Consider the following 144,179-nt stretch of genomic DNA (forward strand, 5'->3'; position numbering starts at 1 on the left):
CGGACGGAAGTCTTATTTTTGTTCTATAGACGTTCCTGCTATGGTCAAAAGCGTTCCTCATTGGTTTTCTATGGCAGTCTTAACTCTTCGATGGAACCGCTTGAAAAGAAAGATTTTGCTACATATCAGAATGGAACGTCACCTTCAGTATTCCTATAAGTGTTTTATTATTCTCAAATTTTCAAAAATTTTGCCTGAGAATGTTGGACATCACTAAAATCCTAACAAATATTCAAACGAACAGTAGTAGTAATGGTTATAAAAATAGTCATAGCAGACTAGTACACATCAACATGTCTACGTGCCTGCCCACTTGAAAGCATGCCGGTGAGCCGCTTATGCAGCTTCAAAAAAGGAAATAAGAAACTCAAAAGACTGTTACGACTGTGTAACGCAATGTTCAGCGATAGCTGTTTAAGCGCATAGTTTTGGGGATATATTCCTGGTGCGATGCACCCCTGCACTCGCAGGCAGCTGTTCCAAACAGAGCCACCCGTAGGCTTATGCGACCCAGGTTTACCGTGACATAAGGTCACGTGGCAATATCACTTGACACGGTCATGCCACGTGACGGTGCCCAATAGCTATATAGCACTGTAAAAAAAAAGCGACGGGCTTTCGTTCGCATGGACGCATAAAGTTCGACGGCCTGGGGCTATATAACGAACAGCACCGACAGCGAACCCGAAGCGCGCGGCCGTTGTCTGCATCTCGCCTCTAACGAAACGTGGCCGTCATAGCCGAGATTTGGCTTCCGTCCTCGTGCTCGGCAGCTGAATGCCGTAACGATGGTGCTAGAACCATGGTTGTAACGACTGAGCTACAGCAGCGAGAGTACCGCTCACATTGCAGCTTCTGCTCGTTCGCTACGTTTCGGAAAACTTTCACCGCTCGGCAGAATCTTCGGATAGCTGCTTGCGCTTAGGTGTAGCTGAAAACGACATGGGCTACATGGTGTTCCTGCGCCTCGATGCACGTGCGCCGCACGCCTCGCAGTTTCAGTAGTCGACAAAAGATGGCTGCAGTGTCAAGAGGGGGTACCAGATCACGTGAGGCATACAATTAAAAACTGCAATAGAACGTTCACTTGCTGCCATTCCGGCTTCTGGAGCAGTTTAGCGTAACAGTGCATTCAAACGACAAAATAGCGGTTATATTGCAGTTTATTCCTCGCGTAATCTCACTTTCGACCACTGTTCATGTGACGTCGCAACCATGGTCTGGTCACTTAAACTTAAAGTGCAGAAAAAAAATGGCGGTGGTTTAGCTTTGGCCTGAAGTGACGCGATAGCTACAGCTGGCCGGGTGGAACTTGGTCACGTGACCAACCACGTGATCAGCCACGGCTCTGGCAGCTGCTCCGCACCACGTGACAGCGCAGCCACAGGGTGGCTTAGCCACCTTACTGAAGGCTCGAAATGCTACAGTAACGTAGCACGTAGCTATCGCTACGAAAAAGTCAGTTGCAAATTACTTATCTAGCGCTGACGAAATCAGTATGGTGATGCATGTTTACTTATGTCTTGTGCATCATTCCAGAGCAGCACACTTTGAAAAGTTTGGTCTATTACACAAATGGTGATTCCATTCGTGGTAATCGGTAACTGGTTCACACTGCGCTTTTGCAATGCACAAGTCGGTGACTTTGTGATATGCTTCTGACAGGGTTACAACAATGCTTTATAGCGCAACAAATGTCAGACTCTTGCACCTTCTCGCTCAGTGCGTTTACGGTCAGCGTCCAGATAATGGCTATTGGATATAATGTTCAAGCCGTCGCACGCCTGTCTCCTCTGAATCCCGCATACATGCATGCAGTGTTCAGAGCAAGACGCCCAGACTCGGCTACACCCAAAGCCTCAGATCCCGCAGTGCGAATGGTTTGCTACGGTGTCGCTGGCTGTTTTATCTTAGCTGTTTTTGCGGCTGGTAGTGCGCAGGCGTGCGGAATGTCGCCTCATGCAGTCATTTCAGGATGTTATCGTTGAGCGGCGTTTCAAGGAGTTTGGCGGCGTATTGTTGCAACTGTCCCAGTTAACAAAAAAAAATTGAACTGGAACCAACTGGGCTTCCAACAGAGTGAGTGAATAAACGTTTATTGAAGAGGATGGTGGCTGCATGAAGCGCATGTGGGTGGGCCCTCAGTCCAGGGCTTCGGAGGCTTTTGTCGACCTTCTGGCCATGAGAAGGAGCGCTGCCCGGACGTCGAGGCGTGCGCTGAATGAGTTTCAAACTGGTCCCCAATAGAATGGCATTACTACTGGACAGTCCAAAAGTACTAATTGAGTTTCGAACTGGTTTCAATTGGACAGCCGAAATGGGCTTTCAAATGGAGCATTGAGTTTGCAACTGGTTCAAACTGGAAATGTTGCTCCAATTGGACTGTATATATAGTGTGCCAGTTGGGCACGGCAGTAGCTAATAATTGGTAGGTCACGTTCAACTGGATACTCAGTTGGATCAATCTTTGCAGACAGGTGAGCCCAACTGGTCTAACCAATTGCATCCAATTGGTCTGACCAACTGTACCCAATTTGTTCATGCAAACACCTGCATATCTGACAAACAGGGCAAAACTAATTACGTTGTAATAAGAACCATCTGCATCTTAATCTGCTGAAATGTATACATCATTTGCGCTATCTCTGCCGTAAAAACATGAATCAAATAACTGTGCTTTAACTAGTAAGCGTCACTAGTCCCATCATGAGAGTCCCACATATGGGATATATAAGCAGGAGCAAGTGCGTTTTGTACATGTGGGTATGCGTTGGGCTCATGTTAGGTATGAGACTATCGACAGTCCTATACTGTTTCTTGAGTAATGTATGATACTGGCTTGATTCCCAAAAAAGCGTGTATCGTTGTATTCGTTTCTACAACTTGACAACTTGCATAAGGCAGAACATCTCTTAACATGCAGTCCTTAGATGTTTTTCTTTTGGACATTAATATCTTGCACACTGTGCAGCTTAATTGGGTGGTATGCTTGTGAAAGTTTCTCAGGGTGCCATAATTACCTGCATGGGACCTAACAGGAAGCTAGTGGTCACATTCCAATTGGCCCAATTAGTCTGATCCAATTTTGTACTAATTTACAATTGCAAATTGCAGCTGGTACCAATTGGGAATTTCCCAATTCGAGTTGATCTTTTTTTTTACTGGTATACCGGCCCAGAATGTTTTTTTTTTTTCTGTCGAAACAGCTGCAAAATTCTCATATCAACTAACTTACCTACCCTCTCTCGCCAATCAAACTCATTTCCCAGATCTTTGAGATTTTTTCTTAGTATTTGAGGCTGGAAGGCCAAACAACTTAGAATACACACCGTTGTTTCCATGTCTAGAATGCAGTTATAGCAAATTAAACAGTGCAACGTTTGTCTGTAGAATTTCACTGCCAAGCAACCAAAGCCTAGCCTCAAAAAGCTTCGAATTATCAAAAAAAAAAAAAACCTGGCATGTTTAGCCGCAGTAGAGTTTAAGGTCAGTGTATCAATGCACCTAAAATTTCCAAGAACAATTTTCTGAATCTTTGTGCTCGATTTCAAGGTTACTCTCTTACCATATCCTTTTTGACCTTTGCAATTGTAAGCCACAAAGTCTTCGTTTTTGCAGTACCAACATTACAAAGTTAATAGGAAGTTTATAGCCCATCATTCTTCGAACTGCCTCATCGCATATGCTGAATCCTTTGTCTACTGAGCTTCAAGAACTGACGAGCCCTTATCTCATTGAATGGCTTCATTAGTCATGCTATCATGAGCAGTTGCAAGTCAGCAGCTGGCTGCCTTTCACTTAATTTGCTGTCGAAGTGCCACCATACCAGCACACCATAATTACTTTTGCAAATTCATAACACGAATAGATTACACATCCATGGTTCGTGAGCGCCGCCATCACGGTGTTTCTGTTTCATGTCTATGATGTCTACTAGTGATCCCCCATGGGGCTTGCATAGATGCTTAAAATACACAAGCTTCAGCATTAAAATATACTGAATTTGAAAATAGTGGCATAGTGGAGAACAGTGGTTAGTGCCATTTACAGCGAGGGTGGCGTACGATTAAAAAAATAAATTCAAGCTGAGCAAACTTTTGCAGCCTTGAATAGTTTGCACAAATCATACGGCTGACTGTGCCCGTTTCCTTAAATGTCCAAAAAATGGCAACACCCAGAAGCTTAAAAATTTTTTTAAAAGCTTTGCAAAATCTTAGGCTGCACAGAGTCATGCATTAGAAAACTGCTGAGCAGTGACATTCCAACTTCCATCTGAAAGCATGACATGTAGCACTCAAGCACATATGCACAAATAGTAACCTCCCAGCACCGGGTCTAAACACGAGGGAAGGGGGAGGAAGGGTTGGTTGAGTGAATGACAATTCTCAAAGTCATTGAGGAGAGGGAATGGTGCAAAGATGCTGAAATTCAAATTCTGACTACAAACGTAGCCTCCATGAAACGCATTAAAAAAATTCCTGAAGGATATTCGTGAAGTGGCGTCCTTTAACATCCCAGGCATATCACACCTTTATTGAGAGCCCCTTAAAATGCGTGGGCTGATATATGCCTGCTTTTATTTAAGGAACCATTATAACAATCAGGGAAGAAACTGAAAACAAAGCATAAACATTAGGTACTGCATATTACCGTGTATATGCACTTTTTTTCCAAACACGGCCACCTGAAATATAGTCTATCTGCGGGCCGGGACTAAGGTAGTTTTGGCTGAGCCGCGGGTAGTAGGCGCCTTATGTTGCTGTTTGTTCCTGGCACTCTGCATGAAGCTCCAAGTGCCAAAAAAAAAAAAAAAAGATTGTTAATTTGTGAGCAAACCAGTTTTGCTACGAAAACTTGACTTCTCACAGTTTGCAAAACCTATCTTACACTGGTAGTGGCTTTCCCCGACAAGTTGTAAGCAGCCTGACAGAAAACTGGTAACATCCAAAGCATGTTGCACTGTAAACTACAGTACCGTTGACAGTTCGGTCGTTCGGTTTGCCGCTAGACAGTTGGCTGCATGCAAGTATGGAAGGCAGGATGAAGCGCTGTTATCACCTTTGACCTCCATTTGCCTCTGACTAGTGGCCTTGCAATCGCATCGTTATGCATCCTACAATTTCAGCTGCACGCCATTCCGCGGAGAGCGGGAAGGCACGGATCAACTTATATTTGGAATCAATTTTTTTGCCAGCGAGAGCTGCGAATTGGGGGGTCAACTTACACGTGGCAATATAAGGCAACAGGCATGTTCTTAAGATATGTAGCATTTCCAGCCCACTTCCAACCACAGGTGAATGTCTGCATCTCTCCCCACACATCACAGATGCACAGCAGCAAGCAGCATCTGCAACTCAGCCACAATAACGACACAGTCACAACAAGTTAAGCCCAACAAAATAATTATCTATTTCTTTAAGTCGTAAATCATAGTTACATGTGTACTGATATACATTTCTGTCCACTTGACTCGTCGGCAGATAATTCGTGATCACAACACATACAATCAACACATAAAAGCTTTGTCCAGACCTTCAAATTGCACACTTTGCTGTCACAAATGGTACACTGATAGGAACATAACGAGCATATATGTGCCCCTCCTGCCTTTTGAAGCAGAAAAACAAACAAAAAGTTGTCTCTGGAAGATGTTTGTGCCCCAGTGAAACTGAAAAAACAATTTTCTTGCAGCCTAGCCATGTGACTGGCATTGCAATGGACACAGGTGCAAGTACTGGCCCAACAGTTTTTTTTTTTACAGTTTCAGAGGTGCATAACTCACTTCAGCCAACCGTATTCAATACTACATCATTCACTGACATTAGTCAAACGAAGTTTCACAAGTAATAACACTGAAAACAACCCAACGATGATATTTGGTTTGTAGTTTCACCCTATCTTACATGGAATGTTGATCTCTAGCATTTGTAATTAAACTCCCAAGGAAATGCATGTAATATGATGCTAAAAGAGCCGGAGCGGCTCCACCAATGCAATGGATAAGTCAGTGAGGTAAGACAGTCAACTGCACCTGTGAGAGCACAAGTGTCGCGGCTTCCAAAGATGTGACAGAATAGCAAACACTGTCCCTTTTAATCACTGCACATGGCAGGCAATCACGTGCAATCTGTCGCAATTAGATCCTGAAAGTAGAACGCAGTACATGGTAAAGTCCTGTGCAGCATTGGAGATGCTACCAATGTACCCTCCCGAAACTTTCAACCAGTGTAAGAATGCACCAGCGACTGCCTTGTTGAGCAATAACTTTTCGTTATGAGGAATCAAACAGCAGAAATTACCTTTTCTTCAAACTATAAATTGCATACCTGCTTTCAAGCATGATAAGAAAAGGACAAACAAAAAAGAAAAGGAGATGATTTGTTCACAGCGACTAGGATAGCCTGCAACATTCAGGCATACTGGCAAGGTGATGAGAACTTCACATTCCAAACATGCCTTCATTCTTTATTCCTAGGAACGCACATTCCCTGCACCTGTGGCTCTCAGCTCACTAACTTGAAGCCACCGCTTAGTTTTGCTGTCTGCAAGTGAGAGTGACAATGTACATTGTGTAGCCTCATAAAAAGCTGCCTTAAGGGGGAGCCTGGTCTTGAAAACAAAATTTCATTATTGTAGTAATAATTATGAAATCTTCAGGGAACATGTATTTTTGCATGCTGATTCTAAATATGCAATTTAATTCATGTAAGACAATTTTTTGAGCACTTATGTAATTTTTATGCAATCATTTTGCAAAGAGCTTGGAAGAAAATTTGCCATAGGAAAATTGCTGAAATATATGCCATTATGTTGTCTTGATACCAAGGAATGCAATAAGGGTAAAATTATCATCCTGGCTATCATAGAACTTGAGTTATAGGGTATTGAAGCTGCCGCTTCAGAAACGAGAATATACACTTCTATTCGCATTTCTGAAGCGACCACTTTAAAACCCTATAACTTAAGTTCTATGATAGGCAGGAAGACAATTTTGCCCTTATTGCATTCCTTAGTATCAAGAGAACCCAATAGCATACATATCAGCAAGTTTTCTGCAGCAAAATTTTTTTCAAAGCTCTTCACAAGATACATGCATAAAAATTACATAAGTGCTCAAGGAATTGTTTTCTGAAATTGAATGACATATTTAGAATCGGCACACAAAACTACATGTCCCCTGAAGGTTTCTTAACTGTGAGTTAATAAAGCTTTTTTGTCAAAACCAGGCTTCCCCTTTAATATCACAAAGAATAAAGGTCAAAGAGTGGCTCCAGCACAAGGCAAAACCAACTACACCCCGACCTCCCTCTCCCACCTTCCTTTCTTATGCTTCTACTTGCTCCCATATCGCCGACCACAGCATCACCCCTTTCTGTGCAACGCGTAACACGTGGGGACCAACTTTAAGTGGCACTGTTTCCAGGGTTCCAGCATTTCGATTTTACTGACAGAGCAAGCGTTGATCTAGAAAAGCACAACTCTTCACTGGCTGCAATACTCTTATAATGTTTGCTGCATAAAAGAAGAAAAATCACTCCTCTGCACTACATGCACAGCAAGCCAGGGGATCTGCTTTTTGCAAACTATTTACCAACGCTCCACACAAACGAGAAAAGTTTGTCCATGCTCTTAATCCTCAACTGAAAAAAATTTGGACACCTGCATTTTTCAGGAAACTGCATGAATTCTGTGAAGGCACTACAAGACTCAAGAAAGAAAAAAAAAGAACCAAAGTAATTTACTGGCTTTCACGAAGATCTGCCAGTGAAAAAATGTGCTGTGCATGAGGCAGGCAGGCTCCACACAGAGCCAAAACCAGTCACTGACGATGGAATATCCATGTTACGGAGAACTCTTCCAGAAGGCTGCGATTCGCTGATCATTCCTGGTTAGGGGGATGACCTGGCCGTATGTCAGGGTGCCGCAACGAAGCAGAGCGACAAAGCCTGGGGTGCATTTGCAGGAAGCTTGTGCCAGCAAAACTGTTGTCTGGTAGGTTGTTATCTGATGAATCATTTCTGTTTAACACGCATACGAAGCAACAAAAGACACATAATACTAGTGTTACCTACAAATATAAAAGTCACTTGTGCTCGTTTAATACTCCAAATGAGGTCATTTAACTGACCGACCATATCACGTGCTGTGCTATCTAAAGGAAAATAAATTTGTTCAACGTACAGAGACTTTGCAATGTGGATAAAGAGCTGCCATGCTTACGGATGAGGAGATACCAGGAGGCACCTTCACTAGTCCGGGGGGCACAATATGCTTGCAGCATCCAGTAAGTTAAATGGCTGCAGAAGTTTTCCTAGAGGTATGTATACAGTGAATTTTGTGATAGTAGCACTCGTGCTTCCATTCCCTGCCAAAGCAGTTGATTGCCACATTGGAATAAATAAAATTTCTGCAACTTATATACTGTCACACTGCACCCAGTGGAAAAAGCCCAAGGTATCTCAGCTCTTTATTTACCTACGAAGAACAAGGCTACACAATGACATATAACAGCTGCACTGCCAAGGATGATTTCATGCTTTGTCAGTGAGCCTCCAGTGCCACCATGCATTTTGCGATTTCAAAGGAACCACAGTGCCTCTTCTATGATAGCCTGCACGGTGTATTGCGTTCAAAAATCTGAGTAAGGTGGGCTGCAGAAGGACGGAATAGCAGCGAGCCATCTTAGGAAACGCGTAATGTCAGAAACCTGCGAAGCGCACAGTGCCACCAATCTCCATCCGCTAAGCCTCGAGGGACCACACAACCCCTCTAAATGCTTCAATCTGCTGCTCGCATTTGTGCTCTCCTAAATTTCAGTTGAAGTTCTGAGCATTGCTGGCACGCATTACAGACACGTGCCTCTGCCGTACAAGAATACTGCCCTGCAGATAAAGACAGGAAGGGAATGTAGGGGATCTGGAATATTACACACCAATCATAATGGTGAACACTTGAAGACATAAACCCATTCACCAATCTGTGATAAGCCAACAAGTGCTGCACCTGAAAGGTTTCTCCTGTTAAACTGATGCCCCCTTCTGGCTGTCCATTCCGTCCACTTGTATACTGCTGGTCTGAAAGATGTCGTGCCTTTAAGTAGCTAATGGTTCCTGTGAGCAGCCCAGCATGCTAGACAGACCAGTGGCACATGTCATAGTGATCTACAATACTTTTTGCTGCCAAACAAGCAGCACTGAGGATGTTCCCCATAACATCGTAAGTATGACTGTGCTTTATAAACAGCAGTGCTTTGATGCCTGAAAACAAGCACAATGATTCCCGGTGTTGAGGTTCAAGGGTAACTTTCTATGAAGCAGGGCTTCTGCACATGAATGGCATCAGCCAACTGCAATCGACCAATAGCAGCTTCAACTCTACCTTGGGCACTGCTCAGCACACCCTTAGCTTGACATGCTAGGTGCATTCTAGATCAGCTCAGCATACGCTAACCACCGTACAGACAAATCATCAAGCACACTTTCTATAAAACAGCCAGCAAGCTGAGTGGCACTCTTTTCCTCATTAAAAAAAATATAGTGGCATTCTATAGACCTTCTGTGTTTGCAACACATACAAATTGCAGTGTGCGCCACACTACAACAGGCACAGAATCATTTCATGCAACATGATTATGCCTGTGCCCTAAGTGGACTACTAAAAGCCACAGTTCCTTGGTACAGTGCTCAAACGAGCGAACGATTTAGTCATCGTATTAATTGAACTGTTACACAATGGATGATACATATTCGAAATATCCGGCTGATCCAAACAGGACGTTGCGATTCCAATCAAGGCAGCAGCACACATTCAAGCATTATCGCTTTAGAGTATTAAGTGTAGGCAACACCATAGCAAACTGACGCTGCTTCAGAGAACGTCCCAGTGAAGTCAGTTGGTGAACGCAACATGCACAAAAAATGCCCGCCGGTACAGTTTAAGTTGAGACATGTCAGAAGTCTCTACACCAGAGTTCATCCAGAAGGTCCGCTTTCGTCTGCTGGCAAGTCAAACTTGCAACGACGACGTAAGAGGATGCACATTTGAAAATAATTCCACGGCAGCCCGCTGCAACGACGTGTCGCTGAGCGTTGCATTGCCTACTGAAGCACCTTGCCAGCTGGTAGACAGCAGCCGGGGATTGCTCTACGGTGCAACACCAGTCCGTGCAACACCAGTTTGTGCATCACCGAACAGCGGCACACCTGCATGCAGCGCCGTGCTAGACTACGGAAGCTGCACTTCCTTCAACACCCAGCCCACGGAGCTACGTGAAGTAGTGTGTTCGTAGTAGCTCCCTCATAAATAAACCTCACACTCCGACCCTTCGATGGAAGCACAGCACAGGTCTTGGGCCCTCATCGCGGAACTCCATTGCCGGAAGGTGGCAACGCTCCCTGCTGTGGCTGGGGCGGAGCAATGGTCGTTTGGTAGGTGGGCCGCTGGGAGGCACCGCAGTAGTCGAAGCCGACAACGCTGTCTGGTGATTGCAGCGACTGAGCATACAGGGGGTTGATATTGGCAGCGTCGAAGTGGGTGCTGTCGTAGAGCGAGTTGTTCTGCAGAGATCGTGCAAACCACAAAATGAGTTAGTCACAAACTTTCAGGGAGTAGGTTGCAACAGCTGCCTGGCCTAGTTGGTATGAAATCTGAGACGAGCGCTGAGGGCTGACACAAGACAAAGTGGAGGATGCCGACGCTGATTAACAGCTAGGTTTCATTTACATGCACACGAGTAGAAATAATTACTGAGTAATTACTCCTTAGTATCCACACGAGTGCAGCCATACACCTACAGTGCAAAACAATACACCTTTCTCCAAAGCTCTGCAGATGAATGAAAATTCCCCTTTGTCTGGGGAGAAATAAGGGTCACAGGCATTAGTCTCAAATCACAGCTTTAGGTGTTGCTTTTTCTGCACTGTAGTCAATTTACGAAGCGCCTTTCCTTCCCAGCAAGGCAACAGGGTGGTACCATGCATCTGGATTTGCTCCCAGTAAGTCACATGATTTGATCTTAAATCCTCAGATAAAATAACTCGTCGATGGTGGAACCTGCGTTTTATATATTGCTATGACAGATACCAAAGAAGACATTACGTTTACAGAAATGCGCTGAATGACAGCAGTCCTTGCATGCCGATATCGTTTTTCTGCCTGCTTTTTTTTTATCCCGTTTTTTTACTTTCATGTGTGCAAAGAAAGCACACTTGTCAGTTCATACTGTCGTGTCATTGTGCAAACGTCCTCCACGAGCCTTAGCCTCTGGCACTGGTTCGTAATCTCAGTGCTCCTCCACCCTGTGTGTGCTTTACAATCTATTTTTTTAACAGTGCTTAAAGGACTATACAGGCCCAATTTTAGTTGCACATTTTCTTCTCTGTAATGACATACTATAAGACTTCAGAAAACATGGTTCGCCAAATGGTATTCGCCTACTACCGGTAAATAATTTACAGTTGCATTTCTTTTCTCATGCTCTTTCCGTTTCAGCAATACGATGGCCGTGACATGTAGTGTGTGTTTAGGTCACGCGAGACATGAAAAACTCCAGTATAATTGATGATTTGTCCCTTTTTATCATTCCAGCTCTTGAAGCAGGCTGGCCTAGGCATTGTAGTAAATTAAAGCTGCATATATCAGTGGTTATATTGCAGTTTTTTTCATTCCTTACGCGACCTAAACACACCTCACACGCCACAGCCCCTTATTCGGCTGATGAAACTGAAACCGAAGCAGCGACAAGAAGAAACTCAATTATAAATTATTTGGCAGCCATAGGAGGAATATCCTGCGGTGATCCTTGTATACTGATGTCTAACACATCAATTGAAAGAAAACACTCAAGCAAACATTTGGAGTCTATACACCTTTAACCCTAAAATTTATTCCATTCACCAAGCAGCCATATTTTCAGTCAGTTGGCTATCTGCCTCGTGCGCAGGTATGGTGGCGCCACTGCTCCAGAACAAGTGGCGCCACCTCATGTGCGGCGCGAACGTAAAGCGGCTGTCCGCTGTTGTGTGAGGCAGCGGAAGGAGCCGTGAAATGCGTGCTTCCCAACAGTGTCCGCGCGTTACAAAAGGGCTTCTTTCTGCCACTTTTGTGTTTGCATCGCATGCACATTCGCATACACAGTGTTTGTGTTGCAAAATAAACCAAAACCAAACCAATGCAAGTCGCAGCCCATTCTCCGCCAGGCGTGCTTTTTGTACCCCGGCACCTTGGGTGCGTCCCTTGTCGCGAGCGCTTCTGCTGGCGGTGCTTCTTTAGGAATTTACACCCAAACAGCCATTGGAAAGGTGTTGCAAAAAAAAAAAATTTTTGCGAGGTAGGCAGACCACACACTTTCTTAGTAACACGGGTCGCATATGAAGATCTGCCCTGAGAGGCTGGGTCAGGCATATGTGCAACTACAACATAGCTCTGAAAGCGTCATCTGTATCCACCAGCAAGTTCAGTCACCATCGCTTTCTTTTGCTTTCTCGCTCGGTCGGTCCAAACGACGGCGGGGTCGCGCTTGAGCGCAGTCTCCGGAAAGAACAGCATGCATGACCGGCTTAATTAACATCATCAGCGTGTGGTGATATAGCTTTCGGACGAATGGAAATGTTGACGCGTTTTTAAAAACAAAGGTTTGGTGCACAGTCACAGATTCTGCGGCCCTAAGCCTGTGTATGATGTGTGCGGTGAACCTTTCTGTGCAGCAATGTCCGCGGACATTGCTTCGAGATATGTGCAGGCTCAGTTTTGAGGCGAGTTTAATTCTTTTACGGCTCGTTTCTTCACCGTCTGTTGGTTTTGGGCACTGGGTGCAAACATCGAGTTTGAAATCCCTCTTGCTCATCGCCAGGTATCGCGCGCATTGACGTGAACGCTCAGAGCGTGAAATACTTTGGACAATATGCGGCCGGGTGCATCACCCAGGCTGCTTGCAGTGTGCCTCGAGCGGGATTATTAGTGACAGGGTGCTACGTACACGCTGCTTTGTATATATAGTGCTTTTTTATGTTTCTTAAATTAGGCCAATGGTAGTCGCTCGTGCAGTTTGTTCTCGGACAGTGCCTGAGACTCGCGCGTGCGGATCAGATTTGTTTACTTTTTGTGTACACAGCTCTCACTTGACAATTATCTCTACCACTTCTCGACACTGGCCTGTTTACCCTGCACACCGTAGCTGCTCTCGGCAGCGCTGTTTCATTTTGCACTCGTATGATGTTCAGGAAGAACGATAAAACAATCGTTAACTGCTTCCTGGCGGCATTTTTGCAGCTATTATGGCACCCATCGAGGCAACATTAAATCGACTTGCTTGTTTCAAAGGGAGTTTTCTCTTGGTTCTTGTGGGAATCCAGATCAAACGCCTAGCAAGCAAGTAAGAAAGCACTGTTGCTATGAGCTTTGCTACCAGTGGCGTGCGTCTACGGCAGGATAAACTGCCCAGAAGCAAATGCTGGGTACAGCAGGAAACGGTGATAGAAATGGTCAGTAGGTCAAAGGAAAGCATTTCTGCAGGCCGGACAGACGTCGCATTCGCTCATTTACGCGGGTCATGTCTGAAGACTTGCCCTGAGGTGCCGAGTCAGGCATGTGTGCAAAACAGTCCGACTCTAAAAGCTCCATCTGGATTTACAGCTCAGTGGTTCTTTTTTGTTTGCTTCCCCTGCACTCGATTCATGCGATAGGTTGTGCTGTGACTGCAAAGTCCCGGAAAAAACATGACAAATGCGCAGCCCAAAAAAAAAGAAGTGTACCCAAATTCAGGTGTGAGACACCCACAGTAGACGAGGTGGGTGTTTTACGAGGCGGCATTTCCAGCTTGTTCTTGCGAAGAGTCATGATGAGGTCAGAGGAGCACAGCCATAGCAACAACCTTTTGTGATGAGTGAAGACCGCCAGTTTTCAAAGGCAACCACCCCAGAAAACAGCCCCAGCACAAGTGCTGGCACTGCAGCAAGTCATCACAACAGATCCATTCAACCTTTTTCGAGAAGCTCCAGAACCTGACCTCAATAAGCATTCATACTGTGCCAAAGAAGCTTAATTAACTAATTCCTGTGCATTCAATTGCAGATTTGAAGAGTCTCCGGATCCACCTTTTTTGCTCCTTTTGGAGCAAAGCTATTCCAGTGGAAGCTCAGGATCAGGGATCGCTTGTTCCAGTGGCCGAAAGAGAGCAGTCACCGAGCCAAAATGGCCCTGAGGAGCAGTCCGGATTGCTTTGCCAAAATCGGTGGAACTAACTGGATGTCTGCTGTTCCACCATAGCACACAATGCGTGCAGGAGAGCTCAACGAGTGCTGGATATTTTTTTTCGGTACATGGTACAGGAGCCCCCTCCACCGGCTTGCTCCGGCTGGAACACAAACGCTCCAAATGCGGACATAAGGCGAGTGCTCGCTGCAGGATTCAGGCGTTCTGTCGTGGAGCGGGCGGATTAGCTCTGAATCTGCGATCAGAATTCACCTTAAGACAATCGTGGATGCTATAAAATGGATGCCAGAAGTGAACTGGATGAAGCCAGCTGCAGCATCCAGCGTAAGCCTTGGCACTTCCTGCCTATCACAGCAGCGCTCTTATAACACAGTGCAGCTTTTCCTGACTTGCACAAAACAGGTGTAGAGAAAATGCATTTGCAGCTAGTTTTGCATAAGAAACTTACCAAGTTCACAAAAATATGCAATTTAACTTTCACAAGTAAATTTTTATTGAAGGCTTCCCTTTGAACCAGCTATAGAAATTCATGTCATAACAGTGTACAGTCAGCTGCAAAAGTAAACAAAACATGCAAGTTTCAAAGCTTGAAGCCTAATGCAGCTGTAGAAGTTAGCATAGCTAGAAAACACCAGGCATGGCTAACCATCCCTACCTCGTTTATCATTCTCTAGCAGGAGTATTAGGCTGTTCTCTCGCTTCCATGTTTCGATTATTTTTGCAGCTGCTAGTACATATTCTATAAACTTACCCTACAATCAACTTTTTAACTAAGGAGTGTATGTATGCATTTGATGTGTTTCCCCTAAAAAATAAGTTCGAAGACCCAACTTGCATTCTTTGGGCGTGCAGAGCGCACCAATTTGTCTTACTGCTGTCATCCGTTGGAATAGACACAAACTACATCAAAATAAGTGTAGTTCTGATTATTTGCTATAGGTGGCAGAAAAACCAATTCTTTTCTTTAGATAAACTCAAAGCATGGATGTCTGAAAACAGTGCAAGTTTCTGACAGACATAAATACTGAAGACTTGATTGAGGAAAATGCTCCCTCTGATACTGATGTGTATCCCCTCTTGAAATGTGAAACCTCCTAACACGACAATGATGTAGGCAGTACAGATTCGATGACACCATACAAACCCATGTTTGCTTGGATGCCATGCTGTGGATCACACTAAGAAAAACGTAAAGCTCAACAGAATGTGATTTAAATATGTAAATATGAACATACCATTACTTCTAATAAAATAGAAAGCAGGTTTCATTAGATTTTTGTAATAAACTGTTAAGTTAATTTCTCGTGAAAAACTGAGAAGCAATGGGCAAAGACAAAAAATAAATTCTTCAGTTAAGGGATTACTGTATTTGCACGATCGTAAGTCGACCCTTTTTTTGAAATTTAAAATTCCGAAGCAGGGGGGTCAACTTACAATCAAAACGAAACCTTGCACTGCCAATAAAAGCAGGAAAAATGATCTATCAGGGATGCAACTGCGAGGTGATAAGTTTTTATTTGCTCTACGGCTCCAAGCGTAACATTCAGGTATTCCGCGGGCTTTTTGGCCAGGATTTTTCATTTTTTTACTTTTACTGCGCACATCGTTACCCGCCGCGGTGGTTCAGTGGATAGGGCGCTCGGCTACTGATCACAATATTCGGGTTAGAACCCGGCCACGGCGGCAGTGTTTTGATGGAGGCGAAATGCAAAGGCGCCCGTGTGCTGTGCGATGTCAGTGCACGTTATAGATCCCCAGGTGGTCGAAATTATTCCGGAGCCCTCCACTACGGTACCTATTCTTCCATTCTTTCACTCCCTCCTTTATCCCAGCCCCAATTCCCTCAAAATTTGAGACAGATACTGCGCCATTTCCTTTCCCCAAAAACCAATTTCATTTCATCGATAGTTAAGGAAGGGCCGCTGTTCCAATCGCGGAGTCTGCGCCAGTGCCCGGAGTGCCGCTAGCTGATGAAAGAGCCACTATTTCAGTTGGTTATGCAATACAGCGGCTAGATGGTTATACGTGTAACGGCGGCGCTTCTGGGGAATGCCGATGTTTGCTGGATGAGCCTACGCCCCGGCACCGATCACTTCTTGTTTGGTGGTGCTTGGAATTGGTGCATTTGACTCGACTGCCGGCTGCGACCTTCGCCGTGAGCTCTCCAGGTTCGAAAAGCATTCGGCGCTCATTCACTGCAGCGTTCAAGAGGGAGGCCATCATTTACGCCGAAGAAACCAACAACTGCGTGGCGGGCCGCAAGTTCGATGTTTCTGAACGGTTGGTGCGGGAGTGGTGTTAGCAGCGAGAAAGAATTTTCGACTGCGACTTGTGGGGACCTGCCCTGCAGCCCCCTGAGTTTGCTTTCCCGCGAGGCACCGTGCAGCAGCAGTCGTACCCCGAGGATGAGCGCGTTCCCTTGCCAGTTACATTAACTGGCAAGAGAGGGCGCCAGCGTCGCTGCGCGGGAGACTGCTGAAGCCCGCCCGCGGGAGATGGGGTCTCTTGGGCTGGGATAAGCGCCGCGATCGGACGCGTCGCTCGCGGCTCCGCTCTTCGCCGGCGGGGCGGAGAAGCGACGGGGAGACAGGCTCCCGTACTCGTCCCGTTCGGCCTGCGGAGTTTATATCCCTTGCCCTAGCGCGGGCGAACATTCGCTCGGAACCTTGCTGGTGAGTCGGACGACCTTGATTCATTAGCGTACCTTGTTGCTAGCTGGCGTTATTGTTTCTGTAGCAATAAATGCCTGTTTGTGTCAGCCAATGTGTCGTTCCTTTGTTCCCCCAGAGCAAGGCCCGCCGTGGTCGGCGTGCGCTCGGTAGCGTACGCGATCACGGGGTGGGGTCCGGGCGGCTTTGAACCGTGTCAGCCGCGATTGAGTGGGGAGAAAGTACTTATCTCCCCATGTCAACCCCACATCTGGCGCCCAACGTGGGGCCTGCTCTTGGAACATTGGACGACTGTCGGTTCGGTTCGAGGAACGCTCTTTGTCCGGACTTGACAAGTGCTAGGCCTAGAGTGAATTTTGATCGCTAGGACCTGCGGCATGCTTTCTTGAGTGCGAGGTGTATTGCGCTGCAGCATGTTTGAACTTTTCGACATGCTCAGCACATTTTTTTTCCCTGGAGTTTCTTCGTGAGAATGACTTGGTCCGCATCGAGGGAGTTCGAGGCCTAGCGCCCGCGGAGTCGCCGAGCCCGAGGCGAGTGAGTACGGAAGCCGCGTGGGTGGTCCGAGTTTCTGTATATATTTTCTCTACTATCTCTTTTTCGACTCTGGGAGTCGCGGCTCCGGGAGCCGGGTGGCCTGGGGCCACGGGTGCCGCTACGAGCTCGCTGGTATTGCAGCTCGGCACCGGGCGCTCCGACACCGTCCGATACGGTGGGCGCCGACCGCTCAGAAGCTGCTTTGTGCAGTGAGCGGGGTAGGACCACCCCACAAAGCTGATGTCTCCTCGCGGCTGCGCGCACAAAACCCGTTTCGGGTCTTTGTTGTGGTCACGGTCGTTGTCGGAGTGGTCGTTAGGCCTGAGGCTTTTCGGAGCTGCCTGCACCACATTAAAAGAGACATGACCACCGGACCGTGACGTTGAGAGGGGGCGCACTTTGCTGCCCGTCCGTTTTTTTTGTAACCTCGCACGAACTGAGCAGTCTCGTTCAACTCAAGAAAGGGCTTTGTTCACTCGAACTTTGCGTTTGCACAGCCGCCGACACGTTTTGCTAGCGAGTTAGGCATTGTGCCACGAGGCCCTTGCGGATGCCGTTTCCCCTCCCGTGACCTACGTAAAAGGCACGCCGAGAGCGTTTCGACAATTTTGCAGATCCGGTGGAGCCACCCAGGCTTGCTGACCGGTGCACATCGTCTCGCTGCCACCTGCTGCGACGGAGCGGCCTGTATCCTGTTCGCCGCATCCATCCGGGGCAGCTGTGGCGAGACCAGTCAGCAGTCACCTCCGGCTGCTGCTGCCCTGACGACTACTGCAGGATCCTGGCCTGCAGTTTTCCCACCGGCCTTCGATTCGCGGGCCTGCGGACACGGTAGTCCGCGGGCCATACGAGTCATCCCAGCGGAGACCGTCACGCCGCCTTCGGAATACCGCGGAAGTCTGCGTGGACGCTGTCGGCGTGACCCCGCTGCAAGACGTGCCTCAAAGACATGAAGACCAGGAGACTCCTCCATAGCATGTACTTTCAGGCGCGTGGGTCTATTTAAGGTTGGGGGGATGTGGGGACCTGCCCTGCAGCCCCCTGAGTTTGCTTTCCCGCGAGGCACCGTGCAGCAGCAGTCGTACCCCGAGGATGAGCGCGTTCCCTTGCCAGTTACATTAACTGGCAAGAGAGGGCGCCAGCGTCGCTGCGCGGGAGACTGCTGAAGCCCGCCCGCGGGAGATGGGGTCTCTTGGGCTGGGATAAGCGCCGCGATCGGACGCGTCGCTCGCGGCTCCGCTCTTCGCCGGCGGGGCGGAGAAGCGACGGGGAGACAGGCTCCCGTACTCGTCCCGTTCGGCCTGCGGAGTTTATATCCCTTGCCCTAGCGCGGGCGAACATTCGCTCGGAACCTTGCTGGTGAGTCGGACGACCTTGATTCATTAGCGTACCTTGTTGCTAGCTGGCGTTATTGTTTCTGTAGCAATAAATGCCTGTTTGTGTCAGCCAATGTGTCGTTCCTTTGTTCCCCCAGAGCAAGGCCCGCCGTGGTCGGCGTGCGCTCGGTAGCGTACGCGATCACGGGGTGGGTTCCGGGCGGCTTTGAACCGTGTCAGCCGCGATTGAGTGGGGAGAAAGTACTTATCTCCCCAATTCAACCCCACAGACTCCAAGCGAAGAAGTTTCCGCGGGCCGAAGTCGGGAAGCTTTCTGGAGCTGGAGGTCAAACTTGCAGCGTATGTCCCCAAAATACGTGGTCGGTCCCTTCCAGTGACATGCGAAATGATCATGTAACAAGCCCAAGTGTTCGCTGCGGAAGCTGGGATACTCCGAACAGACTTTAAAACCAGCAAGGCTTGGACTTAGAAATTTATGAAGAGGGCTGGCTTCTCTCTTCGTCGGCGTACTAGTGTATGTCAGAAGCTGCGTGCTGCTTACGAGGAGAAAGTTCTCGCCTTTCATAGGCACTGCCTCAAGCTCCGCGACTCGCAGCGATACCTGCTCGGCCAAATTGGCAGTGTAGACTAAACTCCCGTCTACTTCGACATGACCAGCAGCACAACAGTAAGCGTGAGGGGAGCTCGCGAGGTTAAGCTTCTCACGACAGGAAATGACAAACTTTGGTTCACTGTTATGCTATCATGCTTGGCAGATGGCACAAAGCTCCGACCGTACATCGTCTTCAAAAGAAAAACTATGCCACTGGAAATGTTGCCGACAGGTGTGATTGTGCGAGTGAACGAAAAAGGCTTTATGACGGACAACTTAGTTATTGATTAGTACCGTCGGGTGTGGCTTTTGAGGCCAGAGGCATCCCTCAAAGATCGCAGTCCGAACCTCCTCGTGCTGGACTCATTTCGCGGCCACCTTACCGCGAAAGTGAAGACAGAGCTACGAAAAGAACATACAGATATGCTGGTGATTCCCGGCGGTCTGATGGGGCGGCTGCAGCCGCTAGACGTTGGCATTAACAAGCCATTCAAGGACTTGCTCCAGCGTGAGTACAACGAGTGGCTGGTGGCGGACGGGCGGGAACTTACACCAACGGGGCGCGTGAAGATAGCCTCCCTGGCGGCTGTGTGCGGGTGGGTGGTTTCTGCTTGGGCGGCCATACCACGTGATGTTGTGATGCGGTCATTTAGAAAGTGCGGGCTTTCCATGGAGGACGATGTGCTGTGGGATCGCAGCGGCGGCGACGACGACAGCAGTACCACTGAAGATGACTGAAGTGAGGATGAATAGCCAACCTATGCAATAAATTTTCGTTTTTGAGCGCGTCTACCGGTGTTTTTTTTCTTTTTTTCGGACATGCGTTTTGGGGGGGGGCTTACATTTGAGTCGACTTACAATCGTGCAAATACGGTAAATTTTCTCCAGCAAATGACAACCCCATAGCATTAGCCCATCTCTTCAGCCTTCCATTTTTTTTTCCCTTTTCAATATTTCATAAATTACCTTAATTACCTTGGAAAAGTAACCAAGGGTTTGTAAGGAACTGCAGAATCAGAACAAATGTCTAGATTCAGGCCTGACAGCGTGATTTTGGTGCACACTGTGCTATCAAAAAAAGACGTCCTCTTTACAGCAGATGTGTTTGCGAACCACTCAAAATAATAATGCGTCGGAGGTTGAGCACCTTGTACCAGGCATTTTACATTTTATCCTGGTTTCGCGCTGCATCCACCAGCTACACAATTTACAACCACACACTAGGACTACACCAATAAAGCTATACGCCTTCCCTGCACAAAGACCTGACGCCTGAAGGCTTTTACAAGCATCGCTGAAATGGCACGACAGGTTTTCCGCAAGTGCACCTTGCAGCATGAATGTGCTTCAAATGCAACTATGTGCATGTGCACTAAGTGCACAGGAAACTATGTGAAATCTAACATGAGCAGGGAGACGGAAACAGGGGACATATAGTAATGAGAAGGGTGGAGAAAGCAAAGGTCTTTGCAAGCCAAGGTTAAGGTTCCCTCGGCAACCAATCACCAGTGGAAAAAAACCTGTTAGAGAAGAATCAGAACCAAGTAACCAAACTCAAAAAGGAACAGAAGAAGAGGGAGGGCACTTACTTTCCATGGCCGTCCCCAGGTGACATCCCATGCAGGTTCACAGGGACAGAAAATGTGGGGCATGCTGCAGACGCATGCAAGGCAATGTGTTAGCAGGCAGGCCAAAAGCAGGCAGGGTTTTGGTCAGGGAGAGGGCAACGGGTGGGGGGAGGGAATTCACTACATTGCTACCTATTTCCAGCTCTCTCTCTTGCATCTCCACCAGCGAAAAAGAAAAAAAAAATCCCCCCAAAGTATGACCAGCACCTACAGATCACTGCCACCCACACAGTGGAAATGACTACTGAATGCACGTTGCAAGGAATTCCGCAAGCAGTATTTCCCACACACTTCCACTGACACAACCAGCATTGCTAAGATGGTGATTAAAGTGCTGCTAACTCTAGAAGATGTGCTTGAGGAGAAAAGACGCAAGTGGCCACTTTAGGCCGTGTGCTTTTGTCTTATGTATGCTTGAGGAGTGCGGATGCCTCGGTGTGGCAATGGGGATTACTGAGAAAGCCCACATAAAGAATTTTATCATAAGGTCCAATCACTATCACTGTTGGGCTGGTCTGTACATTTCCCCTGAGCGGTAGCAGTGACAATGGGCCCAGTCTGCGCTAGGAAGGCTTGTGCATGGCGGGATGACTGATAATTTAAGTTGTCTTATGCAAGCACTGTTCTCAGTACAAATGACATATTTGCAATTTTAAGACACTGATATATCAGTTTAGCTAGACTTAATATCCTCCCATCAGTGTCACTGCTATCAACTCTGCTCGTAATTTCTGCTAACAAAGCAGACCAAATATAGGTAGTCTACTGAAGACACCTGCGGGCTAGTGAAATCAGAACTTACTGTTTTTCTATAAGTGAAGCTTCTGCTAGTGACAACTGCATCAAGTGACACTGAACTTTCTTGTCTGAGAGTAAAAGCGGTCACCCTTGCAATTATGATGCCACAGATCATGTCTACACGCTTCATGGCACCTTTATTTCCCCCAACTAGACCAAGAATTTATAATATTATCTTGGAATACCTTCAATTTTCAATTAATATTTTCAATGCCTAAAGAGCCTACAGTAAAAATACATTGGCTGGCTCTTGCATAGCTAAAATAAAAAAAAATGACCGAAAGGCAGTTAAAAAAATGCTGACACTTCTCACACAATGACAAAACATATTGCAACACCATGCGAATGCGTGATAAACAAAAGTTATCCTTCAGACTTAAATAAAACGCAAACAAACAAACACAGTGACAATTATTAAAGATAGTGTTCGGCACAAGCACAGTTGGCAACAGAGACAACAAAGAAGCGCTGGCTGATACATTAACATAATGCTGCACTTTCACGGATACCATTGCACTGATCCCATAACACAGCATTCTGCCAAGCCTACATACGCCCATTAAACAAACCTTGATTTCCTTTCCCTATTTGTGTTGAAACTGCACCACAAAGTGAGACCTCCGAACACAGGTCTTTATGACTAGTTTACAAGCGGCAAATACTTCTGCTTCAATGATGCTAAATGGCCCCACATCCAAGTCTGTAATTTGCAACAATAAAGTGAAACCGTGATTTGGATAAAATTGTGCACAAACTAGTTACACAGACAAAAATGAGTGTATACTAAGTAATTTAAAACAGATCTATACATATAAATTTTGAGAGTGACGAATAAAACACAAGAGTATGATGAGTAAATAACAAGGAAGAAATGCTCAAGTTTTTTTCTTTACAGATTGACTTGACTTTCGTGCCCCTAGAGGACACAAAGGCCATAATTAGTGAATTACTGCCACCCCTAGGAAAAATTAAAGGCCATCAAAGAACGTGTGTCATGTAAGTACGAACTAAGTAATAAGTATTTTCTATTCATAAGCAGTCATAACGTACAATCAGACAGAACGGAGTGACGCAATTAAGAGAAATTAAGCAATCTGCTCATCAACAAATATTTCAGCCAAGTCCCCCTGCACACTGGCCATAGTTGCGTACTGTGTCGACTGCTTTCAAATGAGATAATGGACAGAGTGTGTGCATTCTGCTTGCAACTGTTTCAATTTGCCATAACAGTGAAAAATTCTTGGTACACGAAGTTTTGTTCATGGATTCAGCAAAGGCACAGGTCTAAGCCACAGCTCAAGTAAATCCTGGCAAGAAGGAAACAGTCATACATCTGGAACCCTTGTTTGCAGGTCTAACATGATCAGCATGCTGCAAAGATAAGGACAAGAGGAGAAAGGTGGTCATATCACAGGTAACACCACTGCAGCACACTGGTAGTGTGTTTATTCTGTCAGAACATGATTCCTTCATCTTCTGTGTTGCCTGTGATGCAATGTTCCTGGATGTATGCTAATGAGCGGTGTCAATTACATATCTGAGAGAACTTTAATACACACAGTATATATAAAAAATAAAAAATCCTTTCGTAAATAAAAGTACCCCACAAGCCTACACAAGGCAAAGAAATGCCCAAGCAATGCTGGCTAACAAATTAGACAGTCATGCACACAAAGCTTGTGATGGAATGCAAATTAAAATCTTTTACACAATGATGCCACTAATACAAGTGGCGTTAAATGACAGTTGACTGACCAGTGAAATGAACGATAAACAAACCTTTCAAAACCCTGAGTAACAAACATGTTTCTCAAGTCTTCCTATGTAGTCTCAAGGTCTACAATGTGAACCACCCAGAGCCACGGTAATTTTCGTATCTACAAGGACTAAGCGAAGCCCTCTTTAACCTGAACTCACATATTTGAGGTAATACTAGTTAATTAGGAAGTCTTTCATGTCCCTAGTTATCTATAAATTTTTGGGGAACAAAATTCAGATCTCAAAATCTGGCCTTGAAAAACAGGGGCCCTCAGCCAGCGATTTTCATCAGCCACAAGGCACTGTGCAAACCATGCCATGAACCAGCAAGCCAGCCTGTGCTAGCACGTCACTCTGTACCGCGTCACACTTCCCAAAATTCCACAACTGACACCAGACACGCGCTGCCTCAACTCCTAGCCTTGAGGTTTGTGGCAGAGACAAGAGGAACGCGTAGAAGAGTGTTTGCTACGGCAACAAACGCTGGGAAGACTGGAGGGGGGACATGCAAGAAGTGGATGCCTCTGACATGCCTCGAACAGGTAGAACCATTGTCTGAGCCGTAGTGGAGATGGAGGTTACCGCTGCTGCGGTCACATTTTCAATGTGATTGCGAGCTCTTATTTGCCACCCGTGTTTCTCATCCTACTGTGCAGCTATGCAGGACCAATTTTATTATAACAGAGCTTGCTTGGCATAGGAGAGTTTGCACTGCAAATTAAACCTAGACAAAAGGATTAAACTTTTAACACTGCACAACCAGCTCACTGAAAATTTCAGTATTTCATCTACATTCCCTTTTACGACTTCAAGCGAACAAGAGTTCACTGAAGGTTCTTGATTTTGTATATGACTAGGTTAATTTAACAAACAACTTATGCAAGTAAAGTACTAATATGCTGCAAGTCTGCTTACACGTTTGCATGGCAATCTGCTCCATTGCACAGTACCACATTTTTCTGAACTACATTACGATCTCGACGATACAAATCCACGGGGGTAGAACAAAATGCTTGTATCATCCAAAAACAAACATTTGTAAGCGGGAGCACAGGAAATGCAGTCAAGCAGATCTGTTTTCAACTGACGAGATTTGTGTACAGCCCCGTGCCATTGCTCAGTACTCGCAGCGCACACAGTGACTAGCAATCACGACGTCGGTGATGTGCGAGCCACGTACCATGCGACTAGCAATTGTGTCCGTTGGCAATGGGAGGGCAGCACTTCGCTCAGAGATGCAGCTGTGGCTTCCACATTCATATAATCCGTAATGGTGAGGGCAGAGTTCGGAACGCCCGAAATTCAGCCCACTGTATATAATGCACTTTGGTCAGGAATTTTAACAAATTCGTATCATACTGAAATTCTCATCAACTGCGATCGGATGATCGAGATTCTACTGTATATACGAGCAGTGTCCTTAATCCTTTTTCTCTGACATTTCCATCAGTGTCTTTACAACAGTGCAACTCATACGAAATTTATTCATCCCAAACCCATATCAACTTGGAGGCATCGATGTATGTGCCTTCACAAGCCACTAACAAGGTTTGTGGAACGACACTTCAATTAGCAGCATGTGACTGATGACTGACTGACCAGTTTTGCTTTCGTTTTAATATATGCAAATATTATCAGACTTCCCTTGAGAAAAGCTCTTGGTGTTTACACAGTCTATTGGGCTGCGAATGTCATAAACACTGGGTAATGGCAATGCCATCGGTATGGTTAGCTAGACCCTCCTTCTTTAACATTTGCCACGTTGCTATCAGAAAAAAATATCAGCAATTGTGTTTACTGTAACAGAAACAAACACACACATGCTATTTGAAGACCGATTGTCGTGCTGGCCCCATGGGTAACGCTATCGGCAGAATGACAATATTCCCCGAGAGTTTTCGTGCCAATTTGTGATCATCAGATTCGCGTTCCTTTTTACACGTACGGTCTCGCATGGCAATCTGCATCTTTCAACTAGTTGCTACCAAGGATGAGGAAGAGCTATGCTATAATGTTTAAGTTGTGCACTGATGAGAGTGTGGATGAGAGTAGCAACCTGGAAGCAGGGAAGAAGTTCAATGCGAGTGCAACAAATTTGAGGCTGGCGCACTTGACTGCAATTCTGTTGTGCTGGTTGCACAAACAGGCGTGCTTCCTGATGTGGTGCAACTATTCAACCAATTTTTTTTTTCAAAAAGAAAAACAGCTGCTTACTGACTGGTGTGCATTAAAATGCAAAATATATGGTACAATTAGTGCGTGCTATTTTCCTGGCATTTTGATACTAAGTGAACAGGTGACGTGGAAGACTAAAGTAAAGTTAAACTTTGTTTCAGACACTGTTGTAATGCTGAGACAGAGAGCTCTTATGAGTGATGACAAATGCATGCTTCCAGATATTGAATCTGCATGAGAAGCTTCGTTTCCATAGAAATACTTCAACTTTCCTCATGGGACTAAACAAGCCCAAGGCAGTAAAGAGTTGTCAACCCCTATGAAATGCAACAAGCAAGCACAGACATACTCAGAATTGCCGAGTGACAGCTGGTTGATCAAACAAACAAACGAACAAACAAAAAATAATGCTAATCTTTTTGACAGAGGCATTCATTGGAAAAAATGCCTGGTACACAACAGGCTAGCATGATCATACGAGTGCTTTTCACCAGAAGGATCACCATAAGACAAGGCGCACAATACCAGAAAACAAGTAGGAAACAACACTTTGCACATGGGACACAGAAAAAATTGACTACAAACGAAGCACAGTCGCTTCTCGCAGTCTTCTGTGATCAGTATTTGGGTTTTGTTTCCGGTTTTTGATCTGATCATAAATCACCTAGCCCGATTGAGCACCCTCTTTCCCAATTCTAGAGCTTGTCTCCCAAACACATGGCACAGTGAGTTTATCCCCACAGTCACACAGGAAAGGCATGTTGCTTCACTGACGAAGCTGTTCCTAGAGTCAAGGTTAATTGCAATGATTGTCCCACAAGCAAAGAAATGCTTCTTAGGCTTGAAGCTAGCCGGGCGAGCTGCTTGTTCACAGCACTTGAACTGTATGAAATCAAGGCGGGGCACAAAAAAACACACAGCAGGAGCACACAGCAGCACTTGCACCGCTGTGCTCCTGTTGTGTGCTCTTTTTGTGACCCGTCTTGGTTTCGCCAGACTGTTTAGGTGCCTCCTCAGTGTACCTTGCAGTATGGTAATCAGCCAGAAAAAAATAGCACCTGTATGACCAAAACGACCACCCTTCATACTTCGTCATAGCAGATTACAGCGCCATGTAAGCACATAATCACATGCGACGATGACATGCACTCAGTGGCACAGCAGTGACGTGAGTGGCCAAGCACTCGGGGTTAGTCGGCATGCGGGCGAAGCCAAGTCAAGTCAGCACGAGCAACAAGCGAGGAGGCACTGGGCAGTGCTCAGATGTGTGCTATGTGCACCTGGTAAATGTAGTCGGAGTCGGTCTTGAGCGACGAACACGACAGCTGGTGAGGCAGGCTCACGTTGTCATCTTCCATGGGGTCGTCGGTCTGGGCCTTGTACGAGAACATGATGCTCGGCTGCGAGATGCTACAAGGACATTGGAGGAAGGAAGAAAGAAGTGTGGGGTCAATGAGCTTGTCTGCAAGAGCACAACGTGGAACTGCACGTCCTAACGCTACACTAACACGTCTTTACAGGACACGGGGCTTAAGGTTAGTTCGGACCAGCTGGGCTGCTTCAAAAAAGTACCATTGTGCTAATACACAATTCTTGCATTTTGTCAACTTAAAATGTTAACTACACAGAGGCCTTAAAGGGGCTCTGAAAGGCGCTCTAATAAAGTTGCAGTAAGCCTGGGATGCTAAAGCACGCCGCTTTACGAATATTGTCCAGCAAGAATTTTTTAATGCGCTTTGTAGAAGCTGAGTTGTCTGCAGTCAAAATTTGAATTTCAGCGTATAAGCAGGTGCGAGTGACAGAGGAGGGTGCGAGCATGAACAAGTCACCGGGGAGAGCTCACCAACTTCCGCGCGTGAATGTGGGTCCTCTGCGGCGTGTAGAAGTGTATTATTTGGCTCAGGTTTTCAACACAACACAATGCAGTGATTGAGCGAGTTGATGTGCTCTCCTCGGGAGGTGTTTCAAAGCCCCTTTAAAATGCAATGAATTTCATCTAAACCAACGCAGTAGCTACACAATGAGAACTCACTTCTCTTGCTTATTAAAATATAAATAAATAAAATAGAATAAAATGAAGTTAGAATGAAAGCTTCCTCTTAGCCCTGCAACCTACAGCCTAGGAGAGTAACAAGTTTACCATGGTTCAAGCAAGCTGCAGCTATATGTCATGAGCGGACTAATGATGCTTTCAATCTTGCAAGAAATTTTTTATTTCACTGCATTTATTTACGCTATCACTTAACCAGATTTTTTTCGCACTGTTCACTCTCATCACTCCTCCCTGCTTGAATGGTTCTTCAAAAAAATCTTGAAATGCGAGAAAATGTTACCAAGATGAAGGAAACCAGACCTGGCAGTTCACCACCGCTCACCTGAAGAAGTCAGCAAGGAACGTCTTGTAGACAAGCGGGGTGAAAATGGTGAAGTACAGGTAACTCGTCACATCTACCACACTGCACGACAAAATGAGAAAAACAAAAAGAAGCTAAACATTAGTGCCTGTAAGAAGAATGAGTCATTATCAAGCAAGAAAAAAATCAAAAGAAGCGCTTACCACAAAGCTACAACAAGTGATCAGTGTTACCTGGTCCATGAAATTATTAATGCAATGATATAGCAACATGTAACTGCAGAATGATTACGTTTATTTATGCCATGGGAGGGCCTAAGAAATGTGCAAGCATACACTGGTGGATTTACGCAAATTTGCAGGCGACGTCCCAAGCACATTCTTCCTGCAGTTGACTGGACACGTATTTGTGTGCTTTTTCTCCTACTTATGAACAGCGTCCCAAGCAGTACACTACATCTTGGCCCTGGCTGCACTCATATTCCTTCTCGTATTTACTCGCACAATGATCGAACTCGCGTAATAATTGCAACCCTGAATTTTGTCCTCAAAATTCTGTTCTTTTTACCCCCCCGTAATGATCGCACCCCAAACTTGGCGCGCTACGTTCGGCTTGCTCATTCAGCCGTCATTTTTGTTTTGATGTTCCGAACTGCTACAGCGACAGCCGCCTATTGGTTGACCTGCAGTCATCCCACAGCAAACGCGTTCCCATAATTCTTGTCAAAAATAATATAAAAACTCGCATGGAAATGGAGTTGCTTTCCTTCCTCCATGCTCCATGAAAGCTGACGGCTACAAACAAAACTCGCTGGGCTTTCCGCGGACCCAAAACGGGTAAGTTTCCCGACGTTGAAGAGGCAGTCAATACATGAGGGACCTGCGCAAAGATGGTTGTGCAGTATCATTAGAATTGATTCAAACACAGGCACGCACAGCTGCCAGAAAGCTGGGATTTTCCGCAAAGGACTTCCACACTAGCTCCGGTTGGACTACCCACTTCATGCGACGAAATGGACTTTCCCTGAGGCGGCGGACGTCGTTGTGCCAGCGGCTCCCATCCGCGTATGAAAGCAAGATAATAAACTTTCACCGTTTAGTCACCAGGATCCGCGAAAAGAGCGGCTACCTCTTGTCGCAAATAGGGAACGCCGACCAAACTCCGCTAACCTTTGACACACCCCCAAAACGAGAAGGGTGCTCAGAGTGTCCTCGTGAAGACATCAGGTGCAGGAAAGCAGCGATCCACTGTCATGCTTGCTGTGATGGCCGACGGGTGAAAGCTGCCACCATATGTGATATTTAAACGGAAGACTGTTCCAAAGGAAAGCTTTCCTTGTGGCATGCATGTCCGTGCTCAAACTAAAGACTGGATGACTACCGAACTGATGGATGACTGGATAAAGACTGTTTGGGGACGAAGGCCAGGGGCGCTTCTGCCTCCCTCGCTTCTTGTTTTGGACAGTTTCAGAGGCCATCTTGTGGATAGCGTACGTGCCAAGCTTAAGGATCTACGCACGGACATTGCAGTGATCCCGGGAGGCCTAACGTCATTGCTGCAGCCCCTCGACGTGTCACTGAACAAACTGTTTAAGGACAATGTTCAAAGGCTTTACGCAGAGTGGATGGTGGCGGGCGAACATGATTTGACGCCGAGCAGCAAAATCAGAAGGCCGTCCGTGAAGGTGCTTTGCTCGTGGATTGTCGAAGCGTGGAGTGGTATCCCCGACCGGGTAGTGGTAAAAAGTTTTAAGAAAACTGCCATATCTAACGCTCAGGATGGAATGGAAGACGACTTTCTTTGGGACCACGAAGATGCCCCAGCGATGACACTGCCGTTTCCGACAATGAATCGTGCAGTAACGACAATGAGGATTCGGACTCTGAATAAATTTTTGAATAAGAAAATATAAAAGGGCAATGTGTAGTTCATGTGATGCCTGTGCAATTGTGCGTTTATCACAAAGGTAAGCCTTACTCGACTTCTATTTTTGGTTATGATCGTGATAGAAATTGTAAGAAGTCTAACCTGCAACTTGTTTGTATTTTCGATGCTCAAAATTTTTTTGTGGGAAATTTACTCCGCGTAATGATCGCACCCTTAAATTTGCGTCAATTTTTTTAGAAAAAGAGTGCAATCATTACGAGAGTAAATATGGTAAGTGCCACGCTGCTGTATGCAATTTTATCATTGCGGCACCGAACAATGCACATCACATCACACCGGCGAATGATGCCCTTCACAGCGGCCAAAAGAAAAAGCATCGCACTTGCTTGTACTTGACCCTCTCCCCAGACACGCCTTCTTCCTCTTCTATGCGGACACTCTACTACAGTAGACGATGGGTAATTCGGACTCCAATAATTCGGACTTGTATGACATTTCGGACTTCAATGAGGCACCGTCAGTCACCCCATAGAAGCGCATACATATTCGCGACGAATATTTCGGACTTTAGAAGTTCGAAAGTTCGAGTTTTCGGACTAATTTCAGTCGACTGCGGGCCAAAATCGGCCATCTTATCGGCTTTTCGGCGGCGCAAAAGGCACCATCTTGGATGGAGGTGGATTTACTCTGCAGTTGGATTGGCTTGACATACTTTCGGAACCTCATTTTTGCCAGCAGAGGTCCCTGTGATCTCTGACACCTCAGGCTTCAGCCTTTCTTTTTTCAAGCAAGGAGAATGGATTAAACAGTTATTACCGGGACTAATATACGCGGACGATATAGTGCTGATGGCTGACAACAACAGAGATTTGCAGAAGTTGATAGATATTTGTGGTACAGAGGGAGGTAGATTGGGTTTCAAGTTTAGTAAGAAAAATCTGCAGTCATGATATTTAATGATGAGGGCGGCGAGCATAGAATACAGGAGTTTTACGCTAGAAGTAGTGGATGAGTACAAGTATCTTGGGGTGTGGATAAATAACGGTGCTGAGTATCTGATAGAGAATGAAAAATATGTAACGAATAAAGCTACTAGGAATGCAGCTGTCATGAAAAATTGGGCATTGTGGAATTACAATAGGTATGAAGTAGGGGTGTGCGAATATTGAAATTTTCGAATACGAATCGAATATCGAATATCTGGTCAGCACAAAAAATAAATTCAAAAAGATAAAGAAGCAAACATTGTTGTTCATAACTTTTTAAAAATAGTGTATGGCCTTTGCAACTGAAATAAACAAAACTAGACTGCCTGAGCACCGTATAAAAAAAAAAACATGATGTACGCAGAAATGTATACTACTTAATCAAACAGCATAACAGTATCAAACCTGTAATGTGGTCAGGCAAAATGAAATCCATAACATGACAAGACTGCAAACAAAAATAACATGATGGCTAGTAAAACCTCATTAGTTTGGAGTTAAAAGAACCGACAGAAATACCCGGGTTATTCGAAGGTCGATTTATAAAATGCGGTAGTCTTATGAGGCGGCTCTATCATGCAAACACCTGTAATAAGCCCGTGACGAGCCCCAAGTTTCGGCGTGCTGGAAGACATCGCAAACGTAAGCGAGATGGGAACGCACATTGACGTCGGAATGGTGAGACTGCTTAAGGAAAAAAAATGACCAGCGACGCGTCAGTCAGCGTCTGAAAGCGGCACGGTGCTGAGATTGGACTACTGGCGAATGCGTGGGCCGACAGTTGCCATTGCCACGGTCGAGTGGCGAAGCTCAGAAACCAAAACTACGCGGCCAAGTTAATTTTTTGACCTAGTGACAGGGGCCCTCCGAACGTTGTCATGCCTGCAGTTACGCCCACTTAAGAGGTGCATGGGTTACAGTGCACCATGCAATAGGCGGGATTTTTACAGGATCGCTTGCCCTGTTGTGACACCCCGACTCGCCCCTTCGGGAGCCTCACGCGAAATTCCGCAAGTAGGCTTTCCCGCATAGCGTAGTTGACAAACAAGATGGCAGTGGTCACGCTCAGAGAGTTAAGGTGACAGAACGAATGCCATGGGTGTGGGCATTAATTAGATAACATATTACGGAAGGATAAAAAAATAAACGCGCGAAGTTCCAATTGTTAGAACCGGGTCGTCCCCCATCTTGCTCGCAGCACGTGTGGTATGTGGGAAAGCCCACTTGCTGAATTGCGCACAAGGTCAAGCCTAGCGGCATCGGAATGCGATCGGTCCACGCGATAAACGATGGAGAAGAAAGAGAACAGGGCATTTATATTGTTTTCTTGGAACTTTAAACTCTATATATTAAGACAATTTTCCCAGATATTGCGCTTTTGCCACAATAAAATTTACGAAAGTATACGATCCCTGCCAAGTATTTGGGAATTTTCGAATATTTGGAAATTCACGAATATCATTTCTCGAATACGAATATGAACCGAATATGAAACATATTCGATTCGTATTCGAAATTTCGAATATTCGCACACCCCTAGTATGAAATGGTAAGAGGGATCTGGAAAGGGGTGACGGTTCCTAGTCTGACTTTCGGTAATGCGGTCCTGTGCATGAGACCAGATGTTCAAGCAAGGTTAGAAATCAAACAACGCGGCCTAGGGAGGCTAGCTTTGGGAGCACATGGCATTACACCAAATCAGGAAGTACAGGGTTATGTCAGAGGGGCGTCGTTCGAGAGCAGAGAGGCTAGCAGTAAGACAGCATTTGAGGAGTGATTGAGAAAGATGGAGGAAAAGCAGTGGGCTAGGAAAGTTTTTAGACACCTGTACATAAAGAATGTTGACACGAAATAAAGAACGCGAACTAGAAAGTTGACAAGCAAATACCTGGAAAGCAGTAGGGGAACAAATCGGCAATTATCGGTAAAAAAAAAAGGTTAAAGAAACAGAGAGAGCTTTGTGCAAAACAGGGATGCTGACGAAATCGGCACTGGGAACATACAGGATCTTTAAGCAGGAAATTGTCAAAAAAAATATCTATGATAATTGTAGGGGAAGCTCTTTGTAGTTTGAGGCCAGGACTGGAGTTCTGCGGACTAAGACATATAGAGTCAGGTACCAGGAGATAGACATGCTGTGTGTTGTGTGTGGAGAGGAGCAGGAAACGGCTGAACACTTGATACTTTTCTGGAAACGGCTTCACCCTACAGTGGAAAGCAGCGGGGCTGATTTATCCAAGGCATTGGGGTTTAGGGATAGTGCATGAAAAGTGGATTTTAAGTGGGTAGAATTAACCAAGCGAAGGTTATCTGATTGGTGGCTAAAATCAAGACAAGAGTAAAACTTCCAAAGTCATGGCTAGGTGGCTTGAACCACCGCCTGATGTTCAGCCTTATGCACCCATCCTTCGAGGTGGCAGTCAGATTGTCGTCACCGTCAACATGCTTTTGTTGCCAACGTTGTCGTGGGTGGTTATTGCTTGTCTCTTAAGTTGAAAATTGGTTGTTGGGGAAAGGAAATGGCACAACATCTGTCTCACATCTCCCCAGACACCTGAACCACGCATTAAGGGAAGGGATAAAGGAGGGATTAAGAGAAGAAAGAGGTGGCTGTAGTGGAGGGCTCCGGAATAATTTCGACCACCTGGTATCTTTAACGTGCACTGACAATGCACAGCACACGGGCGCCTTTGCGTTTCGCCTTTATCGAAACGTGGCCGCCGCGGTCGGGTTCGATCCCGGGTACTCTGGATCAGTAGCCAAGCGCCCTAACCACTGTGCCACCGCGGCGAGTCTCATACGTTCGCCGTTTCATCACTTAGGTTTCTCCGACCACGTCGACCGAGTGGCGCTCCATCTTCACGAGGTTACATCCGTTCGCCGTTTTGTGACTGTGTCCGGCGGTTCCACCGCTTTGAACGAAAAGTGCCTTGTCTTTGCGTGTCTTTGACGAGCAGTGTGGTGCACACTCTGGTTGTGGACAACAGGGCCCCGCCGGTGCCGCCAGGTCCATCAAAGAATTCAACTAAACGCCGTAACCTTGCTGTCTAGCATGTACAGTGAAAGCACAACTTTGGAGCAAATACAGGTGCAAATCGTCGCCAACAAGAGAAATTTGCCGCAAGGTAAAAATCAGTGATTTTTTAAAGCCGATTACATCTCAATAAAGTGATTTTTTTGTACTTCACGGATTTTTCGGACTGATAAATTATTCGGACCATTTTTCGGGTCCCTTCGAGTCCGAAAAATCGGTCGGCGACTGTACTATGCTGCGAAACCTGGTGATAAGGCACTAACAGTTCACGCTGTAATATGAAAGGAACAGAGGCTGCAATGACAACCAGCAGGAAGCACAGCACGAGGCATTCACTCCACTGGTCACTAATGTTGTGCAAGGTGGCCAGAGCTAAGAATTTATTCAAAGGGAAGAGGGTCAGCATACTTGGCCATGCTTTCTACTGGTCCAAAACCAGGCTAAAAACCTTGCCACCGCAGAGCAGTAAAAACTATGAGACGAAACACTGTGTTATCAAAGAAGAATATTCTTACTTCTGCAATAAATTTGAAAAGGTACTAAGAGATCACGTGATTAGGGAAAACTACTAGAGAAAGAAACAATATAAACTTTCCCTCCTGCTGGGCAACGACTGTTGACTGCACACTCGTGCGAATGGTTCCCTTTGACATCGTTTCAATGTGTACGAGAAAGAAGACATCCTCAGGGATCTTAAACTTTGCAGCATATATGGTCCAACCACACCAGTCAAGGAACTCTCAAAGATTCAAAATGACACGACTGATGAACAAAGACCAGCTGTCTTTGTGTCATCGTATACATATGGGTAACTTTTTCTAGCAAAGGGAAAATTTCACAGAGAAACCCAATCACAATGCTGTGTTTATGTCAGCCAATTTAAAAATGCTATCAGAATTTTCTAAAATAGCTATCAGGAATATAAGCAAGCCCTAATGTTTACGGCACCTATGATTTTGGAAAATGGCTTGTACACAGGAAACCTGCAAAAAGTAAACTCTTGATATTCAAAACTCTGATATAGTAAAGCAAAACTGCAGTCCCATTTTGCCTTCCATAGCCGAGTGCACATTTTTTTTTTCTTTTATTAATAGTAATGACATCTCAATGAAGAATCTGATATAGTAAAAAGCATTTGGCCATAGCAACATACTTCCCGCGGAATGACGACATCGCGGCAGACATGCAGTTGAGAACATCTGAGAGCCACAAACACTAAAGGGGCTAATCGCAAGGCCAACAGTCGTAAGTAAATGCACATTGACGAGCATAAAAACGGCGCTCTTTGATGTGGCTTTGCCAACAGGCTCGTGAACTGCACGGAGAAGGCAATTTTTTGAGGGTCATGCATGGGGCCACGAAGCAAAGCGCACAGCATGCACGGGGGAAAATAAAAAAGGTAAGCTGGCTAAGAACACATAGAGAGAAGGCGGCGTGGACCGCTGAGAAAGGAAAAACAGTAAAAGTGCAGTGAAGAGTGAGATGTGAAGAGAAGGGTGAACGTTCGCAGCACTGGGCAGTGTGAAGCAAAAGGCAGCAACGGCAATAAGCGGAGGCACGGCAGCACTGTGTGGGCGGTTCTGTCACGGCCGATTGCGTTGCGCGCATTTCTCGGCTATTACCTCTAAAATGGCAATAAGGCTGCGGAAGACGACGCGATATTCACGCAAAAATTTGGTTTTCATATGCACTCAAACGCATTATATTCGTAGCTGCATTGTATTTGTGTAAATGTGCTACTTCCATGTGACTTGCACTCAGTTTCATACATAGCAGGTAACGCTGCAGAGGCTGCGGAAGTAGTGCGTCCGTGAAACTGTATTACTCCGCCACGTATCATTTACCCTTCTCTAAGCATTGGAGTTTTTTGACGAAAACAAAAAGTGATATAAAATGAAGTGGCAGCATTGAAAATTACGGTTGAAGCTGTGAGGCACTCAGTACTCAGACTTTTTGGCTATAACTTTCAATGAGTGCAAAATATCTTATAGGCGCGGATGGAGTAAGGGTGATTTGTCCTACAAGCCACATATCAGACTGTAGAAGTGATTCTTACTTCTCTAAGTCTCGATGAGTTGGAGGCAGAAAATGTGGCAGGAAGTAGAATGAAGTCCAGAAGATTGCCATTCACGGCACTTAAGATATGTCAACAAAATATGCTTGTGTCCACTTTGACTGTAGCGCGAACTACTTTTTGGGCGTGGACTTAGCCTGCGCAAACAGGCACGCTAGCTTTGGCAGCGTTGCATGCCATGTACGAAACGGAGTATAGATGAATTCGAAAATGTGATAATGATGATGAGAGCAGAATGGAAGGTACTTCTGGGTGTTTATTTTATAAATGAACACTAGATGTACAGTAAGTAGCCAATTAATTACCAGACAGCATCCTCAGAGCCATGCAATAACCAACAACTGACACGTAAAGAGAATAATAACTATATTAGTCAAAATTTTTGCTCGTCCCAGTGACTTTACTAGAGAGTGGTTCTATTATACCTTGATGCCAGGCAAACTATGCATTTCAGCTATTGATGTAGAACGTCCTTGTGACATTAAACAAACTACACAAATACCATACTGACACATGTTAAACTATGTGATACATGTAACTGGTAATTTCAACTGACGTTAATGCTATACTATTTTGAGCCAGAACACTTCTTGTACATGTTTGTTATATTTTGTACACTGCCATGCTGTTGGCCATAGTTGTCTACGTGTGCAGACTTCAAAAAGCGGCTCCCTAGCCTCTGTCAAGCCGTTCTCTCAACTCTCTGCGAGAGAAACAATTGACAAAGTAACCAAATGTTCAAAACCAAATCTGATTTGATATAATTTTACCAATTTTCTTCATTCTCTTGACAGCTAGAAACTGCAGCCCTCTTATCCACTCCTCTTCAAGCACGCTGTTGACACCCTGAATAAGAATGCACTTGCACGAAAATAACTCCTGTGACTGCTTTCGATCGGTGCGCACGAAAACGATGTACTACTGTGCCTAATGCGACTTGCAATGCATCCGCAGTGAACGAACTGAGGTTTCGACTTTGCAGCAAATCAGTTTGTGTTCATAAAAAGTATGAAAGCTGCACAGAGAGATTCAGGGTAGTCAGTTCTTTTACTTGACCACTGAACGCAAAGTTTCCAGCCCCGTTGGGCTTGCGATGCTCCATGAACTGACCTCTTGCCACACTTGGCGCATTTTATTCTCGTATTGAGTGTGATAGCACACCCCGTAAGCATATCTTTAAGCCCTGCCTTCACTACGGTTCCTCCACACTGACACTGGCCAGGTGCGGCCACACACACACAAAAAGTGTTGCTCACCAGACTCCTTCTTGGACGTCGTAGTAGTAGAGGCCCGAGCCTGCTGCCTGGCTCAGGTTGAGCAAGGCGAGGAACAGGGCATACCAGTAGAAGCTCTGCTTGGCTGCGGAAAGGACACAAAAAATATGTGAAAAACATACGTGCATAGGAGGAGGGCGCTGCCGATTCGGTGCACTAAATGCCAGTCTGTGAATGCTGTTATGCTGCAGCTATGGTTACAACCAAGCATCTTTTACTGAGGAGATACCATATTTATATGATTGTAAGTCGACCTATTTTTAAAAATTTGAAAATCTGAAGTGGAGGGGGGGTCGACTTAGAAATCGAAACGAAAGCATCGCACTATAAGTAAAGGTGAGACAAACGAGATATCGGTCACGCTACAGCGTGGTTGCATTTTTGCTGCACAACTCTGTTGCATCACTTTTGGTGCTGGCCTTGAGCAGCCCTATGTCACCGCGCAGAACTAGCATCCCCTCCACACGTGCGCGGGCGGCGGCCGATAGCAGCTATCGATAAGAAGCGAACTGGCACCTCACATGTGGCTGCTGACTGTGGTTGCTGTAAGCGGTGGCAGCCCGATAACGCAATCGCATTCTACGGAGAGCTCAAGCGTCCAGCAAGTTTTCTTTTTACTTTCAAATGAGTGCTCAGCGCTCAAGGGAGCGTTGATAGTTGATGGAAGGGCCGTTGTTCCAATCGAGGCGGCACCCCCACTCAGAACGGCAGCGGTGCCAGGGAGTGTCGAGAGCCAACGCCATTCACGCGTAGTTTTTCTTTGGCTTTGACGCATTTGGCTACTGCCGGCTGCGTACAAGTTTTTAATGTAGTGCTTCGTCAGTTGTCATTCGTGCTCTAGGTCCGGCAAGCGAACGGCGCTCGTTCACGGCGACATTCAAGATAGCTGCCATTCTTACGCCGAAGAAATGAACAGCTGCACGCCGGGCCACAAGTTCGACGTTCGCAACGGGTGATACAGATGTGGCAGCTGCAGCGAGGAAAATTTTCAGCTGTTCCACGCGATGTCGTGATGTGGCTGTTTGTGAAGTGCGGGATTTCACTGGACGACGACGTTAGAACGGCATGCTGTGGGACCGCAGCAGCGATCACGATGGCAGCGCTAGTGAGGACGATGGCACAAGTGTGGACGAGTAGTCCAGTTTTGGAATGTGCCCACGGGCACACTCGCGCGTCAGCTGCTAGCAGTTGGCGATAAATGGCGGCCGCTGGATAATGCTATCGTGTTCAACTATTCAAGGCTAAGCTTAAACAACCTCAAAGTTTCTTTTTTTTTCTTCCGGAAATGTGATTTGGGGGGGTTGACTTACAATCATGTAAATACGGTATACAGTGAATGCAGAAACATGCAACACCTACATAGGGTGTTCAAAAGGTGCCACCTCCTTCTCTGTAGCTTTTCTATTAGGTGATAGAATTGAGATGCACTACACAGAAATGAAATGGAATGATCTCTTTGCCACAAGCTCATCACTTTTTTACAGTCACCAACAGTGGCAATGCAAAGTCACTGCTTGAAAACTTGTTTCTTCACGTCGTCGCACAAGAATGAGTGTGGCTTCTTTTGCCTCACCAGATTTAACCCTGATCTTGTGCCATTGTCTACGATGAAGGAACGTACACAGGGTATACACTTTATACCATATGGAAAGGCTGGTCGGTTGATTTATAAGGTTTACCATCGCAAAGAAACTCAGGTTATGACAGACAACAAAGCGGAGGGCTCTGTATAAAATCAACCGCCTGGGGCTCTTTGACGTGCACTGATATTGGAAAGTACATGGGCCTCTAGCATTTCACCTCCATTGAAATGTGACCTCCACGGCCGGGATCGAACCGCGTCTTTCAGGTCAGCAGCCGAGCAACATAACCACTGAGCCACCGCGGAGGCCACAAAAAAAAAGGGCACCATTGCGGTCAGCCCTTGGTTGTTGCCAACAGCCGCCGTCACTCTATGATGGCACACAGACCCTTATTACATACCTCCTTTATGCCCTGAGACAACCAATATCGCTTTAAAAAAATGCAATGGTGGTGAATGCACGTCGGTTCTAGTGCAGACTAAGTTCAAAAGTAATGATGGCGTGCTCATGAGGGAACAATCTCAACTTTAATCTCAGTGAAGCATCTATAAAAAAAAAGGGCAAGATTGCAGTCAGCTTTTCGTGCTCCCAACAGCCGCCCTCACTCTCCTATGATGGCACACAGACTTGTTACATACTGCCACAGTCCCAATCAATCCAGTGGCGCCATACCGCGGCCGAACTGCTTTAGATGGGACTTGCCATGCCTTGCGCACTCGAGGGGCTAGAGGTTTCGTCTTCTTCCTCGCTCGAGCTCCCTGCTGTCTTGCACGCCTAGCACGTCTAATTAAACATGGATTTGGGTGCTTCGACCCTTTATCGGTGACAATACGTCCTTCATGCCATCAGGTAATCACTATCGCTTTTAAAAAACGCAATGGTGGTGAAATCACGTCGGTTCTTGTGCAGGCGAAGTTCAAAAGTGATGTTGATGTGCTCATGAGAGAACGCATTAAACTTTAATCTGAATGAAGCATCTTTCAAATCCATCTCTTAATAGTAGAACTTTCTGACGGGCTAGTTGGTACATTTCTATTAAATAGCGTACACTAACAGGACGAACATAGGAAACTGTGTTCTTTCCTCTGTCTCCAAGTTTCCTGTGTTCGTCCTGTTAGCGCACGCTATTTAATAGAGATCTCTTAATAGGGACACTACCACCCTAGAGAAGCACCTCCATGCATTGATCCTCGGATTGCCTTTAATTATTCAGTACGACCATTTAAAAAAAAAAAAGCCCTAAGGAAAGAAGAAGGAAAAATGGCACTGCTAAATAAGTACGCACACCACTCTGACATCTGTAACTCTGCAAAAATGGTCCTTTAGAAAAACTAAAGAAAGAAGCAAAGGAAAAAGAAAAGCTGACAAAATGAACCCCGAACCACCTCTGTCACCTCAGTCACTGGGCTACTGTGGTGGGTGATGCAACAGTGGAGAGGCCTATAACCAGTGAGTGTCACCCCAAGCAGCTTAGTTGCCCAGAGATGCCTTACAATAGGTGTGCCAAAGTTTGCAGTTAGAAATGAATGAGGTATTACCAGGCAGGGCCACGCGTTCCCGCAGACCGGTCCACGGCAGCAAGAACACAATGATGTACACCTGCAAGCAAAAAGGGTCTGCTTAAGAGGGTTCAACAGTGACAGTGTCCATAGGAAATACATGATAGTTTTCAGTAGCTGTCGTGTGTCTAAAAATGGACAGATTTTCATGAGGTCTGTGGCAGCGTTTTCTTTTTTAGTGAATAGAGGAAATGTTGTTGACAGATTTTATTTTTTAAGTTTGATTTTTTTACAAATAAGAGATAAATATCCAGAAAAAGTGCACTTTTAGATGTGTCGGTCTTTCATGTCATCTCATGAAAAAACTAAGCCAGGTATCAGATTTTCGTCCACAACATTTCCTCCTTTTCTCTTTCTTGATTGTTAAGCCGCAATTTTCATACATATCGAGCCTCGTGTTTGCGTTTAACAGGCTTTGAAACTTGTGTATGTATTTTCTGTGGAGATTAGAAATTCATGCCAAATTTAACTAGTGCGACATGGTTCTATCTGTCATCAGAATATTTTGTCGTTACTACACTCTACCACCAACCTCTTGGTTGTCTGTGTTCGTGCGCACAGGTTTTTACTTAGAACTTGGATGGACTTCAGCTTTATTTCTTTTTTTCTTGCTTGGGCTGTATTCCGAAAGGATTTCTGCTTTTATTTTTTGCTTGAGCTTGTGGTGCAAAAAGAAAGTGGGATGCAAGGCCACAGCCAAAAGTTCCCCCCTTTCCCCTCTGGGTAGCCACACAATAAGGCATTGTTAGTGCCAAAACACAGGAAGGGGGCTCCCTATTCAGGACAGTGTGGTAGAACAGGATTGTTTGTTCCACAGCCCAAAGGCGCAGTGACCCAGGTGACCATAAAAGTCAAGAACACAGCTACAAATACTCCTCATAGGAGGCCCTCGAGCCAGTAGCGGCGTTTACATGAACCCAACACGGCCTGGTTGTTGAGTTATCCCGCCAAAAACCGGTGCTGGGTTCATGCAGCCGAGTCGGGTCGGGTCCATGCAGTCAACTCTGCCGCAAGGGGTAGGTTGACTCAACTCGACCCTGGCCCGATGTGCTTGTAAACGCTGTCGATTCAAAAAGTAGGGTTAGTGGAAGGGGAGAAGATAAATGCGAACTTGCTTTTCACGTGCGCCGTCGCGCCTTCGATACAGCCTCAATCTTGGAGGCTACCACTGCTTGCTCGCTCAACGCTTGGTGTTGCTACAGTTGAACCGGCCTCGACTCGCTAAAATCGAGTTCATGTAAACACGCACTGCTCGAGTTGGACTGACCATGCTCAACCCGAGCCCTGAATCGACCCGATGCTATCGGGTTCATGTAAACAGGCCCAATGGCGTAGACTGATTGTCATGACGTAGCGGTTAACCCCCTTTCACTGAGGCACTTGCCAATCACCTGCGATTCCACGCTACACTAACGGACCACTACCTGTGTCAGTGCAACAGCCCACATCAAGGGGAGAAAGGACCGTCTCCTTCCTTTTCCTGCTGTGCCTCCGCTGCACTGCAACTATGACGTCATGAGAACCAGTCGAAGCCAACATTCGCCTCTCGCTCCAAACTAGTAAAACCAGAATAAGTTGGATTGGCATCAAAACATCGGTTCTCTCTAATTAATCTTTGGTCGCGTGTCGCTCTTTTCTCTCTAATTTTCTCAACGACCAGGCATATCTCTGTCAAAATGTTCACATTATCAGTGCAGGTGCTGTCCACTGTACGCGAGTAAACATGGGTGCACCCTGTCTGCAGAAAGGAGCTCGCGGGTTTTCAAGCCCCCTACTCTAGAACAGACATCTCCGTGGTGTAAATGATGTCAAAGGTCCATGGCCTGGCTGGCAAAATCATCCAGTTTTGCTTCTGAACTGGTTTCGCATGTGTCAAGCGTTCCCCACCATTTTCTTCTCCCAATTAGAGCCGCCTCGGTATGCATGACACCTAGTCGCGCCTCCTGCACTACGCTGCCGAAAGTCGCATATTTCAATCAGAAAAACATTCTGAAGGGGCGCTATATAAATACAGAGCAATACAAAAAAAAAACCTAGCGAAGCAGGGCGCATAATAAGACTTTCCCAGAAACCATAGTAGGTATAGGATTTTCGCTTGCAAACCCGTGTCGTCAGGACAATTCAGGTGTGCTGCCGTTTTTATGTACAAAAAGAGCACACGCAGTTGGCGTGGTCAGTGCCCATCTTTTCTTCTATTAAACTGCAATTTTTAGTATTTTTTAAAAATAAACCACTAATAGCAACTTTGTCCAGAACAGTAGGAAGTCGCTTGTGCAATGACGAAATTTGCGTTCAAAGCTACCGTGAATAGCAACAGTACGATCTCAGTGATTTTGCAAACCACATATCTAACCCTTTTACCCAAGTTTGATTTGTTCTGTTGTGAAATTATAGGCAGTGAAGAAGACGTGAAACGAAGTATTTAAGCAGAAATTTAGTTGAATATTGTCAGGAGGTAGTGACAATGATGTGAAAAAACAGAGGAGCACATTAACGTGGAACAAAGTCGTTGCTGAAGTAACTATTGCCCATATATAAACTGAAGAATTTGACGACGCCGATAGCAACAAACGTGCTCGGTGGTCATCGAAGAGGAACCTTCGAGACAAGGCGCTAAAAGCAACTACAACAACCCAGAATAATTTTGAAATAGTTGCACCTGGTTGCAATCCTTGAAGATAACGCTGATCGCATCTCGTGTAACAAAGTGATATACCCGCTCGCCAACAGTTTTGAATTCGAACAAACAAGCAGTACAACAGTTTCGGCATTACTTCTCTCTCAAACAAGCATAGGTCGAATGCTTTAAGGAAAAGTACGGTCATAAAAACCAAGCAAAGACAATGCAAAATAAACACTGGAAGCACACTGGCGCCCACACTTATACACGGTCACCAGGCTTGTATTCCGTGTGGCGACGGTAGAACACGCAGAATACAGAATAGCCGGCGGAATACGCACAGGCCCCAAGCGAGAAAACGCGGTCAGCTTCGTCCCGGATTGAAGTGAAGATATGAAGTGCGGAAGGGGAGGTGTGCCCAAGGTGTGTCAAAAGATGAGTCACTTATCTGCTCTGGCTAGGCGCTGTCAGCACTGCTCTTAACTATGGCCTATATACCCCACCCTACCATTGTAAATGAATTTTCACAGAAAAGATGCAAGGGAGCTCAGGGGACCTGAACTGGAAAGCATACTTTGCTGCCTGAAGGCTGATAGAATGATGGGTTACTGGAAAAAGGTCCATTCTGTGACCCCCACCCCTTGAGAGGGGTTAATTCTTTTGTGCTTCTGTCTCCCAGCTTTGGCAGCATATACAGAGAAAGGTCTCGGCCCTACTTTTTGTTCGCGGAAGAAGGAATACTTTCATGTCAGAGTTGAATTTAGACACCTGGAGGGGAAATAGAAGTTACTTTCTTTTTGTGGTATTTAAGTGCTGCCATCTATCGACAGAAAAAGTTCAAATCTGAGTTGCCTTGTAGTTGGTCAGTCCTCTTAAGTTCCATCAGCCGGGCTGCAAGGCAAGCATTGGGTTTCACATCCTTATGTGACTCAAGGGCATCGAAACAGAGAGCGCCCCTTGCTAATGCCTCTGGCCCCAAAGGTGTAATTAATTGTTTGCCTTCTTGTATTCCACCCTGAGCTGAATTTTATCAAACTAATGCTTTCTTCACGACACTGGTAACACAGCAATCGCTCCACATGAGCAGGGTATCTTTCATGGCAGAACAGCCTCCTTCCCTCTTATTTATGATGGCGTCTCTGTAACGGCTGGTCCTGTAAAGCCCAGCAATGCTATCAAAGGGCAATGACCTAGCCAACCACCTAGAATGGGCAAGAAGCTCATGAGTTGAAAAACGCATCTTGTAGCTCAAGGGGTGGCGCGGGGATCAAATAGCGAAAATATCGAGAAAAAAAAAATCGAATTTTAGAAAATGCCATATATGGTATCTATAAGGTCTAATACCCCCAAAATTTTTCCCCCAAAATAGCCCAGAAGTGACTTTAAAATATGTTTTTGTGTGACCACAGGTAGCAAAAAACTGGCTGAAATTTCTGCGAAAAAGCCAGTTTTTTTAAAAGTGTTTTTTGACCTGACTGCCCTGCTTGCAGAAAGCATAGCATGACAATGGCTTCACAGATTTTCATAAATTTTGCTGTATTGCATTCCCTAAAAAATTCTTTATGCAGTGAAATTCTCATGCATCTGAATTACTTACCTTTTTCACTCTGTCACTATTTGACACGACAATAACGAGTGCATTATGCAAGCATGGATGTAAGATTCTGTGCAGAAAAAAATCAGGCTGCTAAAAATAATTAAAGGATGTCACTGCATCGTACATTTTTTTCTCGGGTAAAGCTTAAAGAGTTACTGCAGGCTCCAGCCATGTTGTGTTGCCACGCCAGGCTTTCTGCAATTTTGGTATAGCAACGAAGCATATAAAAATTTGTAATGACAAAACGACTTCAGGATATTTCAGTAAAATTTTGTACTTAAGCATTCAGTGGACTTTCCAATAAGTATGCCAAATTTCATTGCTCCCCACCAAAAGACAAAAAAATTCCAAAAAATGGGGGCTGCCACTCACCACTGCAAACAGGACTGAGCTGATGAACCAGAACAGCATGCCGCCATGCCCAAACAGCTGGAAGTTGCTGCCAGCAACATAGAATTTGTGGTCCGGTAGCACCAACTCAAGGACGCCCTTGAAAGCAGGATAGAAGCCTCCTTTTAATCAGTGTGTAACAGGTTCGGTTATCAAATCATCCTAGACGAGTGCTTACACATCGTTCGTCTGGCTGCCATTATCATCATTTTATACTTGACACACTATTTTCAGCATGCTGCCAGCCGCGACATTTTCCCCATACCAGCTGTGAACTCAGTGTGCACCCTTCAATGTGTACTGAAAAAGCTGCACGTGAATACAGTCAAACCTCGATACACCAAACACGGATATTACAAGTCATTGGCTATATTGAGCTATTCATAAATATTGCGAGAACGTATTAAGAATATTGTTACCTTAAGTGCAAGAACAATATTTCAACCAACAATCAGTGCACAAACAACACACAGGAAAAGTGGAAGACAACCCCCACCTGCGTGCCCGAGTAGAGCAGGGCCACAAACGAAGTCACCATGAGGACCCTCTGGATGCTAGTGCGGCTATCAAGGTGGCCTGGACAAAGGGAAAGGGGGCCGTGAGCCAAACCATCCCAGCGTCTGGCAGCCCTTCCTGCGAGACCGGCTTAACGTACGCACCAAAGGCGAGGCCAAAGATGAGCACACTCATCTCGGTGGAGAGGAGGAAGAAGCGCACAGCCACCCATAGGACCTGCAAAGGCAATGCACGCGGCAGGTTGACGTCCCAGGCACGAAGCTGCTGCACCTTATCGCTAATGGTGACAATTATATCGCCTAATTTTCATTAGCTAAGCCATTTCAGCTAAAAAAAATCATTCTTCACCTTCATCATACAATAACTCTCCTTAACAGCCGTTTAACGGTACAATTATTTTCCTTTATTTTTCTCCTTTTCTGTTATGCGAAATTCTTTTTATTATTATTTGTTATTTGTCTACTTTGTACTGGATTAAAGACCGTTATACTTAGTGGCACGGGCCGAGAGACTTTTTTTTCCCAATTCTTTTTTCTCAGTCCCACCTTAGTATTAGTCCTGCGCATGCATCCCCAAAACAACAAAAAACAATGTCCCAGCCCATCCATACCACCAGACGTTTACATCCACAGTCAAAAGTTTCCAGAACACAATATCAGCAAAAAACAATAAAAAAAATACTTGGCTGCATCCCAGTCTTTGCACACAGCTGTATGCCGCCCAATTCTCAAGAGTGCAAACTGGGGTGGCCGCATGAAAGGAGCTAAATTTCTGTGCCAGTCATTTTACAAACTTCTGACAACGGATGTACGCACAACAAGCAGAGGTCAAGAGCCAACACCCACCCTGAACTACATTGATCTCCACTGTCAAAGAAAACCATTTCATACAACAGCCAAAAATGCAGTGATTTACTTGTGCACTCTTGATTCTTGGTACTGCGAGGTCTTCGCTATACTCACCAAACAAACCCATCACTACCCCATTACACTACTTACGTTTCTTTCTTTAAAGTTGGCATTACTCTACTCAACACACAGCACAAAAATAAAAAAAAACTACTGCAGAAAGAGAAAAAAAACAGGCTTCTACTTATACCTCACTTTTTGTGACAAAAAATGAACTGGTAGCAGGTTACTAACCTGATGGCAACAATGTTGTGTCGCTCTGATCTACATCAACCATTATTAAAGGGCAACTGCGTCATTTTTTGAGAATACCACGACATTGAAGGATTTGAATCTAATATAGGCTGCAGGTAAAGCATGCCAAACTTTATTTGTGCTGGCATTTAAAATGCTGACGTAGTCGACGATTAAACCTCAGGCTTCTCCTTACAGCACTGCAGGAGTGCGGAGAAGCTCGGTGTGACACCTTACAGTAGGTAAGATTTTAAATTTCCACTGCCATCAACCACAGCCTGCCGTGAGTAGCCTGGCGTGAGGCGGGCTTTGCCTTCAGTGGCGTTGGTTTTCTTCGTTCAAAGCAAGTGTTACTGGTGCAAGAGAGCGAGGTGCTTCTGTACCTCCCACTCGCGCTATATGCATCGTATCCGGCGCGCCGGCGTACAAAAATAATCGGAGAGCGTTTGGCTTCCAAGACTTCCGGAACATCTTCAAGCTGACTGCCCTTCCTTACTCGCATTAATAAGTGGATGAAAACTTTTTTTTTTTCCAATTATGCTATCCCCAAATTACAGCTCTTATTATATGCGGGTGTGTATTATACGTGGGTTTTCACGGAAGGTCACCATTTCAAATGCTAGCGCAAAAGAATTTGGCATGCTTTATCAGCAAGTTTCACACATTCCACTCCTTAAGCTCGTAAAATTCCAAAATCTATGCAGCTGCCATTTAAGCTGGAATAGAAATGAAACCAGAGTCATGTTGCTCCCTTGAGCTCACCTTGTCAGCTATTCCACCAGCAGGAGCAGCTGCATTGACTGTCATGGACACAACACATCGGATGACACTCATCACAGCATTCAGGGACACCTGCAACAAATTGCAAACACTTCAATTGCTGCAGCAAAACGGCCGTATGATGTACAATGTTCATTTCATTTTTAAGTTCAGAGCACTTTACTGCATCACAAACAGTAGCCGAGTGAGTGCTATGGAAACAAGAAAAAGGCTGCAGCAAAAAATCATAGCCAAAAAGCAGTTGTGATGAAATATTTTTGCATGACTATTGTGGGAACCTGCCCTGCAGCCCCCTGAGCTTGCTTTCCCGCGAGGCACCGTGCAGTGGCGGTCTCACCTCGAGGCTGAGCGCATTCCCTTGTGAGTTACATTAACTGGCAAGAGAGGGCGCCAGCATCACTGCGCGGAGACTGCCAAAGCCCGCGCGCGGGAGAGGGGGCAGGGGGGCTTCGGCTGGGATCGTCGGCGCAAGCAGACGTGTCGCTCGCGGCTCTGCTCTTCGCCGGCGGGGCGAAGAAGCGACGGGGAGACAGGCTCCCGTACTCGTCCCGTCCGGCCTGCGGAGTTTATATCCCTTGCCCTAGCACGGGCGAACATTCGCTCGGAACCTTGCTGGTGAGTCGGACGACCTTGATTCATTAGCGTACCTTGTTGCTAGCTGGCGTTATTGTTGCTGTAGCAATAAATGCCAGTTTGTGTCAGCCAATGTGTCGTTCCTTTGTTCCCCCAGAGCCAGGCCCGCCGTGGTCGGCGTGCGCTCGGTAGCGTACGCGACCACGGGGTGGGGTCCGGGTGGCTTTGAACCGTGTCAGCCGCGATTGAGTGGGGAGAACGTACTTATCCCCCCCCCCCCTCCATGCAAAAGTACAGTACTACTGACCGCGTAAACATAGCAGTATCAGGCACAGCCTTAGGCACCTACTGGCTGCGCTAACCAGGTCAAGACTCCTTAAAACTGCATGATGTGAGAGACGCATGTGATTGGCTGTAGCTTTCAGTCCAGCGATGCCATTTTCCATCCGACACCGCTACCATGCGGAGAAGCCAGCATTAGGTACAACACTGGACACGTGGTGAAACTAACTTAGCTGACCGAAGGCTACCGGCGGCTCTCACCAGGCCTTCTTCGCTCGCATTGCGTCGTTCACCCTGCTGCTAATGGCGTTAAAGAAAACCCAACAGTTATCTTAGTCTTAATGAAAAATTTTTGCGTTTACAGTGCACTGGTAACATGATTAGGCCGCTTATGCTAGTCAGTCCCTAATTACAAAGCACCATCTGCGGCAGCTATGATGCAAAGCATGCTAGGTCTAGCGACATGCAGCAAGCAGTGCGCTGCCGGTAAGCTAGCAGGTGGTGCGTCGTTGCAAAACGCGTGTCCCCAGCATTGATGCACCATACTCTTACTCCTAGGTTGGAAGTTATCATATTCTTTGCTGACTTTTATATATTGAATTATCAATGTATCGAACTGATCCCCTTCAAGTTCGATATATTCGGGACCGACTATGGGCACCGTGCAGGAACCCAGGGGGCAGCACTCTCGGCGAACAGGCAGCGCTGCCGGTGGCCGCCGGAGCAGATGCGTTGGGAGAGTCGCGGCCGCCTGGGCCGGGCGCGCGCCCAGTATGGGGCGGCCGTTGGAAAGTTTTCGGGATTGTTGCAGCGAAGTGGTAGCGATTTGGCCTAGTTGGAGTGACACAGAGATAAATAAACAGTGCGGGAACATGAGGACACCACACAGGGACATGGACGAGCCCTGGCTTTATGCTGGGCGTTTGTTTCCAAGCAGCAAAGAACGAGAAACAGAGCAGATGACTCAAGGAGAAGGGTGCCCAAGGGCAAGAAGCAAAACACAGCAACGAACTGAAAGGGAGGGGATAAAAAATACGGTGAAGAAAGAAGTAGAAAAATACAGAACAAGATTTGTGGCACCCCCCACATGTACAACGCAACACAAAGCCAGCCACAAGCAAGTCGATCAAGTGGGACAGCCGGATTTTTGTGAGAGGAGGGGACGTACTTAGGCAAAAGCTGCAAAAATGAAAATAAAAATAACGCTGCGAAGGAAGCGGCGGTGGAGAAAGAAGGAAATGGTAGGGAAGAAAAAGAGGAATGAACGGAGGGGCAGCTGAAACGGAGAAAAGATACCAGAAGCTGACGAAAGGCCTGAAAATTCGCGTACGTCGGCCAGATAGGCTCATAGAAAGCGGCATCTCCCTGCCTGTGAGAATAATTGAGATAACTGACGTAGTAGATTGGCGGAATTTTTTCAAAGGCTTCAATTATCTCTCCGGTGGGTCGGATTCCTCTTCTCCTGATGACAGAATAGTTTTTAAAGGACGTACGGCATGTAGTGGCGGTCTTCGCAGCGAATCTCAATAAGACGCCCTTTGATCATTCTCTCCACACTGCACTGGTATGCGCACAGGGAGTGGCTGATCCAGTATACTAGGTTGACCCTTTAATTACAAATGTTCCAATTGGACCATACGAATTTAAATTTTTGTATTTGCCTTCAAGATGCGACCTTTCTTTAAAATTTTTGTTTTCGCATCTGTATGATGATGGAGGAAATAACTGTAACTATAAAATTTCGTATCGTTTTATTTAAAGACTGTATTATTATTGGAAAATGGAACCATTTTATTTATCCTCTGTCGGAGCCGAGTGTTTGTGGGGCCCTTCCTGGAAAAAAAAATGTTACAATAAACAAAAGAGAGCGAAAGCACTGAAGAACACTTGATGATATTGTGACCAAACCACGGGTTAACTGAGCGTTATGTAAAAACTACCTACGTTGGCGCGCGCCACCAGACGCGTTATGTGGTTCCTAGAGCACGCCCTTTCGTTCTGTCGGGTAGGCTAAATGAGAGCACAAAATACGAGGGCATTATTGCCGAATAGCTCGATTTTTTCAGATGGTGAGAAAAATTACGAATGCAGGGGTTTGTGAGTGCCTTCTTTTTCTCTTTTGGGAACAACGTCATGCGGCGAATCCTGACATGATTGCGTGCTCAGTGCCCGTCGGGACGAGAGCCACTCACTGTTCCCGTCGCTTCGGATCGTAGAATTTGTCTGGGGACGTGAGAAACATTGTCCCTGGGGAGTTCAAGTATGTGCTATCGTAGACTGCTGCGCAGCAATTGATCTGTAACCAAAGAATATTCCCAAAGCAACGAGCGATGGAAGAATACAACGCATTCCCGCATTCCCGGCAGTTATGCAGCATCTGAGTGGCGCGGGCCGGCGCGCGTCTCCCACCCGGTCCGCCCTTTCCGCAGCGAGGGGCGCGCGCATCGCACCGGAGTTACTCCTGCACGGTGCCTATATAACCTCTGTCCTTTCCAATAAAATCTCAACTGAGAGTCTGCGCCTCTCTTGTCTTCACCTTATACCCATCTGTCTTTCTTTTTGCACTGCCTCTTCGTTGAAAATGAACTATAACCAACTTACCCAAATGTCCATTCCTCCGTATGCTGTACGCTTCAGGTTAGATTCTGAGGCACTGCTCAGCCAAACTTAGCACTTAGAAAACCATGGGACAAGCCAGGAGGTGAAATGTTAACAGAGTGTAATTATGCCACAGTACAAGTTTCCCGAACGGCAGGACCCCACCCAAGCACTTTTGCCTGTCCCTTCCAGTTTGAAATGTCGCTCAGCAGCTGCATTTCGTCTTGGCATTTTTAGTAGTAGTAGTTTATTAAAATAATAATAAAAAAAGGAGAAGATTTTTGCTAGCACTGGCATCTGCCATCGATACTGAAGCACCTGAGCTGGGGCAGTGGAAATAAAGGTTTGGTTTATTAGGTTTGGTTTGGTTTGGTTTCGTTTATGTGGGTTTAACGTCCCAAAGCGACTCAGGCTATGAGAGATGCTGTAGTGAAGGGCTACGGAAATTTCGCCCACCTGGGGTTCTTTAACGTGCACTGACATCGCACAGTACATGGGCCTCTAAAATTTCGCCTCCACCGAAATTCAACCGCCACGGCCGGGATCGAACCCGCGTCTTTCGGGTCAGCAGCCGAGCGCCATAACCACTGAGCCACCGCGGCGGCTGGTTTATTAGGTTTTAATGTCGCAAAGCGACTCAGGCTATGAGGGACGCCGCAGAGAAGGGCTTTGGAAATTTCGCCACCTGGAGTTCTTAAACGTGCAGTGACATCGCACAGCACACGGGCCTCTAGAATTTCGCATTAATAGAAATTCCGCCGCCGCGGCCGGGATCGAACCCGCGTCCTTCGGGTTAGCAGCCAAGCACCGTAACTACTGAGCCACCGCAGCGGGTAGTGGAAATAAAGTATAGCAGGCAGAATAGAGAAATGAAATGAAAGTGGTGAGGGGAAAAGAAGAGAGGATGGGAGAGAGGTAATATACACAAACTATTTACACAGTAAGAAATGTGTACAGGTTGCACGTGTGATTTCTTCAGTTTCATTTTTTTGGTGCCGGTGAAACCCCTGCTAGCTACGAATCACCTGTGTTGCTTTGTGCAAATGCATAAGCCTGCGAGCTCCGAGCAACTGCCTTTCTGTCTTTGTCGCGCGCACCTCCCAGGACCATGCTTGAGTGCAAATGAAGATTATTACCATTATTACCTGTGGCACCATCTATAGCCACACTTATTCAACAGCTCAAGCAGTATAGCAGGCCCCCTTTTTGTTCTCTCTCTCAAAGAAAGAAGATAGGCACCAAAACAGTAGACAGAGCAATGGAGTTCAATCAAGGGAGCAATTACTCACTAGCATCCACCTGGCTACACAGGAAAGCTAGCAAAAGAAAGGTAGAGAGGCAATCTTTTCCACCCTGGGGAGTTTCCCGAACACATTCTGAACACTAGCAAAGCAGTTGTGTATGACAAACCACTCTACAAAAACATGACAGCAGCATTACTAAACCAGAGGAATATTTAAAAGAAAAAGGACAACTATGCTGTCGGAACACCTTCCAGTTGTCCTAGTTTCACTTCTCAGTGCCCAGAACAGCGTTGCTTGACAACAGGGAAGACTCACAAGGATGTAGAACGTGGAGAAGATGGGACTGCTGGTGGCACGAAGTTTGAGTCGAGCCCGGTTGAAGCGGAGCGCCATAAACAGCAGGAACAGCACGTTGGGCACCAGGATGCTCAGATCCCACATGCGAACGCTGCAATATGAATGAAGAACATCCCATTAAGCTCTGATCCCATTGCGTTCTCACGCAGCTGCAAAGAAACTAAAGCATGTCACATGCTAAGTAGTGAATGCACGGGCTTCCAGCACTGCACAGCAGAGTATGCTGATGTGGGCTGCAGTGAGTACCTCCTCACATCTGTCACTTGAACCACTCAAAGAATACACGCAGCAGCTCTGAACCTCAACCTTTCAAGCTGATTCAACTGGAGAGGAAGGGAGAGGTGGTGGGAAGTTAAAACACGAAAAGATACTGGTCGGCTACCTCGCACTGGGGAAAGGGATGATACGGTATGCGGGGTTTAATTTTTTTGCTGACCGATTTATTAGCAGTTACTGATCGATTTATTAAATTATGCATTGATGAAATGATCGACTCATTGTAAGATTAACTGACTGGCTGACTGATTTATTCATTTATTCATTAAATGAATGAGTCAGTGGGTGAGAGGGTAAGTCAGTGGGTTATTGGGCAGGTCAGTGATTGATAGTTTTTGAGCCAATGGTGATGTGGAGGGTCAGTGAGTGAGTGAGACTGGTATTGTATGGTAAGTTTCATGTCCCAAAACTGCACATGGGCCATAAGGGCACATGAGCTTTGAAGTCTTCCACTTCGACTTCAAAGTAATTTAGACCACCGGGGGTTGTTTAGCATGCACTGACATCACGTCACATACAGGCGTTTTTCCATTCAGCCTCTACCGAAATGCTGTCATTAAGGCCAGGATGCAATTCCACCCACCGCAGTGGCTCAGTAGTTAGGACACTCGGCTACCGAGCCAAAGAACCTCGGCTCATAGCCAGCTGCAGCGGCCGCGTTTCGAAGGAAACTAAACGCAACAGGTGCCCATGTACTGTGTGATGCCGGAGCACACTAAAGATCCCACGTGGTCGAAATTATTTTTGAGCCTCTTTCTCTCTTCCTTCTTCTACCCTTTCTTTCAAGTGTTGAGAAGCACAAGTTACTGTGCCCTTTCCTCTCGTCAAAAAACTTGGGATCAGTAGCTGAACACCATAGACACTAAGCCACTGCAGTGGGCGCACAGAGGAAAAAGGATGGGGAGGTATATAGGGGCAGAGAAAAGAGAGAATGCAGAGGACAGACACTGATTCAATGATGCCCTTTCGATACTTGCATCATTTTTACAAGTGTGTTAAGTTATTTCATAATGTGATAAGAGAATGATTGCAGTACAGGGTGTGCCAAGAAGGCAGAGACCAAGGTATGTGATACTGTGCATGCAAGAATTGCACAGTGTATATGAGGAAATTACAAATTTTAAAGCTGATAAAGTAAGAGTTTTTTTGGGGGGCTGCATTCTTATAACTGCATAAAATCTGACTGGACACAAGGCACCAATCTTTAGAATACCAAAATTTTTAGTGGACGTCCATAAAAATTTGCCGTGGTAGATTTGTGATTAACCAGCTAACTGCACATTTCTTGCATAAACTTTGCTTTCTTGTTGCACCTCACATGGTAACTAATTACTGGCAGTAAATATCCATTACAGATGAGTATTTCCAACTGTGTTGACAGAGAATGTACACGGTGACATAAGATAAGGTTATAATTCGGCTCTTTTGACTACTTATATTATCTGCATGCCTGCCCTAACTAGGGTTGTGGTGAGCACAAAAAGCATTTAACGTTCACTGCTAAAAGCCTCTGATAAAATTTTCTTCAAATCACTTTGTAATTTGGGTGGAAAATTGCAACAACTGCCCGCTTGTCATTTAATTTAAGGCACTTTTGTGAGGCTACTGGCCCACATATTTAACAAATTAACTTCCACCTATGTTAATAAAAAATTTTATAAACGCCTGGAAAGAGCCATGAAGTGCCTGCGAGACAAATGCTGCCCTGTCCACTCCAAACAAGAGAGGTTGTGAGGTAAATGACCTGCGATTAGTTACTACCATATGCATGTAGTGTTTCAGATGCCATTCTGTCAAACAGACTGATTTCTCTAGTTCCACAACAGCTAAGTTATGAAGTAGCAAATTACAGTTGATTACAATGCTTTAGAGGAATCTACACAAATTCTGAAAAAAAAAAAAACAGTTATTCTTCAATAGTACTGATAATTATCTCTTTTTCCTTGAAAATGCCACTTCTGTAGACTTCTTTTGCCTAAAGCCATACTGACAACCAGCCAACATTAAATGTTTCACTAAAAATTTATTTTAAGACGCATAGTTTTTAAATCCTTCAACTCTCCTGGCAGAACCAAAACCAGCCTATAACCGAATACATCAGTCGAAGTAACACCCTTGCGAACAACAACGACCTTGGGAATCTGCACTTTACTAAAAAAACCCCAGAAAACCAAAGTTAAAAACACATGGTAATACCTGGGCTTACACATCAATGACAAAGTTGAAAGCATAGATTTGAAAGCCACCTCTGTCCTCGTGCTTTCACAGTTTTCAAGTTTGTGAAAAGAGATATTTTTCGTTCCATACCTTGCAAAAAACAATGGCTCTGAAACATTTGGTATTTTTAGGCATATCCTACGGGGCCTATGAAAGAACAGTGGAGTGCATGCATGAAATGTTAGTAATTAAATTATTAACCTAATTTGAAAGGTCCCAGCTACTAATCACTCTGCCAGTCTTCATTATACTGCTAATGAAAGTTTTAGATTTCAAATTCAAACCAAGAAAGACTGTAATTAAAGTCCTCCTGTGCAGCACTTTTCTCTGGCACATTCAGAACGGCTACGTAATATGGCATCATTTGGAATACCTATGCTCCATGAAATTAGGTTCAGTGCAGCACGTCTTCAACACCGGAAGGCCTCTGAAGAAGACAAGGAAGCGCTGTGCCAGAACAATACGCTCAGCAGCTATTCACACAGGAAGCTTGTGAGAGCCGCCTTGAGCAAGGAGAGTTGCTCACTTACTGAGAGCCTGGGATCTCGTGGTAGAGGACCCACTTGCAAAAGTACTCTGGCTCCAGCACAGCCGGGGTGGGTGATGGTGATGTGACATTGAAGTAGCTGGAAGTGGTGCTGGGCACATCACTGCCCAGCATGTCGTCCGTCATCTTGGCTGAGTCGTGTGACCACAGGCGCACAGTGTTCAGGTCAGTGATGACGTCATTGCTGGCCCACAACTAACTGCTTCAAGTCAGGAAGGGGGCTGGCAACCACTGCCACAGACGGGTAAAATGAACTTTTAGTCGCATGAAAATGACATACCCTCTGCATTAAGAAAGAATTGCAGCCATCCGCAGTGCATTGGCATATTAGACAGCATCACGCAAATAAAGCGAAAGCTGTTCTAACATATATAAAAAAAAAAGAGGGGGGGGGGGGGGGGGGTTCCTGAAGCACTAATGCATCACAAGAAAAGAGACTCATTTTACTTTCGGGCTAAGTCTCCCACTTTTTGCACTCATGCCAACAAAAAACTACATAATGCAATAAATTTACTCTAGTAAAGGTTGGAAACAGAAGCAACCACGAGGCAAAAAAGAATGAGTAAAAATCCCAATTGGTAGCTCGCAATTCAATTAAACCTAGGTGCTGCTACAAAAATGTGTAAAATTTCCTCTTGGCCTCCATTATGCCTGCTCCAGAACTATCCAGACGATCTTTGTGAACCAACCACACAACATCAAGTGGAATTGCAAAATATGAAAAGCAGAAACTTCTTAAAACCCAAAAATCTTACCTACAACTATAAGACCTTACATGCAAATGCAGAGCAATTAAATGCCAGCCCATGTATTTCTGTTTACCCGTAGACACAGCTCACCATGATAGCATGGCTTTTTTATGCTTAAACCATTTTGTGTTCAGCAAATCTCACAGCTAGCTCAAGACCGTAAACATATAGACACGCACAGAATACGAACGAATGCAGTAAGCCTCAATGGGGTTGCAATCGGCACACGTTCCTTTTCAAAACAATAGTGAATAGCAAGCACAATGTCACGTTTTCCCTCTGATGGTCCTGTACGAGGAAAACACTGTCCTGTAGTGGTGGCAATAGGTAGCACCGCAGGATAACAAAGGCTTGAAAGCAAACTGTTTATAAGGCCGAACTTGTGCTAACGGTGACAAGGAAGTGTTGAATGGAGGCACGAGTAAGATCCTTGTAATCAAAGTATTGTACAGTAAGTATGAGAATAGGGAGTATGTCCTATTGTTCTTCCGCCCAGTGCACATGCATTTCTCATATGATGTGTATTCTCTTTTCCTTTATCACTCAGTGGCAGCTATAGCAACATGAATGGTTGCTGTAGTCAAGATAAGACTGGCCATGGCTGGCAACTGCGTTTGGTTTAAAGGAAGCTTCCAGATAACATGCTCACACCATTGTAAACAGTCCTAGATTCTGTATAACCAGCAGCATGTGATAATAATGCTTTGTTAAAGGGCCACTGAGGCTAGGCAGATCTCTGAGACTAAACACCACCATTCACTTCAAGCCAGTGAGCATGGAGTCCATTTTCATCATCGAACTCATGAGTTTGAACAGAGTGGTGTGGAAAAAAAATGTTTCAATTATAAGTCAAACTTCCGCAACAATAAATGTCTTTTGCTGCACAACAAACATCAACATAGCCACAAAGGGCCAAAGAATAAATTTTTTAACACGAACAAAAACTGAATGAAGTTGCCTTCGGTGTCGTGTTATCATTCTCATGGAGTGCAAAGAACACACAAGACAACTGGCCCTGTGCAGCAAACAAAATGATAAGGCCAATACATACAGCGATGAACAAAGAACACTCTTAAGGAAAGCAAACGCACCAAAACAATGTGGCATTGAAGAACGGCATAGCACACAAGCACCTCCCTTACGTTTGAGAGACCAAAAAACAATGGCAAAGTGCTTTCAAGACATGTGTCATAAAAAAGAAAAGCCACCATTTACACTGTCTCAGCTACAAGCCTTTCTGCAAATAACTCTCCACAATGGGTGGTGATATGCAGAAACCTATCATTAACACAAGTACCAAGAGAACAGTCTGATCAAATGCAATGAGAATTTAATGACAATATCAACTCAGCCAATCATGTGCAAGTTCTAGACAATAAAATCGGCAGACAGATTTCAAGATGAAAGCGTTTTCTTGATTGCACAAAATATGGTTTGCTCATATCGAACAAAAATTTGCATGGGCAACAGCATTTAGGAGTGTGAAAGCTTTTTCCCCTCCCCAAAATAGTATTCAGGTGTTGGTAACTGAGCTAGACTGAGAAACCCGAACATTATGGCCTTTGAATTAGTAGAGTAAAGAAATCAAATCACACGCACTTAACTAATGGCTTATGTGAATAGTGGTTTCGCACAGGAGCTCATGGAACACCACTTCCCATCACTTTGGCCATTTTCGTGTCTTCCTTGTGTTACAAGACGTCTCCCATGAGAAAAACCTAGCTCCCTGTATCGAAACTGCACCAACTCTGCCTATGTGCCAGCACCACGCAAGATTTGATGACCTTCGTCCCCACTGTGAATGAACTATGAAATGGCGGGATATGTGCAGTAATTCTTAATACTCTATCTATCCTCTCAACACAATTGTGAAGACTTACTGTGCAGCCAGAGATGGTGGGCTGTGTTACTGGGAAGCATCACTGAGAGCTGTGCACTTTGTCATGTTGTGCTGTACGGCTTCAGACAGTGGATTTGATTTGTCTTGAACCCACACGCAGCTACCTATGATGTTTTTAAATAACACTGGCTTTCTGGGATGATGATAGAAGATACGAACCCACATGTGACTGTGGGGAACGGGCAAAGCAATTACCGGCACGTTTATTGTTAAGGGTAGCACTACCTATGTCTAAACATGATCCGTCTCCGCTATCGCAGCAAAAATGTGGGTGAAATGACGCGCGAAGCATTGCCGCGACGATTCCGGGTACGCGCAGCTCACATAACCTTCAGTGTGAAAATGCCCAGACACAAGCCGTCGGCTGAGACTGCTGAGAGCGTACAGCAGTCGCGAATGCCAAAAGATAGCGATGACCCCCAGGAATGGTTGCCCTATCAGCCAGACGGTCGGGCCAGCGCAGAGACATGTGTACGGAAAGAAAGGATGATTGACGCCTGAACAACACGCCCACAGCTGGGGCCGCTTTTATCGGCGCATTTGCATAAAGTATCAATGAATTGCAGGGACATACAGGGTGTACCACAGAGAACCAGCAGTGTTGGCAACCGCGCTATTTCAGCCTACAATTTGGCACAATGTGGCAGAGGTTTTAATCACTTTGACAGCTCTAGGTTCGAAACTCCCCTCGGCAAACTTAGAACGGACGAGGGAATTCGCCCAGTCTCGAACCGCCAGGTAACGTCACGAACCTCCAGCCAAATATACAACGAAGATCAAAGTTGTATCGAATGTCAGCGCAAGCAAAGGCAAAACAAGCAAGCAGCAGCCGCTGTGAAACAACGATCATACGCGCGTAAAAGCGCCACCTCTTACGTAACCGCCCTCCCTTCGAACTGCCGAGACGCAGAAACTGGGGCAACGATTTCTGCTTTCAAGGCAATGCCACCTCCTTTGTGAGCTAAGGCAGGGAGCGGGGGAAACTGCAACCTAACTGCGCCTCCGCGCTTCAGCGAGCCGCAACAGCCAGCTGTCAGTAGGGGACTGTGTATGATTCCGCGTTTAAGGCCCAGAAGAGCTCTCCAACGACAGTTGAACGCAGCAGCACCCAGTAAACAATTTTTCTCGAAACGTCATATACACTTGCAGTGATCGAAAAGAAAAACAGCTTTCTCACATGCAGTGTTTAAAACCAAGAGCCTAAAGCGGGACCATAGGCTTAAGCGCACGAGAGAGCAAGTAGGTGGATGAATAGGAAAGTTTCCGTTAACTAACAAGTAAACAAAGTGGGTAGTTACCTCCGACTCAAGGCAAGCAGCTCCAATAGCCCAAAAGCGAAGTAGCTGACACAAAGGAGAATAAATACACGCAATCGGGACAAGTACCTCCGAAACTTCGATCAGCTGAAAGCAAACGCCAGACCACGCACAATGTTGGGAGTCGAAACATGTGACACCAAGCTTATACGAAAGTACGGCACAAACAAATAATTTCTTTAGTTAAAGCACAAACTTTGGCCAGATATAATAATATATTGGTTAAAACACAATATGCATCACCTAAATATTTTGTTTTGTTTGCATATAGTTTGTTGTCACTAAAAGAAGTTTCGCTTTTGCGGAGCAGTTTTGGCGCGTACTTTGAGTTTGCTTGTATGTACAGTCGTGCACAAAAGTGGAGAGGCCGCGCTAACGGCGGTGGTTGCGATTTTTTTGTGTACAGAGGCGTGACTGGTCGAAGTGGGGAAACAGTCTAACATACAGTATTGTGCGTTTTTATCGTGAAGACTTTCAAAAGTTTCCCCGCCTCAACCGCTCGCTCATTTGCGATGAAACAGCACACAGAGCTTGCGTATTATGGTAACTTTTGTATCGTAGCAAGTTCGACAACGGTACTTAATTAGATGAGCCGTGCATGATGCGAAAAAGTAATCATCTACGTAGAGATCGGCGAACCAAAACCCGCAGACGACGTTTTTTCGCTGAAGGGAGGTAGTGGCGTCATCTGTTTTTGGTAGTGGAAAGCGTTACGACAATGCCACCGAGATGGGCGTTGCAAGAAGCGCGGACCATTTGAATATGCCGTTCCGGCCGTTTCGTCTGCTTCAACTGAAGCGCTTACAACACTTTTGGCTAACTGAGCGTGAAAAAATATCAGAACAGCTTATTTGACGAGGCTTTACTTTTTAAAGAATATTGTTTGCAACGCTCGTCTCGGCGGCCTTGTCGTAACGCTTTCCACTGCCGAAAAGAGATAGCGCCAGAGCCGCCCTTCAGTGAAAAAAAACGTCGTCTGCGGGCTTTGGTTCGCCGATCTCTACGCAGACGATTAGGTTTTCGCATCGTGCACGGCTCAACTCGGTAAGTACCGTTGTCAAACTTGCTACGATACAAAATTTACCATAATACGCAAGCTCTGTGTGCAGTTTCACCGCAAATGAGCCAGCGGTTGAGGCTGGGAAATTTTTGAAAGTATTCACGATAAAAACGCACAATACTGTATTTGGTGAGGCACCGTATGTTTATCTCGAAAACAGGTACTGCAGCGTAAGAAACCGTCCGCACGCAGTTCTGTGAATTCGCTTGATCTTTCCATTTTTGCGCAGGGGTGTAAATACATGCACATGAACGATTGGGCAATTAAGTTGTGTATATTAGCATCGACAGCAGCTGTGGTGATTCTCGCTCGGCAGATGACTCTCATATTCATTTAAGGACATATAACATCAACCACTGTGAGCTTGCGGCCCTTCGGGAAGTGGTTCGGCACATCTGGGGAACCAATTCAAGAACCTGGTATAACTTGGAGGCTATTTTTCTTCTAATGCGACAAGCATTGTATGGCTATGTAGACGGCTTCGGCGTGGACTAGATAATCTCGGTTTTATAACAGAGGAACTACAGTATTTCTCGCTCAATTTAATCCAAACGCCAGAATATTTAATCTGAGTGCCACTCAATTTAATCCAGGTGCCAAAGAAATTAATCCAAGCGCCAATGCATTTAATCCAAACGCCAGCGAATTTAATCCTCATGCATTCTCACACTGGACCGCTTAAACTTAAAACGCGGTCTACAAATCCCAGAGGCGTTATCGATGAGTTGTTGCTGAAGAAGCATTAGACACCCAATGAGCAAGTTATCATAACAACTTTTTTTTAATCATAACAAATAAGGACCGGGTATTTATGCCAACCACCACATCAAATAAAGTACAGGGTGAGCGCGAAGCGTATTGCAGATATGCATCGGCGGTGTCCTGCAACTCGCAACGATCATCATGTCACACCTTTATTATCCTGATAAGATGAGCGACTCACTCTAAGGTTATGACTAAGATAAACTCCCTGTGATCAGCCGATAGTCCACTCACATGACTTCGCATCACTTGCAACCCACTGCAGGGTTGCCATAACGTCCCGTCATGATGAAAGTAGGCTCCTTGTGACGTCACAGCTTGTAATGGCGCAGCGAAAGCGTTTAGAGTTAGCGATAGCGATAACATTGCAATAGCAACTTGATGTGATGCATGATACTGCAAGTCGCGTGAGACCGGAGAGTGGACTCAACGAAATAGCCGTATTGTCCAGGGAAATCCGATACCAATGTTGTTGGGTCGTGAAAGTGCCTCCCCCTTGCTGAAAGTCACGTGACTTTATAAGGCGGGAAGAATTGCACATCTTTGTCCAGTTTATTAGTGTCATGTAGGAACACAGTGAATGGGCTAGCTAAGGGTGTGTCGAAGTGATAGCGTCATTACATTCGACATAACGTTTCGTTCCATACCCCCCATGACTTTGGTTGAGAATGTGGGACGTCAGGTTGCAAGTGATGCGAAGTCATGTGAGTGGACTATCGGCTGATCACAAGAGGTTATCTTAGTCATAACCTTAGAGTGAGTCGCTCATCTTATCAGGATAATGAAGGTGTGACATGATGATCGTTGCGAGTTGCAGGACACCGCCGATGCATATTTGCAATACGCTTCGCGTTCACCCTGTACTTTATTTGATGTGGTGGTTGGCATAAATACCCGGCCCTTATTTGTTATGATTAAAAAAAGTTGTTATGGTTACATGCTCATTCGGTGTCTAATGCTTCGTCAGTAACAACTCATCGATAACGCGTCTGGGATTTGTAGACCGCGTTTTAAGTTTAAGCGGTCCAGTGTGAGAATGCATGAGGATTGAATTCGCTGGCGTTTGGATTAAATGCTTTGGCGCTTGGATTAATTTCTTTGGCACCTGGATTAAATTGAATGGCACTCGGATTAAATATTCTGGCGTTTGGATTAAATTGAGCGGGAAATACTGTAGTCGGTATATCGGAAAAAGAATGGTATTGTCGGATACAGCATCATACGAGGATGTGCAAGTGACAAAATGGTTAAGGTGGGTAAATCAGGTAATTATATAGAACCGAAAATGTCCAAAAAGTGTGCGGGGCCGGAGTAAAAGGGGCGTCAAATTTTAAAACACTGGATGTGGGCAGAGCTAGAGCGTGGCGCCAAATTTGAAAAACCGAAAGTGTGGACGGAGCGAAGCATGGCGCCAAATTTGAAAACGAAGCGTGGCGCCAAGTTTGAAAACTCAGAAGGGGCAATGATGGAACTTGATTACTTTAGGCAAAGAGTGGCGAGGAGGCGGCACTGCTTACGCATTCCTCTAATGCGGGTGCCGCAGTGATCTCATAATTTTTTGATTCCTTCATAATTTGGTAGTTCATAGTTAATTAATGTGTTTGGGCGGGCTCGCGTAAGCTCCAGTGTTCAGTTGAAATAAAAAACTTTCGATGTACTTAACGTTTCAACGTATCTTAAAATTTCCACGCAGAACGCGATGGAGAACGCCGGGACACCGGGAAGAGGCAGAAGGATGTCTGTCATCACGAGGGTAACCAGGGCTACCTCCAGGCTGTTGGAGGAAATGGAGAGCCTCAAAGGCTGCTTCACGGGGGCCACCGTCGACTTCCGCACACCCTGCACGGCATCGGAGGATCGGATGTGCCACGTAGTCCCCAAGCTGTCCGCGTGGAACGAGTTGCTGTTCGCGGCAAGGTTTGAGCTTCGAGAGCTGCCCGGAACTTTCGGCAAGCTCTCCCTGGAGAAGCTTTACGAGCCGAGTTACGAGGTTTTCCCGCACTTTGACGATTACGAGTTTGTTCAGGGCGGGCTGGTGATTAACTGGCTGATTGCGAGGCACCCCTGTGTGATATCGTTCCAAGCTGCGAAATCGTTTTTCGACTACCGAGAAGTGGGCCTGTGTAGCGCGCTCCGCAAGAACTCGTGGCTCAAGTTCCTGAAGCTGGAGTGGTCAGATCGCATGACGAGTGAAGTCTGCTCTGTGGTAGAGAGACTGACGAGCCTGGAAGAGTTCGAATGCTCGGGGAGCACCTGCTTTCCCGAGGCGCTGGCCGACGCATTGCAAACACTTATTCGCAGTTCGTCGTGTTTGGTTGCTCTTAGGCTTTACTGTCTCGCTATCTTTGAGAATAAGAGCAAGACTATACTGGAAGCCGTAGTAAGAAGCCATACCTTGAAAGAGTTCGTTCTCAGTGGCTTCCTCGTCCGCGGGCCTTACCATGTGTGCCCCCCGAGGTATCAGACGATTGGTTCCGCGTTGACGACTCTGCAGATGCCTATAGGGAGCAAACGCATGCAAACGTTTCTTCTTGAAGACATCGCAGAAAATCGAACAGTGAGGAAACTGACTCTCACTTCGTTCATCACGGACGAAGAAAGTGTTATTCTCGTCGCAAAAATCTTCAGAAAGAATAACGTGTTGCTGCGCCTCAACCTCATCTCACCGCTGTCCTACCTCGGGCCTGAGCATCAAGCCGTCTTTGATAGTTGGCTCGAGGCGCTTGGGGAAAACTGCACGCTGGAAGAGCTGACCCTGCCGCTTGTGATGTGGAGCTTGCCAAGGTGGGCGACGCTCTTCCAGGCGCTGTCTTCAAGGCTAAGCCTAAAGAAGCTGCACATTGAAAGGAGCCTCTCACCCGCTGACATCTTACCTTCCCTATGCTCGGTGCTGACCGCCACTGGTGCGGAGGAGAAGGTTTCCCTGGGACATTTCGACGTGATGGAGAGAACCGGCTTGATCAAGTGCAAGTCGGTTAAGCAAGTATATTTGCACTTGCAAGGCTGCGAGGTTTTCAGAAACGATGTCCTGCGTCAGCTGCCCGAGTGTAGTCACTTGACCCGAGTGGCCATCAGGCTCTCGGGTGAAGACCCTGCCCTCTCTTCAGCCATGGCAAATTACCTGAGAGTGACGTCACAGCTGGAAGAACTTGATCTGCACGTCGTATGCCCACACGAATCCGTGGAGCCAAGCACAAGGTGGACTGTGATATTCGACGCCCTGTCTCAGAATATGGGCGTAAGAAAGCTGGGGGTTTTCCTGGACAGCCCGAACAGGGAGGACTACGAGGAGTTGGCGGACGCAGTGACGCGAAGCCGGAGCTTCAGGATATTCGGGTTCGAGGGCCGATCACACGCTTACGCCGGGGTCTTTCTTAGACGCCTGTCAATGTCCATCGCCGACAACTACACCCTACTGCGCGTGGGCATTCGCTGGCCTGAGTGGGATGCGGATTTCAATGGGTATCGGTTTGCCATCTCGGACACTACACGGAGAAACTTCTGTCTGTCTGCCCGTGCCGCGCGATTCGTCAAGGCTGGAGTATTCGACAGGTGAGCTACGTTTTAAGCAAAGCCGATTCGACTGAAAATGAGGCAGGTCGAGCTCATAACCGACGCCTTAGGTGCTTTATAGCAGTAACCACTGCCTGTATAATATTTATGACTGGCCCTGCTATCGTCCATCTATAGCGAGAATTCTCGAAGCGCAATCTTTGCATGCAGTACCAAGAATTAGAATAATTTTACAGAATAGAACATGTTTGGGGGCTAGTCGGTACATATAAACAGAAAAAACTGGCGCCAAATCGAACAACACACAGCAAGAAAGGCTTGTCTTTCTTGCTGTGTGTTGTCCGATTTTGCGCCAGTTTTTTTTTTTAATGCTATAGAATTGCTGTGTAAGTTTCACGAACATTACGGTGTGCATTGGAACGTTAGGCTAGTGTTAAAACTAAGGAATAACGTTATACAGGTATGTTGCACGGTAAACATTAGTTTATCATTAATACTAATCATTACGGTACTGCTGTGTTCGATTAGTTAATTTTTCTCCCTTTATTTGTTTCTTAGAACAAGTGTTAAAAACGAAACCATAAAACGACGTTCCAAATTGTAATAATATTAGAGTGTTTAAATCATAACAATGTAGAAAGCATTTCCAGTATTTTCATCCATTGTTTCTAAAACTTTTCTCACCGTTTGTTAACTAACGATATTTTTCAACTAGCAGAACTTTGCAGTTAAACATCTGAGATGATGAGTGCCATAGATTGCATGCACAGCTCAAAAATTCAATTAGATAGCTTTGCATATTACCCATTGACAACTATCACATCGACATCATCCTTCACGGTTGGCTATATGATCACAGCGCACGTTAAATAACCCCAGGAGCCCTTCACTACGGAGTCTCTCATAGTCCATTACCACTTCGGGACGTTAAACCCGACAATAAATAATTATTATATAAGCTTGAATACGTGCTATCTGTTAGAATGCCAGTGTGAGTTGCTTGTAGTTGTGGTGTATTGTGGCGCGTGTCGTTGTCGTTGTTCCTACCAAAGTGGCGATTGAACTTGTGGCAGGTCGCAAAAGACCGGTCTGGTCATGCCGCGGTGGCTCAGTGGTGAGGGCGCTCGGCTACTGATCCGGAGTTCCCGGGTTCGAACCCGACCGCGGCGGCTGCGTTTTTATGGAGGAAAAACGCCAAGGCGCCCGTGTGCTGTGCGATGTCAGTGCACGTTAAAGATCCCCAGGTGGTCGAAATTATTCCGGAGCCCTCCACTACGGCACCTCTTCTTCCTTTCTTCTTTCACTCCCTCCTTTATCCCTTCCATTACGGTGCGGTTCAGGTGTCCAACGATATATGAGACAGATACTGCGCCCTTTCCTTTCCCAAAAAACCAATTATTATTATTATTATTATCATGCAGGGTTACCTTTAAAGTTAAGCGAAAGCTGCAGATATGTTCTTTAAATATTTAACTAAGGTTAGGAAAGGTCATTTGTAACGTCCCGCAAACGTCACAAGAAAAGGACATCAACAACCTTTTATTAACGTTGGAGAAAAAAGTGACGTTGTAACATTTGGGTGCTACCTGGGTTAATATTTGTATTCCCTTTGCTTGTGGTTTAGCGAAAGCGCTGATTCAGCTGCAAAAATACGATTTCTTTCTCCGTGAAAGCCGGCGAGAAATTTCAGGACGTGCTTTGTACCAAACATTCAGTCGTTTGATATTTTAATTAGTCCAAAACGTGCCATTCAAAGTAATTAAATAAGAGCACATTGAGGAGCCCAGCCTCTCATTTTCCCGTTAAATACAGCAACTTGCATGCCTAATGCTTAGATTTTTCAACTGCTGGCATGCTATTCGCGTGCTTTATTCAACATTGTGTACGGTATGTAATAATTGAATTGTAGCGCAGCTTTGCAGTCTATCACCTCTCATGTTAAAAAATTGGCGGTGGTTTAGCTCTGGTTAAACCTGGAGTGACGCGATAGCTACAGCTGGCCGCGCGGAACTCGCTCAGTCGAATTGCAAAGTCAGTCTTTCGCCGCTCCGTTTCGCTGGTCGTTCCTTCTTCATCTTCGTCCCTGGAGGTGATTCACTCTCCCTCAACCTCTCTCCCCCCCCCACTCGGTTTCGCGCCGCGCCGCCGGCAGCTGCTCCGCACCACGTTGAAGGCTCGAAATGCTAGCGTAATGTAGCTTTCGCTACAAAATAATATTCTGTTGAAACTTGCCTTATATTTAGGTCAGGAATCAAGGTGTGTAAAGTTATTGGGATTTTTTTGCTTCGCAAGAGAAGGTTGTTGCTACTTAAAAGCGACGTTTTTGCTGGAAGTGGTGTTAGTAGTCTTTTTACTCCGAAATACTGCTTAAATGTTCATACATATGATCAGGTTATTACTTAATCATACATATGATCAAGTAATAACCTGGTTCGGGCTAGTTCATTCATATAGTACAGGATAGCAAAGTTCAGCGATGAACAAGGACACCATTTCATGTTCTACAAGCCTATGCAAAACGCTTGTCTGTCTGCGTGTCTTTTTAACAATTTTAAAATCCCGCAAATTTTCTCGTTTTTCAGTGTGCTATGTTTCTCATGTTATGAGCGAATTTGAAGTAAAATGTTTTCTGACAGTCTATACAATCATCTAGCCTGCCCCAAGCTAACTCTTGCGTCAGGTTAATGATGTCTGCTCTTGAGGGCACACTGTTGTAATAATGACCGAACGAAACATGAAAATAAGTCTTGTCTGAGTGTGTATACTGGTCGTCTTCCATTTCACTACACTCATAACCATCCATTCTGGACAAAACCATTTTTAACTTTTTCATATCGTGTAAAACTTCACTCTAACAATCAATATATCTGCAGATCACCTGACAGCAGTCTTCATTTTTTTTTCGATTAACGTTTTTTTATCGTCAAAAGCGTTCCTCATTGCGTTTCTATGGGAGTCTTAACTGTTCACTGCGATCGATGGAAACACTGTAAAAGCAATATTTTACTACACATCGGAAGAATGGACGATAACCTTTAATATTTCCATGACACTATCCTACAATTATCCAATTTTCTAAATGCCTGCCTTTACTGGGTTTTAAAGAACGCCGTCATCTCCCACAAACAGGCATGTCGCAACGGCCCTGGAGCGTATTTACCGGTATCCCGCCCTGATGGAAGAACTCGCGACACTGTCCGAGGCCACCAAGACCGAAATCTTTGATTCCGTCCGGGACCGGCTTCGGAGCATCCGACGCATGGACGATTTCATGCGGTTCACTGGCGTGGTGAGGGACCGGGTCACCTGCCATCCACGTGATGACGGCCACACGCAACTAGACGACCTCAACGAGGACTGCTGGGCCCACGTGAGGCGGTACTTGAAGGCGGATGACGTCAACGAGAGTGCTACCTTGGTGCAGAAGACTTAAGGACTGGCGCTATTTTTGACAGCACTATCAACTGTATGAATTTTCTGTTTTGCATGTTGTTGTTACATGGAACTTGGGTTGAACCTATTTTCCCTCCTCTGTATTCAGTGGCGAAAATAAACATGACTATTATTATTGTTATTATTATTATTAACGTGACATTTGTGCACTTTGGAGCTTCAGTGACTGTTTAGAACCGAGGAAGTTTTTGCACCCACAAGTGTACTACAAACTACTTTTGGCCAGGTTTTTGGTTATTATATTTCGCGCGTCATTGTTAACCGGGTGTGTACCTGAGGACTGGAAGATAGCCCGAGTCGTACCTGTATTTAAAAAAGGCGACCGCCTTCAGGTGACCAATTATCGACCTATATCCTTAACGTCATCTTGCTGCAAATTAATGGAACATATTGTCGCAACTAGCATTAATGAATTCTTAGATCGCAACAACATTCTGACAGATTACCAGCATGGTTTTCGCAAAGGGTTTTCCACAGTAACTCAACTACTTTCAGTTATCCATTCATTTGCGGCATCACTTGACAATAACAGCCAGATTGACGCGATCTTTCTAGATTTCAGTAAAGCGTTTGACAAAGTTCCACACCACAGCCTTATTCTAAATCTAAAAACTATGGGACTTCCGCCTATATTTATTTCCTGGATAAATGATTATTTAACTAACCGGAGTCAACATGTTTCAATCGGTCGTCACCAGTCTGGCTGTCTCCCAGTCACATCAGGTGTGCCACAGGGAAGCGTACTGGGGCCACTACTCTTTCTAATATACATTAACGACATCATCGGTGAAGTTTGTACTGGCGTACATATTCGATTATATGCTGATGACTGTGTTTTATTTCGCGATGTTAGCAATGAAAACGATCAGAGTGACCTACAAAATACGCTTACTAATATTGTACAGTGGTGCAAGCGCTGGGACATGACACTGAACGCAGATAAAAGTGTTTCTCTTCGCATAACTAACAAGATAAACGCTCTACAATATGCATACAAATTAGAATCATCACCATTGCAACAAGTAGCGTCCGTAAAGTACTTGGGTGTAACACTTACTAATAACCTTTCCTGGAACTCTCACATAGATAACATCTGTTCACTCGCATTCCGTAAGCTTTGTTATATAAGGCATAAACTTCGAAACGCCCCCGCTAACGTTAAGCTCTTAGGTTACAATACTCTAATTAGACCCAAGCTTGAATATGCTTGCATAATTTGGGACCCGTATACTAAGTCTAACATAAGAAAGCTCGAGAACGTTCAAAGGAAAGCAATTAGATTCAAAATATCTACCCACTGACTCCCCCTCAGACTTGATGCATGCTAACGGTATTGAAGAACTACAGGTAAGAAGACGAAATTTTCGTTTAGATTTTCTTTCTTTACTTCTTAATAATAAACTCAGACTTGACCCTTCTGCTTATCTTTCCCCAATGCCAACACGGAATACACGACACTATCCCAAAGCTCTTTTAAAACAATATTTTGCCCGGACTAACTCGTTCAAGTTTTCCTTTTTCCCACGCACTATATCTGACTGGAACTCATTAACCGTACCAAATCAACCCTGAAAAACAGACGCGTTCCTCAGCCATCTTTGATATTGCGTATTATGTATTTTTTTTCTGCTTTGTCTTGCATTGCTGTATTGTTGTTTTACTACATTATCTTTGCTGTATTGTTGTATTTTTGTTGCTATACTTCTGCTTTTTGTGCACCTGCCCTTCCTGCTTGGACCTAACCATGGTCTGCAGTATGTACATAAATAAAAATAAAAATAAAACAAACATTGAACAGCTAAAATCTTAAACGCCTACATTCTCTTTTAAGGCCTACTTCGCTCTCGAGCAGTTGTCGAAGGCATCCGAGTTTATCATTTAGCAGCTTTCATCCCACTGCAGATGGGCACAAAGGTGCTGTAAAAACTGCGGCATGAAGCTGACGACACAAAGAGAATGGAGCTGTTGACGGAAGTGGCCAGATCATCGAGGAGGGCTCTGGTGGGAAAACAAGACCGCCACGTGCAACAGTTAACTCTCAGTGAAACTCTTCTGTGTCCACGGTACGCCTACGACTTCGCTCGTGTGTGAAAACAATACGGTGCCCGTGAGGTCGTGTTCAAAAAGAAAGATGGCGGCTAAGCTGCCGATTTCGTGGCTTCATTCAAGTCCGGAGCTTGCTGAAACTTATTTCTGAGCTTTTCATTTCCCTCATAGTTCTAGAGTTAATAACGTGTCGTTGTAAAAAAAAATGCTTCATTCCATACACTGTGGAATAATATGTACCAGGTAAAAGAACCAGGATTATCAGTAGGAGCACTAAATAAAGTCATGCAATTTTGGGACAACACAGGCTGTTCATTGGAAGATGACAGCTGCGACTACTTTTGTGATTATGAACTGAATGTGAGAGGAAATATGATAAAGGTTGCCAGCGCTATCTAAAGTGATGTGTCAGCGCTGTAAGAGGACTGGGAATTGCTGGAGACCGCGGCCACAGTTTTAAAGATAGTTTCACCGCTGCTCCTTATGGTGAGAAATAGTGGCGGCGCATAATGTGTTCAGATCTGGTATGTAAACATAAAAAAATAAAGGCGGGTCTTAATATGCCGATATTGGTAGAAAATTGCGCATATGGTGACGTCCAAATGTGGCCGTATGAGGTCGCAATGATGTCAAGATATGGCCCTGATCTGGATGTTTATGATAGCGATGACGCCAGATATGCCCCTAATCTGGCCACACAAGGTCGCGTTACCCGTCCATATCTTGCTGATATATGCGTTCTGATATAACGAGATCTGGGCCAAATAAGGGCCCATTATGGGCACATTACGGCACATATATGGACATATCTGATCTGATTTGGGCCCAGATCTATCCAGATATGGCTTTATTTGCTGCCTTATATAATTATACCTAGCAGCGTATAAAATAAAACGGGCGCAGATATGTCATTTCCGCAAGGGCGAGTTCACTTGAAGGTGTAGTAAAAACTCCAACGTTTTGCTTTAGTTTTCCAGCACGTGCCCCTTTCGCTTCTTGCTACGGTCAAAAGGTCACTTCTTGAGCAAAAAGTGTGACAGTAAACCTACACAGGTATAGAAGTGTCACATGTACAGGTAGCACCTGTCAAATAGCCGCTCATACATCGGCGCACGTTAACATTCCGCATAGATGGGCGTAGAGTAAACACGAATGCTTGGGTGCACGAAAGGTGCACGAAAGTGCCCCAGGTTTTAAAAATCTGCCATGAGCGCTTCATAACGAAACGTGTAAACTGCGATCACGCGGCTCTCGCGGTTTGCCTATAAAGGGGTATAAAAGTGCGGTGCTTCAAAATGCATGCTTACTAATTAGGAGGCCCAAGCACATTTCGCAATCGGACTGTGCAGGAACTGCTCAGGCTATAGAATCCTTTTTTATTTTTGCACTGAAAGTTAATGGTTAGATCCACAGGTACTCGAAGTAAATCAATCTGGTTTTTGGTTAGTAACACTCGCAGTCAGTAACTTTTTTAGATTCACTTCAACATTTCTGGGCGTCTTGTGACCAGTACTCGTTATTTTAGGGTTCGTGTACTCCGTTGATGTAGCGGAAGATATTTTATTCCGGGGAAACTTTATTTATACGGTCCGAGGACCAGCACTCAACTAAACACCTACCTGCAGCAGAGCACCACCGGTACGTCTTTCTAGACTCGATTCTTGACACTGGGGCATAGAGGCCCTGGGAACAAAAGGTCTCAAGCCCTCGCCCGTGACGCGTTTCGAAGAAATCTTTTCCCATGGCAGGAAGATTACAACCCCAAGGACGAGGAGGCCACTGAAAACCGCAGAAGATACGTTAAAGACTGTGTCACCCCTGCAGTCTCATTCCTCCTCCCTACTCCACACCTCATCCGCCGTGAACCGACTTGCGCAGACAAGCGCAACCTAATGCTCCGCCACTTGACTCCTGCAACCACCACATAATCGACTTGGCCAATCGCCGCTGTCAGGTATGTGACGCATGCCCTCACAGCACACAAGCGCCACCTAGTCACCGCATTGCCGTACTTCACTGCGTTACATTACCTCACCGTATCGCACCCCGCCCCCTGTTTTCCAGGGAGAGCGGGGCGGGTATTTCTGTTCAAGATAAGGCTTTACTGGCCGAGAACTTGCGATTTCGCCTTGGATGTGCTCCGAGGAGGCACTACTGCGCGTGCGCCACTAATAGTACCGAACCACATGCGTTCCGCCGCTGCGCAGCTCCGCGCCTTTCCTCAAAATCCAACTCTCAGTTTTAACGCGACAGCGCTAAGGGCCCCGTGTCGCAGAAAAGCCGGCGTCGTCGGCGGCGTTGGCCGTGAGCGAAAACCTCAGAAGCATAAATAAATAAATCCGAGTAGGAAATTGGTCGAGTAGCGGAATCTAACCAGGGCCTGCGGAGTGCAAGACGAGCACGCTAACCACTCCGCCACGCCAGCTCAATGGTTTGGAATTAGCTAAGGCGCGTCTACTGAATACGGTGTCGGCTATCCTTTATTTCGCCCCGCCGCGGTGGCTCAGTGGTTAGGGCGCTCGACTACTGATCCGGAGCTCCCGGGTTCGAACCCGACCGCGGCGGCTGCGTTTTTATGGAGGGAAAACGCTAAGGCGCCCGTGTGTTGTGCGATGTCAGTGCACGTTAAAGATCCCCAGGTGGTCGAAATTATTCCGGAGCCCTCCACTACGGCACCTTTCTTCTTTCACTCCCTCCCTTATCCCTTCCCTTACGGCGCTGTTCAGGTGTCCGACGATATATGAGACAGATACTGCGCCATTTCCTTTCCCCCAAAACCAATTATTATTATTATTATATCCTTTATTTCCGCTGCCCCAGCTCAGGTGCTTTAGTATCGATGGCAGATGCCGGGGTTAGCAAAAATCATTTCCTTCCTTTTTACTATTATTTTAATGAAACCACTTACTACTACTAAGAGAGGTGCTTTTCCTTGCCTTACGGCGCGGTTCAGGTGTCCGCCGAGATATGTTTCCTTTCCTTAAATTGTCCGGGCAAGGCATCGCGCAAACGAACGATGGCGTTCCTTGGATTCCTTGGAAAAGCTGCAACACGCAGTCGCGTCCTGCTCTTAAAGACGACTTAAAGAAGACTTTTTTTTTTGTTTTCCGCCCAGCACTACGGCTGCCCTTGGTAAATCAACAACCCGCATGGGCAACCATCCCTGACACCGCGTTTAACTGCAGCCTGAATGAAAACACTTGAATCAGAGACCCGGACCTGGGATGCATATTTTCTTTTTCCTTTAGCATAGTGTGATGGCGAAGCAGTGGCCTACCTTGGCCATGAAATAACGTTCGTGTGACCCAAGGCTCTTGATGCCGTGTAGCGGGTTTAGGACTGCGCTCGTATGATCGAGTATTTCATTGAGTACATTGGACAAGCTGTACGTTCGCACCTCTATTTATTTGTGTGTCTTCGCATGGTTTCCCAGCTACAAGAATTCCTTAATCGAAGCTTTAACGAAGCACCGCACCATATATTGCGAAGGGTCTGATTGGTGGCGCCACCTCGACGGGGAGCAGCCAGGAGAAAAGTGGATCGTGGAGATGAGGCCCGCTAGATGGCACGTCTCTCGCTTTCTCCCCCTTTTCTTCATGGCAAGGCTCTTGAACTACAGGCAAGAGACCTGGATTCAGAGGTAAACGAGATCATGAAGAAAGAGCGAATTACCTTCACAAAAAAGAAGAAGAAAAAGCCCGTAGTGGTGAGTTTAGCAACCACCTAGTTTTTTTTTTTTTAAGGCTACCATCAGTCCCGACTTCAATAGAGGTTTTGGCATATTGCTTGCGAAAACTTATTCTGCTGCCATCTGCATGGAAAAATGGTAAGATATTTGAGCATACTCTCCGCCTTGGTCATTTGAGCGACAACTGTACCCTACAGATAACCAAATAAACGAATTAACGCCAGCTGGCAAGTAAACAAATGAACAAACAATGAATCGCGAAGCACAACCCCGACAGACTATCGCCCTTTGCCCTTACGAAAGCCGCCGAGAAGAAATGGTGCGCGAACATTTGAGATGCAAAATACGAACCGAGTATTTCAGATATCAAGTTCAGAATTTTGATGTTCCATACCTTTGGATTGGGAACAGTTGGGGATACAAGTTAATAGAGCATAGGCCTCAGTAATCTACGATTCGCTAATGACATTTCCTTGGTAATTTACTCAGTAGATTAACTGCAAATCATGTACACAGGCAGAGCAGTACGATGGGTTTAAAAGTTAACGTGCAGAAAACCAAGGTAATGCTCAACAGTCTCTGGAAGTAACAGCAAAATACAACTGGTAGCGAGGCGATGGAAGTGGTAAAAGAATACGCCTATTTGGGGCAGGTAGTGACCGCAGATCGGGATCTCGAGAGTGAAATAATTAGAATAAGAATGGGGCGGAGCGCATTTTGCAGATTCTCTCAGGTCATGAGTGGCAGCTTGCCAATTTCCCTGAAGAGAAAAGTGTACAACAGCTTTATCTCACCAGTACTCACCTACCGGGCAGAAACGTAAAGGCTGACGAAAAGGGTTCAGCTTAAGTTAAAGACAACGCAGCGAGCCATGGAAAGAAAAATGGTAGGTGTAACGTTAATAGTCCGGAAGCGGGCAGAGTGGGTGATGGAACAAAAGCGTGTTAATGACATCCTAGTCGAAATCGAGAGGAAGAAAGGGCCTTGAGCAGGGCATGTGATGCGAAGGCAAGATAACCGCTGGTCCTTAATTCAAGAGAAGAGAAGCGTAGCAGGGGGCCGCAGAAAGTTAGTTGGACGGTTGAGATTCGGGGATACGGTGGCGGCATCTCGCAGAGGACAGGGTTAATTAACGAGATATGGGAGAGGCCTTTGCCCTGCAGTGGTCTTAATCAGGCTGAGGACGATAATAAAGATTACTTTGAAGATTATTTCACAACTGAATGTGTTAGTGTGATCCGACTATCCGGGTTGTTTCCGTTTGGTGGATAATCTTGTATTTGTTTCACTTATGTTCAGTACGCCGCAGTTGAAAGGGTGTTCGGCTTCTGGGTCCGTGGACACCGGGTCAGAAGCCAGCCGCAGCGGCCGGGTTCGATGGAGGCGAAACGCGTGAGACGCCTATGTGATTGGTCATCAGGAAGCGAAAGGCGTCATAACTGTCCCACTTTCATTTGAATGTTTGAAGGTTTGAAGGTTTATTTCCGCCACTAGGTGTTGCGAGGACAGCCAGGAAAAAAGCTGTATAGACAGCTTGAAAGGTCCTGGCTTCCTCTTACAGTGCAGCATTGACGGCGGCAGAAAAGGACATCAAACAAAATGTAAGGAAAGAAAAAAAACACGTATGTTCAGTACATAGAACGACACATGTACGTTCAGTACGCAGTACATTCTGCATGTAAAGGAAAAAAGAACTACTTTAGGTCCAAGAGCCTATAAAGGCAAACGCAGAGAGGAGAAAATAAGGGACAGCAAAATTGACACATCCAATCAAAATGGTAATAGCAAGAAAAAAGAACTACAGGAACAATTGGGGCAATTCTTTCAGAGAAATATTGGAGACATCAAGATTCTTGTGGCAGTACAACTGGTTCAGAAATGTCGGTAAAGTATGCTGCAACATTTGTTTACCATAGTTTGTGCGGCATTTCTTAACATTCCAAAGCTCTGCTGCGCGGGTATCATACACAGTTCTGCTTTGCTCTAACCCAGCAAGTGTAAGTAAGGAGTCATCATTTTTCATTATGGCGAGTTTATATTTATGAGTAAAAGAGGAAAAAGAGTGCTGTGCAGTGTTGGTGGACGGTAAGGTATAGTAGTATAAAGTGGTTTTATTAAAATAATAATAAAAAGAAAGGAAATGATTTTTTCTCAAGAATCACAGGTGGTCGAAACTAATTCGGAGACCTCCACAACAGCATCTCTTTCTTTGACTCCCACCTTAACCCATTCTTTCCTCACGGCGCGGTTGAAGTGTACAGAGAGAAGTGAGACAGTTGCCGCGCCTCTCATTTCATGAGACACCAACCTTAAACAGTTCCTCCGTCTTTACTTTCCTCATAATCAATTTATAATATCATTTATACCTGGTTATCTTCTGCACTGCGAGATTAGCGCTCAATGAATTGAAAATTATGCGTCAATCCTTTTTTATGCAGATCCTTATTGGCATTATTTTGGTAGTGATGATATAAATAAACGCTTAAAGAAACCTACACGCAAAACTGACGTTCGCTTCATATGGGCTACCCACATTGGCACGAAATAGGATCCATATCTGGGAGCTCGGTCACCTGCCCACAGGGGGCTGATGTTGGCTCAATTTCCAGAACGTGCAAGAGGCCCCACAGTTTGTCATAACTCACGGCTGACTTTGCGGTACATAGGCAGGGGTTGGTCTTTGAGGTTTAAACAAAAAAAAACGATAAATGTACACCGAATTCAATTTCGAAATGCTGTTTGAGTCGAAAAAGGTCAGCATTCTTACATGCAAGGCATAGCAAGCTGGCTCTTGAGTAAGAGTTACACTCAAAGTAGAAAATCAACTACGCAGGGAATCGCCGCGGTGGCTCAGTGGTTTGGGCGCTCGGCTACGGATCAGGAGCTCCCGGGTTCGAACCCGACCGCTGCGGCTGCGTTTCGACGGAGGCGAAACGCTAAGGCGCCCGTGTGCTGTGCGATGTCAGTGCACGTTAAAGATCCCCAGGTGGTCGAAATTATTCCGGAGCCCTCCACTACGGCACCTCTTCCTTTCTTCTTTCACTCCCTCCTTTATCCCTTCCCTTACGGTGCGGTTCAGGTGTCCAACGATATATGAGACAGATACTGCGCCATTAACTACGCAGGGAAGCGAGGGCCGTGTTGCGACGGTGGTATTTTTGGATAAGCAGCTAACTTGTGCAGTTTGAGATAATGCTACGCTGGTTTACAGGCCTCTGCAAACAGAGAAGCATTGTTTATCGTTGCCTGTTTGCTAAGCACCGTTTATTCAACATCATCCCCCGCTCAGAGCTGTAAGTCAGTTTAGTAGATTTATCAACTGCATGCATGTAGTGAACTGATACAAAACCATGGTTGTTCGTCGTGATGAAAAAGTATGTTCTGACTACAATGACGATTGTGTGGTCTTCCATACACACGTAGACCACGTAATGCCCCAGCCTCTCACTCAACCCTGCGCTACAACCCATCTAAACCAAATGACTGCTTGTCGACCTAGTGCTTAGCAGTAAACTTCCACTTAAATGTGTTTTTGTTCCCCGGCTATCTCATATAATTGACGTTAGGGTTAAATTATTAATGACGATAGCAATTCCTGCTACAAGCGCAGAGCGCCAAGTACTACCATCTGCACGCTGATTAGTGTTAAATAAACTGTTCATGCTGACAAAAACACCGAGGTAAACTAAGTGGCTTTTGACCATACAGGGTCGCCGCTTTATATCACCGAAAAAGTCAGTAATTTATTCGTCGAAAGTAATATTTGCCGTAAAAAAAAACGGTACGTGAAATAATCACAGAAAAAAGTCGCGTCGAATTTTCAAAGAAAAAAAACCGAAAAGTCCAACCGCTAGATACTGGATGAAATGGCTTAATATGAAAAGTTCTGAAATGCAGAAAATACATTAAAATGTAAATTTCATTTGTTTTCTCGACTCTTATTTACGACGGTTTTTGCTAAGTGAAACTTTTTACTGCGATGACAAGCAGAAACAAAAACTTTCACTAAAAGTGATGGCGGTGACAGTGCTGCACCAGACTTGAATAAACCTGGCATCGCTGCGTTTTCCTCATTGAAACACACAAGTCGTTGCCCTTCACTGAATACTGAAGTCTATGCGCGTGCGAACGTGCCTAGCTCTGTGAGTACTGAACTACGCACTGCCATAAAACGCTTAAAATACCGCGAATGCCGCTGCAACGCGGTCGAAGGCGCAAGCTTGCATCTCCCATTTACTAAAAAAAAACTTCATTTGCTAAAAATTTTCTTTTAATTTCATTTTTGTGCGTTAAAAGGTGTAAGTTGCGAAAAAAATTATGTTCGTCCACATATTGAATGGTATCTTATATTTATAGCTCTTTGTCGATTTGAAGCCGCCATAATGGCTCAGTGGTTTTGGTGCTCGGGTGCTGACCCGAAAGACGCGGGTTCGAACCCGGCCGCGGCGGTCGCATTTCGATGGAGATTAAATGGTGGAGACCCGTGCCCTGTGCGATGTCAGTGCACGCTAAACAATTCGAGGGGGTCGAAATAATCCGGAGCCCTTCACTACAGCGTCCCGTGTGCTGTAGTCTGAGGTTTTAGAAGTACTGAAAGCTGGGGAAGTTTTAGCTCAGCGTATGCAGATTCGCAACGGAACGCCCACCATAGTGGCGCCATCTGCTTGTCAAGACGGGAACTAGTACTGTCTAAAACCGGCGCTCCTCTTAATCCTAGTAGCAGCAGAATCGTCACTCTAAATAAAAAATAAAGCAAATTTATCACTTATACTTTTGATTATAGGTGAGGTGAGACGAAGCGATGTACCGGTGTCCATAGCCTCAGTGGCTATGGGACGTTAAACGCCACAAACCACAACCGCATATATTGATTTCTCTACGTTTGCATGTAAAAACTTTTGCCTGACTTCTTAAAGAGTTGCAAGCCTTAAAATAAAATCTTCCGTATCGTAGCACTGTCAGTTAACAAATATTTGTTCCTGCTATCATTAACAGCTTTCAGCATATCGAGGATCTCAAACCTGACTGCGTAGATGCAAAATAACCCTAGCAAATTTCTGATAGATGTTACTATAGTTCTGTTAGGGATTTCATAGGTATGAAAGACTTCAAGGTGTGTAATACAGTACTCTGTTCGACCTATTAATTTCTCGTTTCCCTTACAGGCTGCAGGGCAGGTGCAATAGGATTTCCTACTTGAGGCGCCCATGCGCCGCTGAAAATTAAAAGGAACACCGCTGAATCGAAACATGCGAGTGATCTGGGGCCACACATAACAAACGTGGCTGGTGCTGGATGCTTTGGAAGAAGTTCGACAGGGCCCTTCTCCCGTGATGTCCGAGATCCACCTCCACTTACTAAATTTAATAATAATAATAATAATAATAATAATAATAATAATAATAATAATAATAATAATAATAATAATAATAATAATAATAATAATAATAATAATAATAATAATAATAATAGGTTTTGGGGGAAGGAAATGGCGCAGTATCTGTCTCATATATCATTGGACACCTGAACAGCGCCGTAAGGGAAGGGATAAAGGAGGGAGTGAAAGAAGAAAGGAAGAGAGGGGTGCTGTAGTGGAGGGCTCCGGACACTATTTCGACCACCTGGGGATCTGGATCGATTTAATAGCTGTTTTTTTTGGGGGGGGGGAAGGAAATGGCGCAGTATCGTTCTCATATATCGTTGGACCCCTTAACCGCGCCGTAAGGGAAGGGATGAAGGAGGGAGTGAAAGAAGAAAGAGAAATAGGTGCCGTAGTGGAGGGCTCCGGCATAATTTCGACCACCTGGGGATCTTTAACGTGCACTGACATCGCACAGCACACGGGCGCCTTAGCGTTTTGCCTCCATAAAAACGCAGCCGCCGCGCGATCGATTTACCGAACTCAATTTCCGCGCGCTTAAGTTCCGCGAGCTTTTCAGAGATGGCGCTGTGTCCTTTATCCACCCGTGAATAGACCCTCTCGGCGGTTCGGCTGGCTCGGGTGCCGCCGCTCTCCGAATACGAAGTCACCGCCCAGACGGTTCCCGACGTGACCTACCACCTAATGGGCGATTTTCTCGGCAACGATTCGCGAAGACCTTATTGCATGCGTTTGCTCGCGCAAGCTCTGAAGGTTGCTTTGTCTGTGTTCTTTCCTAGTTTCGGCTTCAGTTACTCTGCCACGCGATCTGTTCAATGCTCTATATAAAGGTCGTCAGTGCCTGATGAGGTCACGGCGCTACTTGTTTCTGAAGACGTGAGCATCCTTCAGTGCGCATTCTATAGGCGCATGTTTGGTCTCTGTGTTCCTTTAAGAGGAATCGATTGTCGGTCTGCAATGCTGATTTTGGGATGGACCGCCACGCGAAGGAACAATCATAAAAGACCGCAGCTTACTATCTAAGAATTGCCTAAATGAGTAGGTTAGTGATTAATTTACAAATTGGGAAGGACAACAAAAAAATGGAATAGTGTGTCGCAATAGTTACGGGCAAAGACTAATAGAGTTCAGTGGAGTTTTGGTTAGGATTAGTATACCTGATATTAAACTGTAAACAAACTTTGTGCAATCTTTCAAAACGTTCCTGATGAATATGTGAAGTTATGGTTTGTGTTTTTTTGTGTGTGTGAGGATGTGTGTATTGTGTGCACTTACTTTTGTTTATCCCTAAACGCTTGAGAATCTGACCTTTATTTTAAGAACTCAATGTGTAGTCTTCGCGTGCCTCATTTATAATGTGCAGTATTGTGGTAGAGTTGAAATCTGGGTCAGTTGGGACATGTTCAGGAAAAAAAAAAGCAGTCAAAAGACGAAAGACGAAACACAGCGAAGAGACGAGGCAAAAACAAGACTTTCGTCTTTTGACTGTTTTTTTTCCTCTGAACAGTATTGTGATGGACCCGATACTAGGCTTGAGCAATGGGTCCGATAGCATTGCGCGTATTATACTCTTGTAATTTCATTTTTTATTTAAATAAATTACATAACACACGAGATGAACCACAGAGCTTGTTGCAAAGGAATGTAAATTGTTCTTCTGCGGCATATCAATGTCCAACGGTACCGAAAAATACTTGACATAATCGGAAAAGGAAGAGGAATGCTGCCACAAATACGAACGCGAAAAGAATGCAAAAACAATGTCTCCAAGAAAGGAAGATTTTTATGGGGATTGTGAAAACTGACAAGATTAGTTTTTTTTTTTCCAATGATATGAAGACTGCATTATTCAAGTATCTGTGCATAACTTGCGCAGTGTCAGTCCTAAGAGCCCCCATAGCCGCAAGAAAATGCATTAGTCGAAAAAAGGACTGCGTCATTTGCGTATTGGAATACAAAGCATCGAGAAGCAACACCAAATTGATAATTAAGAAGGAAATTAAAAAACAAAGACGATGAAACAGAGACCTTCGGTACACCAGCGTGCAACAAGGCTTCAGAACTACGATGACCACCCATCTGTACAGATTTAAGCATGATTAAAAAAGTAGACTTTTAGGAAGTCATTAAATTGGCCCTTAAATCACATAATAATAATAATAATAATAATAATAATAATAATAATAATAATAATAATAATAATAATAATAATAATAATAATAATAATAATAATAACATAATTGGTTTTTGGGGAAAGGAAACAGCGCAGTATCTGTCTCATATATCGTTGGACACCTGAACCGCGCCGTAAAGGAAGGTATAAAGGAGGGAGTGAAAGAAGAAAGGAAGAAAGAGTTGCCGTAGTGGAGGTCTCCGGAATAATTTTTTCCACCTGGGGATCTTTAACGTGCGCTTGCATCGCACAGCACACGGGCGCCTTTTTGCGTTTTTCCTCCATAAAAACGCAGCCGCTGCGGTCGGGTTCGAAGCCGGGAACTCCGGATCAGTAGTCGACGTTAAATCACATAAAATCAAGCTTTTTTAAGAGCAGATCGTACTAGACTCCATTGAAGGCCTTGCTGGCATCGAAAAGCAGGGCACAATTGCAACCGCATTGCCATGAAAGGCAGAATAAATTACGGCACATGTAGCGTTTGAAGACACGAGCAGATACGAAGTAGACAACGCAGGCGCTACTTCGTCGACTTCGTATATGTTCATGTCTTCAAGCCCTACAAGTTTCATAATGACGAGTCAACCCATCTGAACAGCCACCCATAATAAATTATTATAATAATACTTTTAATAACGTGATTGCACTTTTGCCCTGAGACGCCGCAGTGCACGACTCAGTGGTTATCGCACTCGGCTGCTGGCCCGAAAGACGCGGGTTCGATCCCGGTGGCGGCGGTCGAACTCGATGGAGGCTAAATCCTAGGGGCCCGTGTACTGTGCGATGTCAGCGCACCTTAAAGAACCCCAGGTGGTCGTAATTTACGGAGCCCTTCACTACGGCGCCGCTCATAGCCTGAGTCGCTTTGGTACGTTAGAACCTCCTAAACCAAACTTTTGCCCCGAATGAATCCAAACACCGCTTCAGACAAAATGTTATTCTTAAGATCAAAGACTGGCCCCAATAGATTACGAGTTCTACCTTGAACGATTAATAACTGGACGCCCCACTCCAGTTGTAGCCAACACAGTGCTGCGCGCGTGTGTTTTAATTCCTCCAACATGAACTAATCACGCGCTCAACCTGGACATATTTCCTATTGTGTAAATAGTTTGTATATATTACTTCGCCCCCTACCCTCTCTTCCTGTCCCCTCACCACTTTCATTTCATTTCTCCATTCTGCCTGCTATCTTTTATTTCCGCTGCCCCAGCTCAGGTGCTTCAGTATCGATGGCAGATGCCGGGGCTAGCAATAACCTTTTCCTTCCTTTTTACTATTATTTTAATAAAAATCCACTACCACCACCATAGATTACGATGTGGTTGTTCTAGAAAAAAAATTACTGCCGCAGTGTCTCGCGACTCAGACGCTTGGTAATGTTACAGCTGGTGACGCATGCATATTTACACACATGCACCTTCAGACATTCCAAGCGATTGGCACGCTTGACTGTGTCGAAATAAAATTTTCCCCACACCCGCATCCCGTACATTTTGTCGCCGATAGTACACAGCTTGGAAAAAGTTTGTCGGGAATCTGTGCAATGGCTTGAAGCTCGCCGCTCCGTCGACTCTACGGGGTCGTCCGCGTGTCGTTAACGCCGTACTTTTCATTTTTCAGGGTCCCATTTTTTAGGAAATGGGATGATGTGATCTTCCTATAAAAAAAAAATACCACCACTCAGTCTACTTTTTAAGCTTGATCTGGTTTGGTTTATGAGGGTTTAACGTCCCAAAGCGACTAAGGCTATGAGGGACGCCGTAGTGAAGGGCTCCGGAGATTTCGCCACCTGGGGTTCTTTAACGTGCACTGACATCGCCACAGTACACGGGCCTCTAGAATTTCGCCTCCATCGAAATTCGTCCGCCGCGGCCGGGATCGAACCAGCAGCCGAGCGCTATAACCACTCTGCCACCACTTGCCGGTCAACTAGCTACACGGAGTGCTTTCGGACAATGGGAGACTAAATAGTGATCCTGGTCTGAACTTTGCTTTTGGGCAGAGCTGTATAATGAATGATTACGGAGGCTTGCGGCGCAGTTGCAGTAGTGTCTCTTGTGATAAGACGCTCGATAACGTCACCGCTCTCTGATAACATATTCCTTGAGCATGGAAAAAAGCCAACGTGACTGTTAATGACCTTTAGGTCTATGAGAATGCAGCGCCATGTGTGGTCATGACATACAAAACGTGTATCGTGTGACCAGGAATACATCCCATCAGCGCTGGCAATGGTGCCTATAAAGAAAAAGCACCAAACTGGCTGCGTTGTTTTTGCGTCATTAAAAGCAAATTATCATCGGCGAAAGAATTTTCTCCCTTTTCGTTGTCTGAGCTATCCGTTGAGTGGCCCAGTTTGTCGCTAGCTTATTTCGGCGATGTCCCTAGTTTTCTTCTCTACCGAACGGGAAAATCTTCGACGCTTGCAAAATGATACACTTCACAGCTTCATTTTTTTCCCTCTCCCAGGCGGCGACCACGAACAGAGCGAATGCATAATTAGGTCCGAGGCAAAGCCACAATCCGTTTCGCCTTATTTCGAGACGAACTTGAAGTTTTATCTTATTCTTGAGGCGAAGCCTTCTTAAGCGATAATTACTGCGTACAGCGTTCACTGGATATATGCTATAGACTTGGCTGCAAGAAGTCGCAAGTCATTTCTCTACATTCGTGCATGTACAGCGTCCTCTAGGTGGCGTAACTTCACCAGTTTCGCCCCGCCCCTCGCGAGGAAGTCGGGCGCAAATTAAGACAGATAAACTGGGCGCAGAAATTAACTGTCCGATCGCACAAGGCGAAGGAGAACCGGCGGGGTGAGAAAACAGATTGAGCTCGTTTAACAAAAGGTAATGAGCGAATTCGGAGGCCCAGCCGAACCGAAGAAGTCCTGGATGGAGACTTGGCGTGTAGAATTCGAAAACAAAGACACCGAGGAGATATTCTCGTAAGGGAGGGGAGTCGATTAGAAGAATTTGAAACTGAAAGTAACTAACTGGCGTTCGAAAAGACCCCACCACCTCTCTTTTTCTTCCCCATATAGGGAGACAGCGCTTTTATTCCTCCTAATTGTCCCGCATTACCTGCGCCGGCAGCGCCCCCAAGCGGCAGGAAATGTGGAGGCGGAGGCTGGGCGACCATTTAGAGGCGTCCTCCTCATTTCGATGGCAGGCAATGGTGCACCGCTAATTCGCAGGGAGAGTTCTCTGAACACACATCGACATCTCTTTTCTCGATTTTCTCTCTTATTTGCTGCGCACTGTGCGTCTTGGTTTGGGGTGAACGAAGGGAATGATAGATGAAAGGAAAACAAAGAAGAATGTGGTCCGTTCACTGTACCACTGCACCACACAACTCTACGTACCACTCTAACCCCCCCCCCCCCTTCCCCTTTCTGCTTCCTTCAAGACTCGGTTGAGTCTTTTTTTCTTTACCACACCTGGTTCCTATAGTTGTCCCTGCTTTGTGCGTTTGATCATGGGTTTAGCGGTGATGTCTTTCCTCTCGATCCTTTCTTCCCTAGCGCAAAACTTCCGGAAAAAAAAGGAGCAGAACTCCTCTCCAAAACTGAACGAAGATGCAGATGCAGCCAGAGAAGCCGCTCTAAAAAAAAGCAATTTTTTTTTCTGCGCTCACTTTCTTTTTCGTTTAGTTTCCCCCCATTCTGCTAATTATGAAAGCGTCGAAGACCAGGGAAGAAAGGAATCTGGCCTCGAGCGAACAACTTTTTTTTCCTTCTTTATAGTTTCTGACGGGGCCTCAGGGAGCCTCACCGGCAGCCTAGGGGGCGCCACAGGCTATGCGGCATTCGTTGTTAATTCTCGTTTCGTCCATTAATTCCGGCGTCCGAGTGGATGCTGCCGCTTTCTCATCGTCTTCATTGACTCCAGCGTCGTTTTCCTTTGTCTGTTCGTCCCTTTCAATTGCCTATCTTTAATTTTCCTGCCGAGACTTTTTGTCTTGCGTTATTTTAAATTTTCCACTGCGTGTAATTTAGCGAGAGCCTCTGTGAGCGCGTATATGAGCATATATACCGGAGGGAGATGGCACGCAGCTCCGGACTGCTTACCGGTTTTAAAGCGGCTTTGCACCTTTGATATTGTTTTCTTCACGTCTTAGCCTCGCGTATATGTGTTGCTGAACTTACGGTAACAGTCTCGCAAGGCCTTTACGCGCTGAATAAGAAGTACGCGCAAGAAATTTTAATCGCTACCAAACGCCACGAAATTACGCTTGCGTTAGCACGGCCATCCGCAGTTTTTTGTTAGACTGACGTTTCGGGCTCACACTTCTCGTTTGTGCGTAGTTCCGTTTATCGCGGCCTTAAGTTGCTCGTTTCGGGCGTATTCCTTCTTTTCCTTGTCTTTTTTTAAGTGATGCGAGTCTACGTTATATGCTGCTCTGCCCGATGATCGGATGAATACGAAGAATATAGTTGCGAAAATTAGCATCGGCCCGTGGAGAGTGAGACAGGGAAGAGAGTGAAGGGAAAGAGAGAGAGGGGGTAACCAGGCATATCCCATATAAAGATTTCTTTAGGCAGTCTATAGACTGTCCATAGATTTTTGTCTATAAAGTCTACAGACTGGCTATAGACAAATCCTAGCTCATAGTTTGTAGACAGTACAAATCCTATAGACAGTCTATAAACAACACACAGATGAGGGCCATACACTTTTGCTAGACTTTTGTCTGTAGACTGGGAATAGACGAAAGGAAATATCTGTAGGAAGGCAATCGAGTCTATAAGAAGTCTATAGACTACCTAGAGACCACTTTTCCAAGGAATCTAATATCCGTTATTGCTAACACTCACATTTGTGAGAGGGCAGAGCGAAATAGAACGGGCGAGGAAAGCAGAGCTTGTCGTCTAAGTGAAAAGTGGGTCATGTACGTGGTTGCTTTGTGGTCAACAAGAACAAAGCACATTCACAGTGGAGTAAGCTGTTCTCAGTTTAATGTTTATTTGGGGCTTTTAAGTATTTTTCTCCAGCGTGTGTTCCGCCCTCTCCGACTACTGTTGCGAATTTTATTCTTATCTCGCAGGTTTTAAAGATAATTCTTGAAATCTGCCGTCAAGTATTCTCACTGGTACAGAGGGCTCGTTTTCGCAGCGAAAGGCTCGCCTTACAAAAATTCCTTTAGACAGTTTACAGACTGTCCATAAACTTCTGTCTATAAAGTCTATAGACCTTCTATAGACAAACACAATTGGACAGTTTATAGGCAATACAAATCCTATAGACACTCTATAGACGATCTACAGATTTAGGGCCATACATTTTAGTAGACTTTTTTCTATAGACAGTCTATTGACTTATGAATAGACAAAAATAAATATCTATAGGAAGGCAATAAAGCCTATAAGAAGTCTACACACTGTCTATAGACCGTTTTTGTAGGGGTCATGCCGGTAGGCTTTGTCTATGTACTTAGGGGTTAATTCGCAGCGTATATAGGCCTTCGCCTTCACTTCTCTTTGTGGACAGAAGAGGTGCGCAAATATGGGACGCAGGGGGGGCGGGGGGGGGGGGGGGGGGGGGGGGGGGCGAGCCACGCAGCGACGGTGGATGGTGCCCGGGACGTCCCCTTCGAAGACGGATTGTCAGCACTTCGTCCTCATCCATTAGAGTCCCTCACAAGACGGAGCGGCTGCCCGCTTCGTTTCCCAGTCACGGGGATTGAACGCTGTGGCCAGGATGGTTCTTCTTCGAGCTCGGCGCGGGTTAAATTGGGAGCTGGAAACAAAGGAAAAAGTCTGTGCGCGGGCTAGCTTTAACGAGGAGCGGAGGCGGCCGTGCGCCTGGCTGGAGATGGCAATCTAGTGGGAGGTTCGCGCAACCCTTCATACATCAGTTTTCGGAAAATGGTGGGCTAAAAATGAAGTGTCTGAGTATTTTCGTTTTTTTTTTCTACAGGCGAAGAAGTTGCACCGCCCCTTGGTTCCTTTAGTGGCCGTAGTTTTCAGAGCTCTTCAATTAATCCAACTACGAACCTTACCATCGATCCCACGTATCCAAATCTAGCACTCTGGTTAGTGCTAACGTTGGAAGTTAGCAGATCGTCGCGTCACTTGGCGCGATCAGATAGGCTGCCCAGAACTGCTCAATACGCGTTTATGGTGGAGAAAAAACAAACTGTAGAGAGCGTTTAATGGTTGATTACCCTGTTCATAGGTGGCGACACCATAATCTAACCTCCAGTGAGTGAGTGAAGGTGTGTTTATTTAGAGAGGGGGCTCTTAGGCCTAACGGGAGGAGGATGGGAAGATATGAGTTACAAGAAACGGGGCGAAGGGAACGGGGATCTCGACTCGGCGTTAAAGAACGGGCACACTCTGAGACAAGAACCGGTAAGATGGGACTAACTGCACTATTTAATCCTCACGACGAACTGTTAGTCCGCGGGTAGTCTAGCTGCGGCTGATGATCACTTTGTACTGATCATCAGGAGTTGTGAATGGTTGATTTTAAGGGGCTCTGGCTGTGGCAACGCAGTTATCTCCGAACGGCCTAACACATTCAGGGTATTAAGTCCTTTCTGGCTTAGTGTGCACAGTTATAAAACTCTGATCGTAGTGCGTCAGTACCAAAAAAAAAATACCTGATTACGTTACAACTCTAGGGTCACGTGATCCACTTCTGGCAATTGAGAGCAGAGCGTTGCTGTGTTCACCTGTTGTCCAATGAGAACAGCCCGTCGTCCAGATTGACTGGGCCAAAATGATTCTGTCAGTGGGCGGTCCCTGGTATGGGGGAGGGAAATGGCGGGGAGGGAGTAGCGGAGTGCAGCCATTACCCACGTATCTTAGACTCAACTTGATCACGTGACAGGGGAGAGCTGATGTCACAAAACCTTTGGTTACTGTATGCTTCAACGAAAATGTGTAGCTAACTAAAATACTTCTTAGAGCCAGCCACTTGGAAGCATATGCTGTGCGGTAATACCCGCGAAGCCGCACCAGCGAGGTATACTTATGCGTGAACACTCGTGCTTTACAGTCATTTCTATTCTAGCTGGCCCGTCACGCTTGCAGTTTAATTTGGGTGCTTTTCAGTCAATGTTGGCTTTTCAGTCGAGAACATTCGTTGACTGAATGATGCTATTCCTCTTTGTTTCTTATTACCTTTTGTTTGTTTTTTTTTCACCTGGACACCACATCTTCTAACTTGCTGTCGAAACAAGTTCAACTTCATTCGAATGTTTTCACTCCTTTCCCATCCCTCTCCGCACTGGCTGCTGAATGCGGCTCGAACGCAAAATTATCCGACCGTAAAGATTTGCTTCTAATGTTTTTTTACTACAAGAAATCATCATCAAAGCCATGTCCATTATGGAAGAAAGCCATCTCCCAATTAACCCTGCCTTGCTCCAGCTGCAGCCACCTTTTCCCGGCCAACTTCCTACTATCTCATTTACGTTCTCCTTCTCTCATATTACACCCCGTTACGCTAACGGAGCATGCGTTATGCTCTCCTAATTTCATAGCCGGTACAAGTTAATTTTTTACTGCTAATTTCATTTGCAGTATTATAAACTCTAGCTTGTCCCCTAATACACGCCAAAACACTCTCGTTCTCAGTTTCGTCTTCCTTTCTATAGTACCGCGTGCTCTTGTCAATCTAACTGTGCTGCTAATAGCTGTCGTGATATCCTTATGATGCATCGAGGAGAGTGTGCTTGCAGTTGCTTGCAGTCTGCCAGGAATAAAGAATGCCCCAGCTTCTTCTTTTTTCCAGGTGTAGCATTGTGTTTCCGAAGCTTTGCGAGATCGAACTTGGTAAGTGAGGCCATCATGTCCAGAAAAAAGCACCCTCTAAAAAGGAAGTGTGCTTTCACTGCAACGCCGGGGCGCTTTCAAAGCCTCAAGCCTTAGGAACACGCAAAAAAAGGCCGAAAGGAAGCATTTTCGCTCACAAAGGCCGTACGTAGCCCCCCTCTAATCTGATAGGCGAAGCGCATTTTAGCGTCCCTTAACAATAGGCTAAGGAAGCGTTGTTATTGATTGGGGATTAAAGCCCGTGCATTGTGTCTCAAGTTTTCTGTTACCCAAGTTCTAAAGGCGGTGTGATGGCACCAACAATGTCTTTTAACCCCCCCCCCCCCCCCCTAGACTTTTTTCTATCTTGTTTCGCTTTCTTTAAGGTGTTTGTAGGTATTTACAGCCACTTTGAATGCCCCTGGGTCCTGGTCGGGCGAATACCTCATGCCTTAGGCTTGTATTTACTTCGGGGGTTTTTGCATAGCTTTGCATTTTCTGGACGCCCCGCTTAATTGTTTGTCTGTTGAAACGATCCGTGATCGCACCCAACCGAGCTCCCGTGAAACAAGCAAGGATTTCTTTGCGAAAGGAATAACCCTATTTACCTCGTACAAGTCCTTAAGGGACAACTGCGGAGGTACCACAGTTCGACAAGCTTTAAGGAGTCGAATATATGAAACTTGCAGCTAAAGCATCCTAAGTCCTTTTGGGATAGCATTTGAAATGGTGACGTAACCATCGATTAAAGTCTTTATGGCCTTCAAGCGTCTCCACGGCGCAGAGCACCAATTTGGGGGGCGGCGCATGATGACGTCATATGCGGTACCGATACGTTCCCAACGCATAGGCGCGTACATCGAAAGAAGAAAACCAAAGCCACTGAATGCAAAGCCCGCCGAGCATTGTTTGGCACCATCCAAAGACGCACGGCAGGGTGCGGTTGAAGGCCGCGAAAATTTGAAATATTACCGTCCGTGATGTCACATCAAGCTTCTCCGCACTCCTCCGGTGCTGTGAGAAGAAGCGTAAAATTTAGTCGTTGATTACGTCACTACACAAAATTCTTAAATGCTAGCGCATGAAAGCTTTGCATGCTTTACCTAAAACATATATATTTGAATCCTTGAATATCGCGGAATTCTCAACAAATGGTGCAGTTGTCCTTTAACTGGCTGCGGATAACACTAATTTGCGCGAAGCCGGATGGTGAAGTGCCATGAGATTAAGGAGAGCGAGTATGGACATTGGGCGATTACATTGTTCAATGCTGTTATTAATTAGTCAACTGCTTTTCACAACAGCAGTCAGTTTATCAGCCCACTGAGCAGTTGTGCGTCTCAGCTTTAGCCAGAGGCGCAAGCCTCTTAATCTTCTTTTCGTATTTCGCGAAAGGCTGCCACGGTAGTTGAGATTACTCATTTAGCTGCAGCTGTAGGTTTTCTCCGGGAATACACGTTTTGAAGGAACAAAAACGTGAGCTGTATAATGAAGCAGACGTTGATATCAGCGGATAATTACTTGATTAGAGAGACGAGAGTTTGAGCCATGGCCGGCGATATCTTGCATGAAGGTGGGGATTACTAAACCTGGCTTGGTCGTGTTTGTGCGTGAAAAACATTTAATGAATAGATTAAATCGAGGTTAGTTGGCTAAGCCCACATTCCAGGAGCCCATTGGCTTTTTCCGCCGCTCTTGCCTGGTTCAATAGCCAAAACATGGTCTTCCGGGTACGAGCCGGACAGTGCCGCCTCCCAGTAAACGGTTGTTGGTTTTTTTGGCATGCCCGTGCCATGTGATATAAGTTAGCCACTTTGCCGATTTTCTGGGATGATCCGGCTCAGAATCAGCTATGACTCCTAATGATCGTTTCTGCAATTTCTGGATTAGCTATAGGTAACTGCTGGACGTCCACCTTCATGATTCCAGGCAGTAGAGGGGTGGCTGCGGATAAAGGAGAAATATATAACATGCGTAATGTATTTGTTCCAAAGAAGTCAGGTGCCTGCAGCAGTTTGTAGCACCCGGATGCCCCCCCCCCCCCCCGCCCCCTTAATCGGATGATAAATGATTTTACCAGCGCAGGTGCCTAACAAAGACTACGCCAAGATATCTAGAACAAGGTGTATATTCCATATTGTGGTTTCAGTGCTAATGCTTATACACGTAATAGCTACTTGTTTACTACTGGAGTGAAATGTAGAATATTTTGTTTTCTCAATATTAACAGACAGCTCGTTAGCCGGAAACCATTGGGAGACGCTTGCTAAATCTAGGTTCGTTATAGACTGCATTTTCCTCGATGTTATTTCCTGTAATAATTATAGTGAATGGGAACACTGCTTCACGAGTGGACAGCGTCGTGGCGCTCGACCCTCCTTCCCGCACAGACAGCATGCTGTGAGGCACCCCATTTGAACTGCGAACTAATTATTCGAGAACTATACCTCAACTTGGGAACGAATTCGACGCGTTTCGAATAATCTTGAACATGTACTATTTGATTAGTTCAGTGAATAAAATAGAAAGATATGCGACTAGTTATTCGAAAATTTCGAATATTCGCACACCCCTAATATTAATAATTCGTGACTGAGGCGGACAAACAAGTGGGAAATGTGGGACGAAAATCCACTATGCGGCGTATCGTTGAGACATTTCGTGCCACGGCCTTAAATATCTTTTCATCCTTTATGAATCCTTAACACCAGTCTTTTGGAAAAGAGACAAGAAGGGACAGAGTTCGTAGCGACCACGCGTAAGGGGAAAAGTCACAAAGAGCAGGAAAGATGTGATGGTTTGGCGGAAAGAACATGACGATGCTCAACGTTGGTGGTAAGTAGCCTAACTGGAGACCCAGGTAGAGATGGCGGGGCAATGTAGAGGATGATTTCAGGATGAAGCTCAAAACCGTGTGAATAATTATAAGGGGAAGTGGAGAGTTCGTCAGAAAAAGACGTCGCGAGTAAAAGTGGGGCGAAGATGTAAAGATGTCCAGTACAATACGGCTTAACCTCAACAGGAACGACATACTGTTGAATCTTGGCGAGAAACAGGTGTGGCTTGAATCGAGAGTTTGTTGATTGAAAAAAACTAACGCGCCAGTCAGTTGTTAAATCAATTCATCAGACGATTGACACACACACACGCACGCACGCACGCACGCACACGCGCGCACGCACGCACGCGCGCACACACACGCACACGCGCACACACACGCACACGCACACGCACGCACACACACACACACACACACACACACACACACACACACACACACACACACACACACACACACACACACACCACACACACACACACACACACACACACACACACACACACACACACACACACACACACACACACACACACACACACACACACACACACACACACACACACACACACACACACACACACACACACACACGATAATTTAGGTCCCGTTATGCGACACCGTAACAAGGAAATAAAGCTGTTCACTGCACAAGACACAAAAGTCATACTGAGAACTACATAGCCATCAATTTCGGTAGGAATAAAATTGGTATCTTTTCGCTGCCACAGCCTGTTAATGAAACTTTGAGGCTAATTCAACAAATTTAACTGTGAGTACACTTCGAAGCTGGAAGCTGTTGTTATTCCCCTCCGCGAGCGTAACATTCCCGATGGAGTCTTTTAGGACACAGAACGACGCGACATAGATTGATACGGATACTCGACACATCATAATGATTAATATTTTCGAACATACGGTCCACAAATATCATTCAAATAGCGACCCACTGAATAACACTATTTACATCACAAGCTGACCTCACGCGCCTCCACTTCTGCGCCAACCTGGGAGCACTTCCCTGGACTTGATTTTCCACCGGAAGAAAACAGCTCGGGGATGATTTGCATAACACCTCTAAAATGTGTTCCCACCAGACAAAGTTCGCCGCTATACCAGGCCCACTAATGAACCACCCACGGTCGTCTGCTGCTTCATTTCTCCTCTGCTTTCCGAAAAGAATCACACCTAAAAGCTAATGTTCCTTAACAGTAGCCCCTTATGTAACACTCCTCTTTTGGGGCCTTTAAGGTAATGAAATGAAGTACCCCGCACGTGCTGCACAACGTGCTTCGTGACGTAAACAGCGCATTCCTTCCCCCTCTCTTCTTCGCCTTCCGGATTAGAGGGGGCGGAAGGCATGCCAGAATAGCGGCGAGACGCGTGTCACGGACGGGCCACCTTCAAGCCACGGTCAGCCCTACTCGCTAGTAAACAATCCTTGAGGCTGCGCGCGGCGCGTGCAGCCCATTTCGACCCGACACCGAGGAGTTATTATTTTCTCTTTTATTTTGCACTTTCTTCTTCTCCTCTTCTGTCGCTCCTCGTATCTCCTCGTCCAGGTCGTGTTTCGCTGCGTTTTCTCCCGCGCATCTCTCGCGCGTAGACCTTGGCCCCCTCGGCGGCGTGTTTGGCTCGCGAGGGGGCGGGTGTTTGTGTTGTCGTCGCCAGTCAGCGGGATTGCGGCGAGGTCTCGCTGCGGAGAAGAGGGTGAGAGAGAAGGCTGATTTTATCTCCTCCGTCAACACACGCTGCTCTTGATGCGTTCATACACGAGCTTTTGTTCGCTCGGCTTCTAAATTTAGAACACGATGATGAACTGCGTAGTCCATGGAGCGAGCTCTCCCGCTGTCATATACGTCGGTCCGTGTCCGACCGTTATTCTGTTTTTCGGGAAGGTTCGATTGCTTGCCAGAATTGTAAACAACCTACTTCCAGTGCCGCTCAAATGCCAGCAAAGAAGCTCTAAGTGCGTAAGAATACGAGGTTCCAACCCCTCCGGTTACGGTCCAAATTTAGTGGACGTTTATAGCGGACTCGAGTTTACTTGGCTCGATTACAAGGTTGTGGGGGTCGTGTTTATGCGCTCGCATCTAAGCGATTACCGTGTGTGGGAAGGCTGAGAGATGGGTCGTTTGTTGCGGCGTAATAGACGAATACAGCCGCTCGCCCTTATATTGTTGAGCATCTTTAACGTCGCTGCAGTTTCTTTTGAAACCGGCGCGTAATAATTTCGGCAGCTGTTTATTACGCGACAGTGTAAGGGCCCCGTGTCGTAGAAAAGCCGATGTCGGCGTGACGGGAAAATCCGGATCAGCCGAAAAGCAGCCGCCGCGGTCGGGTTCGAACCCGGGAACTCTGATCCGGAGTTCCCGGGTTCGAACCCGACCGCGGCGGCTGCGTTTTTATGGAAAGAAAACGCTAAGGCGCCCGTGTGCTGTGCGATGTCAGTGCACGTTAAAGATCCCCAGGTGGTCGAAATTATTCCGGAGCCCTCCACTACGGCACCTCTTCTTCCTTTCTTCTTTCACTCCCTCCTGTATCCCTTCCCTTACGGCGCGGTTCAGGTGTCCAACGATATATATGAGACAGATACTGCGCCATTTCCTTTCCCCAAAAAACCAATTATTATTATTATTATTAAGGTGGCTGTTACAAGAGGCCTCCATAGATGGCGCCAGCCACACCAGCGGCGCACGGATTGCGATTCAGACTCGCTACCGCTACGCCATGCAGACACGCTCGTACGGCTTTATATGTTTGTCGCGTGGTACTATAATGATTGTGACTGTGAAAGAGGTAACGGTTTCCGTGTCTGCGGGGCGAAGAGGAGCCGCTTTGGCGTCGTACCCAATAAAGGCGGAGCGTACAAGTGTACCGCCAACTTTTTTATTGGAAAAAAGAAGCGTGCAAGGTTGTGCGCATATCTGAAATTTTCGGATATCGAATCGAATATCATCATATTCGACTGGCTTAGCGAATGAAATAGTAAATGTGTTCGAAAGTATTCGAAAAGAAACGAGTCGAATACGATCTCAAGTTCTTGAATAGTTTTCGAATAGAAGCGAATATCGAACCGGAACGACGTAATTTTCTTGGACGGTTGTATTGTGGCGTTGTTCGTTATGTTCAAACATTTGGCCTCCAAGACTGGGTGACGTTCACCCAGGTTCAGCAGACCCTGCTCTTATGGCCGAGATCGGAGGCCATGGCTATAACTGTTGTCTCTGTCATCAACTGATATGTGGCAATACTTTGTTATAGCCGTCGTCGTCTGTGGCAAAAGGTGTTTTCCCGATGCGCATGACACGACGCCACCGGAGGTAATATACTGGCTTAATTTTGCGTGTCACTAGGGTGATTACTGTTGCATATTTTGACAGCCACAGCTTTGATGATGATGATGATCATGGATTTTTATGGCGCGAGGGCATCTCTGGCTAAAGAGCGCCACGACACTGGGTGTTTTTGATCTGCTCAAACTGGGAGAAAATACTGATTTCCCAAGAATTTCACCCAAAGAAGCCGAGCACCAGGCCACTGGAAAGCTTGTACCCACTGTATCACCGGTGGGTACCCAATAGCACTGGGGATCGAACCCCGCACCTCCTGCACGCGAGGCGGATGATCAGACCATCAGGACACCGCGGTGGTACGCATCTATAGTTTTAACTGCATGAGATATAGCGTGGCCTATATAGCACTTCGCTATTTAGCATGACTATTCGTTTTGTACGAATATTCGCACAAGCGGCGAATAATCAAGCTAATATTCGACACGTATTCGATTCGTTTTTTTGGCTGCACTATTCGCATTTCGTTCGGTACTGAAACAAGACATCCGCATTCGTTTCGATTTTGAAAAAAGTACTGTTCGCACACCCCCAGAAATGTGACCTATTTTTGCTTGTCTGCTATGGACTCCATATACGTTTTTGAACAAATTTTCTTGCCACGTAAAGTGCAGTACACGAGAGAGAAGAAATACAAAAAATAATTGCATTGCTTTGGCTGCTTTGCTGCTGCCACAAACATGGCAGCTACAGACCTTGCAGATCTGACTCGACTTTCATAAGTCCGGCCAGAACAGTGCATAAGACTTTCATAAGGATTGCGTTAAGAGCGACTAAGACGACATATCCAAAATTCAGCCTCTACTTTATAATATATTCTCTACGGGCAGCTCAGGCCAACATTGTGCGTTTGCTTGTGCGACTCGGGTCATCATCATCATCTTCATAATTGCTTAACCCATAAGAATCCCGTTTGGGGCATTACATAAGAGGAAGAGGGATACAAGAAGCAATGGAAACAAGTGAAGGACCCTAGCAGTTCCTACTAAACAGGGTATGGGCGATTTTGTGCCGACCCGCCGCGGTGGCTCAGTGGTTAGGGCGCTCGACTACTGATCCGGAGTTCCCGGGTTCGAACCCAACCACGGCGGCTGCGTTTTTATGAAGGAAAAACGCTACGGTACCCGTGTGCTGTGCGATGTCAGTGCAGGTTAAAGATCCCCAGGTGGTCGAAATTATTCCGGAGCCCTCCACTACGGCACCTTTTTCTTCCTTTCTTCTTTCACTCCCTCCCTTATCCCTTCCCTTACGGCGCGGTTCAGGTGTCCAACGATATATGACACAGATACTGCGCCATTTCCTTTCCCCGCCCAAAAAACAATTATTATTATTTTGTGCCTACAGCCGCTTGTTTACCACACGAATAATGGCTGTTTTTCTGCTCCGGGCGTAACTCACATGGCGAGGAGAGAGAGGGGGGGGAGTGCACTATATCATCGGTACATGACTTGTTGGCTTTTTGTTGTGCATCATTTTCCATCCTTAAAAAATCCGCCGTACACTTGTATTGATCGCACAACACGGAAGATGAGAGGCTCCCCAGTACCTGTGGGAAAGAAGAAAGCAGTCCGACGCCGAGGGACGCACAGGGAAGGGATGCTGTTAGTCTAGCGGGAGCTTTAAGCCCTATACACTTCTGGATACGCGAGTCGGCCGTCTGAACGCGAAACCACAGCGCCTCATATCGGTCGCGGTGCGAAACAACGATGAAAATGTCCATATTGGAACGCACATCGGGCATCTGCCGGGCATCGTCGTTGTGAAGACGATGATGTGCAGTGCATAGCGCGAGAGTGTGTATGTGAGTTTAACATGAGACGTGATCAACGGCTTCGATAGCATAGTGCTCTCGTGTAGTGGCCAGCGAAACAGACCCGTTCGCACCGCCTCGCGTTCGAATCCCAGTCGCGGCAGTATTTTTTTGTTCACTAATTTATGTTTTGGCTAAGGTCAGCCTCAAGGTCGAGCTACACACAAGCTCTGTGAGTCAGTTAGACCTGGCGAAGTAATGCTTTCGCACGAAAATCTTAGGTGTTTGACATTTGTTCACGACGTAACAGCTGCAGTTTGCACGAGATTTATGAAATGTGGAAGCAAAGCATTTCAAAACAGTCACCAAGTACCGGTCCAGACTCAGCTACTGCTTGTAATCGTGCGGTATGTGCTTTATCTTTAAGATAATGCTTGTACAGTTAGCGCGTTCAAAATAACGTCTGTAAATTTATAAGCTTTAGTATTTACATCTAGAACTTGCACTTTGCTTTGCAGCCGTATTATACAAAAATTCAGTGAATACGATCTACGAGTATTATCTGTCTATCAGTGTTATCTATGAATACTCGATATGCCTGTTAGCCGACCGTAGTAGTGTCGCCACAAACAGCTCAGGAGACGCGAACGCCCGCAGACGAGATGCTCGATTTTAAGGTGCAATGGCTTGGACAGCGTCGTCGAAAAATTTGGCACTCAGACCCACGACAGTCTGATGCATAAACGAACTCTTTGTTATGATTGTCTGTGCAATTTGCCATCGGCGGTGTATATGAATTGGGAGTTTCAATAGTACTGTGCCTTTGGTGGCTAATCATTACATTTTGATTCATCAGAAACAAATATTGCGGCATTAATAAGCACTCGCGAACGCACACGCACAGACACACGCATAATTAGCTTCTTTGGCTTTCTCGTTGTCCTTGAAACATTTCGGGGACGTCCCTTGCTTGCACTTGTAGTTATTTTGCATGCCCAGCAATTCTGGACAAAAGCATTTTTGAGCGGGAAACCGTTTATGAATGCAGTTTTATCATATAATGTAAGATTTCGTTATAACAATCACTATATCCGTAGTTCACCCGACGGCAGTCTTGAATTCTTGTTTTCTATTAACGTTTCTGGTATCGTCAAAAGCGTTCCCCATTGGTTTTCTATGCCAGTCTTAACTCTTCGATGCGATCGATGGAAACACTTTAAAAGAATGATTTTGCTACATATCAGAATAATCAACCATTACCTTCAACATTTCTACAACAGTGTCTTTTAATTTCCTAATTTTCGAAATTTTTGCCCGAGAAAGCTGGACTTGATGCCCTGGTCGGTGGAAAAGCCTAGAGTGGATCACCATGTTCGGCCTGTTGAAGTCAGCGCCCTAGAACCCACAGCACAATTCTCTTGCTTTGTAAAGCGTTTATACTTGCTTTATTCTTTCCGTATTGACAGAGGATTTTTGTGCGTTTCCGCTTTGATTTTAAAACAAGCATAGTATATTTTTTTTACGGAGGTCAGACGCGTGTTAGGAAGCCAACTGCTGTGTCCCTTGACGTGCGTCTTACTGCTCTCTTCCCTCAAGAAACAATGCGACGTTTCCTACCTTGTGGTTTGTAGCACCAAAAGCGCCATGCACTTTTGTCACAGACGACCAGTGAGCAGATGACGAGCGCAAATACAAGGAACGTGGTTTTCCCCGATGCCTCAGCACGTCACGTGTCAGGTCACAAGTTCAGCCTGCACCCCTGCTCAGGCATTATCTAAGAGACACCGCACATTATATTTCCCATAGAGTGACCAGGCGCATCTGCACCAGTTATAGAGCTTCTCCCTTCCGGTTTCTACCGAGCACACAACACGAAAACAGGAGGGGTCAACTCAAGAGCGGGCCGGGTCACTTAGCGTCTGGTGAGCCGCTCCAAATAGGGGGGGGGGGGGGGGGGGGGGGGGGGGGGGACCGTGCCGACACAACAATGGGCAGCCCTTTTGTGTCCCCGTCTACTCGTTATTTTCAATTTCGCCTCCCAGCTCCTCCAAGGTCGCGTGTCTGCATCTGCTTGCTCTTTTTGTCGCATCGCCCTGTAATGTTTTTAGACGTTAGTGCATGACAGCGGCGCCGGCTACTCCTATTCGCAAGTGAGAGGAAATCACACCAGAACGGACGTTATAACGCACACAACAAAACACAGCTTCAACACAAAATACACAGCATAGAGAAAACAACGCACACGACAGAAATGTTTACAAAAAAAAAAGGAAAATAATGAACGTAATTCAAACATGTGGAGACAGTTAAGTCACCTTAGAAGTGGAATGCGAAAGCATTAGATTTCACTTTTGCCACAGTTTCTGGTGCAACTTGTGTGCGTGTTTGCGTCAGTTTGTAGTTGTCGGTCTATCAACCGCGATTATCGGACTGCAAGGACCAGTAGGCGGTATACGCTTGTCTGTAAAGTTTAGTGGTTAAGCTATGTTTTTGCAAACAATCCAAGTCTTTGAGGCTACAGCAGGCATAAGGAAACGTTAAGTTTTTTTAATACGCCTTTTTATTGATGAGATGAAATGGAATAGTTAGGTAATTCTTTTAGATGCGAGATCATTTAGAATAATGTAGAAGAAAAGACAACCACCTGCCACCGGTAGGACCCAAACCGCCCTACATCCGCATGTCACGTGCTTTGCTTTATTGACTATTGTCAATACGCCATTCATATTTGATGCTGCATTGTTACGAGATAACTGTGTTTTGTATCGCCCTAAGTAATGTAATACTTCATGTCCTATTTACATACCAATTTCACAACTCAAACTTTAGTTCTTGGGGTCCAGTACCTTTATGTAATGATGCATATATATTTTCCTAGTAAATATTTGTTTGTATGATTGACTGGCTAGATAAATGAATGCCTCGGTGCTGATCGCGCTCTCAGCTCCGATATAGTAGCTGTTGGCATGTACCGGAAATAAAAGGCGATACCTCTTCAAAATCGGCTCATCGGATTAAGCATGGACCACTCCGTTTGCTGATTTTTAACGTTCGCTGCGTTTTGATTTCCTCTAGCATGGGATCAGTATTACTCCGTAGCCTTCCCAGGTGGCGCTGCAGTTGACGGTCGCCGAAGGAATGCCAGCATGTAACGTGTTCCTTTGCTGCCGGCCCAGCAACCTAGGAGCGCACTGCCAAGTGTATAGGCCAGTCATGTTGCAAGGATGCATGACTTTGAAGAAGTATACAACGACAAGATAATGTAGCAGCTTATACAAGGTGTTCGTAATTCACAACAAATACGCAGCTTGTGCTGGAGCATCAATATTAACCCTGTGTGAAGTTCAATAATCGTCATTTTACTCGTAGTACTTATCTGACTGTTGCCTGGGTTTCCGCTTTTATTTTCTTTTACAGCAACATGCTCTTTGAGGGACGTCGCCAGGGATAGTCTTCAGAGCAGTCGGCCGCTCCGGGACGTCACCGAAGAAGGCGAGAAGCATTAAGCTCCACGGTCAGGTCGAGCGCCGGCGTCGTTGTGCAGCTGCCAAGACACCCAAGGGAAACATCCTGACCAGCAGGCACGAAAACCAGCTACCAAGCTTAATTATTAGGCTTGGTAAGCAGATACCTCCCGTGATTGCTTCTGGCTGAGTTAACAATGTAAATTCACAGCTTAACAAGACAAAATTTTTGTTTTCTTTTTTGTATATTTATTGAACCAGTGCTTAAATAAAATTCGCCAGCTAAAACTACACTAAGGACTGTACTACATCGAATTGTTCTCAGTAAAAATTGGTTTTCTATAGACCTTTCCGGCTATGTCGACGTGCGTCCGGCAGCAAAATATGCATTTGTCGGCGAGAAGATCGTATTTAGAAATCTTCACGCTAGTCGATTCAAACTCGTGACGTCATTACAGAAAAAGACGGGTTGCAATCGCTTAGAAGTGAATGTCTGTGTAGCATGGCCTCAGGGATCCGCGTGAGAAAAATCGGTGTCGACTCGACGCACACATCTTACTTGCGAGATTGCCGTTGTTGGCGACGCCTGCATTTCATTTTAGAACGAAAGCACTATTTCACGAGTTCTAACCGGCGAATTTGTGTGAATTTTGACCTTGAAAGTGACCTTGGCAAAACGTGGCATGGCAACAGCTCACGCAGAAATAAAATGAACACTGCCTTCGACTGAGTTTCGAACTCCCGGCGGCGCGAACAGACCAGCTTCGCTGGCCACTGCACGAAAACACTATGCTATCACCGCAGCTTACCACGCCTCGTGTCAAAATGCAGCACACTGTTGCGCTGTGCATTGCACATCGTCGTCTTCTTCAACTTCCACCCGCGGCTCAAACAGATCAGATAAGCCTAACCTCGATCAGATCTCAACCTGAGTCTAATATCGGCACCAGACGCGCCGCCGACTCAGCAAAGCAGAACCGTGAGCCAACCAGCCTGAACACATGCTTTGGCACGTCTGCTCGGTTTAGCTACGTTTAAACCCTAGCATTTTTTTTCGGCCTTTTATAACTTATAACATTCTCTTTTTTCAGTGAGAGAGGTCTCTTTTGGGACTAAAACGCGGTAACCTGTCGCGGTAACTCCTATTTATGCTCGGCGCCCTTTAAAAACTAATGGCTTTTTGGTTTGTTAAGGACAGCCTATTCGAAATCGAGAGGAAGAAATTGACTTGGGCAGGGCATGTACTGCGGAGGTAACTGATGGTCCTTAAAGGTAACGGAGTGGATTCCAAGAGAGGGCAAGTGTAGCAGGGGATGGCAGAAAGTTAGTTTGCGAGAATACGGTGGCCGCAGCTGCCAAAGCACCGGGGTAATTGGAGATACTCCTACCTGGAGTGGGCGTAGTCAGGCTGATGATGATGATGATGATGATGATGATGGCGGCGGCTCTTTGTGGTATTCTTCCCCTTTGTGCCATCGTTCTTGCTATCGTTCATTCAAAACCTGTCCCCTTCAGAAATTTAAACTTTTGAAATAAAGGCCAAGGTCGTTTATGAAATCTGTTGAAGGATACCGAGGAAATTTTGTTCTGTCTCAATTTGCTATAATACTGCAGGACACGCAGCGCTGGAAGCCTCGCGATCACGTGGCACAGTAAAGAAATATGATCTTGCTTGCTTTCTCATCTTTCATACGCTCATGCACGTTATTCATTGCATAACATCTTTATAAGCATGCCCCGTGTGAGAAAAAAAAACTCTTTGTCCGGGTCCGGCGCTCTGGCCATGTTTGTACCACTAATATTTTTATAGATATTTTTTTGAGAATTCTGTACAAGAGGTCCCCGACGGTTTCATAACCTGAAGGCCTACTTCTGTATTAATATGTAAATAATATAAAACAAACTTAATAAACTTAACTGAAACTCGTTTCCCATCCGGTCATAGACGTGCTGGACTAGGAGAGGTTAAGAGATTTGTCGGAGTTAGTTTGTTGGAGAGACAGCTAGTTTTCCCAAGAGATAAGGACAGAGCCAGTCTGAAAAGGCTTCACGCAAAACACCGGGTAATTAGGCGCGGCTACTTTATGTAAAAATTGTCAAGGCTGCCAAGTTTTTCGTGACACGTGCAAGACCAGAGCGGCTTCGTAGAGAAAATAGCCACGTTGTTGGCGGGATTCTGAAAAAGGGGCTGCTTTTGTGGGTACTTTTTTAATGTACAACAGCAAGTTTGGGAGCGAGCAAGTTAGGTCAAAGTAGAACGTCTCTTGCGGGCCTTGTTTTGCAGTTTGGAAACTGCAAATTGGTTTTTGAGCAAATGAAACGACGCAGTAATTGTCTCACATCTCGGTGGACACCTCACCCACGCCGTGAGCGAAGGGAATAAAGGACGGACAAAGAGAAGAAAGGAAGAAAGAGGTGCCGTAGTGGAGGTCTCTGGAATAATTTCGACCAACTGGAGATATTTAACGTGCACTGACATCGCACAGCACTCGGGCGCCTTTTGCGTTTCGCCTCCATCGAAACGCTATCGCCGCGGTCGGGTTCGAACCCGGGTACTTCGGACCAGTCGGACCAGTAGCCGATTGCCTTAACCACTGAGCCACCGTGGCGGGTGCATCACAATTTTGATATTAAAATTCGGTTTCGAGGAAAGTAAATGGCGCCATAATTCTCTCATCCCAGTGGACAGCTCAACCGTGTCTTAAGGGAAGAGGTAGAGAGTTTGAGAAAGTCTGGGAAGGAATGCAGTTGCAGGTTAATATATCATTGGTTCGAATCTCTGCCGCAGGCTATTGACCCCAGCTTGACTAACACATGTAAAATTGTATGGCATCACCCCGAACGCTGCACGACAAACGGTTGCGTCACAGTTTTGGCGCCAGCGACGTGGGAAAATTTGGCGCCACATAGAGGTCGGCCAGTACCATTATAGACGAACAACATGTAAAATATTATCTGAAGTAGCTACACTCGTAGCTTTACACGCCCCTCAATAAATAAGGAGCTTAACAGTAACAATTCAAAATTTAATTCTGTAGTACAAGTTAACCAGCCTAGTAATTAGCCCGTCTTAATTGTATTCTGATGCAGTACACCGGTGACAATGCTATGCCGAAAATAGCGCTCTCCTAACTCCTGAAGCCTATTAAAATTGCAGATCATCTTAGGTGAAACACCTGGTATATCGCGGGATGCGCACGCAGAAGAAATCCCACACATCACACTGTCAAACGCGTGCAAGCAGCAGACCTAGACCAGCACACCAGACCAGTCATTGCATATTTTGTTTTCTTTCTTCGAAATAGAAGAGTAGCAGTCTACATCAAAAATAAGGTAGGTTCAGAAATCACAAATATAGCATGACGGGACGTTTACAGCGCATGCCGAAGAAAATAAGACGACCTAAAACAAGCAGACGAAGCCAAAAGCAAGTTTAATACTTCGGTCACAACAGCTCTGCGCTCCGGCTATGGGGTGTCGTTGTCGGCGCTGAGTTCAAGAGAGGACTCCTTCACGCGATGTGCAGTCTTTGCGTTGAGGCTGCACGGTACGGCAAGACCGCGAAAGCTGTCCGACTTCCGGAACTCCTAGTGCGCGGCCGAGAAGAGAATGGAGTTTGGAAGAATGCGGTTCTCTGCCCGTGGAGATGACAGGTGGCGCCCCCGACGCTGACATCTTCCATTCAAAGAGAGGGGGGACTCCTTCTGGCGGGGTTGTTCCTCTTGACTCTCCGTTGCCCTCCTCCACCTCATCTCCTTCTCCATCTCTTTCTGCATCCCTTCCTTCCTTCCGCCCTTCCTTCTGCTTCTTCCACACCCTCCTTCCGAAGGCATCTCCTTTCTTTTGAAAAGCAGACGCCAAAGAACTGAGCTTGGCTTCCGAGCGACACCGAACTATGAGGAGAGGTGCAATGTTCATGCATTCTTTCTTCGAGCCAGCGGATTGCGCCCCTTCCTGTTGTTCTCTCTGTTTCTCTCTTTTTGCGAAAAGGGAAAGTTACTGACTTCACTATTTTCTTCGCACTTGTGGATTTTGTATTTATGCGGTGTAAATGTTTCTCTCTGTTTGTGACGGAGCTAGTCCAAAGGTGTCACCTATACAAGGTCATGTCCGTCCGATAAATTTTACCCTGCGTTTGTTATATTAAATTCAATTAACTTTACGTGGATTTTATTTGGTCTTTGGCGATACGAGTATTTAATGGGACTGAGGCAAAAGCTAATGGTGGCTATATGGCCCGTTACTTTAGGCAACGCTTGGCGCATACAAGCACAGATAAGAAACCTTCGATGTGTTAGAAGAGGCAACAGCTTTTACAGCAGATAAAATACCCTTACATGTGCAAACGAATGTCATTCTCCCCCCAAAAAGTGAGCACACACAGAAACACTCGCATATATATGACGAACGCATAACTAAACAAGAAAGTTTTTGTAACCTAAAAATTGACACAAAATATAAGTGAAGATGCATTGCTCAGTTTCAAAGGTGATTTCAGTGCTGTGAAGCTAACCAAGTAACAATTTTTTTTCCAAACAAATTTACTTTATTTAATGAGCATTCCGATCACAAATCACGTTACGAGGTAGACTGAACAGCGGATCCAGGAAGGAATGCTTGCTGCTTCTGATGCCAATGACCCTTGCGAAGTTGAATAAGATGAACTGGAATAAAGCAGCACACAGACGAAAATACAGGACGAAATACGAACAGTGATCAAGAAACAAATCTGAGATATCGTGCTCACTCGTAAATCTACAGAGCTATGTTTACTTTATCGACATATATACGAATCAAAAGAAAGATTGGGGTCCGCGTTAAGTTTGTCTATGAAAACTTCCAGCCTAAATCCGAAACTTTGCACACCACCGCACAACAGATGATGCCTCTTTTTGTAAGGCAATTCATTGCTTCCGCAATTACGATGAGAAAACGTGAGGAACTCGTACGGCTTTGAACTTATACGGCTTTGCCTCCACTGTTTCGTTCATGCTTACAATGTTGTATATCCTCCGTAAAAAGATGTTTCACGGGCTGCCTGGTCTATTAACTAGCATTATGCACTTAGATTACAAAAAAAAAAACTTTTTCTGTACGTTGTATTGGAAATAAAAGATTTGTTGAATGGTGGCTATGTCTTGCGAACATTTCTCTCTCTCTCTCTTTCTCTTTTTTTTTACCTGCGACCGCCTCTGGAAGCTTTTTCGGCGGAGTTGAAAGAACCTTCGTGGAGGGCATAAGACGCAAAAGTAACCTTTTCCTTATTACGTATAGTACTTGACGTCATTCGAAATGCTTCTTGATGAACAGGTGTCCCAAAAGTAAAGCGGAACGCGGGTCTGTAGAAAATTGCGCTGCTTTGTATGGGCCGCTCATAGGGCGAGCGTCATAAGTATTGCGTTTGTCAGCTGGATGTGCCACATGCACCCCCGCTGTATGCATGTGTATCTCTCGGTAGAGAGCGCCTCGCTAAATTTTTTTTCCGTTCACGTGCTCCGTTTAGTTTTGAGGAAATTGCTCGTTTTTCACCTTCATATTGTGCGTTCTTCAGCTAATCAAAATGGACCAGGAGTATGGGTGCGGATATCAGAAGCTGGAAATACTATTTTACGAGCGCCGAGGTCTGTACTTCAAGTCAGAATGCCAATAGGAGTGGAATTAAGGTGCTTCATACTGGCTCAGCTTTTCCTTTCGTCGTGTGACTGGTGTGCCCTCCTAATTCTTATATCGTGGTGTGGTCGACCACAACGCTTCCCTGGTCGTGAATCCTGAGAAACAAAGGTCCACAAAATATTATTTAGTTTTTTTATTTTTGTGGGATGCTTCTCTAGTTGGATATATACTTAAATCTTCTGACGAGCAAAACTCATAAAACCAGTAAATAAATTCCTCTTATTAGCTACTCAAGGCTCAGGATTTAGCGTAAACCAACATTTCAATGGCAGCGTGATGGCGAAACTCAAACATCTTCAGTCAGGAGTAATCATTCAGCGGAGAAACATTTTTATATTTTTGTGTGGAACCTGTCTAGATTGCGTAATAAAGAATCCCCCCTACCAGATGATTAATCATGCAATTTATGCCGGGTTTTCAGATGTACACATTGTTACTCAACGTAGCTTTCAGGGTGTCAACTATGCTTGGTTTCATTCGTTGAAGACAGAGTCAGTCGATACGTAAATATATCAACAGATTTTAAGTGTTTTAAATTACTCTTGCTAGAAAAACAAGCAATTCAAAGCAGACACTCACTGGAGTTTCGAGAAAACGCGGAAGCGTTCATGGTGAAAACAACTTTCTGAATTTGCTGCAATTTACTTGACAGGTAGCCGCGCGGGTTATCGCTAGAAGTTCCAAGTATAAGATGCAGCCATTAGCGGCATATTACATCGCAGCAGTAGCCGAGACCGAAAGCAAGCGATTTGCGTGTACGTATGGAGAAGCTATGATCGGGCGGGTTAAAATTCAGATTAGATTTACAGGTGGTTACACGAGATTTGAGCGCAACGCGAAAGAAGAAAGAACCTTCTAACAACACTAAATGCAGAGTTAATTTGGACAACACAGCCAAACAGAGAGAGAGAGAGTCTTTAATGAAGAAACAGAGAATTTAGCCGGCGTTTCAATATCGCTGGCATGCTACTCTGCGTAGGGAGGGGAATTTGGGAGATAAAGACTGAAGGAGAGCAGCGTGGAAGAGGTGAAAAAAAACGAAGATAAAATGCAGCCATGAAATGGGTACTAAGGATGCAGTGGCGAGTATTGATGTAACCTATGGAATGATGGAGTGCATAGTCCGACGAATGGGCTGACGAAGTTCACTGCAAGAAGAATGCATGAAGGTAACCTGCAAGTGATTTAGAGCTTATCGAGATGTCCAATGTCTTTTAAATATGTAAAAAGAAAGTTCATTGCAAGTAGCATACGCAGGGCACTCAAGCAGGATATGTTCCACAGTTTCTATCGAAGCACAGTTGTCACAATGCGGACTGTTCATTTGTCCAAAACGGTATCGCAGGCCATTTGTATATGCAGCATTCAGACGAAGTCGGTGATAAAGTGTTTCGAGTTGTCGAGGAATTCTGGGTGAGAGTCTTGATCTAAGATGTGGGACGATTGAGTGAAGAAATTGGTACTGATGTGTCGGCAAACTCCAAAGCCGATACGTTTCTTCGTACGCAAAACTTTTAGCCATTTGGGACGCATCAGATTTCGTGAGAAAACTTCGAATGTATCTCTGATGTTGATGGCCCTTACGGGCCGCTTCATCTGCTTTTCATTAGCCATAATGCCACAGTGAGCAGGTACCCACTGAAATGTTATGCAGTGGCCTGCGGCAATAGCTAAATGATGGATATACCCAATGTCCAGGGAAACTGGCTGGTGATTCGTTTTCTTCAGCAGGTTGGCCAGGATCTGCAGAGATGCTTTTGAATCGGTGAGATAACCCAACGGCAGGCGGTCCGGCGCAGGATGTAAGAAACAGCTTCCTTAATGCCGTGAAGCTCAGCTGTTGTAGAGGAGGTCCTCCGCTGCAGCCGGTAAGAAAGGGCATGGCCTGTTGAGGGCACATAAGGGCCACAAGAAGAAGTTTCTTTCGTAGTTGAACCATCGGTGAAGATATGGGTGTGCTGCGTATATTCTTCGATTAAGTAGGCGAGAGTAGCTTGCAGAAGTGCTGCCTGTGGCATGCGGCTCTTTGCATTCACACCTGGAACAGACTTCTTCACCTTTAGAGGAGAGAGTGTCCATGGAGGAAAGGCCAGAGGTAGTAGTTTCTGAGGCTGATTAATAGTAGGAAGGGGCAGGAGCTGCACTGCCTGGCCAAAGCTAGAGTTGCTGTGAGTTAGGTGGACACGATGTAGGAAGTGCTTCTTCCCTTGCAGGACATGGCGGAGATGGGTACGCATAGTTTCCTGGGCGGCAATTACCTCTAGTGGGAGACATCCTGCCTCCGCTACTGTTCCTGATGCAGAGGAACCCTTTGGGAGGCCAAGACATATTCGCAGGCAGTTGTTCCGTGCGGCATTGAGAGTCTTATTGCTAGATGTAGATAATCTTTGAAGCACTGGTAGACAGTAGCGTAAGGTTCCTTCAACGTAAGCTTTTTCAAGCAGAAGCATTGATCGGCAGTTGCTACCCCACCTTGTTCCCGCCATGAACCTGAACACTTGCGATGCTGCAGTAATCCTCGCACGGAGTTTTTTTATCTGAGGTGACCATGACAGATTATAGTCGATTACAACACCCAGGAATCGCTGAGGTCGTACATATGGCAGCGATCGTCCGCCTAGGAGCAGCGGATATCGGGTCATCGTTTTTCTTGTAAACGCCATTGCAACACTCTTTTCTGGCGAGAGACGAAGACCTCTGGAAGCCATCGAAATGTGCAATAGTGCTCTCTGAAGACGTTGCTGGGTAATATAGCGCGAACGTGACGCGGTCCAGATGCAGATATCATCAGCATAAATTGTTATGCGGACCCCTCGCGGAAGGTGTCTTCTTATGTGAATAAGGACAATATTAACAGGAGAGGGCTGAGCACCGCTCCCTGTGGTACGCCCCTCTCCACTGCGTGAAAGCGTGTTGGGACCGTTTGGAGTGGTAATAAAAATTTGTCGTTCTTTTAAATAGTGCCCAATCCACTTGTATAGCCTTCCTCCAAGGCCAAGACTGCCAAAGGCTGCGAGAATTGCATGGTGAAAGACGGAGTCAAAAGCGGCCTTGATGTCTAGGAAAACGGCTGTTGGGATGTACCCAGCATGAAGGTACTCCTCAATTGATGAGACGAGGGCGATGATATTGTCAGTCGCAGACCTGTTTTGACGGAACCCGTTCATTTCTTGGGGGAACTCATTTCGGCTTTCTAGGAACCAAGTTATGCGCTGGCAGATCATGCGCTTCATGAGCTTACCTACGCAGCTCAGTAGGGCAATGGGCCGGAATGATGCGTAACTTGTTGGCTGCTTACAGGGTTTCAAAACGGGCACGATTTTCGCCAGCTTCCATTCCGTGGGGACCTCACCAGCCATCCAGGAAGAATTGTAATACTCCAGGAGTCGAAGACGGGAGGTGTGGGGTAGCTTTGCAATGGCGTCATAGGTCACCTCATCATGACCCGGAGACGTGGGCCTGTTTGTCTCCGCGATAGCTGTGGATAGTTCTTCCATTGTGAAAGGCAGGTCTAACGCTGGCACTGCCGCCTTTGGGATGCCTGTTTGACCATCTGCGGAGAGTGTCGAATGCCCTGACCCTGCCGACAGCAGCTTGCAGTATTCTTCTGAGACTTCTTTTATAGATTTTTGTTCGTGAAGGGAGAGTGCAGCGAAGGGGTGGAGTTGTTGAAGTGGCGTGCGCATACCTCTAACTATCCGCCAAATATTGGTTACTGGTTTGCGCACATCCAGCGTAGAACAAAAGTCACGCCACTTTTGCCGACTGAGTTTATCCATGTAGCGTCGAATGTGACGTTGTGCCCGTCGGCATGCACGTAGGTCATCGAGGCTTTTTGTGCGCAGAGCTTTCCTTTCAGCTCGCCTGCGTATAGCGCAAAGCGTTTGGAATGTGTCATCATTTGAAGGTAGGTTATCATTTTTAGCTGTAAGTTGTGTACTCGCCCTCAGGCAATACGCAATTGTCGATGCTAATTCCTCATTTCGAGTTGCCGCAGTAACTCCTCTGCTTACAGCGTCCTTGTACGCGTCCCAGTCTGTAGATTTTATAAGGAATTTCTTTGGGTTCATCTGCGCATGGAAAGCCGATATGAGGATTGGGTAATGGTCGCTTCCGCGTGTCTCCAAATCAGTGCACCAGCCAAAGTTGTGGGCGAATGAACTTGTGACAAATGTCACGTCGATGCTGCTGGTAGTCGTCGGGCCTCGGAGGTAGGTGATGCGGCCGTCATTTAATGGCTGAACTGAATGCTTGGAGAGAAGTTTTGCAAGCTTGGCACCTCGGGCACATGTATGTGAGCTGCCCCAAATTTCATTATGAACATTGAAGTCTCCGCAAATAATATGCGGAGAGGGCGTCCTTGCTATCAAGTCTTCAAGTCTCAAAGCATCAAATGGCGTGCCTGGCTCAAGATATACTCCAATCAGAGTGTACTGTTGTCCGGCAATAACTGTGACCGCGCATACGTATTCATTGTCGCTGTGAGGCGGGACATCAACCGGTGAGGCCGGGATATCCTTGCGAAAGCCTATCAGCTATCTGCTGACGTTATCTGGTCGTTGTGAATGATGGAAATAGTATCCATTGAGTCGGAAAGTTTCCTCGACGCGTGATTCACAGAAGACTATGAAGGGGAAGCGGTACGCTCGCACGAGCTGTCGGAAATCTGAGAGTTTAGAGCGTAGCCCGCGAGCGTTCCACTGGAAAATGGTGCATGTACGAAAGATGTTGTGGATTGTCAGCTGCGGTGAAGTTCTCGCTGTGGAAGCCATGATTACTGAAGTGTGGTATTACGCCCCTGCGGAGCGTAGGAGACCGACACCAACGGCTCCATTGCAAGGACAGCTTCTACTTCTGGGAGTCTTCCTGACGAGGGGTTTGCACGGATAAGAGCCTTGATGGCTGCAAACAGCATCGGAATCAGTAGACATGTGACGTCTTGTTCAGAGCTTCGGGTTTGCTGCCTGCCGCTGTTCTTCTTGTCATGTTGTGGCACCCTAGGGTCAGAGCAAGCGACGCTGTATGTCGGGTTTTGTGTAGTGCGTTGCAGTAGCTTTGATGAAGGAGAAGAACCAACGGACTTCCCACGCTTCTTTTTTACCGCATCTGCGTAGGTCTTGTCAGCTGCTCTGCCACGCTGTGTTGACTGATTCTCGGAAAGAGCTGCCATAGTCGTGAAAACCACGTCGGGGTTAGGTGGTGGTTCATGGCGCTTAGGGGGTTTCCCTTGTGTTTGCTCTGCCGTGCGAGCAACTGTGGCTGATTTCTTTTTATAACACCCTCCATAGGAAGCAGGGTGTGGGCCACCGCAGTTAGCGCATTTAGGGTGCGCTCTCGAAGTGCATTCTTTGTGCGAGTGGGGGCCAGCACACACGTTGCAGCGCACGGGGCCGTTACAGTGTCTTGATATGTGGCCATGCCTCTGACATTTATAGCACTGAGTTGCTGCTCCGACGTATTCAGTTACAGGGTAACTACAGAACCCCAGCGTTACTCGTTTTGGTAGCGGCGCATCTTTTGCGAATTCCAATATAACTCTGCGACGGCGTACCGCTTTTATCTTTCCACCATCCTCAGGAGTGTAGGCGATTAGCCTCCTTGCTGAGAGGACACCTTGGTCGCGTAGATATTCCTGCAGATCTTCGTCTGTGTAGGTGACAGGTACATCTTGTATTTTGCCATAGCTTGCCATGTAAGAGTATGGGACTCTGGCCTCTACAGCCACTCCAGCCAGCTTAGTTACCGTGAGCAGACGGTTGGCGGCGGGCAGCGTCGATACTGTAACCATCAGGCTCCCATCCTTGTGAATGCGATGGCTGAGGACTTTTTCTTGAGCCGATGCTACAACCGCCGAAGCCACAATGTTGGGGTTGGCTTTCCATAGGCTTCCTCCTTCCTCAGTGGGCCTGAAAACTACAGGAACACCGGTAGCTCTCTTTTTCTTGTACGATACAACTGTAAATGATGCTTGGTACATGTCCTCTGGACAGTCGGTCAGAGGCTCGTTGCTGGCTTGGTCGTCGCGCAGTCTCTTGTTTTGCGGGGCCTGGTCTGTAGCCGCAACTACAGGGGCCGCTGGACCCGCCGCTGGCGCTGCTGCCATCAGTGCAGCATGGAGTTCAGCTGGCGGTGATGTTCCGTGTCGGCGTTGATACGGCGCACAGCGCCGAGGAGGTCGCTTGACGTGCTTTTGCCGGCGGCCAGGGACCCCCAGGTCGTCGCACGTCGAGGACACACGCCAAAAAGACTGGAAAACCTCTGAAGTGAGAAAATAAAGCCTAAAATTACGGACCGGTGTCAGACAGCCGGCCCACTAATCGCCGTCTTCTTCTAACACACAGCCAAACAAGCTGCTTCTGTATCCTTTGCTACGAGCCAAGGCCCTCTGTTGGTGCGAGAACACTACTCCGAAGGGTAAACCCCGAGCAAGGTCTTGCGATGATTGCGGGTTTGTGCCAAGTGAAATAAATAAATAAAATAAAATCAAATAAATATCCGCGACCATGATTCGAACCCGCTGCGGCGCGAACAGATCAGCTTCGCTGGCCAATGCGCGAGAGCACTAGGGGTATCGCAGCAGCCTATCACGCCTCGTGTTAAGCTGCAACGCTGCACACCGTCTTTTTCATCAACTGATACCACTATCAAACTAATAATATCCACGCTTTGAGCTATGTGGCGGTAGCGACAGAGAAACGTGGGCGGCATGCGTCGCCGTGGACAACCTTGTGGGAGAAACGCGCCACTAGAGCAATACGCGTTGGCAACATTGCCGCAGAAACGCGGCACTCGAGCATGGGACGCCGGTGTATACTTCGCAAAATTGGCACTGACGATGAAAAATTTGAAGACGTGCATAACTGGTTCTGTGGATTAGTGGACACCTCAACAACGCTTTCAGTCGCACTTTCGCGCTTTCGGGCGGTGGTGTCCACTAGCGAAAAACTGCGATAGCAAAAAACTGCGACACGATATTTCGTGCTTAGCAATGCTAAGCCAGCAGCCATTTATTTTACGAGTATTCGCAAATTGGGCGAATATTTGTATAACACGGACAATCGTGAGAAATAGGGGCGCACTTTTGGTGGCGCTGCGTTACCGCGCTGTAATTTATGGCTTTATATATATTTACCTGTTAACCCCTTTATGCCCCGTGTTGCTGAGGAGCAGTTCAACTTTTATTTTTGCTCTCTCATACTATACACCAGCTTCGATATTTCGGTCGCCACCTGTTGTACGACATGACCATTTCAACTTCCTGACACGAAAAAAAAACACACGGCTATACTTTCAGTTATTATAAAGACGCACTGAATGAGGCGGTTGACCAGTCGCTTGATGTTGACGAGAAAGGTGAGCGACGAGTGACTGTTAGCATGGCAGCAGTATATGTTATGCAACCACCGAAATCTTATTTCAATAACTTCAGGAGAGAACAAGGAAGCTGAACATTGCACCTTCGTAACACAGCAATATGGCTTCCGAACTTGGAATAATGAGAACAAAGAGAAACTCCTCACTGTTCAGTCGCAAATGAAGCTAAGTTTTTGGCTGACCATTTATTTGTGTTTCCTGCAAATCACTACCTAATTTTTCAGCTGCTTGAAAAACGTAAAATTTTGGGCGCATCAAAGGGTTAAAAAACGCAACCCTGGTCTCCACTAGATGGTCGCGGCACGTAACCAGTATATTAACTCTAGAACAGTCAAGTTATACGTGCACGAAAATTACCTTTCGCTATTGATTACGAAAGAAAGTAAACTAGCTCTACACCTCGCTAATGAGACAAGCGAGAGCTACGTACTAGCCATGGCCTCCGAGATCGGGCATGAAAGCAGGTTTTGCTGAACCTGCCTGAGTCCAGCCGCGTCGTGCAATCTCGAAGCCTGTGCGTGAGCATTACTAAAGCCGCCACACGAATAGACCGCATATCCCTTACAAAAACGTCTCTAGACAGTCTATAGACTGTCCATAGACTTCTGTCTATAAAGTTCATAGACTCCATATAGACGAACCCTAGGTAACAGCCTATAGGCAATACAAATACGATAGACAGTCTACAGACAACCGGCAGATTTGTGGCCAAACACTTTTAGAAGACTTTTGTCTATAGACAGTCTACAGACAATCAGCAGATTTATGACCAAACAATGTTAAAGACTTTTGTCTATAGACAGTCTATAGAGAGTCTATAGACTATGAGTAGACAAAAATGAACATCTATAGGAAGGCAATACAGCCTATAGGAAGTCTATAGACTGTCTATGGACCAATTTTATAAGGGATCACGGCGCTGATACATTCCCCCCCCCCCCCCTCATCCGGGCATATCTATCGTGGCAGCATGGTACGAGACATCGGTGTATGTCCTCTTTTAATGCGAACGCACTACATAACCCGATTGCAGCCAAAAATCTTTTGCGCATCTTCAGAGTACTTCAGTAATACACTCTCCGGGGCATGTTGGTTCATAGCTAACAAGAATAAAAGCGCAACAACACGACACAAAGAAGGAGGAAACCGACAGGACAGGCGCTAACTTGCAACACTTTACTGGGATGAGCTCGGGTTACTTCGGAGAAGCGTCGTGCAAGCTGCAGACAATGGGAGGAAGCTCGGGTAAGTTCGGAGGACTGTCGCCTCAGCTGTAGCCAGCCAATGGGAGGGTGACCTTGAGGGTGACCTTGGCACCCTCAACGTGCCTTCCTTTTCGCCCCTTTCCACCAAGGGGTGCTCTCGCACGTCTAGCCGGTTTAACGACGTTAAATTCCCATGACTTTATTGGACCAATGTTCAAGAAAAATACGGCAGGCACTATTCGAACTTCGTGCAAATTATTCGAAAAGTACTCGAAAAGTTGAGCGCACATTAGATTCCTTTCGAATAGCTTTTATATGCACTATTCTATTGTTTCGAAGAATTGAATAGAAAGAGATTAAATTTCCTATTCGAAATTTCCGAATACTCGCACACCTTTCGTCGTGCACTGCCGATTGCGGATACAAGAAATACCTTGCACCAAGCTGCCCTTACATTATTACAATTCATCATCATCATCGCCATAAGCCTGCCATACAACTGCAAAGGAAAGCTAAAAAGCTTCCACTGAAACTCTGTAATTCAAGAAAAATTCATCCTGGTCCAGGGTTCGAACCGGAGACCCCGCCTCACCGGAGCAGTCGCTCTGCCAGCTGAGCTAACCAGGAAGGCTAAAGACGGCAGGGAAACATATATATATATATATATATATATATATATATATATATATATATATATATATATATATATATATATATATATATATATATATATATATATATATATATATATATATATATATATATATATATATATATATTATATATATATAGAATTGATCAACAACTCGAAACGGGAACTTCGTCGATTCCACAGAAACTTCGAAGTTTCTGGGCAATCTGTATCAGAGCTTTCCTGTGTAGCCGTATAGCTGCCCTTGGGTCAATGCTAACGTGTAATTACGCCCTCGTTACAAATATACTCCGTCTTGGGAGATGCCCCTCCATTACGTGTTGAAAAGGCAGGATAGCGTAGATATTCGCAGACAAATGCAATTTTCTACAGTTAAGCGCAGGTGAAGGTCAGATCCTTGGAAAGACCTCGCGGGGAGCAAACAGTGTGTTGACACGGTTTAAAGAGAGACGAAACAACCGCTGGTTTTGCATCACGGTTGGTAATCTGCACCAACTATTTGAAATACACACAGCTGCCAAGATCAGAAAGAATTAGAGAAGGACAAATGATGGCATTATAGCTGTCTTGTTCTTGAAGGGTTCGGCTCAAAGGTGTCAGGAAACAAGCTCCGAACCAGTAGGTATTATTTTCACGCCTCACTGTTTGCCCTTCATTTTGCGTCCGTGCCTTCAACATACACCCTTTTCAATCACGGCAAAAGGATGGATATGGAAGAGACAAATAGCAGGTCCGACGCCATCGTCTTCCGTCTTCGTAGGTTGCTCTGCACGTGAAAGATTTCCCCGCGATTCGGACGGGAGAGAAGGTTGCACACACACCGCGCGTCTACAGATCGCAACGCCTTGCAGGTCCCTTCCCGAGCAGCCGACGCCGTTCATCTCAATTGATATTAATGCTCCCAGTTTCCGATTGAACTGCGCCGAAACTCTCCGAAGGCGCTTGAAACGAAGCGAGAACAATTCTATTCTCCGGCACTCTCCGAGCTAAGGAGGCGACGGAGAGGTCGTTTTTCGACTTGGTGGACTACTTATTGTTACTACTCGCTTTGTCTAAACGTCGCATGGCGCTGTGCAAGCAGCGTGAATCAATTTGCCATCGGCCCGTGCATATAGGCCCCCCCTCATCTTTCCATCGATGTGCAGTGGTGCTATTAGAGGGTTACAGCGTAGCGCATGGCGTAGCGCAATCCGCGATCCGCTACCGGGATCAGTTTACGCGAGGAGCCACTGCGCATGCACAGAACCCCATGGGGGGCAACAGATGGCGCCACGTTCCAGCCAGCTGCGTGCGCGCCTGCCGCATGGGGACCAATCAGTGCGTACACAGCCGCGTATCGCGCATCACGCTATGCTATAACTCTATTATGGTTCAGTGTTTTCAAAGTTAAGCCTAACGCTTAACTTCCTTTCGCCACTTGGCCGTGTGTGTAGTGTACCCGTACTAGTTCCAGCGCGACGCGAAACGCACAGGCTCGTCAATTCTTCCACCCTCTCCACTATCTTTGTCTTCCGTGATTGGCGGAGTAGTGAGTCTCGTTCCGATCCTATCTCTATTTTTTTTTTCAAAAACCCGACCCCCGCTCTGGCGCACTTGATAAATTTCTCTACTCTTCGATGACAGCAGCTGTTCATGTGTTTTCTCTGACCGACCTCTTTTCCCGTAATGATAACGATATAACAAAAAAAAAGAATGAGAAGGGCGCGTGTTAACTGAGGCGTGTTTTGAATCATAAGTCGCTTGCTCGACGCCAACATTTTTCGCGTTCACTCGCTTCAATGTGTCTGCCGACTGCCGACGCCAGCTCGAAAGGCGCGCGCAGTCGAGTAGACCAGCATCGATAGAACAGGCATATCATTTTGTGCTCGCTGAAGCCTACTAGCGCTGCAGCTCGAATTGCGACGTTGGCCTCCTTTTTATACGAAAGAGAAAAAAAAGAATATGGAAAATGCTTTTCGGTGTTGAATTAAAAAAAAAAAGAGAAATTCGACGGGCTCAAGACGCTGAACGCGCGCAAGGGTACGACGGATAGGCAGGCCTGGACGATATATAACCGGAGTTCGAACTGGCAGCTCCGGCTTGAAGGAGAGGAGGAATCAAGAGGCGAGACAGCGTTTTTTGAAGCGATGAATCGGCAATGACGTCGCCTCGCATAAACGGCGAAGGCTGCTAACGTCCCACTCGGCGTCTCTAGCTACTTCATTTTTCCGTCCCGCCCTCTGGTGAGCATATACGAGAACTGCAGTTCTGTCTTTTCCATTCTCGCATTCTTGCGCCGTCGGTGCAGTTGGGTGGGACGGTAGGCGTATTTTGACGGGTTAGACGTTTATATTGTTCACGCTTGGCGAGGTGCGATTGAGATTCTCTATCAGATGATGACGGAATAAATGCGATGAGCGGACACCTGCGTGGCGAATTTTTTAAACGAGGAATGCCTTAACAGCGCTGGAGAGATTTTCTTATTCCCTTATTTACAAAACACCCTGCACCGCTTATAAGTACTAAAGCACTGGAGCAAGCATAAAATAAAGATAGGATCACGTATAGCTAAATGGGTGATAACAAAGAATATCTAAAACACACTACCAATCGAACAGTAACAGTGACACAAACAAGCGAAACAAACTTCTAAACCCACTGTATAAACAGAAAGGAGTGAAAAGGGAGTAAACTTCCCTCTACAGCGCACACCCTTTTACAAAAGACAGGACAGCTTACTTCACTTTAATTCCCATATATATGTATTCATGTTTAGAGTGTACTGTACTGTCACACTGAATTGCTTAGCCTCATAAACAGCCCTGTCCCACATAATAGCAAGAACACTGTCCTTGCTTTAATAGCGTGGGAGACAGTTTCTTCCGTACTGCAGACCACACGAACAACTAAACGTTGGCACTGAACGCACTTACATGCGCGAACAACACCAAAGAACAATGCTTTTTGAGCAATACGTGTTCACTGGTAGATCCAAGGGTTTTCGTATCACTAGCGATGCACGATCATTGAAGGGACACTGAGGACAAATTGAAGTTGGCTTGCATCCATATACCACAAATGAGTAAAAAGCTGTCCTTTAGCGCACTCCTTTTATAAAAGAAAGTACGAGAGAGGGCAGTTTACTCTCTTTCATTCCTCTATAGGCGTATGCATGTTTAGAGCGTAGTTTACGGTGTACTAATATCAAAGACACTACGTACACGGAAAACTGACCTTTTATTAACTAAAAAAATGCAGAAAAAAAAACCACAGGTGTCGCCATCACCGGGCGATTTCGCAAGTAAAATACGATTGGGTGCACAGTCCTTTTTAAACGCGAATCCCAGAGGCCTGGCTAGACCGCTATTTACTTCTATACTATGATCACGGAGTCCCTTTTGGTGTAGACGTCGTGAGCTTGAATCGACAGGCGCAAAAATTTTTAAGCGCGCGTTTCTCAGTAATAAATACGTATCTTTAAGTCGGGCAGAAATCGACATAGTGACAAAGCGTCACATAATTTGTTTGTCCTCAGAACAGAAATTACGTGGAATTGTTCCGAGTGCCACAATCATGTACAACAGGGCAGTGTCTAGAGCATCGTCTGACGGAAAGTACCTTCCAGCTCTTCTAAGCAGCAATCGTGTCGCCCCTGTGACTTTGAATACTGCTCTAAAGCAAAATTTATGCCTTTGCATTCTTCGCAAGTTCTTGATGTTATTCGAGGAGTGTTGGATTCTTTTTTTTTAATCAGCGGAGCTCAAATGAATTAAATATTCTCGAACGAAGCAGATAGAGCATGTGTACGAAATCTGTTTGATTGTCGTTGCCGCTATTGGTACCACAATCACCTGCTGATCACAATACAAATATTGAATTACAAAAATCAAACGGGGGCCGTCTTTACATACACTTCCTTGGCTGTAGTTACAGAAGGTGATCTTGTTGTACGAAGGGATATATTGCTTAGTCTTTCAAATCCCCGCTAAAGTCAGGTCAAAGTTTTTAGTCTCCCTCACCGTCAAGAGTAGGCGTAAGCATGAAACGCGTTGCAGGGAAGGGCCTGCCGCATTTTAAGACGACTCGTAAGTGGTGGAAGACACACTCGGGATTTGTGCCAGTTCCATTTCATGCTGGACGTGCCGCCATCTTAACCAGCATCTGTTCTTCGCGACATCGAGGCGGCGCTGCCTCGGGCGTGTGCGCGCAATCATCTATAATCTAAATTTTGCGGAAAAACCTATAGTAGTCACTTCATTATCTGTACGATTAGTTATATAACAACAAAAAAATAGCATTTCTTTCATTGAAGTACGACTCAAGGTGTAGCGGCGCTACTCAGCTGTCCAACCAGCGTCATTTATGTGCAATGAAATCATAAAGTACGTGGGCGTTTTTGCAATTCCCTTCCATATAGACACGCAGTGGCTACGGCCGGGGTCCGAACCCCGGAATTCGCGCTCAGGTTCAGATGCCACACACATTGAGCCACGACGTAGTGGTCCTATCGCTGGCATCTATAGCCTATCTCGCCAACCTTACTTCGAGCATAATTCGGGCTACTTCCTGAGCTGGGATATTCAGCAAAAAAAAAGTTGTTTTTGAGTTTCTTTATCCTGTACAAAGGTGAAGTGCACCAATAGAAGCGACATAGAAAGATCGCTTGATTCGAGTCCAGTTTCGCACATAATCTATAGCCAGTAGCTCATTACGCACACAGTTTGTTTGAGAGAGTTCCTTTCGGTCGATATGCCTTCACACAGGGGCTTGAGAACGCTACACGTGTCGTTCGACCCCGTCGCTTCCCCGCTGCCTTTCTTCGTTTCAATAGAGAACACGAGCTTGTGAAAAAAAATTAATACAAATCTTTAAAAACACTCGCTAACCACTGTAATGCGCGGGAAATCATCGGCTTTCACATGAGATCCAAGAAGTGATGGACAAGCGTGCTCAAGAAAGAAGGGTGCGGGAAATGAAAAAAAAAGACCACTGCGAGCTCCTGACCTGACACCATAAAAAAAAAAAGGAAGACGAAAGGGAGAAGAAAGCATATCCGCATTCATAAGAATATTGGTTGCTTTTAGACATTGCGCACTACCCGCTGATTATATGCGCCGTTTTAAATTTTTTCATCGCTGTTTTACGACTGCATTTCTTTTTTGTTTTCCACTCAGCTTCAGCAGCCCAATATCGACACGTGTCTGACCCTCACTACGTGAAGTGGTCGAGACGTGTAGTCTCATTGGACAAATGAGCTGATTGACTGGCCACCGTCTTCACCTCCTCCACATCCTCCTTCCAGTGTTCATTGTACATCTTCCTCTTAATCTTCGATCTCTTCTAACCTCTCCTTTTGCTTCGAGAAAAAAAAAACCGCATACACAAACAGGAGAGAAACCGGAGATGAGAGGTCCGGAACGAGCGTAGAAGCCGACACACACAGAAAAAAAAAATGAAGCGAGTTCTTTCATGTCGAGTGTCCCAGGGAGGCTCTTAATTTATCATTCAACGTATAGACGGTCACTGTCTAAGTGGATGAGGGTCTCGGAGACCGTGACTCCTTCAAAGCACGTGGCCCTCCTTTCCAAGGCATTATTTTAATCTCAGAGCGAGTCCGGAGCGTGATTAGGACGCGGACGGTCCGAGTGCGTCGTGGAGAACCCGAGGACATCTCTTATTTCGCCGAAGTGGAGGCTGGCAATCTTTGCTCGTTATTGGGATTAAGGTTGAGTTGTTTTCATCTTTGTATTGGTAGCAGCGGAGGCAGCCTTTGGTATCTGCTGCAGCCCGCTCTTTGCTGCCTTATAAAAATGAACTGGGAAAAAAAAAATCTCTTAGCTGATCGTCGGTAGGTCGTTTGAATGCGCCAGGAGCCAAACGTTCGTTGCATCGAAGGTTGGCTCACTAAAGCTCGTTCTATCCGAGGTTAAGTTTAGCACAAAAATGTTCGTTGTATCCAAGGTTGAAACAACGAAATTTCGTTGTATCCCAGGCTAAACCATGAAAGTTCGTTAATCCGAGGTGGCATATGCAGGTTCGTTTTATCCGAGGTACCACCGGAAAATTCGTTATATATGAGGATATCAAAAAAGGTCGTTGTATCCGAGACTAAACCACGAAAGTTCGTTGTATCCGAAGAGGCATGCTTAGGTTCGTAGCCTTTCTGCTGCATACTGACAGACGGCGGTCGCCATTTACGCTTGTGTAGACGCTTCTATTGAAAACGCATTAATAGCAAGAAAAGCTGATGGTCATGGCAAAGATACTTATGCGTTTGGTAGCATGTGAGTTCCTGAATATCATTGACTAGTGAGGCATGATAAAGGTTATTCGTCGCCGCTAGTAAATTTCACGTTGCCGCCTATAAAAATGCAGGGAACGTTCTGTATTGAACTGTACCTACTGGTTTACTTGACGACGAACTGCGCAGCATGCAGGAGAGTGAAGTGGGTTCAATATTGTGTTAAAATGAGTTCCTAATGGGACCTCTGTTATTCTCCTCACGGTCCTGTCTGCACTGCGATGTTTCCCGTCAGGTCTGTGTTGATTCGTTTTGAGAATTTGATCACTACCTGCTCTTTATCCCTGAAATGAAAGGTCTCTATTTTTGTGAATAGTCAAGGCGGCGGTACGCTCAGAGGTGACAGCCCCGACCAGACAGCTGTGTTTCCAGAATGTCAGGGTGCGCTTCAATACGTATAAGCCTAGATTGCCTCGTTAAGTGGAGATTCAGACATTGAATCACCCTATATAGGGTCTCTTCATGTTGATGATTATGATTATGATCATAATGATCATGAGCAAGGCCAGCTTTGGTTAGCGAGCGCCATGGCAGGAGGCATTTCTCGTCTACACAAGGCGGGGTAAACGACCCATTTTACGGGACAGCGTAACAACTCGTTTGGTCGAAAAGCCGTCGGCGTTGTAGTAGTCGACACCGCGTGTCGTAAATAATCGGGGGCTGCGTAAAAAAAAAACCGAATCATGGTAATTTTTGGTTTTAGTGATCTATGATTGATTGGTGTGTAATAGGCGATGACGAGTTGATGAAATCATTATAATTGATGGATTAATTAAAGAAATGAAAGAATGGAAAATGGGGTTCAAAGGTTTTTTTTCTTTATTGCCAGTTTTTACTACAGCCAAATCACTACACTAAAACACGCTGACCGCGCTCGGGTCAACGAAGGAATTTTAAACTTCTTCAGAGCAGCAAGTTCATCCAACACGGGTAGCCACTCAGGTGTGGCTCTACTTGGGCACGGTAAGCTTCCCGCACGTACATAACACTTTCTATAAAATTTTCTCACACTTCCCGAACGTTTACACCAGCATTTCTAAATGTCACCTTCGTTGTCCATATACTGTGCAGGCTGAGTAGCATGATGAGGTCATAAGGGAAACCGCCCTCGTAACCTACAGGAAAAAACCGGATCCCATACGGTGTGATTGGCAGGTCTTTCTTTAATGTAATTTGAAGGATGTCCCAATGAAATACAGGGTCCCAACAGTCGATGAATGCATGTTCAATCGTTTCTGGCTTTTTGCACAAGAAAACATTTAATGTCCATGGCACAAAAATTCCCTCCTTATCAAGCCATGTTTCGACTCGAAGTGTGTTGCTATGGAGTTGAAAGAAAAAACTTTTAACGCAGGCTTTTACTGGAATTCTTTTCAACCTTTTGAGAACATCCTGCCCTGGACCTGCACAGCTTAGCTGTCGGTACATTGGTATGGGTAGCATGACATCCGATAAATCTTTATACAATTTCTTATTTTGTTACTCTAAAGAAAAAAGCACTTTCAGAAAGCTAGAAGAGAGAACTTCTCGCCAAAATCGTTTTACCCTTGCACTTCTTTTAACGGAACATGACACCATGTACTCGGGCAGGGCATTTCGCAGATGTACTTGGATGGATGTACGCAAAAAATAATGATTCTGGTCTCAAAGAAAGAAAAAAAACGCGGCACAATTTGCCTCAAGTATAGCTGCACAAGACCCACACCACCATTACGAAGCGAATGGAACAAATTGGTCCTGCTCGTACGTTCCCATGTGCTACGCCACACAACAACAGCAAATACCCTATGTATTTTTTGTAAGTTCACACGCGACATAAATAATACCCGCAGAACATACCATATCTTTGCGACTAGAAAAAGATTGGCAATAGTTGCGACCGTTCAATGCAGGCGTTTTATCCCGAACACTTTCTATTTCATCCTTCCAGTAGTGATCGCTGTCATCATAGTGCTGGAGGGACACACCAAGATATTTCAAGGGCAGCGCTGTCCATTTTACGTTGGCAAAAACTTCAAGTTGTTGGTCCCACTCGCCATGCCAGAAACCTACTGACTTGTCCCAGTTAACGCGACATCCTGTTTTATCGCAGAAATCACCCGCCGCCTGAACAGCTTCTTGAACGCTGGCTCGATTATCGCAGAAGATAGCGACATCGTCAGCGTACGCAAGCACCCTAACTTCTGCTCCTTCGAGTGTGAAACCGCGAATCCTTTCGTTATGTATCAGGCTTAAGCAAAAGGGTTCAAGATATAACGCGAAAAGCAAGGGGGACAATGGACAGCCTTGCGTCACAGAGGATTTTATAGTAATACTTTCGCTAAGTTTTTTCTTTAAAATGAGGTGCGCAGCACACTCAGAGTACGCCATTTTGACACCTTTGGTGATAATATTCCCAATATTGACATATTCTAAGAGCTGAAAAAGGATGCCATGGGATACTCGATCAAACGCTTTCGCCACATCGATTTGCAACATAGCAACTCGACCTCCGAGAGCGTCAGCACTCGAGAATGCTTCTCGTCACGTGTACATTGCTGGTAATGGTGCGCCCTTGAATGCCACAGGTCTGATGTAGACCTACCAGATATTTTATAACGCCTTGCGTCCTTCTTGCCAGCACTTTAAAGAAGTCTTTATAATCGACGTTGGTGAGGCTTATCGGCCGATAGGACCCCACTAGCAGCAGCCTAGTTGCGTCGTCACACTTCGGAATCAAGACAACATGAGCCGTCTTAAAGGTGGGTGGCAATTATTCCGTATCATGAGCCTTCTTGAAGATTCTATGCAGAAAAGAACTGAGCTCTCCTTTGAAAAAAATGTAGATGACGGCACCTAGGCCATCAGGTCCAGGTGACTTTCCTGCACTTAGCTGCTCAATCGCACATTCTATTTCGGTTACACTGATTGGCGCTTCCAATCTTCCTTTAACGCTGTCATCTAATTTGGGCATTCGTCACAAATATTCAAGTTCAAAACCTTCTTTCTTTGTATGCTCCTTTCCTAGTAAATCTCGATATTGATCAACAAATGCGGCTTCAATAAGATTCGGGTTGGTGGTTTCCTTATTTCTGTACAGTGTTTTGTGGACTTCATTTTTTCGGGCATAACTCTTTTCGTCACTCAGGGATCGCTTAGTGGGCGTCTCTCGCAACCATGATCGCTCAGCGCGTGCTCGCACCACTGCCCCTTTATACTTATCTTCATTTACAAGCTCAAGTTTGCTTTTCACTTCCTTTATCTGCTTCATACAGAAACCAGGCTGCGCACTTTCGATGTTCAGCAGTACCTTCAGCTGGCACTGCAAATCCTTTTCTGTTTGCTTTTCCTTGTGTTGCAGCACAGTTGCTCACTCAATTGCTTTCAGTTTTACGTTGGCTTTAAAGCCTTCCCAGCTGGCTGCAAAGCTACTATATCATTAGCGGCAGTGTGCAGCAATTGTTTTACATCGTTTACAAAGAGATCGTCGTCTAAGAGTTTAGCATTTAATTTCCAGAGATTCCTGTTAAACTGCGACTTCCTTTCTTTGGAACCCAGGCTGAACACAACGAGGCAATGAACAGAAAAAGATACTGGTATAACGTCATAGCTTTCAAAAAAAGGTGCCAAATACATCGATATATAAATGCGATCAAGCCTAGCATGACTCTCGCCCTGGAAATGCGTGAATTTTACCTCACTGCTTGTGGATAAAAGACCGCCAACATCTATTAACTCATAATCGTCAACTAGCCCATTTAATACATTAACACTTTGATCTCTTACTGGCCGACCTTTGGCTCGATCCTCTGGCCTACAAACACAATTAAAATCTCCAAGAAATATAATATTCCGCTCGGATTTCAAATACGGCTCTAGATTTTCAAAAAAAAAAAAAAACTTGCGATCGCATTGTTTGTCGGGTGTGTAAATGAACACTACACGCCAAAAGACCCAGTAAAGGCAAAATCTATGACAATAAATCAGCCATTTTCACAAACAAAAGCTTGTTCCTCCACAATTCCGACACACTTGCGTATAAATAGCGCGCAACCTGCAGATGCTCCTACAGCATGATAATGTACACGTTCTGGTTGACAGTGAAAGCCAGCACCATGCGGTCCGTCTGCTCTCGGCTGCTGGCCTTGGTTTCTTGTACGGCAGCGATGCCAGTGTGGTTTTCAATGAATAGGCCGTTAACCTGGTACTGCCTACGCCTACTTGCCAAGCCTTGTACCTTCAATGTGGCTACGCGTAGGGCTTTCTTAAAATTCGCTGCCATGTTTTATCAGAGCAAAAGGGCCGCATGTGGCTTACCTAGATATGTATTACCATTAATTGTACGCCGTTTACAGAGACAGTCGACCGTCGCTACGCCGTGTAGGAAACGGCCGATTCCCTGCCATGGTGCTGGGTCCTGAGATGCTGCCATGGTGTACGCAAAAGTTGGTTGCTTACGCTGAGGGACAATGAGCCCCCGCTCGTACGTGGGCTCCTGGTTGACCGCTTTGCGGTCACGGGGAACTGTCTGTCTGGACTTGAAGCCTGGTCGCCGAGTCACGGCTGTTTTGGGGGGTGGTTCCACGCTGGAGCTGTCTCCAACACCCACCGTCTCCTCATGCACTTCTTTTTCTGGCCTTCCGCTCGTGGCATCCATAAGTTGCGCTTTTTCCTGCTCGTCCACCACCGAAATGTTTTCGTAGCACTATCGGAGTCATTCTCAACAGCTTTTTCGCTGGGCAGGCTTTCACTCACATGAACTTGTTTACCAGTTGCGCGGTCAGGTGCGACACTGGCTGGGGCCCGCGCTGCTTCACCTGCCGCACTCCTGGAAGTCTCTTCCGCATCTTGAGCGTCCATGACGTGCTCTGCCGCCAAACCAGTCTTCGGTTGGCTTGTGATGGAAGCGTAGTTCTTGACACAATGGGTGTCGTCGTGCCCAAAGCGTCGGCATCGCGAGCACCGTGGCACCTTGCAGTCCCACCTGATGTGGCCCGTGCTGCCGCACCGTAAACACAACGGAGCCCGATTCGGCACCACCACTAAGGCAACCTCACCTCCGACCCGTAGCTGATGAGGCAGATCGTCAATCGTGCTTCCCGGCTTCAACTTCAGGGCAACTAGCCTTGTCGTCGACGCCCTGTCGCTGATGCCGCGAACTCGCCATTTCTCTTGAGTAACTTCTGTTACCTTGCCATAAGCTGCTAAGGCAACCCGCACGTCGTCGTCGCTGACTCCGTGAAGTAACCAGTGAAGTTTAAGTCTGATTTTTTGGTTATCCGGATTAATGACGAGGCACCGACGCTCCTTGACGACGAGCTGCCCTTTAGCAATCATGCGCTTTGTCGCTTCAGCTGTGTTGATTGTTACCGCCCAAACATGATTCATTTGGTACGCCTCAGCGCGATGGCGTCGGGGAGCGCACCAGAATCAGCTAGAGCACCCCTGAGATCTTCGACACGGAACAACCGAGCCTTCACATCCCCGTGCAAAAAGACGGTATTCCAAACTATGTGACCTGAGGGCAGTTGCGGCAGTATAACTTGGTAGTTCGGTTCAGCTTCATCAAAAACCCTGTCACCGCGGCCAGAAACGGCTGCTGACATCGCTCCGTTGGCGCACATGATAAGTACGTCCGCTCGCTACCGCGGCCGGAAGTCGAATCCGAATCAGACGGATGCCTCCGAAACGCCTTCTAGTCTCTCCAGCATTTAAGATTCACAAACAATTGTGTACATAATCAACCTCTTAACCACACGTCAGTGACACAAGCAGCATCACTGCGCTAAAGGCTTTCGCCTCACCGCACTTTAGGTCAACAAAGTGCCCCCCTGAATTTTTTTTTCAAGCAGTATACCCGAGAGAAGCCGAGCCCCAGGCCAGGGGAAAGCGTGTGCCCACTGTATCACCGGTGGGTACCCGGCGGCACTGGGGATCGAACCCCACATCTCCAGCATGCGAGGCGGATGCTAGAACCATGTAGGTCACCGCTGCAGTGGGTCCTCTTCCTTCCACTGCCGCATAATGTAGTGCGGTACTGACACGAAGAGACAGACAGGCGACAGCACCTTGGTGACTTGCTGTTCGTCCGTCGTGCATCCTTTGCGCTGCAGTAATCGGAAACGGTCATCATCAGCCTGACCACACCCACTGTAGGGCAAAGCCTCTCCCATGTCTCTCCAATTAACCCTGCCAGCTGCCAGCTGCGCCCACCTTATGCCTGCGAACTCATCCGCCCACATAACCTTCTGCCATCCCCCTGCTACGCTTGCCTTCTCTTGGAATCCACTCCGTTACCCTTAAGGACCAGCGGTTATGTTGCCTTCGCATTACATGCCCTGCCCAAGCCCAGTTCTTCCACTTGATTTCTACTAGCATGGCAAAAAACCACGTTTGTTCCCTCACCCACTCTGCCCGCTTCCGGTCTCTTAACGTTACACCTAGATTTTTATTTCCATGGCTCACTGCGTTGTCCTTAACTTAAGCTTAAACCTTTTCGTTAGCCCCCAAGTCTCTGTCCCGTAGGTGAGTACCGGTAAGGTAGAGCATTCCAAAACCAAGCCTCAAGGCTCGATTTTGGGCCTCCTTCTTTTCTGCATTGGTGCAATCACTGGCTTAATTTTGTCACTTAATAGAAATAAATATATAATAATAATAATAATAATAATAATAATAATAATAATAATAATAATAATAATAATAATAATAATAATAATAATAATAATAATAATAATAATAATAATAATAATAATAATAATAATAATAATAATAATAATAATAATAATAATAATACCTTTATTTTCTATCATTGTGATGGGGAGGTAGAGAGAAAAAGCCGGACAATCGCCTTGACGAGGCTCCCCCCCCCCCAGAAATAATAAAAAAAAGTGAAAAAAAGGCATCAGCAGTACAGTGTAGCGTCTACAGAAAATAAAAGTGTACTCGACGGCGTATTCATGGATTGTCAGCACAAAATTCAGAGAAACAAAAATGACGACATTTGCACGAAACATACTCAGAAATTTCGTTCGCCAGAAAAAAAGGAATCGAGGTCACAATTTACTCAACAAAAAGAGAAAAAACAAAAAAGGACCGATTATTATTTCCACTGGCAGCAAAATAGTGAGCCAAAGTGAAAGTTCAGACCCTTGAACGCATGTCCAACTTTCGCACTCAGAAAAATAAGGAAAGGCAACAATCTTGCGCATATCTCGCAGCGAGTCACGTCCAGCTGTCCACGATCGTAGGAACACTCTCCTTGAGTTAGTAACAACTTACCGCTACCTTGGCGTACATATCACGTCAGACCTAACATGGTTCCTTCATATTGACCATATAATATCCAAAGCTAGTCGAATGCTCAGATATCGGCGACGTAATTTTTCTTCTGCTCCCGTATCACTAAAATTGCTCCTTTGGAAAACATTAGTCCGCACTAAACTTGAGTACGCCTCGTCTGTATGAGACCAGAGCTGTGTTAAGCTAACTAACTCGAATTTGTTCAGAATAATTCTACTCTATTCATGCTTCATAACTACAATGGGACTGCCATGAAATAAACCTCAAGTTTACCGTCACTTGCATCTCGGCGCTATAGTTCGCGCCTCTTCCTTTTTCACAAAGTATGCTTTTGTAATACCCACTTGCGCAATTATATCTCTAATCCGTCCTATCATTCTGCCGGCGTTGACCACCCTCAGAAAGTTGGAATTATTTCTTGTCGCACTGATTCCTGTTCTCACAGTTTTATTCCACGCACAACGCAGGATTGGAACCGTCCTGCCGGAATTACCACCATCATTGACGAAATCAATGATTTAAATATGCACTAGCTAACATTGCATAATTAAAAGCCTAACAACCTGTATATTTTATTTTGCTGCGTTTCTTGCTTTTGTTTAATATGTGTTATCCATTGTATAACTCACTTCTGTTATGCCAAACGGCCCTGAGGGTATTAATAAATGAAATGAAATAAAATGAAATACATCGTTAAACGCACGATATTGTTGGACCATTTTAATTTAGTTAAAACGTGAGCTTCCGCGCAGTGTGCCGGGGGATGTGCGGAAAACTGTTAGCTTATACCATGTTGCCATTTAGTAAGTACAAGCATTTTAACCTTATTTCGGAATTAGTAAGGTTCAATTGAAGCGCTTCAAGACGAATGAACTGGCCGCATTGTTGACGGTTATAAAAAGCTGTGAGGGCTGCTGGCTGCAGATTAGAATTAATGCCTTAGCTACGGCCGTGTGTGTATGTTGAACATGAGTCTGAGGGACTGGGGGAGAGCTGTTTTTGCATGACTGATACGACTGTACCACGCCCAGTTTTCTTGGACTACACCTTTAATTGCGAGGCATTTGTGTATATTTTAAGATACTGTTATGATCATATTGATGGGAATGGTCTAATCTTCTGATGCAAAGAAAAAATTTTTTTCATTTGAAGTTTACTCTGCGTTCGGACCGAGGAGTTAAGACTGCCGCAGAAAACCAATGCAGTCCGTGCTTGGAAATAAATAGCATTACACTACCAGCGTGCCGAGGAGAGATCAGCGGCTATATTGATTGTTATGGTGTAATTTTAAGATACGAAAAAAAAAACAACGTTCATAAACAACTTTCCATTAAACAAATTTGCTTCTCTAGAATTTCTGGGTATGGTCGTTGTGCGCTTATTCGACAACGCGTAACCTTCCCTGACAGCCAAATCCAAAGGCAGCGGAAGACACCGCAACATACAAAAAGTAAATAGCTGAACACTACCAGAACGTTGGAATAACCGCACAATTTTACCACAAATCTACCGTCACTCCACACGGAACTAGCACACGTTTTTTACAAAGTTCAAACTTACTCTCCTTACCTCAATACGCTCTGCAGCCTCGGATGTCGTGACACAGCCCCCAAATGGTCGTTGATCGGTACAGGACATTCTCTACTCACATAACGTTGCCAGTACCTCTCCTCTTTTCCTGCGGCTGCGTTTTTATGGAGGAAAAACGCTAAGGCGCCCGTGTGCTGTGCGATGTCAGTGCACGTTAAAGATCCCCAGGTGGTCGAAATTAATCCGGAGCCCTCCACTACGACACCTCCTTCTTCCTTTCTTCTTTCACTCCCTCCCTTATCCCTTCCCTTACGGCGCGGTTAAGGTGTCCAACGATATATGAGACCGATACTGCGCGATTTCCTTTCCCCCCCAAAACAATATTATTATCATTATTATTTTCCTCACCCTCCTCCTCGTCCTGCCTGATAGCCGGTGAACTTCTCTACTCCCTGAGAAGTTACTAACCTGGGTGGTGCATGTGCTCTTCGAAATGATTCGAAAAATATTGAAACTTGGTGCAATACCTGGCTTATGAAGATAAACGTTAACAAATGTAAAGTGATGAGAATTACACGCATGACTAAAACGAACAACATCGTGCTCATGCTTCCCCGATGAAGCATACCTACGGCCCCCTCCCCCGCCCCTCCTCACCATCCCCACTAGTCCAAGTTAACAAGTGTAAGTATCTTGGCATTCAAACAACAGATGATCTGTCCCGGAAGGCATACATTGAATATATCACTAATGATGCTAATCGTATGCTCGGTTTTACGCGTTGTAACTTTTCTCTGGCCCCTGTCGCTTTAAAACTACTGCTGTGTAAAACACTAGGGCGCTCTATAATTGAATACGCTGCCTGAGTATGGGATCCATACACTAACTCTCTCACTGCTTTATTGAATGAGTCCAAAATTGCTCTGGAAGATTTATAATGTCTAATTAGTCCCGTCATGCGAGTGTATCACGAATGAAAAGAACACTTAATCTTCCAGATCCTTCAATACGGCATCGCATTTCCCGCCAGTGCACTCTTCATAAAATATATTTTACTAACAACAGCCTAAAGTAATCCCTGTTTACTCCTCCGATGTATTCATCGTTCCGCAGCGGCCACCATCTAAAGGTTCATGTTCCACAGTGCAGGACTGACTGGTATATAAACTCTTTCATCCCCCAAACTTCTTCGAACTGGAGTCACCTGCCTCCTACTTCGGCATCATTACGAAACTTGTCAAATTAAAGAAAGCTGTTTGTGATTACCTACTCTAACCACTCCTGTTTTTTCTGATCCGTTTTTTTTTCTCGTTATCTCCCCATTCCTCTCTGTAACGCCTGTCCCGCTCTGAGAATAATGAAACGAAATGGAATGAAAACTTGACTACAATGAAAAATCGACACAGGTGACGTCACTGTGTCCGTTCTTCCCAAGAATCGTGTCTGTGAAAGACCAGCTATTGGTCATTGAAGACACACAATCCAAGCTCTGTGATCCTAGCTTCGACGAAACATGCGTCCGGATATTTGACCGCACCTCTTTTGGCGATGCAAGCGCGAAATTGTGAAGGAGAAATCTATTCACATAAGTTTTCGAGGCTGCGTGTGTTATTTCGTTTTGTTTAATTTGATCACGCTCCATAGGGTAGATATTTTACTGGAGTCGCGTTTCCTTGCCTCTCACGGCGCCCCGTGCGCGTTGCCCGAACAGTACCTCTTATAACCGCGGCTGACGGCAGTAAAGCGACACCGAGTGAGACCACAAGTTGGTCGTTGCAAGACTGCAAACAATGCAGCAGCAAGATCCAGTCCACGCGTAACACGCGCTACTGGTAACGAAGAGAGCAGCGTTTTCACTCGTAAAACTTTTTCCTCTCAAACTCAGTCAGTGGCCGTATACGAGTGGGCCAGCGTGGGAATCGCTCGGCGTATCAGCGACTCTGTGCGCGCGTCACGGTTCGCACATCCATATTCCGTTGACCCTGCCCGTTCCTTCTTTTTTGTATTTTTTTCTTTTCCTCCCATTTAGACTCCAAACCATATGCCGACCGCTATCATTATTATTATGCGGGTAAATGGATTCGTCAATTGCAAACCTTCTAGTTTCCTCACGATTTGATTCTAACTTTTTCAATATTTTCTTTATGTGTTTCAGGGTGTGCGCGCGTGTTTGCTGCCTCTCCGTAGACATATAAATTAAGGGGTGAAATTTAATTTTTACTTTCGCTATATCTTACTCCATTATCCGTAGCTGTATACTCTACAATTGTCATTTTCACCCCTTCTTTCTCCCTCTCTTAGTTGCGCTTTTTTTCCGAATTGCTTTTTTTTACACCGTTTCGACGTCGTTTGCTCTGGTTTCGAATACGATTTCGAATGCGCTGCCGACTGAAAGGGTTGCGTCAAAACCGGTATTCCCGTCTCCTCACCACCCGACTTGTCTCCGCCCTGTTTGACAAAAATATTCTCCCAGAGAAATATTAGATTTCATTATTTGCGCGAACGTAACTGTTCGCTGCCGCCGCTTAGTGCCATGTAGATATACTAAGGCAAGCGAGAAAAAAAAGACCGAAAAATCCAAAAAGAAAACGAGGAAGGTTAGGGGTAGGAGGAGGAAGAGGAGGAGGAGGAAAAACACACTGCCGAATAATCTAAAGCTTCTACATGCATAAATGGACTGCGTCATGCGACGCCAGCCAAATGTCTAGTAGAGATAAAAAAAAAAATTATTGAAACTGCTCCACAACAAACTGAGCAGTCTTGTTTGAATGTGATCGTTTTTAAAGCGCCATTTTTTTAGGCTGGCTCTCAATTTTTGCTGCAAAGTACCGAACATTGCGTAACACGAAGGCAAAATCGGTCACTCCGCCGCTCCCTCTTCTTAGCATATTCCAGCAAGGTGCGGTTGAAAGCATGCCGAGGAGAAATTATTCTTGGCCTACATCGATAGGTTAGCGCGTTCTGATGACAAGCATGCTACTTTTAAAGAAAACGAAGCTCTTCTAAGCCAGAAAATGCTATGAACATGAAATACACATACAGCCGCCAGCTCCCGCTTTTGCGAGCTGCAATAACGTCAACACTTTACGACACATTCGACATAGATATCTGAGGCAATAGGTCACACTGCTGTCCATTTCTAGTCAGCGATCACGGGGTCTATAAAGAAGTCGAAATCTTCATTGGAGTGGTGATATATATGCAAGCAACCACTTGGCGTCTTCAACAGGAAAAGAGATGACGATTCTGGCTGGTACATGACTATACGTACTGCTTACTTGACTTTGCTTTCCTGTTCGCTCTTCGCACTGTTTCCTTCGTTTTTCTAATAGAATTTCAGTACATATTTGTGCCCAAACACGTGCAATAAAACATTTAGTTCTTACTAGCGCCGTCTCCTTGTCTCAGTATATCCACCTCGTCTGCCGTTCTTGCTCTTTGATTTGAAGAATAATTGTCGTCACAGGTTAGAATCGGATGACTGAAGAAAAATGCTCCATTTCAAATTCACAGTTCCGCAGGAACGAATGCCTGCTTTGTTCCCAAACGAACGTCAAGAGAGCTACGAGAAGTCAAACAGGGCTGTTTCACTGGGATAAAAATTTAGGAGCTATTTTCCTCGATGTTCTTTAGGCATGCGAGAGCTGTCCTAGCGTCATAACGCTGGTTTTGGTGCTGCAACACCGATGTTTTCTGTCACGGTCACTGCTCTCCGCACATCGTTGTGTAACGGTGATGACGCTGCCCTTACAAAAAATTTCTTGAGACAGTCTATGGACTGTCTATAGATTTCTGTCTCTGAAGTCTATAGATTTTTTAGAGACAAATCCTATAGAGTAGTCCTACAGGCAATACAAATCCTTTAGAACGACCATAAGCAATCTATGGATTTCTGGCCACACACTGTGTGTGTAGACTATGAATAGACAAAAGAAAATATTTATAGGAAGGCAACAGAGTACCGGATGTTTATAGAGTCTATAGTCCATTTCTTATAAGAGCGTCTTTCATAAATTGCGAAGGAAGTGATGCTGAACGATGCCTAAGCGAGTATGGAGAAATATCGACGTCGCCATAAAATTAAAATTCTGTGTAGTTTGAAGCGTCATTTGTCTGCTTCCTTCTGTCGAAGTACTGGGTGCCGGCCACTAATCAGTGTGTCTTAATAACCTATCTCAAAATCCTCCAGAAATAGCCTGAAAAATGGGGGGACGTGGAACTCAACTGGGTTCCAGCTCACTCTGGCTACCCTGGGAACGAGGCAGCTCACACTATGGCTCCAGGATCTATCGGCCGAGCCGTGAGCAGCGACTCGAGCCAGGAACGCACAGAGGAAAGTCTCATTATCTACCAGAAAATCACCCCACACTTTCAGGACAGACGCTACCGCCACCTCACGAGAGTCTCACCAAGCTTCAAGGGGTTAGATGGAGACAACTCCAAACCAATATTCTTCCACACATGGTAAGAATGCAGCACATCAATCCAGACGAATTTGAACCCGATTGCTCAAAATGGAACACACCTTTTGGGACTGCCCCGTAGACCCCCCGCCGAACTCCAGAAGCTTGTAGGCACGCAAAAGTGGAAGACCTTGCTGTCCAGCTCTAATAAGGAAGGACTAGTCCGGGTCACAGCACGGGCCCACGAGTTCACCTTCAGCACTGACTGAGGTCCATCTGGTGCGGTCGACAGAACCCACTACTCTCAGTACCGATATTAAAGTTTTACTACTGACTGACTGATTAAGTGATGAGCTTCAATGCGCGCGGCGTCCGACATCATGATGAAATAACTTTATTTGCACCCGTCAAGGAATCAGAGGGCGAAAAAGACGAGTCTTGACCGCCGTCATCTTCCTCCCCTTTCAGCAGGCTGGGATCCCTTGGGATTCAGCGGTGTCCAGGGCCAGACGGATGACTTCTTTTTGTTCTTCTTCTTTCTGGCTGGCCATTAAAGCCTCCCAGGACTCTATATTCCTGTCTGGTTCGTTGTGGCTAGGGCATGTCCACACCATGTGGATCATGTCTGCTATTTCATTACACTGTTTACACCTGGGGTCTTGGATCGCCGGATGCCATCTGCTTAGTGCGAGTGGGTTCGGAAAAACTCCCGCCTGTAACTTTCTCCATATGACCTCTTCCTTTTTGCTGAGGCCCTTGCATGCTCCAGGTAATGTCTGTCTTCCTAATCTGTAATGGTTAAGAATATCTTGGTACGTGTTCAGCTCCTCGCTCGTCTGAAGGGACTCTCTACTCGACGAGACCGCATTGGGGTCCCGGTGTGTGAGTCCTCGGGCCAATGCGTGCGCTGTCTCGTTTCCCCGGAGGCCCTCGTGGGCCGGAGTCCAAACAAGGTTAATTAGTTCTGCCGGTGTCGGGCCGGCTGTGAGAATTTTGACTGCTTCGACAGATACCCTGCCTGCGTTGTAGTTGCGGATAGCCGATTTGGAATCTGTTATAATCACCCTAACATTCCGTTGAGTTAAAGCCAGCGCAATGGCTACCTCCTCAGCCGCTGTTGCATCACTCTGTTGGGTGCTGCAGCACGAGACTCGGTCTCCGCCCTCCCTGGTCGCCAGGGCTACGAAACCCGTTCTGCCTTCATATTCCGCCGCGTCCGTGTAAACCACGTCCTGTCTATTGGCTAATTTTTTCTGCAGAGCTTTCGCTCTGTCCTTTCGCCTACCCTCATGGTGTACCGGATGCATATTCCTTGGGAGTGGTGGGATTCTGATTTTGTTCCTTATGTCTGTTGGGATATTCTCCGTGTGTTTGAGCCGCGCTCGAGGTTCGAAGCCTAGCTTTTCAAGTATTTTTAGCCCCGAATGGCTGCGTAGAAGTCGTTGTTGTTGCGCTACTCTGGTAGCCTCAATGAGCTCGTCTAGGGTGTTTGAAATCCCCATGTTCAGAATTTTCTGGGTGGATGTGTACGGGGGAAGGGCGTCAAAACCGCTCTGGGCCTCCGACCTCATCGTCTTCGCCTCGTGTAAGTGCCACAAACCCCTCACTTCCACCATAGAAACAATGTGGAGACGCATTATAGCGGCGAAAGATGATTTCACTTCTTGATTTCACTTGACCTGCATTCACTTGTCAGATTTGTTATTAATGCTCGACACTGATCCCACATTTTACCTCCGCAAACATGTTCACGAATTCTGCCTCTCAACAAGGCGCTCTCTTCACCGATGTTTGTGGCCCCTGTCGACGCGCAGAGAAAGTAAACAATTAAACTGCTCATCGAATGGCACGTGAGCTTTCTGAAAACTTCAAGCCTCAAACCATTCCGAGCTGTGATGTTTGAACGAATCAGACGCTATTTCTTGTTTGGCGCTCTTTTTCCTCGACGTATTAAAATGAAACAATGGCAAGTAGTCCACCAAAGTGTCCTATTATCAAGCGGTTCCCTATTAACAGGAAAACACTCATGAATAAAGCTACCTTTAGAAATTTAGGGGTCCTCAGATATCAGCGCTGCACAGCCTGTTCTGGCAAGCATCCAGTAGCACAGGCGCGACCTGGGTGCAACATCCTTGGATGTGTATGGTTGCAAGTTGGGATTGTTGGCTCACATTCTTATTTATAATAATCTACACAGTGCGAAAAAGAAAAGCGAACGTCGGGCGAGTCGAGTTCAAGTTTGCGATGAAATATGGCGTTAAAGAAAAACTAAAGACGGACAGGATAACACAGACAAGCATTTGGTGCCGTCCTATTGGTCTTTCGCCTTTTCTTTGTGCTATTTTTCAACATAAAAGCGAAAAGCCACCAGTGATAAGGAATGTACAAAATAAGTAAGTATGACGAAAGAAACTGCACAATACATGCTCTGTGCGTCTTCAAAGATCACAAAGAAAGTCTGGTAAAAGGGATGTTTTGAAAAAAATCAAGTTGGCCATAGCGATTAATTAGCGCGTTCTGATGACGAAGAGCCTTCTTTCACAGAAAACAGGGCGTTGAGTTGAGTGCTTTCTTTCTTCTTCCTTCATGATTCGTGCTGCGTGTATTCTTTCAAAAACGAATCCTTCGATAACCATGCTGGCATCACGTGCTCCGATGATATCAGCCAATAGAATTACGACCTTGATTTAAATTTGGCCTCCCGATAATTTTTTCTACAAGGTCACCGAGAAAGTAATGCTGACGCAAGTGGAGGCTGGTGAGAAGACGCCGAGTGCAGTAACAGCGAGCTGTACTCTGGTTATTCCCGTCGCGGAAATAATTTTGGCACAGGCTTTTTAAAAACATGATGTGCATATTTAACACCGGCCTAAAAGTCACAGCTGTCAAGAATCACAGATTTCACGGATGTCAAGAATCCAACTCATTGAGTCAGATTCGCCAATAGTATCTACATGTAAAACACTGCGTTTTTTTGTGAAGCACTCTATAAATCAGGGAAACAGGCGAATGAGCCAGATTATAACCCCTGCGGTCACAGCAGCATATAGATACATTAGCGAATAGTTTTGTTCAGGTCTCGGTTACTGCCGGGATATAACGTTCCACGAATGGCAGGACCTTATTCGCCACTCCGAAAAAAAAGTTACTTGCCTGGCAACAATGCACAACAAAAGCAAAAGATGAAAGCCCTATCCGGGTCTTCGGCTGCACTTTGGCTTCGTGCGGTGCTTTGATTTTAAGGTTGTCGTGTCGACTTACAGCTCTTTGTCGAAGGCGAACGGATTATAGCAGCCCTCCACATCATCCTAATCTGAATGAAGGACCACAACGATGGACTCGTTGAAGTCGTCGCTCTGTTTATAGAGACGTCCGGATGGCAGCTTGAGCCGCACGAGATCAATTTATAAGGTAAAACTTCTCTTCAGGGAGCCTGACGTGGTGGGAGGCCAATGCGCATGCACTACTGGCTTTTTTGAAAGGCGCAAACACCTGTGTGCAGCATTTATTCACAGTTACAGGCAAGTTGCTTTGCAGTTATCACCGCAAGTCCACCTTTCTCGCGCAAAGAAGTTGAAAATAAGAAAATTGTAAGACATTGTTATGGAAATATTGAAGGTAATGGTTCATTATTCTGATATGTAGCAAAATCTTTCTTTTAAAGAGTTTCCAGCGATCGCATTGAACAGTTAATACTGCCATAAAAACAAATGGTGAACGCTTTTGACAATGGCGAAAACGTTAATAGAAAAAAAAATCAAGACTGCCGTCGGGTTATCGGCGGATATATTGATTGCTGCAGTGAACTTTTACATTATATGAAAAAAATTGCGTTTATAAGCGGTTTCGCGCTCAAATATGCTTTTGTCTAGAATTGCTGGGCATGAACTGATTTCGCAGATATAAATGGTCACTTCCGACTTATCTACATCGCTTGATTGGTGAAACGATGCATTTATTTGTAACCGTCTACGGTTGCGTGATTGGCACAGCATGAAATGATGGTATGAGAAATGGAGAATTGGCTGCGCTTGCTCTAAAGCTAGAGTTCCTTGGACGATGCTCTGACGCCGAGAATTCCGAAACCATGCTTCGATGTCCTCCACGAATAACTCTTGCAAAATTTTTTTTTAGACAGTCTATGCACTGTTCATAGACTTCTGTCTATAAACTCTATAGACTCTCTATAGATAAACCCTGGAGAAGGGTCTATAGGCAATACAAATCCTATAGACAGTCTATAGACAATCTATAGATTTATGGTCATACACTTTTAGTAGTCTTTTGTCCATAGACAGTCCATAGACTATGAATAGACAAAATTGAATCTCTATAGGAAGGCAATATAGCGTCTATAAGAAGTCTATGGACTGTCCATAGATCATTTTTGTAAAAAGATGCCCAGCCGCGTAGGCATTAAATCGCATGTACTGCTTGGTAGAAGCAGCCATGATAGTTTTGTTTAGAAAAGTCAGCGCCACGCCACATACAGCTGTGTATCAAGGGGAACATACGCAGGAGTTGTTTTGCGCCCACTGTGGCTCACACGAACCAACCTGCCTTCGCAGACAGATTCGCCGTATGTGCAACCAGATGACCGACAGATGCCTCTTGTGTGAGTCCGGTGGATTTGAGAAGGGCAGGCAGCGTCCGAACATGATGCGTAGGCATTTTGCAAGTTAATCTTGGAGGTTTCAAACAAGAGTGAAGTAAGCGGACGTGTTCGAGGAGGCTGAAAAAACGAGATAAATGTAAAGCCTAGCAGTATTACCTAGCGATACATTACTTACGTCTTCCCTTCTGATCGACGCATCGCCTACTTGTCCTGAATTACGTCGGCACAGTTCTCCGTATTCTGACGTCGTTGTTGAGTGAGGCACCGTCAGCCGCTTAAGCGCACTGACACGCTAGCCTAATGGTTTACTCGTGGAGGGCACGCATCAATTATAGCAACGTAAAATAAACTGGATATACAACCGAAAGCTCCACGACAAGTTTAGTTGCCAATGACGGCACGAAGAATCACGGTCGTCGTCACTTTCTATTGAGGTGCTCACACTTTTGATTCAGTAACTCTCTCCGGAGCGCGTAGTCTTACATCCTCGGAAAATGACAAATGACGCTGTGAGGTCTTTCCGTTGAGAATACACTCAAAATGAAACTAAAAAAAAATTGTTTCAAAGTTCGCAGTTTTACGACGCACGAGTAAGGAAAAACCAGCACGCGTTACTATACCGGACCTGAGTCGGCGGTTTTTCGCGCAAGCCGCTAGGTGGCGAGGAATGATCTGTAGTCGCTAATATCCGAAACCTCTTGAAACAAGCCGCGAAAAAGAAATTTTAAGCCAAGCTTCAGAAATGAACGCAGTAAATTGCTTTTATGAATTGTTTCCGCTTTTTACGCGAGCTCCGATGAGTGCGTGCTTTCGCTGGCCTGTATTGCGATCATAAGAAATGCGTAGCAAGGGCTGATTAACTGACGTTTGGCTTATTATTTATGAAGTATTATAACATTATAGTTTATTACAGAAGTGAGTGAGGACAAGTGTATTTGCAATGATGAAAACCGTCACGAGCAAGCATGTAAAAATGTTTACGAGGATGCGACAGAAATTGCAAAATTAATCATTAGGAAATGAAGGAAAAGTCAGGAGAGCTGATGGCAGTTGTCCTCATCCCTATCTGAAGACTTGGAACTTTGAGGTCCAACTAAGAGCCTCAAAAGCAAACCCTGTTCCATGAAAACCTTTGACTATCGATCGCTGCACTTAGGTCGCCTCAGCCACAATGCTTCGTTCTAAACAATAGCCTTCGAAACGTAGAGTGCTGTTTTTGACTTTGGTTAGCAACCTTTACTGCTATTCGCTAGTAAGCTTTACTCTCACCAGACGGTTTTCTATCGAAAGCTACAGACCGCAAATTATTTCTGCGGCCAAAAGGCAAATAATGTGCAAATCGATAGCAGATTTCTCAGCAGCCTCTGACATCTACCGTGGATGAATAAAACGTACACTCGCCAAAAATGGGTTTTAAAATATTACGTTTCGGGACTACAAGGGACCCGTAGTGGTCCCGAAACGTCATATTTTAAAACCCATTTTTGGCGAGTGTACGTTTTATTCATCCACTATGTTTCCCCCTCACCAGACAGGATTCTGTCGAACCCTTGAGTATGAAATCTACCATTTGTCTTGTGGTTTCATCTGCGCGGAAATCTTCCAACTGTGTATCTCTAGGCTTGCGGACGCAAGAATAATGTGGTCTGTAGATTTCGACGGAAACATAGTAGCGTAGACATGGTATCAAATAGTGTAAACACGTCGCAGCAAACCAACGGATACAGCAAGCACTCAATCTTTAATAACTGATGACGTGTGCAGGTTAGATCGACGCTTAATCATAACTGCTGCGCTGCGGCGCATGGCTTCCAAAATCTTCAGCTTTCATTCAAAAGAACACGCGCTGCGTCTTTTCTGCTCGACGAGGGGCTGTATATTAAGCGGTAAGGAGAAGCAAGAAGTACTCCCGGGATGAAATGAAGCTAAAAAAGAATGAACGAAACAATAAAGATCAGGACGCAACCCTTTCTTTTCTATCTCTCATCGAGCGCGCATGCGCAGGCAGACAGACCGGGGCCTCACATCGCCAAAACGTAATGCATTAATTCCAGCAAAAATAGAAAACTAAGATAAACAAAAAAGAATAAACGGAGCGCCCCAATATGAAGAGACAGGATACCAGAAGGAAACGATCAGAAACCGAGACTGTACATACCTACAGTAAAAAAAAAAAAAAAACGCCGAAACTTTCTTCCTGAAATTTGTCGGCCTTTCTTTTTTTGTGTCGGAAGAGTTCGGAGCTCGCTCGTCGGGGAGAAGTGTCTATCTCTGGGCGAGCGCCGAGCGTTCAGACCGCCTGCTTTTGCAAGACAGGGCGTGGCAACTAAAGGGGTAGCCGAGAAAGCGGGGGGGGGGGGGGGGGGGGGGGGGGGGGCAGGATGAACGGAGGTCGGCGTTCTAGAAACAGATAACAAAGTGAAGATCCGAACCCTTCTTTTTGCCCCTTCAAGCGAAAATCAAAAAAGAAACCCCGAAAAATTCAGAAATAAAATAAACTGATCTATACGGGCGCAGTACCGGCGCCTTGCCTTCAGCATGCACTTTCGTAGATGTGTGCGGCTCTGCTAATTTTTCGAAAAATAAAGCGAGCGCTAAATAAAAGAAAAAGATTACTGACGCATGAGGAAAGGGGGACTGCAGCAGCTAGGGAGGACGAGGCAGTCCCGCTAATTCCTCGTGCGCGTAGAACCTACCCCCCGAACTTCTTTTATACAATTTTCTTTTTTTATTTCTAAACTTCTCCGTGGCTGCTGAACGCGCTGAGATCAGCGGTTCTTTAGACGTGCGCTGATTAGTCAGAGGATGAGCTCTTTTGAGCAGGTTTTGCTTTGTCTTTGGACCCCTACACCGCCGGCACGCTTCCTTTGCATCGAATTTTGCGCCTAAAAAAAAGAAAGAAAAACCCTTCTTTTGATTAGGGTTGAGCGCCCCTATGCTAACTGCGATCGGCTTCAATCACTTTAGTTTTGCTTCATTTAAATATTTTCAATCTATGGAGTGAGAACAACTCCAATCTATACTGTATGAGCGAATCGTCCACGTGCATATGTGCGCGACATTGAAAATTCTTTACTGAAAGTGCATGAACGCGTACGAAGCATATGCGCGATCTGCGTGCGCTGAAATACTTCTTTATTCAGTTTACCTCTATCTCTATCTGTCTTGAATACGAAGCCTGATGGGCTTTCACCAGGGTCACGATGTATTTAAAGTTATCATGAAACTCTACTAGACTATTGTGCAGTAAATTGAACATGCACAAAAACAATTTTGAACGGTAATGATGAACGCTACACCTTTGCTCAACATTTTCTATTGCGTCCAGGGTAAGACGTTATTACTTTTCAATGAAACAAGTTATAATTTCATTCCTACATTGGCTTCAAGCTCCAGGAGCTTCGGGAGACGAAGCTGCTGCGGCTGGAGTTTGTTACTTCCGGGATCAAGGTATGAATGCTTAACTTGCCAGTTAACTTTCCAACTGCCACAGTAATGTACCAGCACACCAACAGTTTTTCAAAGTAAAAAAGAGAGGTCGGTGATTTTCTGAACATAATCTTCACACTCAAGGTTGTCGCCGCAATTAAGCGTACACATTTACAGCCTTCAACTGGGACACACATGCGATAAAAAAATTTTTTTTACAAATATCTCCACACTACAGAGCGAGATGTTTTGTAAAAAAAAATGTTTCAGCTCTATTTCTTTACCGAAGTTTATTTATGCAGTGTGGTTTTGTAAGCTTGCTATTTTGCTGTATTTATGCTAACAAGGGCAACAATAATGTCTCACTGTTTGCGACGGGCAGCGCTTTAAATACAGCAGCCAGCATTCGCCGCCTTTTTCAATGCTTGTAAGCGTCAAAGTTGCTTTTCATATCACGCATTCCAACATTCTTATGTTTCAGTCTCCTAGGAGCAGTAGGTAAGCTGCAAGAAAAGTATAATTATTTTCTTATTGTTCATTTTCAATGACTCCGTCCAGACTGTTTCTGTCTTTTTCTGAATACAAATTATATGCGATCGCTCGACCTTGAATCGGAGGACGCGCCACTAAGATGTATCTGTAGAGGAATTGTCCTTACAATGACCCCCCCTGACCGCGTCCTTCTTCAGCCAGGCGTGTGCAGTCGTAAAAAAAAAAACAAGTCAAAATGCATCAGTCGAAGATGGTGTCGTATGCGTATACTGTCGGCCCAGCCGAAAGGCGCAGACCGGCGACCGTCGAGCAAGAAATAATCCGAAAGAAGGAAACCAGAAAAAAAAAAAACGACGTAAAAACGCAGTTTGCGCAATCTCGAACGCCAGTTGGACGACGCAGGCCCGAGGTATCACCGATTCGCGCGAGCGAGAACGACGCGCACGCG

General features: G+C 45.7%; 2 protein-coding genes across 5 annotated transcripts; one reads left to right on the forward strand and one right to left on the reverse strand.

Annotated features, from left to right (window-relative positions):
* Positions 1 to 5,385: 5,385 nt before the first annotated feature.
* Positions 5,386 to 59,701, reverse strand: LOC144106971 (transmembrane protein adipocyte-associated 1 homolog). 4 transcript variants are annotated; one of them, XM_077639940.1, is made up of 13 exons: positions 59,543 to 59,681; positions 55,579 to 55,826; positions 52,514 to 52,646; positions 47,484 to 47,573; positions 45,723 to 45,795; positions 45,560 to 45,639; positions 45,046 to 45,162; positions 40,436 to 40,496; positions 37,297 to 37,399; positions 28,081 to 28,161; positions 26,986 to 27,115; positions 20,936 to 20,999; positions 5,386 to 10,556 (listed from the first exon to the last, which is right to left on the reverse strand). In XM_077639940.1, exons 2-12 carry the CDS (start codon positions 55,719 to 55,721, stop codon positions 20,973 to 20,975), a joined length of 1,038 nt encoding a protein of 345 aa, XP_077496066.1. In that variant the 5' UTR covers positions 55,722 to 55,826; positions 59,543 to 59,681; the 3' UTR covers positions 5,386 to 10,556; positions 20,936 to 20,972. The 4 variants fall into 4 exon arrangements, with proteins under 4 accessions (XP_077496066.1, XP_077496064.1, XP_077496063.1 ...); XM_077639938.1 differs by lacking the exon at positions 20,936 to 20,999 and having other exon boundaries at positions 59,630 to 59,701; XM_077639937.1 differs by lacking the exon at positions 20,936 to 20,999 and having other exon boundaries at positions 59,543 to 59,695.
* A 1,241-nt stretch (positions 59,702 to 60,942) lies between these two features.
* Positions 60,943 to 68,328, forward strand: LOC144108379 (uncharacterized). The gene is made up of 3 exons (XM_077641628.1): positions 60,943 to 61,039; positions 63,076 to 64,934; positions 68,025 to 68,328. The coding sequence occupies exons 2-3, from the start codon at positions 63,082 to 63,084 to the stop codon at positions 68,326 to 68,328; spliced, it is 2,157 nt and encodes a 718-aa protein (XP_077497754.1). The 5' UTR covers positions 60,943 to 61,039; positions 63,076 to 63,081.
* Positions 68,329 to 144,179: the final 75,851 nt, after the last annotated feature.

This window comes from Amblyomma americanum, chromosome 10 (genome assembly GCF_052857255.1).
Source record: "Amblyomma americanum isolate KBUSLIRL-KWMA chromosome 10, ASM5285725v1, whole genome shotgun sequence".
Classification (NCBI taxonomy): domain Eukaryota; kingdom Metazoa; phylum Arthropoda; class Arachnida; order Ixodida; family Ixodidae; genus Amblyomma; species Amblyomma americanum.

Excerpts from the sequence above, each read along its gene's own strand:
- LOC144106971 (XM_077639938.1), bottom strand. The coding sequence starts at position 55,721 with ATGACGGACGACATGCTGGGCAGTGATGTGCCCAGCACCACTTCCAGC. Across the intron at positions 40,497-45,045 it reads GCTCAGTCCTGTTTGCAGTG|GTGTACATCATTGTGTTCTT; the intron begins GTGAGTGGCAGC and ends TTTTGCTTGCAG. Across the intron at positions 10,557-26,985 it reads ACTCCGACTACATTTACCAG|AACAACTCGCTCTACGACAG; the intron begins GTGCACATAGCA and ends CGATCTCTGCAG.
- LOC144108379 (XM_077641628.1), top strand. The coding sequence starts at position 63,082 with ATGGAGAACGCCGGGACACCGGGAAGAGGCAGAAGGATGTCTGTCATC. Across the intron at positions 64,935-68,024 it reads AAGGCTGGAGTATTCGACAG|GCATGTCGCAACGGCCCTGG; the intron begins GTGAGCTACGTT and ends TCCCACAAACAG.